Consider the following 144,179-nt stretch of genomic DNA (forward strand, 5'->3'; position numbering starts at 1 on the left):
GTCTGTTACATAAACAGGTATAGCTTCTGCAAAAAAAAAGTGAGAGCTTTGCAGCGCTTGACTGCAGTTCAGGTAAACAATCTACAGCATACAAAAAAAAACCCCAACACCAACCAACAACAACAACAAAAATAACACAAAAACAAAAAGCCACAAAACTAAACAAAACAAACCATCACGTGGAGTCAGAAAGTGTACTTCCACACCGTTAAAAAGCTAAAAGGACGGAAACATGCAAGACAGAACAAACATAATTGCGCTATTTACCGTTCCTATCCCTAAAGAAACAAGAGATCCACCTCTGCTCTTCACGCAGACTTATTGTATCTGGCGACTGCTTCAACAGCCGCCTCCAGATCTATGGCAAGGAGCAACCAGGTCCTCCGAGCGGGCCTGTGGTAAATAACCGCCCTCGCCGGCGGCCGTTGGGAGCGGGAGCCCGCCTGCCTGACAGGCCGGTTCAGCTGGAATGTTCTCGGCAACCTCCTCTGGCTCACGACGGCACCCTCTGCCATCGGAGATCGCGGACGGGACGTAAGTTTCGGGACGCATGACAACGCCTTTCCATGTCTCTCCCCTCACTTTCCCTCCCCGCCTTTTTCTTTTAAAAGCAACGAGACGCAAGCAGCCCAGCCGCCAGGTGTAGCAGAGCCCAACGCCCGTCAGGGTGGCTCCTCCCCGCCTCCCTCCCCAGCGGCGGGAGGCTCGCCCCGGCAGGCTGGGGCAGCAGGACGGCGAGTTCCAGCACCTTCTTCACCTCACCCAAACTACTCCCGCGAGCACTGCCGCCTCCTCACGGAAGGCGCTCCCGTTCCTCTCTCTCCCACTGCACAGGAGAGCTTTGCGGGCTGAAGGGGCGCGGAGGAACCTCGAGCCGCAGCCCAAGCCGCCCCGCCGCTGCACGGCGAACATGCGAGCGGGGCCCCCGGCGTGCGCGCACACGACAGCTCGCACACTCACACAACCCTCCCCGCCTGCCACGCTCCTGCACACCTCCTCCCCTCCCTAACCCCTCGGCTGAGTGACAGCAGGATCACTCCAATAGGGCCGCCCTTTCTGCTCAGGGGGCGGGCACTCCCTCGCCGGCAGGCCAATAAGAACTCCGCTTCCTGAGCGGTGGCGTCGGTGAGGGGAGGCGGCGGGAGGGGCAGGAGTTTAGGAAGAGGAGGGAATGGCTGTCATCAATGAAGTCATGTTCATAATCTAGTCTCTCGCTCCGGTTCCGGACTCGGGTGACTCACCGAGGGGGAGAGGAGCGACATCCAGCACGACGCTCCTCCCGGGCGGAAGGTAAATATAACTTACAACTCGGTCCGCCCCCCGCCCCGCTCCCTATCCCTGGCACGGCGGTGCCTGCGCCGTCCTTTATTGTTAGTGATCGCGCTGGCACGCACCGTGCCCACCTTCCCTCCCCTTCCCGAGCACGGCCCCGCTGGCCCCGGGCGCTGTCGTGCCACCTGCTTCCTCTCCCCGCCGTCTCCGGCGCCCGGCCCTCCCAAATATTTATATCCCCTAGTGGGTGGAGAAAAGAAAGTTTTGATCCGGTATTTCTGGAATAATCACGATGCAAAAATCCGGGGTGGGAAGGTGTGAGGGGAAGAAGCCCCCAGGGCGTCGCTGGTGGCTGACTTGTGAGTCAGCGGCACCCGCGGGAGGGACGGCGGAGCGGCGGGGCGGCTGGCGCTCGTCACCGGAGCGGCCGCGGTCTCGCACGGCAACAACGACCAGCTCTTGGCACCTCTTAGTCTTGCCGCCAAGCGAACGTGTCACAACACTCCGGGCGACGCGAGCCGCTGGAGCGACAGCTCACACATAAGCCCCGGGGCAGCTCGGCGGGCCGGGGGCGGCCTCTCCTGCTGCCCCACCCAGCGTGGGCCGCCCGGTGGGCTGCGTTTCGGCGGCTGCGGGGGGGGCGTGGGAGGTCTCAGGGTGAAGTTCACGGTGTCCGGCGGCGGGAGAGCGTGTGGTGGTGGGGTTGTTTCTCTGGTGTGGCACACGCTCCCCTGGACCTGACCGAGGAAAGGGAAGTGAGGAGGCACAGGCAGGGAGAAAGACGGTGCGTGGGGGAGCGGTCTCGCCTGTGAGAGTAGCGGCGTTCCCCGGCAGAGCCAGAGAGGCCGTGATCCGGAAAATCTCCCTGCCTGTCACAAGCACTACACGCACCGGGGAGGGGGAAGGAGATGGGGGCTGGGACTTCGCCCCAGAGGCTGCGGCTCCTGTTGCGTTTCAGTCTCTTGTTTTTAACTGTGCAGTCACTCCAGCTGTAAAGGTGTCGCGATTTACTTCCCAAAATAGCATGTCTTCCCCCTCCACCTCGTTTTCCCTGCAGAAATCATGCCTGCCCCCCCCCCCCTCTGCCTTGCTGCAGTCAGCGGAGCCGAGTAGCACAAAACATGCGCTTGCAATTTTGTAATCGCCTTCCAAGCAAAAAAGCATTTTATTTCCGGTGTGCGCGGATTCCTTTTTTTTTTTTTTTTTGATCGGGTCGGGCGGGAGCGAGGATGCATACCCACGCAGATGCTCAGGTAGACGTGGCTTTTCCGCCCCGTCAGGAGAGGGGGACGGCGGTGGTCGACACCTGAAAAGTTCTCTCCCGTGCCGGAGGCGGGGGCAGGCAGCGGGCAGCTGCTGCAGCCAGCTCCCGGGCGGGGCAGGAGAGCAGCGAAGCCCGTCCCCGGGCCTTCGCGGGGGAGAGGGAGGCGGTGGTAACCGCCGGCGGCGGCGGGAGGTGGCTTTTCCCGTCCCTCTGCCTGTGTGAGCGGCGGCGGAGGATCAGGAAGTCACCGCCGCCACACACAGGCGCACAGACATGTTTGGTCGGCGTGACATGGTGGCGGAGGGAAGGAGCGGCGGGGAGATGGGCCCAGCCCAGCCCTGAGGGATGCCCCGGCTGCTCGCCCGCCTGCCGCCGCCGAGCCGCCCCCCTTCCCCCGCCGTCGAGGTACGGGGCCCTGCGCGGCCCGCCGCTGGCAGCGGCGCAGCCATTGCTTCGTGGAGGAGGGGAGGAAGGAGGCAGCGGGGCTGGATCTCCGGGCAGGGACGGTTTAGAGCCTCTCGGCCAGGGCGAAAACTTTCTGGAAGGCCGGAGGGGGTAGAATAGGGCCCTGCGGGTTATGCGCGGCCGCCCCGGCGCCGTTGCTGGGGGGAGGCGGCGGGCGGCGCGGCGCCGAGGCCTAACGCGCCGCCCGGCAGGGCCGGAAGACCCGCGCGGCGCCGCCGAGGCAGAGCGCTGCCGCGGAGGGGCGGGCGGCCCGCGGCCGACATTGCCCGGTGCCGACCCTCCGCCGGCGGCCTGGGCGTGCGCCCGGCTGTGTGCCCGCGCCGACGCCTGTGCCGTGTCTCTCCCCCCGCCCCGACGCCGCGACCACGTTTCTGTATGTCCGTGGTACGGGAAGAAATGGAGTTTTTTATTTTGTCTCCTCCCCCCCACCCCCAAATGTGTGATGGTGGAACAACAAACTGCTGCACACGGCTGGAAAAGTTATAGCTCTTCTAAACTCGAACTGAAGTTACACTTAACTGTGGTGTGGTGGGGTTTTTGTTCTTGTTTTGTTTTGGTTTTTTCTTCCCGAAGTGTGCATTATTGTCAGATGAACTGAGTGGTTTAGTGGCAGCATGACTACATAGATCGCATCGAAATTGGTATTACTTGTTATCTGCTGCTTGTGTTTGATATTCAGACTTACCAAACTTTAGTCTAACACTGTTCTTTCGAAGATTTCTGGTGAATATTTCAGATATGTGAGTAAATATTCAACTGAAGAATTGAAGCTATAAGATTTTTTTGACCATTTTAAGTGTTCTGCACACTTTCAGAAAAAAAAAAAAGGTGCATGGGATCTATGACACGCTATTGTTCTGCTTGCGTTCTTTTCTGTTTTGCTTTTAATTTATTCAGTGTTACTGAGTTTTAACTACAACCCCTAAGAACCAGGCAATAAACATTGTGCCGGAATTTAATTCCTTTGATAGTATACCAGTTACATGTTCGGGGTGGGGCAGTGTCTTCTGTGTCAGTTAGTATTGTTGTGCAAATAAAGGCACACTTTCTCTTTGGGAACCTAATTGCCCTATTACTGCCTTTGACTTTGTTTCTTTTGTCCTTTTGTTATTGTAAGGAAAAAGGTGTTGTACCAGAACGATAGGATTAGAAGCAGATTTTTATGCCCATATACATCAGTAACAGAAAGCAAAAAGATTGTGTGAATGATGAGCATTTAAAAAGAAATCTAAAGTGATGTGTACCGTACAGTATATGTGGACTTGACAGAGGTGAGGGGAAAGCTTTATTAAATACATTATTTCTCTCATGAGTTGTGTTTCAGCTTTAGGACTGGTATTTCTGTGGTGGAACATGTGCCAGAATAGTGTTTACAGAGCAGCCTTAGATCTTATGTTCAAGTGGTCTGTGGGCATTTCTTGTCAGATTTGAAAAATGCTTTCACGCACACCTGAAGCTTGAGAATTGACAGAAGAAAAAGCGCTCCAGTTAGCATTCTCATATTAAATATATTCTTGACAAAGGTCCATAGGAAATTAATATCTGCAGATATATTTTCTCAAATTTTGTTTGACTTTTGAATTTAGGGTCAGAATGTACACAGCAGCAACTTTAAAAAATGTCTGAACTTTTACCTCCAATTTTCATGGTCCCAATTTTCAGAAGGAGAATTCTCATTCTTTGTATGGCTGAAACATTTTTGCAAATTAGTCATTAAAATGCCCATTTTTTAATGTTTTGTGCTGCAATTGAAGTTTTCTGTGCATTTAGTTTTTTATTTGATCCTTCAGTGAAGTAGTAAACACAATGTTATGACATAAAGATCACTTGTCATGAGAATGGCAGCAGAGAAAAGCCTGTGCCTTATTTGCAAAGTAAAATAAGGAAGGATGAATAAGGGAAAGCAGTAAAGTTTACTTAAACACAGCTTCGGTAGTTTGCAAATGCAGCAGAATAAGAAGACTTACACTGAAAATGGGTTTATTTGTTCCTGGCAAATGTAAAGTTATCACTTCTTAGGCGTAAACATATTCCTGCATGTCTCCACTTGGTAAAGAATATTTCCTATGTTTCACTGCAGGGTTTGAGCACCCAGATAGATCATTTAGAGGTACCATTGGGAAAAATGTAAAAAAATAAGTATCTTGTTACAGAAACAGTACCTTGTTTGTGACTTCACTGATATTTTACTATAACTAACTTGTGTTTAAAACAATCTTCTCCCTTCCTCCTTTTCTTCCCTATTTAAGTAAATACAAAGCCTGTCAGTAATATGGCAAATTTGCAAATTCATTTCCTTCTACCTACCTCTCATTATGGTTTTTGTTTTTCAGAACCCAATGTGAAGATGATGTTCAATACCTGTGATTAATACATGTAGTAAAGGTCAAGGCACAGAGTCTTAATCTATAACCAGTCAGTATTCTGTCATGAGTCAGTTTTCTGTGCCCAAAATGTACGGTGGAATCTACGTATGTAGCAAACATGGACTTCATCTTGGGCATTGTCTGCCATGACTATGGCTATGGGGTTAAAAGGCTATTAAACTTCTGCATCTGTCTGCCCTCCTCTTTTCCTGAAGTCCATGGTCTTCTGCAGCAAACCATCAGAAAGGATCATATATATGTGCTGTAGCCTCTTCATTGAAGAGTCTGGTGGAATAACTTAATCTAACTTATGGGAACTCTAACTTGCAATGATGCCTTTTGACTGTAATACATTCAGCCCCCAGCTGTTAGCCAGTCATTTATTGGTGCTGTTTGTAGTTTTTCATAAGAGGGTAGGCCATAAGTTAAAGTAGTTGAGAAGTCAGTTTATGAAAAAATGAAACAGTTGCGCATGCACAGTAGGAATAAGAATTATTACAGAAATATTTGTAAGGGATTGATGGTGGGAATTATTAGGACTAAAATCCTAAAGTAAACTGTCTCTGCATCTGAAAAGGAGCGTTATGCTGCCTCACTCCACAATGAAGTTTCTGGTGTAAGCCCACCACCAATTCTCCTAACTCTTCTGGGGTGCATGCAAACGGTCTTTGGTAGACAGTGACTGATGCAGTGTCCAGAGGTTTTTGTATGTGACCTAAGAGTCTGGATAAGCAATTAAGGTACAGCATTTCTGATTGTGCGGTTTGTAAACTGCAAATTCTGTTCCAGAAGGTTTTGAAGTTCCATACATGAGTATGTAAAGGCAGAATCTCTCAGCTGTTAATGTATTTGGCTTCTGTGTGTGAACTGAATTATTCTTGTTTATGTTATGTGAAGATTTGACCCTTCTCCTTACTGCTTTTTTTTGTTGTTGTTGTTGTTTCATGTAGACCTGTTTATTGACTGACTCATTGTTTGATGAAATGATGATAGTTAAATCCTGATACATGGTAATGCAGAGTGTCCTGTGGGGTTGTACAATATAAAACACTGATTTGCTTCCAAGTTTTTTAAGTTACTTGTTTTAATTATGATGAGCTGCTTTCATTATTAATCAGTTCTTAAACTTTGAACGTCTTCATTTGGTTATGGTTAGAAGATTAAGCAAATACTACAAATCACTGACAATATCATTTCATGTTTTCTGTGGTTATGTAGTAAAAATAAATGCTTTAGCCCGTAGTTGCTCACAGTTTCACAGTATATCTTTTCGAAGTCACCTGTGAATTGTGGCTTTGCTGGGAGATGTGTGCGGAAAAGTAGACTGTAATTATTTTTCTGTGAAGGCAGAGTTGCAGTCTGCTTTGCAGTGTGTATGTGGCTGTTGTATGGGTCCACATTTCCTTTTAATCAAATGTAGGTGGTTCAGTTTCCTTACTTTCCCCTACATATCCAAGGCCAAAACGCCCTGGCTGAAGTTCAGTTTAGTTTGACTCGGTCGTGGAAAGGCGGAAGTTATATTGAATGGTAAAGAGAAACAGCTAGAAGAATTATAAATGCTTACTGCTCTATCTCTTTTTAGACTGTGCCCTGTGTTAAAGCAGGCTGTAGTCTCTGGATCTTTTTGGGTGTTCCACTGGTCTTGAATTCCAAAGTAACGTAGGTGGTTTTGGACCCACTAATATTGCATACTTTCTTCACGCAAAGGAAATCCATGCCTTTGTTACCTTTGGGTGTGTAGTGGGTTTGTACTAAAATATGTGTAGTGTTCCTGAGTGCTGTGGGTCCTGAAAAATTGAGCTGATGGAGACACTGTTGTACAATGAATGAGCTGCATCTACAAAACCTTCCAGGTGCATATAAAGAAACATTTATGCTTAGGGAATGTTCCCTCAAATTCTTTGTATTGTAGATAATCACTGTCCTAAACCATTTGATCTACAAGTAGTTGAGCAGGGATCCTAAGTCTCTCTCTTCAGCTTCAGCTCTCGGTTTTGTGGCTCTTCTTGTATCTGCATCTGGTTAAAGCACTTTTTTTTCTTTTTTTTTTTTTTCCTTTTTTTTTTTTCTTTTTTTTTCTTTTCTTTTTTTTTTTTTTTTTTTCTGTCTCAGCTCTGTGTCCAGCAGAGGTGGAAAAATTCTCTGAGACCACAGGAAGAGCTGCATGATTTACCACAACTAATTCAGTCCCCACTAGTTCTATTGGGGGCTGTTCTCAAAAGAGATTTGGTGATGTTGATGTAAATAAACCTAAGAAGTGATAAGGGATTACAGTCAAGAAGATATGTCTTATTTGAAGTCTATGAATAAAACTATTCTCATGAGGTTTTTGAGAAAATTTTAAGATTGGACACTTGAGAAACAATTAGTATGTAATGCATTTGAGAGTCAGGGCCAGAAGCCTTATCATCATGAGATAATTTTATTTTTAATTTTAATAAAGTCCTTATAATCTATTAGAAGCCTTTACTTTTTTTTTTTTTTTTTTTTTTTTTAATTCCCTTCCTTCCTCTTCACTTTATAATTCTAACAGGCACCACTCATTAAAAAGCAGTCGGTACAAATGGGTCAACACTGACTGTTGCAGGGAGTTGGCTTCATTTTGCTTATTTCATTACAGGCGCCAGGTTTTACCCAAACTAATATTAGTGTTGTCTGGATGGAGCCTGGCCACTGTTGCACCTGTTGTATTTTTGTAGATTATTGCTTTGGCTTTAATGAGTCTTTTATAAGGGCCTAGAGGAATTACATATCTAGCTCTTACTGACTTTTAATGAGAGCAGGGTGCCTAATTTATATGGGGTTTTTTATACAATCTCAGTCATAGTAAATATAATCTAAGCTATTTTTGAAACATGTTACATCATAAGATTTTTAGCTGTTCTGTGAACTGATCCTTGGTTTAGAGGGCCATGTATAATCTGGTTTATGGCAGTAGCTGTTTTTTTAGTTTTGTGGGCTACTATTGTCAGAGAAAATTGCTTTGTCTCTTCATGTTCATGGGTATCTTTGCATAGGATTTATTCCTCACATTTAGCTAATATTTTCCAATATTTTGTGTTCTGATATAGTTCTTCAATATACAAAAATCTCTGAATACAAATCTAAGACAGTTCACAAATATGTATGGTTTGGTGAGTTTATCTGCTCTTAAAGATATTGAAGGGACTTATTTGGTGTAAGGGTGTGCAACATCATCCTCTGGTAGAGGTTAGGCACTTGCTAGCCCATTAAAAAGAATTTAAAATTTCCAGATTTGTGTAGAGGATATGTTTGATATATATATGTAAATGGCAGTGTGACTAATGGAGCTGAGACTGGAGCCCGTTAGTTTTTGAGAACTGCAAGTTGAATTTGAAATAGAGGTGAATAGAGAGGGAAATTGTGATACCCATTTTAATGCATGGGTGTAGGTAGAAGTCTTTTGTGAAATAGGATATTTTGGGATACTGCATACTGATAGCAGTTTTGTAATTGGTTGTGTTGTAGTTCTGTATAAATTTTTCTAGATAGTGTTGATGTTGGTGGTGATAGGTTCTGCCTTGTTAAATGGACTGAATCTGGCTTATAATGTGCAGAGAGACACAGCTGTGATAGTGTCAGTCTTATATTCTGCAATGTAGTGATTGACTTGTATAAAAACTGTTTGTTGTGTGGAAATGTCTGTTGTCCTTCATGCAGCTAAACTGTAGGCCTCTTAGAGGAAGCCATGGCATGGTGTATGCAGTTGTGAACATTTGATACCTTGCTTCCTTTTGTGGTAATGTTGTAGGGTTTCAAGGGATTAATTAGTGAACATAGTGTTTTGCTTTGAACAGAGAAGCTTCATAGACATCTCCCTGTTTTATCTTGCAAGGAAATAGGATCCCAAGGTAGCTTATTTCAGGTGAGGATACTTTATTTTAAATGAGTTAAGCATTGTTCTAATCAGTTGCCTTGAATCAGAAGTGAGGGAATTCATAAGCAAATGCTGTTAAGCTGGTTTTGATCCTGACAGAATGATTAGTTAATTGGGAGTAAATAAGTGAAAATTATATTGGTGTAGTAGCGTTTTATCTTTTGTGTGGGCTCTGATAAGAAAAGACTCTTGCTTATAAAAGGGGAGAGATGATCAGTTCTGTAAGCTTTGAATTTCCCGATTGCTAGCAGTAACCACCAATCCACTGTCTTGCAGATGGGCCTCCTTTCTGCTTTATTGGAACCTTGGGAGGGTACTTTGTTCTTCTTGAGTGTCTGTTTCTTAATTTGACTACAAGCCAGGGTGTTTGCAGTGTTACAGTATGGCTTTATATAAACAGTCTCATAACACAGTTACACCACTTGCTCAATTTAGAAAGTAATTTCTGCTAGCTATGGATAGTGGTAAACCCGCATGTGGAAGGTGGAACAGCACTCCTCTGCGATAAATTCTGTAAGGAAAGAGGCTAGGACATGGAGTTGTCTTAGGCCTTGTAATGTACCATGACATTGTAATTACCTTGTGATGTACCAAATTAGAATGCTTTTCAATAAGACTCATTTTTCATTGGATTGGATTTGTTATTATGGGACAAGTAGTCATAGATGGGTAACCTCACTAAAACTACACCCAAAGTAAATAAAGGGAACAGGCTAAGTCCATCTAACGGTTATATACTGCTAGAAGTGGTGATACTACTTGCTTCCTTTGTCTTTTCAAAAAGCCAGCTCAGTAACCTGACTACCTACATTGTTTGGTGTGTGGTGGGTTTTTTGTTTCACAGAATCACAGAATGGTTGGGGTTGGAAGGGACCTGTGGAGATCATCTAGTCCAGCCTACCTGCTAAAGCAGGTTCACCAGAGCAGATCACACAGGAATGTGTCCAGGTGGGTTTTGAATGTCTTCAGAGGAGACTCCACAACCTCTCTGGGCAGCTGTTTCAGTGCTCTGTCATCCTCAAAGTAAAGAACTTCCTCCTCGTATTCAGATGGAACCTTCCATGCTTCAGCCTGTGCCCATTGCCCCTCGTCCTATCACTGAGCACCACTGAAAAGAGTCTGGTCCCGTCCTCTTGACATACACTCTTGAGATATTTATAAACACTGGTAAGTTCCCTTCTCAGCCTTCTCTTCTCCAGGCTGAACAGACCTGGCTCTCTGTCTCTCCTCATAAGAAAACGCTCTAGGCCCCTAATAATCTTCATAGTCCACTGCTGGACTCCATCCAGTAGTTCCTTGTCCTTCTTAAACTGTAGAGCCCAGAATGGAATGCAGTACTCCAGATGTGGCCTCACCAGGGCAGAGTAGAGGGGGAGGACAACCTTCCTTGTCCTGCTGGTCACACTCTTCCTAATGCACCCCAGGATACCATTTGCTGTCTTGGCCACAAGGGCACATTGCTGACTCATGGCCAGCTTGTTGTTGACCAGAAATCCCAGGTCCTTCTCTGCTGTCCTGCATTCCAACAGGTCCACCCCTAACCTGTACTGGTGTCTGGGGTTATTCCTCCCCAGGTGCAGGGCCCAACACTTGCCTTTGAATTTCATCAGGTTCTTCTCTGCCCAGTCCTCCGCCTGTCCAGGTCTCGCTGAATGGTAGCACAGCCCTCTGGTGTGTCAACCCTTCCTCTCAGCTTGGTATCACCAGCAAACCTGCTGAGAGTGCATTCAGTCTCTTCATCCTGGTCATTGATGAGTAGTTTGAACAGGACTGGGCCCAGTACTGACCCTTGTAGAGCCGCACTGATTACAGGCCTTCACCCAGACTCTCCACCTTTGATCACAGCCCTCTGAGCTCTGCCATCCAGCCAGTTTGCATTGTTTGTTTTGTTTTGTTTTGTTTTATTTAGGGTTACTTTTTTGCTGGCTTGACTACTTGAATAATGTGACCACTATATCAAACACTTGAAAATACTGCTGTTTGGAGTGGGGAATGCCAAGAAACGTGGCAGATCTCCATGGCAGCAACTGACCATCGGTTTTGTAAAACTGTTGCAGCTACATCCCAGTGTTACAGTACAGTGACATTAGTAAACAAAAAGTTCCCAATGTTCAACATCAATAAAAGTTATCAGAGAGCTGGAGGAGAAGGATGAAGGTTCTCAGAAAATGGAGGAATGTTTCAAACCTATAGCCTGCATCTGTTTTTTCCTGTTAAAAACACAGAAATAAAGACATAGTTATAGTTGGTTTTCCAGCCTGTAAAAAGCCTGTCATTTGTTCTCAGACTGCTTACTGTTTTGTAAGCCACTTGAGCTGCACTTTCCTAGTTTGTGACATTGGCAGAACCCCTCAAGTGAATTATAACTCTTCAGTCCAAAATAATTGTCTTTTCTTTTGCCTGTTATGTTTGATATTGATAGGATTGCATACAGAGATAACCAGAGTCCTACATTAGTATCTAACTTTAAAAAAAATGGGTCAGAAAATAGTCTTAATAATCCTTTTAATACTTGTTTTACATGTACATATTTCAGTGCAGTCCCATCTGTTTAGGGAGAGATTTTTTGAACACACATGTTGCAGTGGTGCCCAGCTATCTTCCTTGCCTTTAGTAGCCCTGTGCTTTACCCCATATGTTATATCTGATGACAGCAACTCACCTGAACTACTGTTGTCTCTGATAGATGTTTCTCATAGCTTACCAGTTGCTTTGTTCTGTGGGTAACACATAAACATCCAGCAATTGACTGAACTATCAGGATACTTACCCTTTTAGTGGGCTTATAGAAGGATGGTCAAACTAATGTGCAACGTTAAGGATCATTTAGGCATTTTCTGCTGATGACAGCTTGCATGTGTATGTGCATGTGTGTGTGTAAGGATTGCCAGTAGATTTCATTTTATTTTTTTTAGTGCTCCTCATGTCATATAGAAATCCTGTTTTTGTTCTGTTTTTGTTATTAGAGCTATTCGTCTAATTGAAAAGGAGACAGAAAATAGATGTCCACGCCTACAGACCCTGGCGCCATGCCTCATCCTGGTCCTTCCCCTGGACCAGGACCTTCACCTGGACCAATCCTAGGACCTAGCCCAGGACCGGGGCCATCTCCTGGCTCAGTTCACAGCATGATGGGGCCAAGTCCTGGTCCGCCCAGTGTCCCGCATCCAATGCCAACAATGGGGCCTACTGATTATCCACAGGAAGGCATGCACCAAATGCATAAGGTAATGGTTTATTACAAATGAACCTTTTTTTCTTAGTTGTCTCCACTGATTAAAAAAGATACTTACACTACACTTAGACCTGCGTAACCACTATTTAACATTGTATATCACCTGCAAAACTGCAGCTACACTCCTGTTTCTGTCTTTATCGGTAAAGATGATGCATATACCAGATTGAACAGTTTCCTTGTTCTTAGTGGACTCCTTTGAGCTATACAGTTAGCAGTTTGCAAATCTCCATTTGTAAACTGAACTTTTCAGTAAGATAGACATTACTAGGGAAAAAATTAATTATAACATTAAAACCTTATGGTAGTCAATTCTAACCACCTTTTTTTTTTTTTTTTCTTCTTCTTCTCTGGACATATCTTGCATTTTTTCTGGGGTGGTTTTTAGTTTTGCCTTTTAAAAAATATTTTTAAAGGTCTTTTGCTTACAAATTTACTTACTCTTCTATGTTGATGAAAAACCTGGTTTCCAAGTTATTTTATAAAATCTCCATCTTACTAAGGAATTTGAAACTATGTAGTGTAGAATGTGAATAATTGGATAATTCAGGATAATTTGGGATTATTAAATTAAGTTTGTTTCAATTTCACTGATGTTCTGCTCTCAGAAATATGTAGTAACGTCTTAGAGAGACAAGGTACTGAAAATGTTTTAGTAACTATCATTGGTTCCACTTGGAATTGTTAGATGAATATAGAAAAAAGTTTTAAAGTAATATAAATGTATTTACTTTTCAACTTCTTCATGTTGCCATTTTCACATATGGATCAATTTCATTTGTTAGAAACAGCTAAAACAGTGTCCAGTCTGTAGCAACATGGCACTACTGTCTTTTGTGTGAAGAACTGTATTGTTAAAATGGCTAATAAACCAAAGACAGATGAAATGAAGGAGGCTGTGATCCAGCTGCCAGTTTGTACTGAACTGTTATAATTTCTGAGAGGTCAGTACATTCAGTTACTCGAAGTTTTGTGTTCGAATCTTGAAACATGTAATTTAGCTATTAGCCAGATTACACATTTGCAATTGCCATTTCCTTGTTTGTGGGGTCAGTTACAGCAAAAGCTTCCAGTGCTTTGCTGAATGCCCCAAACTTCATAGACAGCTGAGGTTTTTACATCCTTAAGCTTCTTTGTTTCTTTCTAAGAGATTCTGTACCTGCAGAAGAGGTTGGCACCTCTTATGGTTATTATATATGTGGTATATTTGTATATATAATATATATGTATCATACATATATATGGAATTTTCTGTTAGAATGGCTGAATGCTCCCTACATTGTGTTTTTAACTGTTATATCCCATTTTACCATGTGTGTTTCCCAGACTTTTAATGCTATCTTAGCCTTAGAAACAGACGAACAACTGTCATCCCACAAAGTTCTCTCAGACACTTTAGAGGCATCTCGGAAGTTCTGTGAGCCAGAGTAGAAATTCTTCCATTGAGGCGGCATTGAAATATTTTAAGAAATGCACCATGAATGTGAAGAGTCTGGATAGCTAATTGTAAGATGGCCAGTCAATATAGCTGTAGTAAAATTACTTTCCTTTTTTCTATACCTTGATTCTGATACTGGAATAAAGGCTGTAATTTCACAAGTCTTTATTTTAGTAGCAACAGCCTTGCTGTCCTGTAGTTTGCCACTTCACAAGCTCCAGCATGCCTTTGTGTGTGTGACTAAGCTAGAAAATGGGTCTATTGAACTGTTGCACGTGAAAAAAGAAAAATCTTTGTTAATTTTTCCGTGTAGATGAATTTCTTGGTCTGTTTTCCTCTGTAACCCCAGAAACAGTGTATTGTGACAGCTGAGGGAAGGGTCTGTTTAAGAAACGCTGTGAAAGGGTGCCTCTAGACTGTTTTGCAGATTTTACTTGAGTGTTGTTCCATCTAATTAAAAAACTGGTCAGCCACCTGCAGTTTGACAAAGTACATGTTTTCTTCCTGCTTAATGTTATGTAAAGCAGCTTGACTTTCAAGTCATGACATAACATAATGCATATTTTTTTCCTAATGAAATGCAGTAAAAGTGGGAGAAAGCACAAAAAGCATCCCAGCTACACAATTGCTTGTGGGCTACACATCCCATGTATGCAAGAGGATGTGGTTCTTTTAAAATTCACAAACTAAGTAGTTAAACACCTTCTGTGTTAGATGTTTGACTAGCTTGTGAAGAATAATATAATGCATAAAAGTAAAATCCAAAGTAGACAACAATAGAGAAGACACTGATACAAATTGATTAATAAATAATAATTCCTGAAGTATGTTTCCTTAAAAACAGTTAATATGAAAATTAAAGGCTGTATATTCACTTAGTAACCAGAAAACCCTTCCACAGGAAAAATTGCTTATTGATTTGCATAATGCAGTTTTGACAGAAACAATAAATTAGCTATCTTTCATGCTGCTTTCTTAAGTAATATTTAGACTGTTGATCAGATTGCCAGGGAAATACTTAATTCCACATCTTACTGAAATATATCTTGCATGAAAGACAGCTACATTTAAGTAGAAATACTTAGAAGTCTGTCTAGTTGGGGGACTGTTAAATGCACAAACTCAACAGCTTCAGAGAGCCTCATGGGGTGAAAGTACTTGGAAGGTGGAAGATACTAAAGTAAAGCGTTGTTACATAGTTGCTTTAATGGTACAAAGAAGCTCCTCTGCAGGCAGAACATAGGCCGGGTTAGATGGTTTCAGTCTTATTTCACGCAACTTTCTGTATGCTCTTGTGCACCAGCTGGGCCACATGATTTTAACTGCTTAACTCTTAGTTATGACAACAGTATAGCTGTTTAATTTGCATCATTCTCACTTGAGGGATGGGAAGAGTACTGCAAGTTCTTGGTTTGTGTTCTCCTTCCATTTAATCATAACCTGTTGCATAATCACTTCTTTTGTGAATTTGTGTACTGTAAATGATTACTGGCAGTGGAAGAATTATGATTTTGTAGGCAATATTACCATTTTGGATGAGTGAGAAAAAAGTAAGTGACAGGAAAGCCTTCCTACAAAAATGGTAATTTTTACTAAATATATTATTGTTGACTCAGATGTTCCCTTAAAACAGAAGGCAAATGGGTTCCTGTTTCCAGTATTGTTGTCTAACATATCTGTGCACATTAGACATTCTGAGGATCTTAAAATTCTGTTGAGGTCCTGGAAGTAATGCTTTTTTATTCCACAGACATGTTGCCTGCAATATTTTTGTTGTATGTGTTTACATTCGTGAAAAAAGAAAAAAAGTATTGTTGCCAACTTCGAAAAATCAGCAGAGAACTCATATAAAATGGTGTTTCAGTGATTTCTATGGCATTAGCAGAATTGTTGGCCAAGTCCTTACTGCAAGGACAAACACAGTCAGTCTGGTTGTCCCACCAGTGATGCATGCAGTTATGCTGTGCAGTTATGTGACAACACATTGCTGTTTGGTCTACATAAATTTTGTTAGTATAGAGGCTCCACAGTCTAGAAGAAATATAGTTTAATAATTCATCTTTGTTTGTTTCTTTGCTTGTTTTTAAGAAGGGTGAAGGAAACCAAAAAAAGCCCAATAATCTGACAGTTTACCTGGAAATAAGTCAAACAATGCTGCCTGAGAGAAGAGACCTTAGTTACTAAATGCAGAGTAAAAGCAGTGTAGACAAAACGTTCCTTATGCATTAGGCATTGTGTCAAGTCTGTAAGTCTGCCAAGTCCGTAGGTGTGGGCTTGCATACAGCTGAAGCTCATCCCTCATGGTGTTTTCTGGAAGCACTATTTATGTATCTGGCCTGTTCTGTGCTTGTTCTTGTTTGTGGGAACCAATGAAAATAGTAATGTGTACTCAAAGTTGAATGTGTCACAGCTTGCTGTTTCCCTTCTGTAAGTACCTTAATGTGGTAGTAGTGCTCTATTGGTCGTATAGGTTACATTTCTCTTGATATTGTGGAAGATATCTTTAATAATTTATACAGGACTCAAGAACTTGCAGAAATTGTGTTGTGTGTAAAGTCCTTTCTGTACTTTTTAACCTGTTACATAGATTTACAGAAATCAGCTAACTCTGTAGCTACATAGTGATTCAAAGAAGTTATGAAAAAGAACTGTTTTTCAGTTCTTGTATTCCTCAGCTGAATTGTCTCCCCTATTGTATAGAGTTTTTCTGTCATCAGTAGAGGTGCTTTTAGATAGAAAACATTATTGGAAGTACAAGCCTCTTTGCATAAATTATCAGTACTGCGAGCATTAAAACTAATTTTGTCTTCAAAGAAGTTTGTCATCTTCATCTTGTCTAGCCTTGCTAGTAAAAAGCTGATTAATCAGTTCTGCCTTTCTTAATCTGTTCTAATGATTTTCACTTTCATTTTTTTTCACAGAAGCAAAACCCATTCTTTCTGTATTTAAGCTTCCTTCCATTAGACTGAAAGCATTTCATTTTGCTACAGGTGGTTGGTGTTTTAGTTTGTTGTTGTTGTGTTTTTGTGTTTTGTTTTGTTTTTTTACAAACCCCTGTTCTTTTGATAACTTCTTTTCCGTAGAAGCATTCCTATGATTGATGTTTTCTTGTATGGTCGCATCTTTATCTTTCTGTTCCAGTGTGGTTTTGTTTGTCTGGGGTTTTTTTTTGTTTTTTGTTTTTTGTTTTTTTTTTTAATTTACCTTTTAAAAAGCCACATAATTGTTCCTGTGTGTTGCTCTTTGTTAATACCAGTTCTTTTCCCCACCTTCGGTATGCTGGTCCTTCTGATGCTCTGGGTCTACATGCTGTGTCCCATCTTAGTCCCATCAGAGCTGCCTGCATCCACGGCAGTTTCATGGTTGCCACCCGTAAGTGCAGTGTTGCCCATCCCTGCAGTCACACCACACATGTGTACCCATCCTCTGTTCTGGAAATAAATTTCCTGCACAATCTCCTCCTCCTCTTGGTGGCCCTAAAGATTTCGTCCTGAACACATACTGTGACAAAACAGGAATGGATCCAGCTTTACAGGTGTTTCAGTTCCTGTAGTATTAAGCTTCTGCAGGTGGAATGTGAGCTGAGTATTCTCTTCCATGCTGGTTATCTTTGTAAGCAGAGGCAAAGGGAAGGAGAGGGATCTTCATGCTTCAGAAAAGGGCATTGGGATTTACTTGGTCAGCGCAGTGGAACTATTTTTAATGTGTCAGTCATCTCTCTCTACATTTCTGCTCCATATCCCAAGTTCTTATAATCAAAAATAGCTTCTCAAGTAACAGGTATTTTTCTGATAGAAGTTCTTTTCACAAATGTTTTTATATGGCCATGACAACTAAAAGATTTGATGAAACATAAAAAATGTATTTTATTTCTCCTTTTCTCCTTTTAACCCATAGTTTCTGATGAGGTAAAATAATAGTGAAATCCTTCAGAAATACTGATAAACGCCCCCTCCCCCCCGCCATGTGTTTAAAGATACTTTGAATCAAATCCAATTATTGCAATGGAAAGTGGAAAATTTAAATGAAGGGTTTACAGATTAAAATTTGGAATAATTTTTGCCTTTGTGGAAAGGATGACCTATGTTTAGGTCTGCTTTAAATGGATTCATGTGTAACAAATTTCTCAAAAAGAAGAAATGTGACAGTGTCTTTTTTTCTGTGACTTGATGCAGCTTCTTGCATGCTCTTTTTGTTAAGTGCCCATATTTTCCAATTGGATAAGTTTTCTTAACTCTCTTTTTAAAAAGAATTATCAATAAATAGCTGTGTGTTTAGATAAAACAGACTGGAAGGTCTTTGTTTGCAGTAGGCTTTGCAAGAACGTTTAGTATGCGTGCATGCAAGGGTTACAGAGAGGGGTAGAGCTGCATATTTCTGTAGAGAGAAGATGCCAGCCTGTTCCTTCCTAATACAAAGCCTGCAGAGTTCCACGTTAGAAGTTCATGAGCATAATCCCTTCCCTATTTAGGGACCTGATGTAATTTTTGCTTTCAGGTAAAACTTCTTAGTTTTCTTAAGACATCTTCATTCTGATGTTGCTTTTCCACTCTTTTCACATTCAGAGTGCTCAGTTTCTATTATGGAGCCTTTTCCAGTGCCCTGCATGCCTTCAGCTTGTTTTTCTGATCCTGAGCTGTCTTCTGTTGGTGATCTGAGAAAGGCACTTGGCCCTGTTTTGCATTTCAAGTACCATGGGAACTGTAGGTTTTGAGAAGTGAATGAGGTGACAGAAACTGTAGGGACCACAAGTATTTGAGTAGAACTGTTTTCCCTTCCTTGACTGCATATCCCTGTTTTTGCCTGCAAAGAAGAGGTTACCTCCTGCAATGTTGTCTTTGTTTTTGAAAAGAAACAGTGTTTGGGTCATTCCAGTAGAGCAGTGACTGAAAGGGCAAAGTTTGGGCTAAAAATAACTCCAGCAAAGCCACAGGCTGTACTTTCCTAAGTTGGTGTGTGTTACACTGCTTTGTAATATGAGGCCAATACGGCTTGTGTGTTTGTATTTGGACAGTTTGCCTCCCTGGCATTGCCAAACAGTTCATTAGGAGGGAAAAAAAAAATAGTAAAAAGGAAACAGAGGGGACAAACAGTTTAATGGTGCTTTGTGCTTCCCCAAATGTCTGATTCCAGGGGCAAAGGTTCCTATTGTATTTATTTTGAATGACTGCTAAGAGAAGTTTTGAGTCTTTATGTAGTTGTTTAGGTTTTGAGTTAAAGTCCTTTGGATTTTTATAGGGGACTTATATACTATGTCTATATAAATACTTCTTTTGTTTTCACAGTCTATTGATGGCTTGCACGAAAAAGGAATGGTTGAAGATGTTCATTGTGGCTCCATGAAGAGTATGCGACCTCCTCACCCTGGAATGGGCCCACCTCAGAGTCCAATGGACCAGCATAGCCAAGGTTTATACATATTGTGCATGCTCTATGATTTTGGGGCCACTTTTCTTCACAAAGAATCAGGAGTTCTGTGTAACAGATTTCCAATTATTTCCTTTCAGCTTTGTTTGGAAAGGCTGAACTGATATCACAGGGCAAGGTGAATAACTGAATCTCCTTGCTTGCTGGAGTGTCCATCAGTCATGTATTGGAAAAAAGCTAAGCTTCAAGTCTGTGGCTGGGGCAAGTAATAGAACTAAGTCTATTACAGATTTCAGTTCACGTATCTGAAAAAAGCCCACCTATTGCTTTCCTATCGTATGTGGCTATTGTAAATGTAAATGGATTTGAAAATTATCTTGTGGTGAAGGAATGATAAGAGAGAAGAACTGAAACATACCTGGAGAAACCCTCTTTAATATCTGTAATGTTTGGTCAAGGGCTGATCAAAGTTCTTTCCAAATTTTTATTTTATGCCAGAAAATGGTAACTTTTTACCACGTTGCTATATGCCTTCTTTGTGTCCTTCAGTTTGCAACATAAAAGGACATGTATTCTATAAGTAGCTCAGTACATTGAAGATTTAACTGGTGACATCTGCTAGTATTAATTAGTTCAGCAGATAAGGCTTTGTATATTGCATAATTAATTACGTTACAGCAAAACTTGAAGAATCCCAACTTCAGAACTAGAGTCCTGGTTTGACACACTCTATACAAATCTATCAAGAGATGTTCCCTGTTTGATAGATTTACATGTTTATTACATAGGATAAGAGAAATACTGGAAGGAGAAAACAGGTACAGATCAGCAAAATGACTCAGCCTGAACTGCTTTGTGACTTTTCAGTGGGCTGTGGCTGAAACCCTAGTCTGTGATTTGTCAGCTGAATCCCTGTCTGGTACCTTGAACATTATAAATTACTGTTTTTTCCATTATATCTTTCAGTATCAGTTAGGTAAAATAGAATTGACTCTGCAGGGACAAATTCTCCATCCATTAAAACTTTTCCACTGATTTCATTAAGATGGAAGCATGATCATCCAAGAGCAAGGTTTTGCTTTTGTGTTCAGAGACACTCTTTCACCTGCAATGAACTTGTTCCTTAAAATGAACAGAGTGTTTAGTCTGAAGATGAAGATGGGTCCAGTTCAAACTTTGTGCTCAAAATACAAGACTGTAAGTTGCAAATACTTCAAATGCAAGTAGCTCTGCGTCATTTTCTTCTTTCCTGTGCTGGCCAAGATAAGACTTCAAAGTTGTGTTGCTCTGTGAAAAGGGGATTGTATTAATAGCAGCTGTGGCAGGCTAAAGGCTACAGATCCCTGCTTTCTTTTTTGGTGTATGTCAGCAGCTGTTGCAAGGTAAACAGACTTCTAATGTAAACAAGCTTTTTAAAGAAGTTATTAAAGCCCCCCCAATATGTTATAATATTTTAAATACTTGACATTATCGAGGAGTGTTTTAGTTTTCTTTGCCTCTATGTCCACTTTTTCCTTCTTACACAATTACCTTTTCACAAAAAATGGTCATGACACTTGACGCTATTCTGATACATGATGGGAAAAGTCCCATGTGCTAATTTTATACTTGCTCCCCATTAGAGTACATATTCAAGATGGAAAACCAGGTTTCTTAATAGCCTTTCAACCCATTGGATACTGTCAGTCTAATTTACCCTGGGATTAGAGTCCTATAGAACAGTTGTGCTTCTACAGGTTTTGTGGAAATAGTCAATGTCGTAAAAGAGTGAGCTTATCCATGCCTGTGCTCATAGGCAGAGAACAGTATCAACTCTCTGAGAATGCATGGAAAGATGCATTGTAAATCCTCTAATCTTGACAAAAATCTTCAGTTGTGTTTGATATATTGTTAGAAACCAACACTTATAATAAGTTTCACATCCTTGTAGACTCTTGCGTGTCTGATGGCTGAGCAGTTGCGTACAATTTTTAACAATATGCATGTCAGACAGAAACTGCATCTTAGTAGTTCTAGATCTGTTTTTTTCATGGGTTATTGTTTCTAGGCCTCAATTTGACGTAAAATATGCATGATATATTTGTAGATAATAGATATTTATGTTGCTGTTTTCAGACTTGTGGTGGAAAGTAGCTGAAGAAATTCAAAATCTCAGAAAATAGATGAACCTAAATTTCTGGTGTACACTTGAAAACATAAGCAGAATGTCTCTCCATCAGTTAAATGTAATTTAGTCTAGCACTGATTCTGTTTTTTAATTCCATATTACCTTGTATGTAATTCAGGCCATTGAGAATAGTTTTATGGAATAATCATAGAATCATTGTATCGTTTGGGTTGGAAGGGGCCTTTAAAGGTCATCTAGTCCAACTCCCCTGCAGTGAGAAGGGACATCTTCCACTAGATCACGTTGCTCAGAGCCCCATCCAGCCTGGTCTTGAATGTCTCCAGGGATGGGGCACCTGCCACCTCTCTGGGCAACCTGGGCCAGTGTTTTACTACCCTGATTGTAAAACCTTTCCTCCTTATATCTAGCCTGAATCTGCTGTCTTTTAGTTTAAAACCATTACCCCTTGGCCTATCGCAACAGTGTCTATTAACACGTCTGTCCACATCTTTCTTATAAGCCCACTGTAAGTACCAAAAGGCCACAATAGAGTAACTGGAGCTTTCTTCAGACTCAATGACACCAACTCTCTCAGCTTTTCTTCACAGGAGAGGTGTTCCAGCCCTCTGGTCATTTTTGTGGCCTCCTCTGAACCCTCTCCAATAGGTCCATATCCTTCTTATGTTGGGGTCCCCAGGGCTGAATGCGGTACTCCAGGTGATGTCTCATGAGAATGGAGTAGAGGAGCAGAGTCACCTCTCTTGACCTGCTGACCATGCTTCTTTTGATGCAGCCCAGGATATGGTTGGATGCCCGCTCATATCCAGTCTTTCATCCACCAGTACTCCCAAGTCTTTCTCGCTTCATCCCGCAGCCTGTATTGATACCGGGGGTTGCTCTGACCCTGTGCAGGACCTCGCACTTGGCCTTGTTGAACCTTACGAAGTTTGCAAGGGCCCACTTCTTGTCCTTGTCCACGTCTCTCTGAATGGCATGAAGTCTGCCTTGTCAAACAAACTTCCCATTCTTTTTGTGGAGGTCATAAGCTGAACTGGTTTATCCAAGTGTAGACAGGTGTGGTATAGTAGTTAGTGTTTGTACAGTTGTCAGGAAGATGGATCCTGGCTCATGGATGAGGTTTCTCTATGCATCAGTAAAGCCAATAGTTGTAATAATAGACAGAACTTTATCTGCCTGGTAAAGGTTCTTGTCTTGTTACTGTATGACATTTTGATTTAGGAAAAAGATAGCACTAAGTAACATCAATATAACTGATGTTAAATATATTAAACTAGTTAAATGACAGATTATAAAATTAACTGTGAATAGAAGATGATCATGCCATTGTGCCTTTTTCTAGTTAGTCTTACAGGGCTCTATTTTGGTTCATTACTGTTCAATGTATTTGTCAGTGATCTGGAAAAAAGTGTAAAATCAGCACTGGTAGAATTTGGAGACAGCACAGAGGTTTATCAGTAAATAACAAACAAATTGGTTACAAAGGCTGATCAGGATGCTCAGTAGAATGCGCTTATTTCTCTAGCATGGGTTTTAGAACAGCCAACAGAATGAGATGTCAAGGAGCAAAACAGTTTGTTATGTAGGTGTTATGAGACTCTAGCATGCAAAACAGAAAGGCTGAAAAGAGTTTTGGTTATTCTGGCAGACATAAATGTGAATTGCCATATACAGTGTTTGTAGCCATGAGATGGAATGTACCACCTGCATACAGAAGCAGAGATATAATAACTGTGGAGTTGTATCACCTTTTCTAATTAATTAGCTGAAGGCTGTATTGTAGTATTGTATTTCATTCTAGTATCTACAGTTCAGAAAGATGTGGAGAAATTTTTAAGGTAGCATTAAATGTTTGAAACATCTTTTGTATGACGAGAGGCTGAGGGAGCTGAAACAGCGTAGCCTGCGAAAGAACAAGGCTCGACAATATCTGGTGGGACAGAGTGACCAAGAGGGAGCCAGACTCTTTACAGGGGTTACCGGTAGGGGAGACAATTGACATACAGTGAAACACATGAAATTCCATCGGAACATAAGAAAACATGGTTTTACTGTAAATGTGACTGAACAGTACAGTGGGTTGCCCAGAGAGGTTTTCTAGTTGCTATCCATGGAGTCAGTCAATACCCAACTGGACATGTTGCTGTGCAGCCTGATATAGCCGACCCTGTTTGGGCAGGGGTTCAGGCTAGATGATTTTGAGAAGTCCCTTCAAAACTTAATGATAATGTGATCTGTGAAATTGTGCCTTATTTAGAAGACAAATAAAGGGATAAGGGATGATTTGGAACTTGGAAGACTTTTTTTTTCCTTCCCCCCTGGAGGATATTAAACTCCATTTTTTTATTCTCTCTGAGGCAAAATATAATGCGGTCAGTCTACACATTCCCAGGTGGTAGAAAGGCTTGTAATAGATGTATCCTTTATCTTAAAAAAAAATAATGGTACAAAAACTTGGTAGAAATTTAAATTAGGTGAATTCAGACTGTACTAAAAATCTGCGTCTCATTTAGAGAAGATAAGTAACCTTTGGGACAAGGATTACCCAGGTATTTGTGGTAGGTTTTGGTCACATTAAATTTAAGTTGACACTGGATGTCTTTTTGATCGGTTTCATACAAGTTAGGTAGGCTGTTGTAGCCGTAGTGCTTCCTTATTGCCAGGAATCTGTGAACCTGTAAACAAGTTCCAAGTTTCTGAGAAAAACTGTTAAGCTGGAGGGCAAAACAGTGTTTTTAATTCTTTGGGAATGAGAAGATGGATAGTCTTCATAAAATGATGCTGAGTGCAACAGTTGTGATAAATATATAGGCAGTACCATTCTATCTGCAGTTTACAGTTGGAACAGATCGCAAAATGACATTTCATTTAAATGTTAAATATATCAGTCTTTTTAGTATTTTTTTTTTAAAGAAGGTCTTGCAAAAGAGTGTCTCTAAGTACAAAATCAGGAATTTTTATAAAATATGTGCTTACAAATGTGATAAGTTAGAAATGAATTGGCCAACTGCACATGCAGTTGTAGATGTAATTTATGTACATGAAACATGCAGTTATGAATGAACAATCTTGGAGTAAAGACCACTGAACTTACTAATAGCAAGCTGATACAGAATTTTGGAAGTAATGATTCTTACAGTCTGTTTTAAGAAAAAATTAACTGACCCTTTTTAAGATGAGATGACTGACTTTGAGCAAATCAGAAACATTTGTAAGCTAAATCTGCAAGAACTTTGTCATTTTGCTCATAAATGCCTATTCTGGCACGTTACTGTTCTAAGAATTTTGAATTCTTTTGATTAACAATAATTACTTAAATAAGGTATAAAACTTTATTATTTACATTCTGGATTTTTTTTTCTTGATGCTCAGTGGGTTGCTAGTCATGCATAGATAATCTGTTACTAGCTCATACATTGTCACATTTTTATTGCAGTTATACTGCAGTAGGATGGTTTTCAGAAGTCTGACATTAATTTATGGGGAAAAATATTCTGATTTTGTATCTTTTTCCTCAACAGTTACTCCTTTCCACTCTTGCTGCCAAATTAGAGAAAGGGTAACATTCCTGACTATTTCTGGTGACCAATTTTATTTCCTTGAACTTATGCACAATTATGTCCCTGTTTAGTCTTAATATCTTTTAGTGCTAATAGGTTAAAAGAAAGGAGAATCCACTGCTCCAGCTTCATATTTAGCTGTTTAAGTAGTGATCTTACTACACTTAACTGAATTTGGAATGCATTAGAAACTGCCTTCAGCCTTTGTGAATGTTGTCCCAATCTACAAGAAGGGCGACAGGGATGATCCCAGCAGCTACAGGCCTGTAAGTCTCACGTCTGTGCCTGGCAAAATTATGGAAGATTATTCTGGGAGTTATTGAAAAACACCTGAAAGACACTGCAGAGATTGACCCCAGCCAGCATGGGTTCCTGAAGGGAAGGTCCTGCTTAACCAGCTTACTTTATTTCTGCAACAAGGTTACCCACCTAATTGACCAAGGGAAACCTGGCAATGTGATCCTTCTGGATTTCGGTAAAGCATTTGATACTGTCTCTCACAGTATCACCTTCAACAATGTGTCCGTCACACAGCTGGATAAACACACAGTGCAGTGGGTGAGCAATCGGCTGTCAGGCCGGGCTCAAAGGGTTCTAGTAAATGGGGTTATGTCGGGCTGGCCACCAGTCACTACTGGGTTTCAGGAGGATCCATCTTAGGGCCAGTGCTCTTCAATGTCTTTATAAATGACTTGGACACAGGACTTGTAAGTTCGCTGATGACACAAAACAGGGAAGAGCTGTCGACCCTCTTGAGGGCAAAGAGGCCCTGCAGAGGGATCTGGACAAATTGGAGAACTGGGCAGTCACCGGCCGCATGAAGTTCAACAAGGGCAAGTGCCAGATTTTGCACCTGGCAAATGGCAACCCTGGCTGTACATACAGACGGGGGACAAGATGCTGGGCAGCAGCTCTGCAGAGAGGGATCTGGGGGTTCTCGTTGATGGCAAGTTGAACATGAGCCACATGCCCTGGCAGCCAAGAGGGCAACCGTGTCCTGGGTGCATCCAGCACAGCATTGCCAGCCGGGCAGGGAGGTGATTGTCCCGCTCTGCTCTGCACTGGTGCGGCCTCACCTGGAGCACTGTGTGCAGGTCTGGGCAACACAGGGTAAAAATGATTTAAAGCTACTGGAGAGTGTCCAGAAGAGGCTACAAAGTTGGTGAAGAGTTTGGAGGGGAAGCTGTATGAGGAGCAGCTGAAGTCACTTGGTTTGTTCAGCCTGGAGGAGACTGAGGGGAGACCTCATCATGGCTACAGCTTCATCACAAGGGGAGGAGGAGGCCCTGAGCTCTTCTCTCTGGGACCAGTGACAGAACCCAAGGGAATGGCAGGATGATGTGCCAGTGTGGGTTCAGGTTGGACATTAGGAAAAGATTTTTCCGCCAGAGGGTGCTGGAGCACTGGAACAGGCTCCCCAGGGAGGTGTCACAGCCCCAAGCGTGACATTGTTCAAGAAGAAACTGGGCAACACCCTCAGACACATGGTGTGAATTTAGGGGTTGCAAATGCAGGGACAGGAGTTGGACTCGATCTCTGTGGGTCCCTTCCAACTCAGGACATTTTATGACACTATAATTCTATGAGTGAACTGTGCTGAAAAACTCAGTATTGATATTAGAATTATGAAATCTACTGTAAATTGCTAAACAGTGTTATCCAGCATACATAAAATGTGTCTAGATTTCAGTTTGTAAGAGGAATGGGGAGGAATTGCAAGGACAAGCCAAATATCTGTATAAAATAAAATATTTTTTTAGAAAGAATTCATAAAACAATATAAATTCACTGAAATAAACCATTTGTGTGTTTTTTTTGAATTTTGAACAAATTAAATGCAGTTGCTGTGCTACAGCAGTGAATCAGACCAATATGAACAGTTCTTTGTCTTTTCTTGCTACTTGTGAGTGGAAACATAAGTGCTCCAGGAGTTGAAAGTTTTGGGACTTGATCTGTATATATGTTTAATTATCATGCAGTGTTTGTTGAACTTCTTATGAAGATACTCCAATTAAATATAACTCAGAGAATTCACGAGATTACTGCTACTTTACAAACAATGTTGTCTCTACTGTTCCTAAGTTAGCTGTACTTCCTTTTTATTTTTTTTTTTTTTAGCCTTTTAAAGATGAGAAAATATCATGTCATGTTATAAATGACATGACATAAAATGTCATGTTATCTGTCTACCTGCCAGCATAAGGACTCTCGACAGTTTATTTCTAAGTCCTAATTTTAGATGGCTTGCACACACATGACCTCTTTTCTTTTTTTGAGACAGAGTTTCACAAGAGCTGGTGTTAACCGTGTCCATACTACCAACGGGGAAATGTTGTGCTTGGCTTATTTTAAGAAATTTTGTAGCTTTGGTCCAGCATGAACATATTTTTCCATTGTATTCCAAGATGTTATGCTTTCCTACTGTTTATCATGGGCGTGTACTTGATTTCATTATTTTTTTTAAACTAACTTTAATTGATGGTTGAAGTAATAGTTAACATAAATGAGTTACATAACTGAATTTCATCAATCCAGTCTATTTCTTCCTAATCCAAAAATTCTCTTACAGTCACATTTTGAGTAAAAGTATACCCTTCCTGTCAGTTTGAGTAGAAAGATTTGACATTTATCATCCTCAGACACTCTCATCATTTAAGTCGCCTTAACTTTCAGTGGGAGTCAAGAGCTCTGTTGAATATTGTAGTGTTTGGACTGGTAAAACCTTCACTCTTTCTATCTAATATTTGTTACCATGCTTTAAATTTCATGTGTGTTTTCCTCTGTTTAGTTATAGTGTTAGAAGTGTGGAAAAAATCTCGCTCAGTTTTTAACTCTTTAGTTCTTAGCTATAAACAGATGAGGAAGATGTTCTTTGCTTCTGTTAACTAAAATGGAATTAAAAGCAATTACAGCAGAAACTTTTTATACAGTCTGTCCTCCAAAAATATTTGTGTTCGGTAAAGTGTTAGAACTAGGATTTCTTCAAGCGTCAATACTGTAAAGAATACGTGTTGTTTATGACATGTTGTGCTATATTTCTCTCAAACAAGCTGATACCAAAGTGGGATGAAAAGATTGTTGCCAATTATGCATACAGTTAAGAAAGCAGCGGTTTTTAACTGCTGAAAATTTGAGAAAGACTTTTGACATAGCCTCTTTTACAACCCACTGGAGGATTACGGTGAAGACAGAACCAGACTCTCCTCAGAGGTGCATAGCAAAAGCACAAAAAGTGATGGTCATGATTTACACATGCGAAATTCTGATAGGGCTTAAGGGAAAGAAAATTCACCATGAGAGTGATAAACTATCACCATAATTGGAGATTTTCAGAACTTACCCAGATAAGATCTGGAGAAACCTGATGAAACTTTGGAATTTCCACAGCTTTAAATGATGGGTTGGGATGCTTGGCCTCCCTTTCCTGGTGTGGGATGCCTGCTCCTCTGTGTATTTTTAAGAACTAAAGGTTGTCTGTTCCCCTTCACAAGGACACAGAACTCTTCTGTTGCAAGTATTCTGCAACCTTATCACTTAGTGCTTTTGCCGCCTTGCATTCTGAAGGTTAAATTAAACAGAGTAGTTTATGCAGAACATAAACCAAAATTTTTTGTGGAAAATGTAGAGGAAAGGGTACTTAACAGTTCAGCAAGTAACAATTGATGAGCTAGGCATTTAAAAATGTGTTGAATACTTATTGTGGAAATCTGTGCGTGCTGCGGTGAAGTGTATTTGAAGTGCTTCATAGCAGATGAAACCATGTTTGCAAAGTTCAAAAAGGTGTCTGTCTTGGCCTGTATATTAAACATTCCTAGGGACTGTGTCTTTAATTTTTTTTTCCTTTTACGACACAGGCTGGTTAAACTCAATCTTCATGACTCTTCATGTGTCCTCATTCTGAGCCCATGTGTGCATGCTCACCTTTATTAGAGTATGGGTAATAAGATAGGAAAGTGGGTGGGTGAATGTAGTTACATCTTTTTCACTCTTGATGGACATCTTTAAGATCTAGCTGTCTGTTGTGCATTACTTGAAGGATTGCTCTTTGTATTTTTTTCTCTGACATGCTACATATTCTTGGAAATATCACCAAAAATCTATGCCATCTCTTTACATGACTGCATTGTGTAGCTCAAGGAAATATGTATTAAGTGTCATTAAAATTAAACTTAAAACCACTGCATTAGCAAGTCCGGTAATAAGATACAAGCATGGTTCACTTCACAACTTTGGAGAATAACAGAGTCTTTAGCAGCTTCTTCAGCAGCTTCTTGTGCTTGCAGTTGATGTTGCAAGTTCTTGAGCACCCAGATGGTAAAAGGCATTGAATGTTCTTTGTCTGGCTCAAACCTTTAATTTGTATAAGTGGAAGAGCAGTTGTATAGCAATTCTATACTATCTGTTTCTATTTCTGTATGTTGGTGAGATTTGGAAAAGAGGGCCTGTGTCAATGAATGGATATTCCTTGATGTGTACGCATCAAAATAGACTTAAAATATTAAGCTGTAAAATAGGCAGACTTCACTGCTTGTGTTACACAATGAAATATTTGTCCAACATTCCAGTGAAACAATACCACATCCTGATGCTTCTGTATCGTATTTCATATTTTATTTTGTCTTAGTCGAAAGAATAGCTCATGAGTCTATCTTGATATCCCAGGGAACATCAGGTTGCATTTTTGTATGTGCAGAAAATACTATGGCTATCTTGACTCGAGGGAGAGGTTTTTATATTCCATGTACTGTTAAAGGAATTTGACAGAATTTAGATTTGACTAACCAGAGAGGTAAATTTGTGATGCTCTTACCTGTTCTAGGTTATATGTCTCCACACCCATCTCCACTAGGAGCACCAGAGCATGTGTCTAGTCCGATGTCTGGAGGAGGTCCAACTCCACCGCAGATGACACCAAGCCAGCCAGGGCCTGTTATACCAGGAGACCCACAAGTTATGAATCAGCCTAACAGAGGTCCTTCCCCTTTCAGCCCCGTGCAGCTGCATCAGCTGCGAGCTCAGATTCTCGCATACAAAATGTTAGCTAGAGGTCAGCCTTTACCAGAAAACCTCCAGCTTGCTGTTCAGGGCAAGAGGACCCTGCCTGGCATTCAACAGCAGCAGCCTCCCAGTGCCTTCAACAGACAATCTGGTAAGTGAATCTAGACCTTGTGTCACTGTGCAAGTAATTCTTCAAGTTCTACCTGTGGAAAAATCAGAAATGAGAACTGTGCAGGGCTATGATTTGAGACTACATTTTGGCATCTGAGTAAACAGCAGCCTTTAGTTTCAAACTTTAGGAAGTGCATTAAACACATATGTTATTAATAGGATATTGTAAAAATTAAAATAAGTGATTTCACTGTGCAGTGCTGTGTCTGTCCTGATTATGCTTGACATTTTTTGAATGCTAATCATACTTTACTGATTGCAGTTCTACTGTTGTTTAGTCTCCTGTCTGTCACTATGCAGAAAAGTAGATAAAAAATCTGGAGCAAGTTGACTGATTATTCATGTTGTTGAAAGTAAAACAAAGGAAAAATAGTGTCCTGTCAAGTGAAATATGTAAGGAAAATAAAAGATTCTTATTTTATTCTTGTAATGATAAAAGATGTTTCAGTAAGCAAGCACATTTTGGTTCTAAGAAAACTGTTACATGAAGCATCATTGCACCTGCTAGTTTCTGAACACTTCTGTTGTGGACTTTGCATTAGAAATCAAGAGTTAAGATGATCCTATTTTTTTTTAATTATTTTAATAATTTCACTGTTCACTTCATTTCTGTGGATATGACTTTGCTACAGAGTAAGACTTTTTTTGTAGGAGAGATGATTTCAATATGTTGCATTGCATGTATTCTTTCACAATAAAATCTACTTAAATCCATATTTAATAAATAAAAATACTACTTGCCTGAATAGAGTAACATGCTAGAAAGCAGAATGATTTTTGAATACTTGGAAATACTTTGTCTTAAACAGTTTCTTTCCTCTGTCAAATTGCAGGTATTGGGTTACATACAATGAGTGGTGCTGCAACTGGGCCAGGGCCTGCTCCAGGGATGCCTGGGCATACAGCTGCCATTACCCCTAAAACCTGGACTGAAGGTATAGCAGAGCGTAAAGCTAACTTTGTGTCATGTACCGAGTTGTGAATAAACAGTGTGCATGGAGTTTGAGGAATGATGCAGAGGAAAAAAGCAAAGGGAAGGTGAAAAGGCATGCAGAAAAATGGCGTCACCTTTACTGTGCCTAAGACTTGAATTGTGAAGAGTCAAACCATATGCAATCAGAATTAAATATGTAAATGACCTGAGGGACACCCATAAAAAGCTACTTAAGTTATGTTCTGAACATGCTTAATTGCAACAAGCTTGTGTTTCAACTATAGTCTAAGCTACTGTAAACAAAAGTTTTCAAACCATGGTAGAATTAGGCTGTTTGTTGTTTTTTTTTTTTTTTAATTGGATTGCTTTGAAAGTTCAGTGTAGTTTTTGAGATCTAATGAAGAGTGTAACATTTTTCCCGTGTATGATTATCAAGGTTACAGGCTGATTTTATTGTTTGAAAGTAGAATGGAAGTAGTATTGTTTTGAAAGAATTAGAAATCCCTAATATTTTTTGAAGTTGTTTGTTTGATTTTGGTTTTGCCTCTTTCCTTGTGTGTTTTTTTGTTTGGTTTTGTTGATTTTTTTCTTTTGTTAGTTTTTGTTTGTTTTGTGGGGTTTTTTTTCATTTTTATAGATTTAAAAAGTAAATACAATATTGCAGGCTTGAGGATAACACAGGCTTCTCACACAGTAGAAATGTTATGCTATATTGTTGCTTGTGGGTAGATCTGTGGACAGTGATGACTCCATAACAGTGGATGTCGTTAAAAATTCTTTGTCATTAGTGAGCCACTTACGGCAATATAAAAAGAAAATGAAATACTGATATGTAATCGGATGTAGAATTGCTTTTCTTGGAATACTCCAAAGGAATAGTTACAATTTGAGCAGAATAATAAAGAGGGGGGAAAGTGTTTCTTGAGAGGCTGTATGTATGAATTTACCACACACAGTGCCTTCTAGCTCAAATGCTGCTACTGAAAAATGCTGGTAGGTATACAAAATTATTAGATGGATAGTTTAAATAATCCGGTATGTCATAATAATGTGCCTGTCCTGTTTAACTGAAAGCTGCTTAGTGTTTGTCTTTTTTTTATTCCTGTTTTTATTTTCTATAAGAAGAAAACCTGTCTACCCTTGCTCTGTCTGTTTGGAGGTCTTATTTGATGTATTTTAAAAGATTTTTCTTATTTTCTTTAAATTCATTTTTCATTCATTACACAGTTGCTCATGGTAGTGTTTGTTTTACAGTTCAGTTTGCATGATTCCCTGAAAACTGTGACTACACAGAGTTTTTTGGTGATCTTGCTTTCTGTGATTTTTTTTTTTTTTTTTAATAAGCTGAAATGCAGTGTTGCTAAATACAGAGTGCACAGCATGTGCTCAAATTCCTCCTCTGGAATTCAGTGCAGGTGTGTGAGTGACATGTGGTGCGCTCTGAAGGAATCTTTTTACCTGGATTTCAGGATGCTGAGTTTGAATTAAGGTTAAATACAAGAAGATTGCAGGTGTACCTTATAGTTGCTTTTCTTAGCATTAAATTACTATGACTCCTCAGACAATTGACATCTTTGTTCTTGCAATGTCTGTTGTCAGTGATGATTTTTGAACATCTGAACGCGTGGGTGGCTTGTTGTCATAATGACATATTGAAATCTATGACCCATAGTGTCTCTAAGTGGTAGGTGCTTTTTTCATGTTAACTGCAGTGAGACGATGAGGATGCTGTAAGATAAAATAATAATAAAATTCCTGGTGTTCTAAATACTTCCATAAAATTAATAGGAGTAGCAAAAGAAAGGCTGTTTGTATATGACAGGTACTTCTAAGTACAGTTGTAGAAATTTTAATGTGGCTGTCTAGTTGTGATAGAGCTCTAAAAGCAGACCTACACATGCTTGTTGTCAAGTTGTGATTATAGATGCCTTCTTCTAAGTGGTGCATGGGTAGTGATCAAGAAGCAGAATTATGTCCTACACTTGCACAAAATCAGTTCTACAACTGTTTTACTTCTTCTAACAACTAGAATTATCAGTCAGCAGTAATGGGAAAAGAAGTGGCATTCATCATAAAGTTTCAGGTGCTTTGTTTTCCTTTGGACATCTTGCAATGTACGGTATACTTGCATTTTAGTGCGTCTTTATAAAATACTGACTGTAGTCTACATCAGTGCTCTTTTTCTGGTATTATTGAATGTTTACCTTACCTTCACATTCTGTCTTCAGAAACTGTCTTGATTTTCTTCCTGCATTCCATATTTTGCGTAACAAACATGTACGTTCTCTGATGCAGGCACAGCCCCAGACATGAGTGTCTCCAACACACCGCAGAAGCTTCCTGCCCCACCGCCCAGCGGGAGGCCCTCTCCTGCCCCCCCTGCTGCGCAGCCGGCCACCGCCATGCCAGGACCTTCGGTGCCGCAGCCGCCACCTGGACAGCCGTCACCCATCGTTCAGCTGCAGCAAAAGCAGAATCGCATCAGCCCTATCCAGAAGCCACAAGGACTGGATCCAGTTGAAATACTCCAAGAACGTGAATATAGGTAAAAGCAAATAGCAAGATTCAAATGCATATGCAGATTTTTGGTTTTCACTTTCTCAACTGAAACTTCTTGCAATCAGCTACTGTAGTGACAACTGTATAAACAGTTTCCAGAGAGAGACAGTGTCAAAAAGAGGTATGGAAACATTGAATCAAACAATGATTTAATTCTGCCCCAGGCTATGAACTAGTAAAACACACTGGCAGTATCATTGCAAACCAGATAAGTTTAAGACAGGCACAAGGGCTTTGCTGGGTTAGTGTGTTACTTGGATGCTGCAAACACTGAAAACTAAGAAATCAAAATCCTTGTATTCTGGAGATAAACCAATTCAGTGCAGAAAGTTTTCAGAATTATAAACAAAAGGGAAGTTAGAAGAGAACAGTGGAGGTCAAAAGGCTGATTAGTTAGATGCCACAGCAAAACCAAATTTTTGTAGTGATGATGTTGTTGGCAGGACTACCAGAGAATAGAGAGAAGATGAAAAAAAATGGTTATCGGGAAGCATGATGTTTGAAAGTTGTCTTGAGTGTCCTAATTAGATGGTGAATTATATTCATTACAAAATATAGAGGATGACATTTCTTGTGGAGTTAGAAGAGGCTCCTTCCCTCTTCCCATCAGCAAGGCTATTAAACAATTGACCTTGAGAAATCTGCAGAGCAGAAGGATCTTGAACTGCACCTAAAATATGTTCCTGATAATTACTAGTCAGAGGAAAGAAACTGCACTTAATGTATTTGCTTGTTCTGGACTGATGATGCATCTTGCAGTTAATGTAACAATGAGTTTGTAGGGGAAGGCAAACAAAAGGGATGGTGATCTTATGGAAGCCTGGTTCAATGACTTTCACCTTATAATGGTAAAACACGATGCAGTGTTTTAGGATGTGGTGTCATGTCCAGAATCCAGGCCTTGATCCTAGAAAACTTTTGCTTTTTGCATAAGATAATGCTTAAGTAATGCATTGGCATGTTGGTGTGGGCATTCTGTCAGTCTTATCCCTTTTTGCCTCTTGGCCATAGCTGTTTCAGCGTGAGTGATCACTTTGTCTGACGTCTTTTTCAAAAAGCCTGTAGAACACACCATTACACAGTTTCACAGTTGCTCAGAGCAAGGAATTGTAGGACTAACCTGAGCCAAGAATCATGTGGCCAGTGTAATGTAAACTTTTCTCCATCAGTTAACCTGAAATTACGACTCCTGTCTTTCCAGCCCCATTCCGTTGCACCATTTGTGCCTAACTATTATGTCTTATGATGCATAAATGGAGGAAGGTGAGGAGTGACCAAAAATACCGGTGTTGCGTTTACTGATGTGGGGAACTGGTTGCAGATACAGCATATCCATTAGATTCTAAATACCCTGATATTCTTCGCAGAAGATGTGAGGTGGAAGTTTGATAGGGATTCTGCAGCAGAAGGGTTTAATTTTTTATGGTAGCATGTAGATGCTAATCCAGGCTTTTTAAATGTTGAACATGGCTGAAATTTACTGCTTTGCATACCAGAATGCTTAGAACTTCTGGAGGTCTTTTCATTATTCAAAACTTTGTAAGTAACATCTAAAGAAAAGCTTTGAAAAAAAATCAGTTTATCAGATTTTTTGCTTTGGATGATGCTAGACTTAGCCAACATGATGTATTCACACTTCCTTCATAAAAAAAAAAAAAAAAAAAAGTAGAAAAAAGTCAATATAAACATTTGTATCCTGAAACCAGTGAAGTTAGCGAAAGCTTTATGAAATTGGTTGTCTCTTGAGATCTATTGATCTCAAGCTAATGTTTTTAATAATGAGGTATTACACTTAAAAATACTGTTTGAATTACTCATTTTCAAGAAAGGACAGAATTATCACACAGGTATTTTAGGGATTCCTATTTCAAACAATACAGATAGACCCAAAAGGTAAAATTTTGGTATACTGCCTTATTGTGGGAAAGCATGAAATTTGAATCTGATTAAATTATAAATTATTGAAAGTTAGAGATTAGGTTTACTCAGTGACTGTAATGATTTTGACTGGGATAGAGTTAAATTTCTTCAGAATAGCTTGTATGTGGCTGTGTTTTGGATTTGTGCTGAAAATAGTGTTGATAAGATACTGGTGAGCAGTGCTTGCACAGAGTCAAGGCCCTTTCTGTTTGTCACACCGCCTTGCCAGCAGGTGGGCTGGGTGCGCACAAGGAGATGGGAGGATACACAGCTGGGACATCTGACCCCAACTGACCAAAGGGCTCTTCCATAGCATATGATGTCATTATTCTCGGCAATAAAACTGAGGGGGGACGTTACTGGGGGCTCACTGCTTGGAGACTTGCTGGGCAACAGTTGGTTAGTGGTGAGCGATTGTTTTCATTTGTATAGCTTGTCTTTCTTGGTGTGTATTTTTGTTTGTTTGTTTGTTTTTCCTTGTCCCTTTTTTTAATGTTTTTTACTCTCATTCCCTTAAAATTTTTAATTATTAAACTGTTTTTGTCTCAGCCCACGAGTTTCTTTCCTTCTTTTGCCCTTCCGATTCTCCCCGTGTTCTGCTGGGGGTGAGGGGGCAGATAGAAAGCATCTGTGTGATGCTTAGTTGCTGGCTGGGGTCAAACCATGGCAGTGACCTTAGAACATGGTGTTTCTGAACTAAACATGTGAAGTGTGCTGCGAAGACTAATTTAGTGCTAATTCATGAGCTACATGATAAAAAGTTAATTGGTGGGGTGTTAGGCCATTTCTCTTGTTGCATACACACCTCTCAAGTGCATAGCGGCAGACTTTCAGGGGAGAATACATGCTACTGCATACAGATTTGTGTTTCTTAATGGATCGTGTTCATGATTTATGTATTTAGATCATGTCTTACACAAAGAACAGTACTATAAACATGAAATAGCTTAGTTTTTGCTGCTACTAAATTACGTCTGGTTTTTTTTTTCAGTGATAAAAATTCTTTCTTACTTCTCTTGTTACTAGAAGTTATGTACTTGGTTTCGTCAACAATGCAATAAGCACTTAAAAGCACAATTGAGTATTCCTGTTTATTAACCACATGTTAAATAGACCAGTACAGATGAAGAAGCAGTAATGCACCTATTAACATGTTGCAGTGTCTGTAAAAGATTTTAATCTAATGAGAAATATCAGCAGACTGCTTTTTCTTGCTGAAAAGCCTGGATCTGATTATAAAAAACGGCTTCAGTGTGTATTAACAAAGGGAAAGCAAATGGAGAGTTAATGTTGCTGTCACATTCACATGGTTGTGCCAAGACGCTATTTGCAGCATATGTTGATCTGAGATGAGATTATATGATAATTGTTGTTAATCTCTGTGTGACTAAACATGGATAAAAAGACACTTAGATATTTAAAATTTTTATCAGTATAAGAAGTTTAAATTATTCATGTGTGAAGAGCTGTTAAGCTTGTGTTCCTTGAAATCTGTCCAGAATGAAAAATTCATACCATGCTTTTCTAAAACTCTCCTTAACACTTTCTTCAGAATAAGGTGCTGTTTTTTAATCTCACTAAATAGATTTCTTAAATGAATGTGATTTAAAGTTTTTCTACTATGGGGAAGGGCTTTTTTCTGCCTTCTCATTGCTAATTAAAAAATATACTTGCTAGTGTCCTGTAGATTGTCCGTGGGTTCTTCTGTGAGGTCTCTTCTGATGTACCTTCATGGCTTACTGCACGGCATCCATGCCAGACAGGTTTGAATGTGCAAGTATCACCTCTGCCGTTGACCCCTGTTAATGAGGAAGAGGTGTGCATCATTTATTTTGCAGAGATATCTCTGTGTAGATGCACTGGCCACTTTCTGCATGAATGAAGATAAATTGCTGAACTGCAAAGATTAATTAAATATATCCTTTAAACGGTGAGATTATATCCTTCAAGTGCTTTCAAAAAGCATCTAGGAAACCTTTTTATTTGGATTTGTTTACCTAATAGCTATTAGCATTTTTCCATGAAGATAACATTAGTCCAATGAACTGCAGTCATTCGCTTTGGAGACAAGAAGGTGGCTGTGGTGAGAAACACCTCACGTAGTTGTTGAGTTCACTTGAGCTGGGATGTCTGTTGTGAAGTTCTTTTAAAAATCCTACTCACTACTCAAGAAAATACTACTATTATTACTACAATATAATTAGTACTTCTAGCAAAGTCTGTAATAGAACTTTGTTTCTTTTTTCTTTGTTTGTTTTAGATGTAACCCATCAGACTGCCACTTTTCATTATTCTTCCATATATGTACACTAGATTTTCATTAGTATTTAAACTTCTTTTTGGCCAGGGCTTTGTTTTAATAGAGAATGAACCTGAGTTCCAATGAGAGTTTCTGAAGTTAGTGCCTGTTCTGACTTAGAAGTATGGCTTTTTTTTTCCTATTCCTTCCCTGTGCCTGGATTATAATAGGAAGGTGATCACCCACATAAATGTAGACATGTCCTTGTTTGCAGCTCAGTGCAGACCTATGTTTTTGCAGTGATTTCAACATATGGAGGAAAAACAAAGGGAAGAAATACTAATCTGCTTTATAATCGAATGATAAAATTTCATGTGCATTTATTTCTGATCAGTGTTTTTATAAACTTGAGAACAACTAAGAAAATGGTTAGCACTGTGAAGCATCTTTTATATGAGGATGCACTGCTTAGTGTGATGACGGGACATAGTAAGCACACTCTAATCTTGCATTATGTTTAGTCATATCTCGGGAAAGTTGTATACTTGGATTTATTTTTTTTTTTTAGATAATTTAGATGACAGAAAAATAAACCCAGCCCAACTTTGGCTATTGCTTGAATTTCTACTATGTAAACTCCTATGTCAGCAGACACTTTCACCTGTTTTATACCTGAAGTTAAAGTAATAAGCCAGTTCTGGCAGAACTAATAAGCGAACATGTTTGTTTGTGAAGTGACTCATCCATTTAGTTGTCTAAAACCATAAACTCTGTTATGAAGAACCTAGATTAACTTTTCATGCTTGTCCCCTTGAACAGCACAGGAAGAAACACTACTAACAAAAAAAAGAAGATAAAAATTGAAAATGTGTTCAGTATTCAGCTGCCTTACTAAGTTCATAACTCAAAACAGAAGTTTTGAAAGGTTGTGACTGCTCCTCTAAAGTTTCATTAAAGACAGTGAAACTGGGATTTGGCTATAGCTTTTCTAAGTGAGGGTTTCAGGACAGGCATTGCAGCTCTTTGCGGAGAGAAACAGAGTAATAATTCATAGTCGTGATGCATGATTATATCCATGTGTGAATAAGCAACAGCCGGAGCACCCATCAGTGGTTTAGAACAGTATTCTCTCTGCACATCTGGGCTGCTTTTTTGTATGGATGTACAATAGTTTATCTAGAAAATCACTTAATTATCAAGATTTTGTGTTCTTAGATGCACTAAAATAAATTCTTAATGACTAGAATGCCCAGTGACTGGTGTAGTTGTACAAAATGTGGACTTTCATTAGAGTAGTACATACACTTGAAATAAGAAAGTATTCCAGTGTGATTTATCTGAATGAATACTTTTCCTGCAGGAATCATGAACTTCTTTGGGCCTGGAGAAGTATCTAGCTCTTAATGAAACCTCTTATTAGGAAGTAACTCTTCTTGATTGACTTTTCCATCTGTGTGAAAAACTTATCTAACCTAATTCTGCTTCAATTTTTTGCTCCGTTGAGGACACTAAGTCTTCTGCAGTAATATGGCTTTATCTCCTTTTATTATTCCAGGAACTTCAGAAGTCTTTTGGTAATATAAAAAGCGCATAGTTTTAGGAAGTTTAGGAGTTTTAAGAAGTGCTGTTACAGAAGAGGTGTTGTCTGAAACTGTACAGGTGATTCCAGTTGCCTTTCGGATTATACATAAGTCTTCATGCATGCAATGACTGTGAGATACATGGAATCAGAACAAATCAAAATACTAGTATCAGGTGCAGCCATTTGGGCTGATGTGTGATCTGCTTTCCAGCAATGAGGCTGGCATGTCGAATGTATGAGAGCTTGTGTCACTCTGCTGTCACCATGGAGTGATGAGGGGGTGAAGGGGCAGGGAAGAATGATCACTATATGCAAAGAAGCCCTACAGAAAATGTTTTCTTTCTCCCTTCACAGCAGTTCCAAAGTCCTTGTTGCAGGAAAACAGCAGCAGACACCTTTACCTAATTTGATCTGATGTTTTGTGCTTTGTGAAAGTAAAGAGAAATTTTCAGAGCCCTGTGCAGTACAGGGAGATGAGATGGCTTCCTGTTCCTGGGCCTTTAGTTTTTTTTGATTCTGGGAGAGAACGGTTGGGGTTTGGGGCGTGTGTATATGTGTTTTGTTTTGGCTTCACATTGTTTGTTGGGGTTTTTGTTTGTTTGTGTGTGTTTTTGTTTGCCTGCGTGTTTTTGTTTTGTTTTCCTAAAGCATGTGGGAAGTGGCGAGCACGGATTTGGTTGAACTTACGTGCAACTTTTGGATAACTTAAAATTCTGGGAACTGTTGTTCCAGTGCCTTGACAAAATTTGCAGTTCACAGAAGTACTTACTTCTAAATAAAACCACAAAACTATCTGACTGTTAGTTCTGTGATCTTAGCTTTCAATGTAAAAAATAGAAAAAATGAGTTCTGTCTGGCTTGTCCGTTATTCTCTCTTTCTCTCTCTTTCTTGAATTTGCAAATGAATGCAAAAGGAGCTTGTAAAGGAAGAGTGAAATAGAATCTGATTTACAGTGTAACAGCTATGTAAGTGTGAATACTTTACTCATGAACTTTTCGTTTGTCAATAAAGTAAGAAAGTAAAATTCTGGATATTAAGAAAAGTTCTGTCAGTGTCATCACTGACTACACTGTGCATAAAACAATACCTATCAAAGAAGCTTGAAAACAGAATCCTGTATAGTATGAGTAAAATATAATTCCCAAGTTTCTTTTCACACATACACTTTTAGTCAAAATCAAAACATGGGCCAAGTGGTATTTTCATTATTTGACAGTTTATTTTCAAAGTGGGAAAGGATACCTAATGTCGTCTCTGCAAAAGCCTGTTAGTTCAGAAACAATTAGTAAAAGCCAAATAAGTACCTGAGATAAACTGCTTATTTTTATTGTGTAATTTTGATAACCACTTACAGATTTCTCCTGATGTCTTATCCAGTTCTCTATTTTCTTAGGCTTCAGGCTCGAATTGCTCACAGAATCCAGGAACTGGAAAACTTACCTGGTTCTCTACCCCCTGATCTGCGAACCAAAGCTACAGTGGAGTTGAAGGCACTTAGGTTACTGAATTTCCAGCGCCAGGTAATGCCTTTTGCTTCAGGAAAATTCTCATAGAGGTCACCGCCAAGTGTGTTCGTGTAGCAAAGAGTAAACTGGCAAGAGATTTTGCAGCAGCACTGAGCATAGGCGGGAGATTTTTCATGAGAGCAAGCTTGACTGATAAGCAGGTCACAGAACTGTGTAGCTTAAATTGTCTTTTGTTTCATTAATAAAAACGTGCAAGTGTTTTTGCTTCCTGCTTTGTCTTGCAGCGTAAAGTATAACCATAGCACTATGTCTTTCATAATGCAGATGGCATTGGCACAAAGACAAAATGAGCTGAACAGGCTGCAAGTTGATTTTTCAACACAAATCCTAATAGACACCTCTTTCTGGACATACTTCACATTTATTATGGGTCTCCTTGTATTAGGAAGAGTTATATGTTGGTATCATGTGTGGTATTTCTCTGTGATCTGTTTTCAGGATTTCCACTGTGGCTCACAGACTTTGAAAATTAAGTGTAATGAGATCATGCCTAAGATACAAGTTGAATGTTGAGTGCAAATGCATTTCATAGAAGGAATCACACAGGCAGACTCTTATGTGCCTCTTGCCACTTGTTTTTCCAGCTAAGTTGGAAGAACAAAGATACGATTTAGCAGGTCAAGCAAAAATACTTCTCGACAGAAGCCTTGGCAGTAGTTTTACCATGATGTCCAAGTCTTCCTTCCCTCTGCCCTTGGCACTCCTTTGTAATGAAGTTTTGTCAGAGGTCAGATGAAAAGCATCGTGCTCTCTTTGCTGTACTGCTGTAACTGTGGCAATACTGTTCCAAGCCCTTAACATTTACCTCTCCCTGCTGTCTCCTGTGCAGCTGGCAATGAGATGCGTGATCAGATATATTCAGGTCCAGCTCTGTAAAGTATGTTATGTATGTTCATTCATGTTTTACTTTGACGGTGTAAAATCTTAGCTACCTCCTTTCATTGCAGCAAGATATTCATTTGCAGCATCTTAAAAAGAAGGAATTATGATTAAGAGCAGTGAACACTTTGGCTATCAGGTGGAGACTTAGGATTTGTTTAGGGAGACAGACATAGCTGCTACAACTGTATAAGTGCTGGGTCTTTTCAGAACTGTAGTGGAAAGGGAAGAGGAGGCTGGGAAATCTTCTGGACTGTTGCTGTTTTATTCTGCCATACCAGTGTTTAAAGTTGTTCCTCCCTGTTTTAAAAATGATTTTTTTTTTTAAGCATTTCTTTTTTTCCTCTGGTAGCTAAGGCAAGAGGTAGTGGCTTGCATGCGTCGTGACACAACATTGGAGACAGCACTGAACTCCAAAGCATACAAAAGAAGCAAGCGCCAGACTTTGAGGGAGGCCCGAATGACAGAAAAGCTTGAAAAACAGCAGAAGATAGAACAGGAGAGGAAGCGTAGGCAGAAGCACCAGGTACTTTAAGTTATGAGTTGTTTGCCCGGTGGCAGAAATGCACCTTACTTTGCTGTGTCGGTCTTCTCTGTTACATATTTTGTTTACTGTTGGAGTTTCTGAGATTAAAGAAACTCTGAATCATGTAATAAGCAATTGGAAAATGCTAAGATTAGAACTTCTGTATTCCTGATTTCAAATCCTGTGCTTTGTCAAAGTGTCTGCACTAACTTCTTTCTCTTTTCTAGGAATACCTAAATAGCATATTGCAGCATGCTAAAGATTTTAAAGAGTACCACCGGTCAGTCGCTGGGAAAATTCAGAAACTTTCTAAAGCTGTAGCAACTTGGCATGCCAACACTGAGCGTGAGCAGAAGAAAGAAACTGAAAGAATTGAGAAAGAAAGAATGAGAAGATTAATGGTAAGGAATAGAGGAAGAAATATGGTTGTTTTAGCTAAAATTCCATACTTCGTGTATTTTATAGTTTTCCCTTACTTGCACCTGCACAGTATCAGTTGTGTGATTCCTAGGACAGAGTAGAATGGGTTTGTGTATGACCATATATTTTCAGAACACCGTGGAACCAATCAGTGGGCTGGCTTCATTTCAGGAGTTAAAATATTGCTAGAATTTAAAGTGTAGACATTCATTCCACAGCTTGCCCTTTGTTGAGTACAACTAGAAATGGCGATTGTGTCACAGCTCATTAACAGTGCCCTGTTTCCCCAAAAATAGGACCTACCCCAAAAATATGCCCTAGCATGATTTTTCAAGATTATTGAGGATGCTTGAAATATAATATAATGTAATATGCCCTACTCAAAAACAAGCCCTAGTTGCAGTTCATAAAAGAGTCAATTTAAATAGTCTCCAGGCAGCTATACCTGTAAAAAAGTAATAAGTTTTGGAGTAAAAATTAATATAAAACCCTGTCTTATTTTTGGGGAAAGAGTGTAGTATATATCACATGCAGGAATGGGCATTGGCATGATTTTAAAAGATACTGTCAAAACAAGCTTGAATATATAAAGGAAGTAGCTTGGCTAGATTACAATGACTGTGTATTCAGTAGTAATAATGATGATAATGCATTCTAAGAACTTAGAGTTTCAGTGTTAACAGTTCTGATGGGTTGAACATTACAACTGAATTTTACAAGCAGTTTTCCAAGCTCAGTTTGAACATTGCAGTTGTTCTTGCCAACTTTCTGCAGTTCTCGTGTCTTTGCAGAAAGGCAGGAGATTTTTCGCATATCCTAAATAAAGTAATAATCTTTAAATTACTTTTTTTAAAGTAATCATCTTTAAAATATTTCCTACTTCTGTTTGGTTTTTATAAGGCGTTGTATACTTCCTTTATTATTTGTTTTGGCCAAAATTCATAAAGGTGTCTCAGCTGCTTACCTTTTAATTTTCTGACATGATCAAATGCTGCATTATATCTTTGCAGTACATGAAAAAATATTTCCTGGTATGTGTTGCCCCTAACAACACACTTATGCAGAGCCATAGGATGTACAAGTTCCTAGAACGACTCAGATATTGCTTATCTGATGAATCTAGTCTCTGATAGTGACCTATATTAAAGGTGAAATAACACGAGAGTAGAAAGATGATAGTCTGCCCAAAAGGAAACTTTCTGCGAACACCTAAAAGAAAAAGATTTTATTCATACTCGAAAAGAATTAAATGCAAGTTTGCATCCAGCTCCCATGCTCTTTCGCTGGGTATGGGCTACCTGCACTTCATGGCTTTGAAAAATCATCTCTGTAGGAGGCTTAGCAAGCATCTCTGTTTTGGTACATGGTAATCCGTTTGCGGTGTTAAGTGGTCTTTTTTTTTTAATCTCCTTATCTGTCATAACTGCTGTAGATTTTCTAGTTGTTAGGCCATGACAGTAGGAGATATTTACAATCATAGATAGATCAGTGATAAAAGGAAGACTGGGGAAAATGTGGGCCCTCTCCAGAAGGAAATGGGAAACCTGGTTATCTGGGATATGGAGAAGGCTGAGGTAGTCAATGACTTTTTTGCCTCAGTCTTCACTGGCAGGTGCTCTGGACACACTGCCCAAGTCTCGTAAGGCAAAGGTGGGGACTAGGGGAATGAAGGACCACCTATTGTAGAAGATCAGGTTCAAGACCATGTAAGAAATCTGGACCAAGTTCATGAGACCTGATGAGGTGCATCTGTGGGTCCCAAGGGAACTGGTGAATGAAGTCCCTAAGCCACTATCCATCGCATTTGAGAAGTCATGGCAGCCTGTTGAAGTTCCCGCTGACTGAAAAAAAGAAAGCATAATGCCATTTTTAAAAAGGAAAAAAAAAAAAAAAGGAAGACCTGGGGAACTACAGGCCAATCAGTCTCACCTCTGTGCCTGGCAAGATCATGGATCTTGGAAACTGTGCTAAGGCACATGGAAAATAAGGAGGTGTTTTCTGACAGCCACTATGGCTTCACTAAGGGCAAATTTTGCTTGACAGATTTGGTGGCCTCCTACGTCAGGGTTACATCATTGGTGGATAAGGGAAGACAAACTGCAGTAATCTACCTGGACTCATGCAAAGCATTTGACACTGTCTCACACAACATCCTTGTCTCTAGATTGGAGAGATATGGATTTGATGGGTGGATCACTCAGTGGATAAGGAACTGATTGGATGGTCACCCTTAAAGAGTTGCAGTCACCAGCTCAATGTCCAAATGGAGACCAGTGATGAGTGGCATTCCGCAGTGTTTGGTATTGGGGCCAGTATTTAACATCCTTGTTGCTGACATGGACAGTGGGATTGAGTGCACCCTCAGCAAGTTTGCTGACAAAACCAAGCTGTGTGGTGAGGTTGATACGCTAGAGGGATGACATCCAGAGAGACCTTGACAGGCTAGAGAGGTAGGGCTGTGTGAAACTCATGAAGTTCAACAAGGCCACGTGCAAGATCCTGCACATGGACTGGGGCAATCACAAACACAAGTACAGTCTGTGAGGAGAGTGGATTGAGAGCAGCCCTGGGGAGAAGGACTTGGGGGTGTTGGTTGATGAGGCACTCAACATGACTTGGCAATATGTGCTCACAGCCCAGAAAGCCAACCATATCCTGGGCTGCAGCAAAAGAGGCATGACCAGCAGGTCAAGAGAGGTGATTCTCTCTCTACTCTGCTCTCATGAGTCCCCACCTGGAGTATTGCATCCAGCTCTGGGTCCCCCAACATAAGAATAATGTGGAGCTGTTCAGGTGAGTCTAGAAGAGGGCTATGCAGATGACTGGGGGCTGGAGCACCTCTTCTATGAAGAGTGAGTGAGAGAGTTGGTGTTGTTCAGCCTGGAGAAGAGAAGGCTCTGGGGACTCCTCACAGTAGCCTTCCAGTACCTAAAGGGGGCCTACAAGAAAGCTGGAGAGGGACTTTTTACCAGGGCATGTAGTGATAGGACAAGGGATAATGGCTTTAAACTGAGAGTAGATGTAGATTAGATATAAGGAAGAAATGCTTCACCATGAGGGTAGTGAGGTACTGGAACAGGTTGCCCAGATTGTTGTAGATGCTCCATCACTGGAAATGTTCAAGGCCAGGTTGAATGGAGCTTTTACCAGCCTGGTCCGGTGGAAGTTCCCCTTACCTGTGGTAGGGGGGTTGGAACTAGATGATGTTTAAGATCCCTTCCAAACCGTTATATGACCCGTTAACACAAATATATGACCCTATGGGCCTGATCATCCAGTGAACTTTTTTACCCGTCTAGTTGTCTCCCTGTACAAGTCATAATGATCTAACTAAGATTAACAGATGATTATTGACACAGAAGCTGGTAGATGTTTCTTTGGAAGCATTTCTGTCAGGGCTGATATCTGTTTTGTATTTCTAGGCTGAAGATGAGGAAGGCTACCGTAAGCTGATTGACCAAAAGAAAGATAGACGCCTGGCCTACCTGTTGCAGCAGACAGACGAGTATGTGGCTAACTTGACTAACCTGGTATGGGAGCATAAACAGGCACAAGCAGCCAAAGAGAAGAAGAAGAGAAGGAGAAGAAAGAAGGCAAGTAATCATAGCTGTTATTTTTAGGCCATCTCTTCTTCAAATATAATTTTAATGATGATTAATGTAGTGATACCCAATTGTCATACACATACCAGAGTATCTAAAATTATCTACACTGCCAAATTCTTAACAGTGAGGGAATTTATCTCTCTCCCCTGAAATATATAAAAAAAATTGCTATCATAATTCAAAAGAAGGTAAGACGGAGGCTGGATTGGAAAATTGTGGGCTGTTAACATTGATTTGCTGATAAAACTTTCTGCAGGTAAGATTGGACTGGACATAAAAGTAGGATTAAAGTACCCAAAAAGTATTCATTGGGTCCAAAATACATTGTACGAAGAAGATGAGAAAAGTCTGGTTTGTGTAGCTGTTTCATACAGGGTAACTTTTTAGACTTCCACATTCTACGCTTGGCTTAGTTCGTTTTGTAGGACCATTGGAAACAACTAGAGAGAAAGAACTTGAGTATGTGTATTAGAAATGAGTATGCTGCCTGTAGTATTGTCCGTTTTGTCTTCTTTGTATTTAATTGAAGCTTTTCAAAATTACTTTTCTTTGTCTGAAATATTTTACCCTGTTAGAGAGACTTGTGGAAACTGAACAGTGCTGTTTCCAAAAAAATAATTCCATGTGTGAAATAATCATTATGTAATGATATATATATGACCTCTGAGTACCATACATCTTTTGCATGATATGTAAGAGGACTTTCATAATCCATTTCTGTGCTTGCTTTGCTACTAATTACTGATACAAATATTATAGACATTGTATTTACATGGTTCACAAGCAGCACTTTCAATATGCTAGTGACTGCCAGTAAATAAATATTCTAATTTTGGACATTAATGGCCTAAAAAATGCTCCATGTTTTCTCTTGTCCTTCTCCAAAACCTCTGTTCTTTTTGTTGAAAATATGTTCTTAACATATGAATGGGTGGTTCATGGTTGCAGAGATATGCTCATTTCAAATTGGGTCCATCCTTCTTGAAACACCCTCTATTAGAGAGCAGTGTCAAGTGCAAAAGAATGGAACCCTCCTCTTGTTGTTCACCCAAGGGAAAAATATCCTTGATCAATGTAGCTCGTTTGGCTGAGGCCAGTAAAGTGCTATCCTAACTTATCCTGCCCCTCTATTTCTTTAAACTCTTCAATTCTGGTACAGTTCCTTTCTTTGTTAGCAGATATTACCTGCTGCCGAGAAATGCTGAAGCAAACAGCCCGCAGGCTTGTATTGATGTTGTTCTTACTGAACATCAACTGTTGTTGCAGTGACCAGGACCAATTGTGTTTGTGTAGCCCAGTGAAGTATTTATAAAGCTTCTCCTTCTGGTTGTTTTGTATATTGAAGAGTGTTTTATTTCATAGATATTTTAAAGGTTTTAGACTAGAATTAAGCTTAGCCAGATTTCCGTTTTGTATTATACTCTTGAAAGGGTAGTTAACAAAGATGGTTAGGCATGTGTACTGGAGTACAAAGGCTATGTGAAAGAAGAATATTCTTTTTTTTAAATGTGGAATTTACCCATGTCTGCTGCTACATGTTCATTTGAAGTTCATATCTTGGAAAATGGGCTTTAATGGCAAAGACAAAGGCTCAAGGCTTGATCTGAAGCAGATATTGAGGATCATCTCAATATTTGGTAGTGTAGCTATTCCTTAACTATACTACTTTAAAAAAAAAAAATAAACAACTGGTGTATCTAAATTTATCACACATGTTAACAATACTTGGAACCTGTTTATCTAAAAGACACAATTTAAGAGGTCTGTTCTTGCTCTTAGTCTGGTCTGTTTACATTGGTAACCAAAGTAAAACTGTGCTGCAATACTACAAACCCAGCACTCTGACAGGAGCAGAAACTGTATCCTTTCTTACTCATTGTCAGAATTGTCTAGGAAAGTTCCAATTCAGAAGCAAACTATGTCTTCAATTTTATCATACTATGCTTAAATTTTTAAGTAGGGTAAATGAGGACAGGCTTTGACGAAGGTACTGCTTGTTTCTTGGAATGATGCCTGGGGAGAAGAAAAATCTGGCTTGCTCCAGCTAAGAACTCCAGGATTCTTTTTGTGGTCTGTGTAATTGTGGTCTTATTGACTTAATTGAGATATAGTGCAAAGAACTCCCAAAATACCCTTTCTATTTAGCTGTCAGACCAAAAAAAAATGTACCTATGTCCAAAATTAAAGTGTCTGCATGAATATACACTGTGTGATGCATGGTGACACCTCCGAAACTGAGATTAAAGTACTTTAGAGGAAATTAATAGAAATTTATGGGAAAATTAATTATTTTTCAATTTGTATTAGCATAGTCTGTAAGCAGCTGAGATCTAAGTCTGGACCAGAAATCCAGTAGGTCGGCTACTTCTTAGATGCAGATACATTACGGTGACTAGAGGTATTGTAGGTATCCTATTCATACTGGTAAATGGTTTGTGTGTGTGGTAGTAACTCTGTGCCTATATCTACCCACACCTTCAATTACATGCTTTCCAGGCTATTCAGAAATAGAGGGAAACATATATTCTTGGTCCAAAATGCTTACATCATAAGCAGTATTCTCTCTATATTTGAAATCTGACCATGATATTTTTCACTTCTTCATTTGTTGTAGAAGGCTGAAGAAAATGCAGAAGGAATGGCATCTGGTCTTGGTCCTGATGGAGAGGTATGAATTTTACAAGGTGTTTTTTTTTTGTGTCATGGTGGTGATTTTTTGTTTGGTTGGTGGTTTTTTTGGTTTGTTTGTTTGCTTTCTTTAACTTCTCAGTAGTTGTTTTTTGTGCCATTGCTATAGCCTAAAAAAATAATGACCACAAATGTTCTAAGAAGAACTATTGTTTACAATCAGGAATAAAAATTATCAAGATTAAAATTTGTGCTAGCCTGTTTATCTTCAGAAAGTTGAAGACTAAAAGAAAAATATCTTGAGTCTATCATTGAGTATACTGAAGAATCCCTCTCAGCTTTGTTACATGTTTAAAAGTACAAGGTTTTCTTGCGGTTCATGTGTAGACATATTCTAATTTCTTTTTATAAAATACATTGTTGACATTGCATCTAATTACCTTCTGGACATAGGACAGACTGTAGTATTATGATGGCTTAAGACATCTGAAAACTTTCCTTCGTCAAGAAGCAAAGAGAAATGAGTAATTTTTCTGTAATTTTTTACATAATATTTTTCATTCAGTAGCAGAGTGCTGCCTCATGTGCTGCTTCTGTTCCATTTCATTTTTATGTAAAGACTTTAGAATTGTATTTATTGTTTTACTTTTGGTCTTTTTTGTACTTGCAAGTGATATTTTTGCTGATATAGTTAAGGAGTTGTAGCAAAGTCCATTAATATAGTTATGGATGCACAGGGAAAATGTGCCTAACATTGCTATAACTTCAGTATTTATGGAGATGGGCTAAGTTTTATACTCTGTCAGTCACAGTATTTATGGCTGTTCAGAAATATTTTTTCTTGTTCATATATATATATACTAGGAAAAGATTCTTCAGGAGAAGCAGTAGTAGGAGGCAAAAAGTTTTGAAGTGGAAAACCTGTGATTAAATAACGAAAAAAAAAAAAGTAATTATGCTCTTCTAGTTTTGTTAGAGCGCCAGACTAAATAAAAGGTTGTGTTATTGCGGGTGCTTTATCAGTTTAATTGAAGAAGTTAGGAAAGTAAATCTTTAAAATAAGCCTTCTTTACTTAAAAAGTTAAATCATTACATCTTTGTTTCTCCATGTAAGCATCATAAGGTCAATGTATGTATTTTTTTACAGATGTAACAGGATTAAATGTCTATAAGCATACTTACCTTCTGTCTTTTTGACAGAAGCAACTATTGTGTTCTTTCTCATGCTGCTCTTGTTAATCTGTTTGGAATACTGTGATGTATTTGTGGATGCCACATAGAGTATGTTACACACAAAAATACTGTGACTCAGTGTCTCCTTGATAGCCATGTAGGAAGGTGTGGCTTCTAATAAAACTTCAGTGCTTGTTCAGATCTGGAATTCTGAAGGTACTATTAGTTCTTTTTATCATGTACAGGAAACATGAAATTCAGTTACTTTATGGTATAAAACTTCATTTGAATTTTTAGCCCATAGATGAGAGCAGTCAGATGAGTGACCTTCCAGTCAAAGTGACTCACACTGAAACAGGCAAAGTTCTTCTTGGACCAGAGGCACCAAAAGCCAGTCAGCTGGATGCTTGGCTGGAAATGAATCCTGGGTAAGTACTTAGCATACAAGTAGGCTGCTTTTTCTCTTTGTTTTGGTGTTTTTCATGGGCTTCCCTTAGATATTCTTTTGCTTTTTGCTTTTTTGCTTTCCTTATTATGTGTAAGCTGAGCAGATGTATTCAACCCAACCCCTCCTCTTTTTATCTGTAATTCATAATCTCTCTGTTGTCTTTGTACAGGTATGAAGTTGCTCCCAGGTCAGACAGTGAAGATGAAAGTGGCTCTGAGTATGAGGAGGAGGTATGTGTCTTTTAAAAAAATGCTGTGACAAGAAATACAGTAAAAACAAGTACTTATTCTGTGTAGTATTTTCCTCTTTTTCATAAGGAAGGAAGGGGTAGCAATAGCAGGTGTATAAGTGTTTTAAGAATAATACAAACAGGAAAAGTAACTGGTTTGTAGTTCTTTTCAGTTCATAGCACTTGCCCTTTATGCGTGCTGTAGATGCCTAATGCATAATCTGGGTTAGGAAAAGTAAATATTTTACTCCATTAGTAATCATGAACCAAACAATATAAGCAGGTTCCTCTTTTAAAAGTTAGAGATTATGTCAGAGATTTAGGCTCAGACTGTTTAGGCTAGACTTATTTGATTCAGTACTTTAATGGTGATTTAATACTGTACGGAAGTCTGCTTTGCTGGAGGTCCATGTTCAAAAAGGAGGCAGAGGAATAAAAGAGGTTACCTTACTCGAATAAAGGGAGAGTCCACTTGGACATGTCAGTTAGTCCACAAGACACTTCCCCATGGGATCTCGACACAAGAGGGTACAATCCCCTTTTAAACGAGTTTCCCAGCCATAGATCCCTTGTTCTTTCCCCATTGGCTGAGGTACTTGGAGGTTACAACATTCCGACACACCTACCACACAGAACACACAACGTGGGTTTACATAAATTTTATGTTCATTATATCTTACTCCAGGCATCTAAGCGCAGATAAGTTAATATGTATAAGGTGATTAAACATGCACATTAGGACCAAAGGTCACTAAAGTTCAGATTGTGGTTTATGCAAAACAGGGGTCTCCCTCCTGATACTTGTGCTTAGCTGATTGGTCATACTTAATTTTCTCCTCTCCTTATCGTGTGCCTGCACATTTTTGCAAGCATAAGCTTGTTGCATCACACTTTTGTAAACACAGGTGTTAGACATTCATATCAATAGTTATTATAAAAATTCTAAAAATAATCTTAAAATTAACACATGCAAAGATCCCAACTGTGCAGTGTCATAATATCAGATACTATGAATTATCTGTGTTCCTACTTGCATAGCGTTTTTCAGGCAAGTACTTTCCAAAGGAGAGGAAAACTGAGGAGCAGAGAAGGACCATGTTCAATCAACAGGCTAGTAGCAGAACTAGGTATAGAATTCAGATGTCCTAAGAGATCTCCTTATTACTGCTAATGTAATTCTTAAAGTCTCTCAGTATTAAGATAGGAGGGGAGAGCCTGATACCTGTCACATTCTAGGAGGAATATTTAAAGAGTTGTGTCTGAACTTTATGCATAGACTTTTGAGCAGCAGTGTTGTTTAGAGCTGAGGAAATAATTCTTAAGGTAACACACTTGTAGAAATCAGAACAGTGTTTTGTTCAACTTCATTAGTGAGATTTTAAGTTGTTGGTAATCTGTTGCAGCTGTAGCCAGAAGACAAATTAAGTTATTTTTAAAAATAGCTGTTGTCAGTTTTTTAAGCTTTATTAAATTATCGCACATCACAAGATCATTAAAGGGGGAAATTATTTTTATTTTGAAGTATCATGACTTCCTGTTGGTTAATATATGTTAAAAATTATTTTCATGTTACACTGCAGTGCAGTTCTGTTGCAGAATAGGTGTAAGCTGAACTTTGTGATTCAGGTTTGTGTCATAAACCATTGACTGATTCAAGCTAGCAATATGTGAATGCCAGCTGAAAGAATGAATTAGGAATATGTTGCACTTCCCAGCACCCATGTTATTTTTCTGTGTTCTGTAGGATGATGAAGAAGAGTCAAGCAGGTTAGAAGCAGATGAGAAGATACTCCTGGATCCTAACAGTGAGGAAGTTTCTGAGAAAGATGCAAAGCAAATCATTGAGTGAGTGCTGTTTTTTCTTAGGAATTGTGATTTCTTACAGTGACATTTCCTGAGAGTAGCTTACTCTAGATTACAGTGAGTTACAGTAGCTTCTCTGACATGAACATCTGCAGGAGAAGGAACACAATCATTTGGTATTGTATACTGTTTATAAAATAGCTTGCACACTTTGGTGTGCTCACCACATATCACAGAGGGACCCTGAAGTTAGTTTTAGGCAGACAACCAGGTCCAAAACAGGCTTTTATTCTGTCCAGGAAGGTCCAGGAAAATAATTGATTAGAAATGGGGTTTATGCAATCAGTTAATCCAGTAACATAAAATACAGGTTTGGATATCAACTTCGAGGAAATTATTGGGGTGCAGCAAATAATAACAATGGAGATCCACAATGTGCATACAAGTGGATCACCAAAAACAGTGCCAGAGCTGTCCCTGACTCCAGGAAACAAATACACGTGCTCATATTTAGGCACGCAATATCCTCACTTTGCCTAAGTGAGGAAAAACAATACCTGCAATCCTGCGAGGAAATATTAAGAAGTTTATCACTCACTCACACGGTTCGGTGAGGGAATCCCAGTCCCGGGGGATTACTTTAGACAGGCATCCTGAAAGGGGGAGGGCTCTCGACGACGGCATTTGGCTGGCGCTCCGAGAGGACAGGCCAAAACCCCTGCCTCTACGGGGATCCCGTTTATATACCTGAGTCAGATCTGACTGTGGGCATTCCAGAAGCTTCTCTGCACCCCCACTCTGCCTATGGGTGCCCAGAACCTTCTCGGTCCCTTGGCGCCTCTGTGCCCCCTGCTCCTCTCTGTTAATGACCCTGGCCAGTAGGCTCTGGGGTCAAACAAACAAGCTGTTACCCCCATTGCAGGAGAGGCAGTGGGGAGGATGTGTTGAGAGGAGAGGAAGATGTGCCTGCATCTTCCATATTGAAGGAAGGGGGCAGGGGGAGCGAGGGGTGTGCATCTGCCACACCACAGCTGGGGATTTGTGCTTTCTTTAGACATACATATATGAGCTGTGGTCAAAAAGCCTTTGCTTTGGGGAATTGACTTGTTCTTTTTCTGCTTTCCAGGACAGCCAAACAAGATGTCGATGATGAATACAGCATGCAATACAGTGCTAGGGGGTCTCAGTCCTATTACACTGTTGCTCATGCAATCACAGAAAGGGTGGAAAAGCAGTCTTCTCTTCTTATTAATGGCACACTAAAACATTATCAGGTGAGAAATCATTAAAATATTAAAATATTTAAAACTTTGAATTATGTTCTACATTTCAATGTGGTATTTCACGTGGCAAACTAAAAATTTATTAAGAAATTCAGGATCTCTCATAGGTTAGAATTTGGGAATTTTATGTACAAAGCAATGACAGTTACCAATCACAGATAATGTTTTATACATACTGCTTGAATAATAATGCCAACTTTCTGCATATACCTATAACTTTTTGTTGTTGTTGTTGCACACCAATATTTTGGTTTTGCTCTCCTGCTCATGGATCCAGAATTTCAATTCTTGTTGTTTTCATGTTTGCCATAAAAGGCAATTAAAAATGTTTCCATAAATACATTAGCTACAAAAGGAGGGCTCAGGAGAATCTCCATACTTTATTGGATGCAGGGGGAAACACAGTGACAAAGGAAGAGGATGAGGCTGAGGTACTTAATGCCCTCTTTGCCTCATTCTTTAATACTGAGACCAGTTGTTCTCTGGGTACCCATCCCCATGAGGTGGAAGACAGGGATGGGCAGCAGAGTGAAGTCCCAGTAATCCAAGAGGAAATGGTTAGTGACCTATTGCACCACTTGAACACACACAAGTCTATGGGGCCAGATGGGATCCATCCAGGGGTACTGAGGCAGCTGGTGGAGGTGCTCACCAAGCCACTTCCCATCATTTATCAGCAGCCCAGGCTAACTGGGAAGGTCCTAGTTGACTGGAGGTTTGCAAATGTGATGCTCATCTACAAGTAGGCCTGGAAGGAGGATCTGGGAAATTATAAGCTGATCAGTCTGATCTTGGGGCCAGGAAACATTATAGATCAGTTCATGCTGAGTGCCATCACATGGCACATACAAGACAGCCCAGGCGATCAGGCCTAGTCAACATGGGTTTATGAAAGGCAGGTCCTGCCTTACCAACCTCATCTCTTTCTGTGTCAAGGTGACCCACTTAGTGGATGAGGGAAAGCCTTTGAGTGTTGTCTACCTGGACTTCAGTAAAGCCTTTGACACTGTTTCCCACAGCATTCTGCTGGAGAAACTGGCAGCTCACTGCTTCAATGGGTGTACTCCTTGCTGGATAAAAAACTGGCTGGATGGTTGAGCCCAAAGAATTGTGGTGAATGGAGCCAAATCCAGTTGGCAGCCAGTCATGAGTGATGTTCCACAGGGATCACTATTGGGGCCAGTTCTGTTTAATCTCTTTATCAATGATCTGGATGAGGGGATTGAGGGCACCCTTAGTAAGTTTGCAGGTGACACCAAATTAGGTGGGAGTGTTGATCTGTTTGAAGGTAGGAAGGTCATACAGAGGGATCTGGACTGACTGGATCGATGGGCTGAGGCCAGGTGTATGAGATTCAACAAGGCCAAGTGCCAGGTCCTGCACTTGGGTTACAACAACCCCCGGCAGCGCTACTGGCCTGGTGAAGAGTGGCTGGAAAGCTGCCTGGTGGAAAAGGATCTGGGAGTGTTGATTGACAGCTGGCTGAACATGGGCCAGCAGTGTGCCCAGGTGGCCATAAAAGCCAACAGCATCCTGGCTTGTGTCAAGAATAGTGTGGCCAGCAGAACTAGAGAAGTGATCAGGCTGCCCAGGGAGGTGGTTGAGTCACTGTTTTGGAGGTGTTTAAGAGACATGTAGATATGGTGCTTAGGGACATGCTTTAGAAGTGGAGTTGGCAGACTTTTTCAACCTAGATTATTCTATGATTTGTGGTGAATTAACTGTTTCTGTCTTCCAGTATTTAAAAGGTTAGGATTTTACTTTTTAATTAAATTGCTAGTATTTCAGTGAAGTGGTAGGTGAAATTTGGAAACAAGAAAAATATTTTACTGTGAACGTTCATGTTTCATATTCTTTACAGTCATTCAGTGGATTTACTATCTAGGAACTTCTGACATAAACTAGATTCATGTATGATTGAAAATGTGCTTGGTACATGTTTTCAACACTTCTGCTATTGTACAGTTTTCTAGACAACTCCCAAGAACCTCCATCTTTTCTATGTACAGGCAGAACATTGTTTCTATATTCAGATAAAATAAAGAATCATACTTACCTTATCTAGGTGTTCCTGCTCCAGCAGGGGGATTGGACTAGATGATCTTTTGAGGTCCCTTCCAATCCCTAACATTCTGTGATTCTGTGATTACCAACATGCCACAGAGATGTCTGTTTCTCCTTGGAGAGAACTATGAGGAAGACTGTTTCCTAAGTGTCTAAAGCATTATGATTACAGCCCCTGCTTCCTATGGTCCTCAGCACTGCCATTTATTGCAGTAGCTTATTTAAATACTTGAAAACTCAAGAGTTAAGCCAATTTTGATTTTCAAAGCATTTTAGGTTTTTTTATATTTGGCTTCTCACTGTGAGGCGTGGTGGGAAAACAGGAAACAGTGAACAAAAGCTGGAACAGAAGGATTGAGCCTGGGCATACAGAAGAGGACAGCATCACTGTGGAGCAGGGAGTCAGAGAGGTTTTATATAGTTTTTTCAACTGCTGGCCATGTAAAGCCTTGAGTGACCTGGCCCCAAGTCTGGACCTGCTTTAGTCAGCAGGGGACTGGCCTGAAAACTGCCTGAAGTCTGCACTAGACTGAATAATCCCATGATCCTACTCATTCATAGCAAAACTCCATCTGAATTTGAGTTCTGTTGTGAATCCTCAGCACTTCTTTGTGTCTCACTGTGAGTCCTGTTGCTTTACGAGGGTTAATTTAGCAGAAGTTAAGCTCTCTTGTGTTCTACCTTGTCCTCAGTATTTTCACTGCAGGCAGCTGAGCTGAACTCCTGAGTGATGCCCAGTGAACATCAAATGACCTCAAGTCGGCACTCTAAGTCCAGTCATTCTCAACAGCCAGTCCAGTGTTACATTGAATTAACTCGGTTACAGATTCACTAATAGTGCAGGGTCAGGCCATGGCCATTGGATTTACATGCTTTCACAGGTTCACAAAGAGTATAATGTAGACTGTAAGTCTGAGTGCATTCAATGAGAAATTCTCATGACTACATCCACAAATAATGAGGTTTATTAAAGTAACAGGTACAAGTTCTTTTAGATTGCCATTGATAAAATATACTGTCTGCAAAAATACACTTCAGTTGCAAAAACACACATTAGTTGCAAGAAATATGTATTAGAATTTTTATATATATATATATATATATAACCAAGATGGCTATATAACACTACTAATGTGATTACAAATACAAGCTTGAAGTCTAAATGTCCTAGGGAGACACTTGGTATAACCAAATGTGCACATCTTACCCAAAACCATCCTGTCAACTGATTCCAGAAAGTCTGTTATGCTGTTGCCTTAACTTTTCAGTGATGGTGTCTTCCCTGATGTTCCCCTGTTGTCTGGGTATTTTATACTATTTTCTATGTTTACATGGAGCTTGAGTGAGTCTAGTCATACATGCCTTTGTTATTGATGGACGTAAAAACTCTTGCTTTGATTTTTAAGGTAAAATCTTCACAGTGCTTGCTCGAGGAAGCATAGGGGCATGATGGAGGCATGTATCTTTTGAGATGGAGGTGTGTTTTTCATTATAATGAGATTATAATGACCAAAGTTCATCAAAGGACAAATTTCAACACATCTGCTGGCTCAGTAACTAGCATTTTGGATAGAATAGAACATTTATCTTTTCTAGTTGACAGCAGCTATACCATTTGGTTCCTATACCTGCTCTGTACACAGGGCCTGGCTGCAGCATCTCCACATTGCTCCACTCCCCCATACTCAGTGCCAGCACTCTGGGCTCCCCCAGTGCAATGCCATCCAATAACCCACACCACGTTGCAAGGTGGAGCAATACAGAGCAGATTCCTTACCCACCATGCAGCTGTCTAATTTGTTGAAGATGTGGATATAACTTTATTCTCAATAAGTGTATCTTTAATAATTAGTTTCAATAATTTGCTCCCTAAGCAATTATTCCACAAACCCTCAACAAGAAGAAGAAGAAGATGTCATGTGATAGGTTAAAGAACATTTCTGGCATAATTGTGGAATGCTGTGACTAAGACAATGTAATCCAGCCATATAAAGAAATATACCACTTTCTCAGCTATGACGCCATCTTTATTTTTGTTGCCTCATTGTCACTATATTGCACAGCTTGTGCACCCAATGAAGCAGGGAGCCATCAGATGCAGTCAGCAGCGTTCTTTACTGCATAAGCCTCATTTGTTGTCTGGGAAGGTTTACCTGATGTACTAAATGAATAGTGTATAACAATACTCATTTGATGACCATCTTGGCTTAAAGTGCTTATGGATGGGAAATTAAGACTACTCCCTGAATTGTAGTTACTTATGGGTCATAGAAATATTCTTAAATTATGCAGACTTGTGTTTTGCAATGCAATTCTCCTGTGTGCCACAAAGCAAAATAATTTAGTCCGTGGAGTAACACAGACAGAGGATTACCAGGTTCTTAGGTGCTCAGGGTGATATCTAGCAATAGAATCAGTAGATTTGTTCTTTATGATGTCCGTTCTAATAGTAATTGCACCCAGAGGTAGACACACACTTGTATAAGGAGGTTTATGTCAGGAGCATTGAGGCTTGGCTTTGATTCTAGCAAGAATCTTCTGAAAGAGGCTATTCTGTGACTCTCCCCTTCAGTCCTGTATTTTCTTGTCCTCTAGGATTTATGTGCTTTTTCCTTGTCAATTTTTTTCTGCTTTTCCATGTTTATTACTGTCAAGTTTGGTCAGACTGTCTCCTCCTTCATATCAGTGTATGTCAGTGGAAAAAGTTCAGTGACGTAGAAGAGAGAGTTTTCCTGTTCTCAATTATGAGGCTATTTTGTAAGTGGGATTTACCGATGCAGAACCAATTCTGATCAGCTCCAGGTGGCCAGAGTATTTCATACCTAAATATATTTACAAATCAGTCAGAATGTGCACAAAGCCAGTAATACTCTCTCACAGAGACAACGGAAGGTTATTTCAAGCATGAAGTGTTTTCTCTCTGGACCTTGTCAGGCCTCTCACCATGCATGAGGCACACCAAAAGTCTGGATCTTAGAAGCAAAAACTTAGTTTGCGCTTGTGTGAGTAATGTGATACACACGTGTGGAAGTCTCTGTGACAAGGGAGTAATCTGACTCAGTGCTTTCTAGCAGTATTCAGACTATGAAACTCTGTTATGGAGATGTTTCTTAGTTACAGTACTCTCTCTTCCTTTCGTCTCTGGGATTTTATACACAAGGCTTAATTGGACAAGGGGGACCTACTCTGACATGTGTTGGCATGGACAGCAGACACTAAATGGACATGTGCTATAAGAGCTCTAGCGTACCAGTGATGCAGTTGACAAGTGTGAGACATGTTTTGCACAGCTTGCTGAATTTGGTTTCGGAAGATTTTAATTGAGACATGAAACTTAACATTTAACAGTTGACAGTTGGAGAACAAACTCTCGTAATGTCAAATATTTATCAACCTTAAATGTGAGAGTCTGTGGCGCTTTGTGTGCAGTACAAAAACACCTCCGTGTATGAAATATGACTTCATATTATGGGCTCTGCTAAACAGGAGCAGTGATTTCTATATAGCTGTTACCAGAAAGTCTGGTTGTGTTTTTGTTGTTGTTGTTTTTTCTTTTGTTTGTGGAGGGGAGGTGTTAAGATAAGTAGGGATCCCTGTGCATATACTATTATTAAAGGCAATCCAATGTCTAAGTAGGCAGAGGCATCAGTACTTTGGTTTGGCAGTACTGAAGTTAATTATTTGTTTTGGTTTTAAATAACTGAAGCTATTATTCTTCATTTCAGCTCCAGGGACTGGAATGGATGGTTTCACTCTATAATAACAATCTGAATGGAATTCTAGCTGATGAAATGGGACTGGGAAAGACAATACAGACTATTGCACTCATCACTTACCTGATGGAGCACAAAAGACTCAATGGCCCCTATCTCATCATTGTTCCCCTTTCGTAAGTAAAAGATCTCTTTCTGCTGTGATCATTTTAAGCATTGCAGAGTGGTTTATATGGAAGACACACTTGTTTTTCCTGTAATGACAAGATGAGGTACACAGTGGGATTACACTGAGCATGTATGCAGGGTTTTCTTTGATCGCTTCTTCCCAAGTACTTGCCTGGCATTGGAAGGGTGACCAGAAGTCTGATAAAGCACTTAATTGCATTCGTTTCACTGTCCACTCTATTGGCAAAGCAAGTAGTGAATTTATTGTAATTCACTCTTAAGCCACAAGAGGAAGATGGTATTTCTTTCATATTACATGGCTGCAGTTCCCCATTCAACTTCAAACTGTGATATTAAAAATCTGTTGCTTAATTCTTTAAACACCTGACACCTCATATAATATGAAGTAATCATGCTTTAATGAAGTTGATGATCTTTTAAGTACTTTATAACAAACCCTAGATGTAGCCTTGATGAGTGATATTCACACTTGGGCCAGGTGTCCAGATTATGATTTTTTTATTGTGCTGCCCCATTTTGCTTTCCCTTAGCTTTCCAAGATGTTATTTGTTTTATAAATTTCTTTAATGCATTTTCCTTTCTCCAAAGGTGAGGTGTGGGTTTTAGTGATTGGAAGTGCTATGTTTTACATAAAAACTGTCAGGCATTGTAAAACTGATGTAGGATACTGCAGCGTTTCTTTCTTACTTTTGTGTGTAAGTGACTTCATTGATGTGCAGAAGGTTCCTGGCCTTTTTGTTAGAGAATGTGTCTACCAGTTGTGCTGAGTGTGTGTTATAGAATTGGGATAAATTTTATTCATGGCCATCTGTTTCAATTTCTTTTTGAGGTATCCTGTCTTCTGACTATTCTGCAGTATTAACCAATTGAGTAACACAAATACCACAGCTGTGTCTAATAGTGTGAATACAAATGATGAGCTCTAGTGCGAAAAGAAATTGCTGGGAGAAGATCCATATAAAGTAAAGCAAAGTTAAAAATAAAGGGAGAGTGTTATTAATGTCATATTTCACACAGACACAGTAAAAATAAAAGGTTTAAGTACTCTTTAATGATTTTTCTTATGTTTCTGAGAGGACCTGAAATTTCTTTCTTGTGTAAGTTTTAAAAACTGTCTTTCCCTGCCTTTTCTTAATAGCTAATACTGCTGCCATCACAGGTCCAGTGAGAAAAAGAAAATACAGGCAATCACAAAACCTCATGGTTTGGTTTTTTTTTTTCCAATGTGTCATGACAGCAACTAGCTTAGCCATAAAAATGTATTTGCTGTGACAAAACAGCAGAAGCACAGTGTAAAAATGAACCTGCATAGTGGCACTGGGTGGCAGTATAAGTAGTTCTTTTCAAATAGAACACAGCTTAATTGTATTACCAGCTTCCTGGGACTGTATTTGAAAAACATCAGTATTTGGACAATAAGTAGTATAAAAGCTCTTACAAATCTATTTTTTGTTCAGGGTTATCTTATCCTTAATACGTTCCATGATACTAAGATGCTTGTAAAATACTACTCTGTATTGGTTTCAGAAATCCCTGAATATGTACTGAAAGAGGGTTTTACACTTTTTTCTGATCCCTCTCAGGGATGTTTGTGTTTTATTACAGTATATAAAGTGCATTTTAAAAAACATGCTGTTAATTATGGGGTTGATTACATGAAATGTGCTGAAAAGTTGGCAGCCGCTTGGAAACATTTGTGAAGTTTGACCTGCAAATGATGAAACACATAACTTTTTCTTTATAATCTCTATGATAGGACTTTATCCAATTGGACATATGAATTTGACAAATGGGCTCCTTCTGTGGTGAAGATATCTTACAAGGTTTGATTTGCTTTTTATATGATTATAGAGTTCAAGGAAAGAGAATAGAGCCAGTTTTTCCTCTGCCTATGCACGCCTTTCTAAACTGTTCACTGATGAAGTTTTGTTACCTGTATCAGGTACTAAGCTGTGAGAGTTAATCATACAAAGATGACTGTAATTACTTCCGCATAGTGAAGTACAGAATAAAATTGTTAATTATCATGTTGTGAGGCCTCTGATTAGAGTAATACAAATGATAACTACTTTTCACTTTATACATAGCTGAATACTTTGCTGTTTGGCTATTGTAGTAGTGGTACAGCCAAGCAGGTTTTTTTGGGAGACTGGACCGCTAGCTACATGTTTGCAGTGCCCCATAAGCATAGCTTTACAGTCTATCTAAACCGTTTAGGGAAAGCACTCTGAAGAAGTGCCTGGAATGTATTGACATATTGTTTGCAGTACTGTGGGATTACAAGTTCATGTGAATGCTTTGTGTCTGCTAATTTATAAAAAAAATATATATTCATCAGAAGAAGGAGTAACTACTCACTTCTCTCTCTCTTTTAGGGTACGCCTGCAATGCGCCGTTCCCTTGTTCCTCAGCTTCGAAGTGGAAAATTTAATGTTCTTTTAACTACTTATGAGTACATAATAAAGGACAAACATATCCTTGCTAAGGTAATTATGACTGTCGTCTCTTAACAACAAAGCCTTCGACACACCTCAAATGGTGCATAGCACAACACACCTTTTTGTTATTTTTAGGGAATTCCCGAGTTGTTCTGTCCTTCAATAAAAGTTAAAACTTCCATTTACTTTTCTATTCCTCTGTTTATGACTGGACTTCTTAGCCACAGCTCTTGTAAACGCCAGGATTTTCCTGAATGTGGCCAGAAGACTAATTCATTTTGCAGTTCTGTCAGTACTGTATACCTGCCTGTCCTAGGAAAAACATGATTTTTCTCCCTTCTGTTTGATGGCATTTAACCTAATCTGCAGTCCTGACTTTTTTTTTCTCCATTGTGTCTGACCTGAAGCTTATTTTTATTAGAGCCTTTTCAGCTATGTGTTTACTTTTCATCAAATGAGTATAAGTAGTTACCTGTATAATTAATTTGATATTCAGACACTTTACTACACATGGCCCAGTTCTTAAAGGCTCACTAACTGTCAACAGGTGTGCCTAAAATGTAATGAATTTGAAAGCTATTGTACTGTAAGACTATTTCATATGCACAGAAAGTAGAGTAGGATGGTATTTTGCAATACAGGGAAACTACATGGTCCTTACTGTCCCTTTGTTGTTTATTTTCACCTTCTTTCTTTTTGTAGTGTATAGTCAGAGTATCGCTTTTTCCTCTCTGATACAAATGAGTGCATTTTCTTAGCATAATTCTGAACATGTGAGAACAATTTGAGACTGCAGAGTTTTGCTTCCCTTTGGTTTTTGCCCACCCTTGCTAGAAGAGAGGAAAGACATCACTGTGCTATCAATCTTGTCCTGGGAAACTGAATTAGTTTAGCACCTTTGAAAGTGCAAACCGAGACCTTCTTAGTCATATGGTCAGTGTTGCACATGTGCTGACTGCCCATGTTGTAGTATGGGTGGTAACAGAGCACCTTGCTTTCGCTGTCTGCTGTGGCTGCATTTAAACTTTCAAATTCAGAAACAGAAGTTTTACTTGAAGATGCGGAAACTGAGATGAGATGATCATAATTATGCTGCTTCATTCTTGACTAAAAACATAGGATTAGCTGAAGCAAAACAAAGTTCAGGGTTGCTATTGTTTGAGAGCATAGTTATTTTGTCTGGAAATGCTTCTGTCTCCTTTCAAGGTTCTTGCTGCAGACAGGTTTATTTGGAGTTTATCTGGTCTCTTTCTTCCCTCGTGAACCATACTCTAGTCCTTGAAGAGCTGGTCACCCTAATCTCTTTCCCAGAAGTGGGAGAAGTCCTCTGTTTGCTATTCCAACTCAAGTCAGAATTTAGCATCAGATTCAGCATACTTAGTGTTTGTTTCTACTTTTGCTGCTTGCAAGGGTACTGGGATTATGCCTGATTTGGCTTTTCTCATAAATGAGAATGACTGGTGTCACAGCCTTGAAATACTTTTTTATACCTGTTGAGAGGAATTTGACTAAGCCTGACTGGCTCTAACTTTGCCCACTTTTCTTCTTTTTCTTGCAGATTCGATGGAAATACATGATAGTAGATGAAGGCCATCGAATGAAGAACCATCACTGCAAACTGACTCAGGTCTTGAATACTCACTATGTGGCCCCCAGACGAATATTGCTGACTGGAACTCCATTGCAGAACAAGTTGCCTGAACTTTGGGCTCTTCTCAATTTCCTCCTCCCAACCATTTTCAAGAGCTGTAGCACCTTTGAACAGTGGTTCAACGCTCCATTTGCCATGACTGGAGAACGGGTACTGTGGCAGTTTTTTTAAAACATCAGAAATAAAGCACTTCAGTGAAAAAAGAAAGGAGCTTATACAGAAGGATTAGTGTTTGAATGCTCCCTGAAACTTAGGGAATTAACATAAATAAAAGCCACCCTTTTTATAATACCAGAAACTTTTATTAGAGTGGTTTTTTTTATATAGAATCAGTTTGGTTGTAACATGCACATAATTATTGCACAGAACCTTTCACGCGAGTTAAGACATTACCTAATATATTGAGTTGCTTTGTAGTGACTTTTATAAACTTCTGTAGGTGGACTTGAATGAGGAAGAAACTATTCTGATCATCCGTCGTCTCCATAAAGTGCTCAGACCCTTCTTGCTGAGAAGATTGAAGAAAGAGGTTGAGTCCCAACTGCCAGAAAAGGTTTGCAATAAAAAGAGTTGTGGAAGGGGTTCAATACTTTTTTTAAGCATTAAGTAATGTTCCTTCTGCAGATTTATTTTACAGAAGACAACTTCTTTAGCATCTGTTATTCCTGTGCTTTGTTTGTTTATAACTGCAAAGAAAGTTGGCCACTGAAGAAACCTGAATACCTCAAGTTTCTGCACTCTCAGGATTCCTAACCAGTCTTAACAACTTTAATTCTGTTTGTAGTCATCCACAGAAGACATGCAACTTATTTCCGTAATATCTGGTTTCAGGTTGTGAGTCTGCCATACACTGTGGATTAGATTCTGTCCTGTCCCTTCCTCCATGCACCAGGTAGAATCTTTGCTCCCTTAACTAGTCCTAAAGGACTACTGGACTTCATACAACAGGCAGAATTTAGTCCTTTGTTAATATTACAGAAGTTGTGTGAAGTGTGTGTTGAAATTGCACGAGATTTTTTTAACTAGCAGCTTTTTAATTCAGAACATAAAATTCTCTTCTGATTTGAGAGATCATTGTTTTTGTTTCTGAGCAACTCATCTTGCCTCACCCTGACTTAGTTTGCAAATCTCTTCCCAGAATAAAAAAAGCAACTAAATAAAAAGGTAAATTTGAAGGGGTGCTAGGGAAAATTTGATGCTAATGTTGTCTGTCAACTATACCTAAATGAAATTTTTGTCAGTTGTGTTATGAGCTGACTAACATTGGCCGAATGAACAAATAGCTCTGTATAGATTCTTAGTACTCATAGGAAAGGCTTTTAAAAATTTCTCATCTTTGTAATGTTGTGAATGCTGTTACTGTTGAGACTTTCTGTTCCTTCAAATGTCAGATTCTCAGTATCCTCAGAAGCATTTAGTTGAGAATGAGGCATACTTACATTGGAAATATTACTGAAATCTTTATTCAAATCTCTGCCAGTTAGAGCCTATGTATTTGATAAATCCTTTAATGGGCATTGGAGGAGAAGGATTTAGAAGTTGCATACACAGTCGTGCTCAGGACTATGTTTCTTGTTGTTTCCATTATCTTGTTTACAAAAAAAGCAATTAGTCCAGCTGTGAGGACTGAACTTGTTGACTGAAGCCTGTTAATCAGTTCATTTGATGTTACAAATCTTGGTAAATAAGCCATCGAATAAATAGTCAATTCTCTTTAACGAGTTCATCCTCCTATCTTTTTGAGAAGAAAATAACCTGATAATTTTTATTCCCTTTACTCATTGAACGTTAGGAAGCTTACACATTTTCTTTTAGGCACCACTTGGAAGATTTCTATCCACTAGTGTAGCTTTGTTATGTGACTGGTTTTATTTTACATAATTTATTAAAACCATAGTGACTGTAATCTGGAAATTGTGTAATAGAAAAAATGGGCTAAATTGGTGTATGAAGTGTTTGTATTACTGGATTTAAAGATAGTGTGCAGTCAAAAACTGCTTTAATAAATATAGTTTTACAAAGCTGAACAAGAAGTCAAACTGAATGAGAGGCTCATGCAGTACTTTATTAATTCCCCGTGCTTTGAGTTGATGTTGAGAAAACAGCATATTTCTATGCCAACCTAGGTAAGCATAATCCTAAATACACACTCTGAGAGATGCTTATTTGCTAGGTATACAATGATATTTTTTATAATGCATGGCTTGATATTATTAGAATGCTTTACAGACAGAATAAAGTCCACAAGTTATGAAAGATATTTTTTAAAATAACATGTTAGAAATTAAATTCTAAATTAATTTTAAAATTGTTAAAATTATAGAATGAGAAAATACATTTAGCAATTCTGCAGTTACATTCTTAGGATCTAGCTGTCTCGTAGTAGTTGTGACTCGAGATAATCTTTTGGAGATACTCATTGCTGTGCTTCTGGTTGGATTGCTGCACACTGAAATAATATGTGGTGTTAGGGTATGGATAAAAGATTAATAGTTTTTTGATTTGTGTTTCAGGATTACAAGAACCTGCAGTTAGATCCTAAGACTATTATGTCAGTGTGTTTATGGTTGATATTTTTTTTACACTAGGTGGAATATGTGATCAAATGTGATATGTCAGCTCTTCAGAAGATCCTGTACCGTCATATGCAAGCCAAGGGAATCCTGCTCACAGATGGTTCCGAAAAAGACAAGAAGGTACAAAAGAAAGACTAGGACATGTAGGAAACAATGCATTATGATTGAACATGTTAACAATATGATTTTTGTTTTATAAAATCAGTATGTAGGCTCTTACTGCAGGTATCAGTATCTGTCATGGGAAAAGAAATGTCTATCAGACATGCTTTTGTTTTACAAGGCTGCAGCTTCTGCTCTTTATTCACAAGGAAGAGATACTCCTTGTATTCACTGTTGTTACAGTGCATTTCTGCCAACAGGCAATGTTTGAAAAAAAAACAGCATTTCACTTGGCTGAGTTTAATCCAATAATATACCTGAATTATAGGGATTGTGGCAGCACTGGCTACAGAAGGTTATTCATCTTGTCTTTCGGAGCTATTAGTTAAGTGTAAGCTGCTTTTTTTTTTTTTTTTTTTTTTGCCAGCAAGGGCTGCATTCTTGCATTGACGCTTACAAGATGTGTTAATGACTAAGTTCTTTAGGAGAACAGTAGGATACAAAGTCATATAGGCAGATTTAGGCTACATATTAGTATATGTTGATTATGCCATCATGGGACCTGATCCAGTTAAGATAAACAAGTTGTCATTTGTCAACTTATTTGTGTATGAACTTTTCACATTTATAATACATGTGAAACACCTTGAACAGGCACTTCAGAATAGCCGGTGTTAACAGTTTGTGTTTGCACCGTTATGTGCACATCACTGTGCAGTGCAGTCACATGCTGTCTTCCCACCGTCCTTTTGCGGGTTGCATTGGTACAATGGGTGACTTGTTAATTCAGTATCTTATTTTACCCTCCTTGTTTTGTGAAGTCAAATGGTTTTCTTTACTGGTTCTTATTCAAACTCCAGACAAAGCTGGTTCTTATAGTTGGATATTAATTCTCATCTTCATAGTTTGAGCACTTTGTAAGCATTACTTTACGTTCCTCTGTTCTATTTTTAATGTAATTTTGTAGTTTGTTGTCTTTACTTTTGTCCTACAAATTTCATTTTATATCATAGTGTTCTACTTCCCTGCCTTTCTGGTCTCTTTCTTTCACCAGCTGAGAATCTTTGGTTGATTTTCCTCCACTTGCTTCTTCACCCAGCTTTCAGCTTTACCAGTTCAAATTGCTGTCTTTGGAACACCTCCCTCTCCTTCCTGTCTCCCCAGGGGTCTTAATTTTTTCCTTTCTTGCCACCTTCTCTTAAGCCATTTTTTTAATGTAACTGCTTCATCAGGCTGTCTTATCCATGCTTTCTATTGCCAGCAGAGGGAGGTGGTTGTTGAGAATGCTTGGCTTCAGCGATCAAACAATTGCTGTCATGAGAAAATCCTGTCTTTCTGCAGCTCTGGCCTGAATCAGCTCAGACTACAGAGAATTCAGAAAGCTGGAAAGGTCTAGGAAATGACTCTTAGAACAAATATGAACTGCATTTTGGAGCAAATTTGAACAGATTTCGAAAAGAATAAAAAAGGGGTTTAGATGGGTGGAATACTCCCTTCAAATGTAAAATCTCTGCTCTAGGTGGAAGTTATGATTTCACTGTACTTGCCAGGAAAGAGAATATTCCTAGCATATGATATGATCAAATAGTGTACTTTTCCCCTTGTTTTACTCTTGGAAATTGCTGAATTGCTTTGCTGAGATTTTTAAAATAAACTTGAATTAGTCACACAGTAAGCTTGGAATATTGCAGCCACTCTGCTTACATTTTCATAAAATTACAACAAAGCAAAGTGGCATCTAAAAGTGACAAGTGTTTGGGAGGTTAGCACGATAGGACTTTCTCAAACTTGTGCCCACCAGGTGCAACTACTTTTTAACCTTACAGTTTAGTCTAGCACAGCTGACTATTATCTGAAGTCTGTCTTGGTTCTCAAAAAGATTCACTGTATAGTGGGTTGTAAGAATATACTTTGTTAAATATTAAGATGACTCACAAGATTTGGTTATCTCTAGCTTTTTAGCTGCCTATGGGCCTGTGTTTTACTTGACCTGGAAAGAGAAGCCCATATATCCAGTTAATAGACAGGAAGAGACACTGTAGAACTGAATCTAGATAGAGGGTTCAGACCTGATGAACTTTGTATAGTTTTGTAAGAAACAGTGTAATTAAGCAGTATGCAGGACAGGACTGCTTCCCACTGTGAATACTGCAGGTAGATACATAATGCATTTCATGGATTACTTCTAGCTCTTCCTTTTTCTTTATGGAGCATCCTTATGGTAGATGAATTTACTACTGTAGCTGCACAGTTACAGCAGTTTTTTTTTAATTAGCGATGTGGTGTTTAGGTTTGGGGTAGAAGTATTTTTATGCCTGCATTTGAAAATATCTTTCAAAAGCTTTATTAATAAGCTAAGAAGTTAGATTAATCACTTGATTTGCATTGCTTGTACCCACAGGGAAAAGGTGGGGCAAAAACACTTATGAACACTATCATGCAATTGAGAAAGATATGCAATCACCCGTACATGTTTCAACACATTGAGGTAAGACTTACTGTTTTGATTTTTGGGTTTGTTTTTATTCAGATGGCTAACAAAACAGAAAACTCTGTCCACATCATTTGTGCTGAAAAGGACACTTTTGAAAAAACACAATCATTATGGTCCCTTATTTTTAGAAACAAATGGACAGCCAGCTTTTTATTGGTAATAGGAAGTCTAGTTTGAAAGCATTTAATCTTGTGGAGACACTGTCTTTAAAAAAAAAATGAAGGTTTTTGAATTTAGATGTTCCACAGCAACTTAATCTCTATTTAGACTTAATTTATGATGTGGAGACACTAGTTTAAAGTGCCATGTATAGGAACTTTATGGCTAGCAAACTGCTGCTCTTATCCAATATAAACCAAATCTACCTTGCTTTTTCAGTAAAAATGTACTATCCAGATAGCATCTCTGATTAGGATCCAAACTATATAAATACAGCAGTATATCTGCAAAGATAAAAAGTGTCATAACTATCTGGAAAGCAGCTACATTTATGAATGAATAATTAAGTACATTCTGTGATGTATTATTGTTTTTGTTTTCACTCTTTGTTCTTTGTATGCTAACTATTAAATTGACTAATTTAGAAATGGATCTTCCAGTAATTAGTATGAATTAATTAGGTTCTACTGTATTTGTAATCTGGTAAAATGTATGCTGATGGAAGTTACCTCTACAAACCATGAATTTCAAATAATAGTAGAACAGGAAAACACTAAGCAGAGCACTGTTGCTACAATGTGGATTCCAAGAGTATGAACATAACGCAACTCAAACCCAAACACTCATGTATTTAATTTATTTGACACAAGAATGCATAATATTGGGTTACTGTGTAGTTTGTAATAATCTTTTTATTGCTTATAACTCTGCAGGAGTCCTTCGCTGAACATTTAGGCTACTCAAATGGTGTCATCAATGGGTAACTCAGTTTTTCTTCCTCTTCATGATATTGTAGTGGAGCTACTGTGTCATATTCTTTTTCTGGAAGAAACATGCTAACAAACTCCTGGCACATATCTAAAGCAAAAGATAACAGGACGAGAGCTGTTACATGAGCTTTTTACGAGCCTTCATCTCTTTCAGGGTGACAGACAGAAAAGATTGCAAACTGTTACTTTGAAATAGCTTAGATACTATCTGAAATTAATTGGAATGACTCTTCAGAATTATTAATTGGGATTGTCTTCTCTTTCTTTTTCCTTTTGCCTTCTGCTTTTTCCTCTTTACTATCTCCATTGTAAATTAAAGTAGCATTTCTTCCATTATTTGAGAGGGAAAAAAGTTTTAAATATTTTTCTTGGCACTTCTTTGTGCAGCTGTCTAAAATAAATGCTTTCTAAAGGGACCCTGTGTGTCTTCCACCTGACTCCCTTCCTGTTCAGTTCTTAATGATATTTATTTTTTTTTCCTTAACCAGTATACCAGACTATTTTTCTCATTGACTGGTATACCGGTCTACTTGTCTCCTGAACAGTTTAGTCTTTTGCTGATGACATGTGCATGTCAGAAGGCCGTGTATCTTGTGGACTTAAGTATACTGTTTCTAATGGTAAATCATATTTTGAGAGTACAAGCTCAAGGTTAGAAAAAAGTTATGTGAAATTAATTTTTGTAAGGCATATCACTGTGGTGCTGATGTAGACATCCTGTGTACTTCTAGTAGTTTTCTCAGTTACGATTTGAATTTCAGTGCTCAGGGCCTGTTTTGCCATTCATAGCATAGAATACAGAAGAGTGCTTATGGAAGCAACTAAACGTTGTTCCAGACTACTGAGGTTACATGGTTAAAGAATATATCCTGTCAAACTCCTTCCAGTCTCTGTATTTTAGTTCAGTTTGGAATATTTTACTTTCACATGCATAGTAATTGAGTGGAAAGTGAATTGTTTCTAATGTGTGCATGGCGAATAAAAGTTACAGCTGCAGTAAATGGCAGTTGAGCACAAAACTAGCAGGTGAATGTCTTCACTGATAACACACTGATCTAGCTGGGAAATAATGTGTGTTTTGATAAGTAATGAAACAGAATTGAGTTTCCTAAAGGAGGGTATTCTGTGTGGTTAAAAGTCCACAGTTTTTGTAAGTGAAGAAAAATCCTTTCCAAATAGGAATTCACATGGGTATTTATTTTTTATTTTAATCAACATAAACAGTTTTAAAGAAAGAGAAGTGCATTTAGTCTTGTTTATCTCAAGTAGAATAATCTCTCTGTTATACTCTGACCTGATAATGACTGCAAAATTTCCTAAATGTTTGCTTATTCTGGCATTTACTGTGCTTTTTCTCTTCAACAGAGCTGAACTTTATCGGGCCTCAGGGAAGTTTGAGCTACTCGATCGTATTCTACCAAAGTTACGAGCTACTAATCATCGTGTGCTTCTTTTCTGCCAAATGACATCACTTATGACCATTATGGAAGACTACTTTGCCTTCCGAAATTTCCTTTACCTGCGTCTTGATGGTAAGCTAAATGAAATAAAAAAAAGATAAGGTAGCATGCTGAGGATTATTTTCTTCCTTTACAAATATTAATGAACACAAACTTGAAATGCTATTATCCTCAAATGTAAAGTGGGGTAATGAAACTGAGACACAAATGAGCTGTGTCACTGTGCCACAGGATGTCTTTGTCAAAACTGGCTGAAGAACATAGTACCGTGCTAACAAAACCATCCTTGCACCTGTGACCTGCAGGTGTTTTAATGCTTCCCTTCAAGAAAGATGAATTATGTGACATTTAAAATGTTTTAAATTACCTTACACTGTGTATTTTAAAATGAATTATTTTTCGTGCTATAGAATGTCTGTGGCAATATACAATATGATAAATATGGCTCTTTATTTTCTTAAAGATATTGAACGTAGTTAATTAAATTTGTGACATGAACCCTTTTTTCTTCTTTTCTGGTTTTGTGGTGACAGATAACTTTCCGTGCTGAAATTTAACATATAAGTAGATCTATCCAGCCTTCTCCTCACATTATTTTCTACTCAGATCACGTGCTTTTTAAGGGAATGGGTCTCTGTGGGCCAGCATTTTGGCTGTGTGATTGTACTGGGTCTGGCTGGGATGTAGGTAAACTTTCCTCCTAGCAGCCCATGCAGTGCTGTGCTTTGTGTTTGTGGCTGGGCAGGGTTGGTAACACACCAGTGGTGACGCTCCAGTGTGTGGCTGTTGCTGGGCAGGGCTGGCACAGTGGAAAGACTTTATCCTCAAACCACCTCTGTACCCCCAAGGCCAGTAGGTTGGGAGTGGGCAAGAGTCTGGGAGGGGACCAGCTGGGACAGCTGACTCAAACTCAACCAAAGGGACGTGCTCCACAATAAAAGCTGAGGAAAGGGAAGATGATGCAGGAAAATTCCTTGTTACAGCATTGGTTTTCCCAAGCAATCATTATGGGTGCTGAGGCACCACTCTCCAAGAAGTGGCTGGACATCTACATGCTGATGAGAAGTAGCAAATAAATTCCTCTTTTAGCTTTGCTTTCACGCACAGCTTTTGCTTTTGTTATTATCTCAGCTTAGGAGCTTTTCCATCTTCTTTTCTCCTTCTGCACAGGGAGTGAGAGAGGTGTGTGTGGGGTGGCATCTGGCAGCCAGCTGGGGTCAACCCACCACAGTAACAGAAAAATTTCATCTTCTGTACATAGACGCATACCTGAATAAAAATAGCAGACTCTCTTTGGCTTTCAGTTACAGACAGAAGTGTAAAAAGGCAAACAGTGGACTATGTTAGGTGATCCAAAGAGACATTTGTCAAAGTACATGAAATTCATCCAGTTGCCAGAGTGCACAGGGCTTATTTTTTACTTGGAACTTTGTGTATGTTTTCACTATGATGGATTGCTCTCCCCTAGCCATTGTACACCATCACTTTCAAGATAGGATATTTTAAGAATTTTAAACCCTTTTATATTAATTATGACTCTAAAAGCCTACTCTGACATTTTGATAAATCTCTAGATAAGCAACTTAATATTTAGATGCTGTTGTGGCCAGAAGGCATTAATCAAAGCTGGAACACTCTTCTGTTTGTTTATAGTAAATTCAATTGAAATTTATGTGAGCCATAAAAAGGTATAACAATGTTAGCCAACATTTTACAGTCCACTTTAAAATGTCGAAAGAAATACTTATAAAGAGGTATTTAGAAGTCTGTCTCTTACATGTGATAAGCAGTTGATCAAAACACTCGTGGCCAGTGTTTATTCTGTATTTTGAAAAATGTGACAGATGGCAAAGAACAAGTGAGCTAAAGTTCCCTTCCACATGTACCTTTAGCAACTGACATATTATTTATATTATTTTGGTTCACATTTTGTTATATATTTTCTTTTTGTTATATCTTTTTAATTTCTTTTCAGGCACAACAAAATCAGAGGATCGAGCTGCTCTGTTGAAGAAGTTCAATGAACCTGGGTCACAATACTTTATCTTCTTGCTGAGTACAAGGGCTGGAGGGCTAGGCTTAAATCTCCAGGCTGCTGACACTGTTATAATCTTTGATAGTGACTGGAATCCTCACCAGGTTATTTTTATTTACTTATCTTCATGAAATATGCAAAGAATTTGTGATGCTTTTTGTGGGTTGCTTCTTTAAATTGGGGTTATAGCCTAGGGTGAAAGAAATAGATCCAGGTAAGTGGAATTAGTGGGGCAAATTACTATAATCAGGAAATGTTTTGGCTTGAATCTATGAGGTGATTCTGTGCCTGTTTGTGTTTTGTCTGAGTCACAGGGAATCCTCAGAGCTAGGGTCCTTATAGAACTGCTTCATTTGTATAACTGTACTCATTCTGTAACCTCAGGGCATTAACAAGTAAGTCCCATTTTGAGTCTTGGTACATAGTTTGCAATATTTTAGTAAAGGCTGTGCAGAGCACTGCCTGGCTCGGGAAGTGAGGGGCCATATGAGTGCAGCAGATTTGGCCTGGGACATTGAACTTACACTGTTGGTGTAGGTGGGTAGTAGTGAGTACAGATCACCAGGAAAAGAGAGTATCAAACCACTTTTGCTCATTTTTAAAAAGTCAGAAGAGGTAAATGAATTTTTGTCACTTAGTTCCTCTTTTTTTTTTCTTTTTTTTTTTTTTTTTTTTAAGAACATAAGTTAGATATCTCTGGAGGTACGTAGCTATGTTAAAAAGAGTCTTACGTAGAACTTTCAAGGCAGTACTCCCATAGATGCCATGATAACCAATTTAAAGCAAGGCTTAAGAAATTTGGAGCAATTATATTTAGAGGTTTTAAAAGCAGCTGAGAAAGCACTTTATTTTTTGTATTTTTCTTGGTCTTTAGGTCACTTTCACAGACAAGTTTAATGCAGAGTACAATCTTTACAGTATAGTAAAAATTACAGAATATTTTCTGGAGTATTCAGTGGGCCGGTTTTTAAGTTTCAACCTAAACGATTCTATGATTTGTAAAAGACACTGAAGATCATCAGTTCCAACGTGAACCTAACACTGCCAAGTCCACCACAAAACCATGTCCCTAAGTGCCATGTCTACATGTCTTTAAAACACCTTTAGGGACGGTGACTCAACTGCTTCCCTGGGCAGCCTGTTCCAATGCTTGATTACCCTTTCAGTTAAGAAATTGTTCCTAATATCCATTATAAACCTCCCCTGATGTAACTTGAAGCCATTTCCTCTTGTCCTATCGCTTGTTAGTTGAGAGAAGAAATCGACACCCACCTCGCTACAAACTCCATTCAGGTAGTTGTAGACAATGATAAGGTCTCCCCTCAGCTGCCTTTTCAATACAGGCAGTTTTCTCTTCTCTTGAAGATGGGAGTGATTTGTTCATTTTAACTAGCAGTGTGCTAGAAAGGTATAGCTGGGGAAGAGGGGAAAGAGGAGTGTAGCACTTAAACGGTGTAGTTCCAGAAATTAAAACTTGTATGTCTTCACTTTATCATTTTCCTGTGCTTCTGAGAATTATTACATAAATTAATATTGTAGTTTCACCGTTAATGCAAGCTTCAAATACACATTTAGCTTGCAGGACCTGCATCATATGTGCTCAGGAGGTAATTGTGGGAGGTAGGAGCTAAGAATGGTACTAAAAGCAAGGTGCTGGACTGAAATAAGAGAACTCATTGCCCCTTGTTTTTTTTCCTCTACATTAAGAAATCTGTGTGTTGTGAGGTACAACAAAACTGTGATAGCATTTTGGGGTTAGATACCCTTCACTATCTGACTATGCTGAAGTAGAAACACGTCATCTGTAGGATTTAATGGATTTCTCTTTTCCCTAAAGAAATGGAGAATATTTGAATTAATAAAATAAATTCTTTACCTATGACCTGCAGTGCACTGTTTACTTCCACCTTTTCTAAGTGCCATAATCTGACCAAAAAATAGTTACATTGATTCACAGTCTTGTATCTAGGATTTTCAGTGAGGAAGTTCGTATTTAAGATGTTTTAACACAGATATTCCAAATTAAAAGCCAAATCAACAGATCAAGTAAGTTTTAGTTAACATATTTAAGAATTAGCAATGGCCTTTAGTAAGTAAGTTAATGTATGGGTTTTTTCACAGTAATTTTGTTGCTTTCTTTTCCTGCATTCAAGGCATGTTTTACTTCAGGGCTCATAGTGGCTTGGAAGGCCAAGAGCTTTGAACAGAAGTAAATAATAAGCAAGCCTTCTCAGTCACTGCACATGCTTTCAAGAAGTTTTGGGCTTACTGTTTTTACACTGTACAGAGCATATCTGTGTTTTTTCCTTTCACTTTTCCCCCTACCTGGGTCTGATGAAGTTTTGGTAAAGAAAACAATGAGGAATCACCCATGTGAACTAAGTTGAACTGCTGTTTGAGAACTTCCTTTTTATCCCAGAAAGAATTCAGCATTATAATGTCCTTTAAGCAGAGAACAACTTCTGTAGCACACTTATAATATAAATCACTCTGTCTGTTCTTTGCCTAATAGGACTTGCAGGCCCAAGACAGAGCTCACCGAATTGGTCAGCAGAATGAAGTTAGAGTCCTGCGACTGTGCACTGTGAACAGTGTGGAAGAGAAGATACTTGCAGCTGCAAAGTATAAGCTGAATGTAGATCAAAAAGTTATTCAGGCTGGAATGTTTGATCAGAAATCTTCAAGCCATGAAAGAAGAGCCTTCCTACAGGCTATATTGGAGCATGAAGAAGAAAATGAGGTAAGGTAGTTAGAAGTAATCAGCAAGAGGATGTTTCAGGAAGTACTGAGTCATTTTTTCATCAGTTACAGAGACTGTCATCTCCTTTGAAATTAGAAATGTCTTCATATTCTTACCATCCATTCAAAGAAACAATTTCATTTTTCTCTCTGTTTTTGGTCACAGTAATAGGTTATGATGTAATGGTTACGGTTAAATCTTAGGGTAGAATTAGGCATTGTGACTTAAACCCATTCTGCCCTTTCATAATTTTGTCAAAAAATTGTTTTAAACAAAGCTTTTTCCAGAAAAGCTTATATGTTAAATGAAGTCATCTGTTTTTCAGCTATGGTGAGTAAATAGGATTGAATTTGCACCATTGTGCACTGGTCGGCCATTGCTTATTCATTGCAATAGAGCTGGAAACAAAATTTGAATATTAAATGAGAGACTGACAAGAAAAAGTAAATATCTTGGTTAAGTTATTAATATCAAAACAACTTTTACTTGCAAATACGGACTAGCATATCTAATAACGAGATTGTTTAATCATCACCATCATGCTTTAAACTTGCATATCAAAGCTTTTCACATTTTTATGTATAGCACCATATTCTATTTGTACTTTCTTAGTAGTTATTGTGAATTCAGCATCAAAACTCCCCTTGTTTTTCTTTCTTCTTTCCTCTTCTGTTTACCCTGTTTTTTTCTGTTAGCAGTACTAGATAAAGCAAAGAGGTAATTTCTGTGCATTTAGAAAGATATATTTGAATAATATGAATAATATGCTCATGAAGGCATTTTTTTTGTTGGGATTAGTGTTTATAATTTTTTTCTTCTGCCAAGCATACCTTGTTGGCAATACAATTATTCAGAGTAACCACAGATGATATGGACACTGTTGCAGCTTCTGCTGTGGGATCCCTTATTTTTTGCAGGTCACAAGTTGCTCTCTTTGAGATGATAGGAAGCATGTCAAACTTTCATGAGGGTCAGATTCTTCAATGATCATAAATGAAGGGATCTGTAGTCTTTTTTTTCTCCTTGTGTGTAACTATATAACTTCTTTCTCTGGAACGCTGAAGGAGCACTGACTAGAAGTGAGAAGAACTAACTCTCTATCATTTTCCCAGTTGCTTTTTTCATATTAAAATTGAAATCATATGTACATTAAGTTATTTGTTGGGAATTGCATTAAAAAGAATATTTTTTTCTAAGGTGTAAAAATCTTGCTAGTGGAGAGAAAATGTTTGGATATAGTTAAAGACCTTTTCTGTTTATTTCTGGGAAAAAAAAAGCTATAGAGTATTAACTGTATACAGCATTCTATACTTGCATTTCACTGAGTACAAAACATGAGTTTTCATGAAAAATTCTAGGTCTGCAGCATACTGTAACATGGGTTCAGTAAGCAGTCTGTAGTTCTATTATTTCTATTGAGCTGTTGTCAGATTTTAAATGCCATGTGCTTTCAAAATAATTTAGGGAGGGAAACTGAACATTGTGGACTCTCTTTAAGTGGATATCATAGCTGTTTAACATTTTAGTTGAATTATACAGTTCCAAGTTTTTCTGAGGATTGTTTCTGCTTTTATGAAATAATTCATTTTGTCTGAAATCAGAAGTTCACATCTCAATTTGTAAGCAGGTAATGATCAAAAGTTATTCAGCAGAGTTTTTTCCAGTATAATGACACATTTCTTTTTTTTTTTTTTTAAGCTGGACTTTCTAATTCTCCTTGCTTTTGACAGCAAAGGCTTCATAATGCAAAATAGTATTTATCTGGGAGTACTGTAGAACAGCAAAACGGAAATGCATATATTTTAACTGAAGCTTCTGACCCAGGAAAACCACAACCCAGAATTTCCTGGTTGCATATTTGCTCATTTCCTCTTTCTCAATTTATGAAGCTGTTGATAAGTCCCAGTCGTCTCTCTAATTTTGTCTGTTTTGCATTACTTCTGAATTGCCGAACACTTCAAAAGTTTTAGTTTCATTTTGAGTGTTTGACACGCATTGTGACAGAAGTTCAGTGCAACACTGACCTGATGGAGGCTGTTCCTGCAAGTTGTGTGTAGCTTCTTTTTAATACCTTTATCCATCTGCATAACCAGGAGGAAGACGAAGTTCCTGATGATGAGACTCTGAATCAGATGATTGCTCGACGTGAGGAGGAATTTGATCTCTTTATGGTAAGGATGATATGATCATAAGTAGAATATCTTCTATAGTGTATTTAACAAAGGCTTTAACCTGTTGTTCCAATTTTAGAAAACCTTTTTGGAGAAATAGGCTTTATTTCCACGCATTGTTTATCTGAGGGAAGAAAGGTAGTCTACTTAAATATAGGTTCCTCACATGACAGAAAGACTTCAGGGATCCTTCAGACAGCATAGTGGAACAGTGCCAATCTGGAGGAAGGGTCTAGCATGACCTGACAATTTTACAGTGCAAAACTGATAGTCACAGTTTGGCTTGCTAATTCTACAACACACTTTTATGTTTCAACATTTCTTCTGACTTTTGGGCTATGATATTGGCAAGGTGTCCTGGTTTTGTTAAAAACAAGACCAGTTCTCTTTTAGTGATTTTTCTTTCAGCTAAGTTCTTCTAGGTGTCTGTACTTTTCTGAGTTTTAGCCTGCATATTTTTTCTTGGATGCTGTACTCAGTGCTGATAAGACCACCAACAGAATGCTGAAGAAGCTCACGTTTAGATTTATTACTATGGTAGCCAAGAAAGACTGATAAGTTTTCCCATGTTCCGTTGTGAGAGGGGCTTGTTTGAGGAGGGGTGGATGGAACAGGTGACTAGAACTGATAAACTGAGGATGAACTGAGTATTCCATCCCATAATCGTCATACCCCTATATAAGAGGGTGATCACGAGGGTCACTCTCTTCGACCATGGCCGGCATCTAGAGAGTGCCCTGTCTGTCTGTCTGCCTGTGCTCTACAGGCCTCAGGCCCTGCATCCCTGCAACCAGGTTCTGGTTTGCTGTGCAGTCCCGCTCATGACTTCCGGGGTCCTGAGCTGCAGCTGCTGGAGCCGCCAGCTCCGCACACCCAGCTCCGCTGCTGGAGTGACGCCAACTGCACATCGAGCATTCGAGATTGGTTTTGTATATTTTGTATATATTCCCTATTTATTAGTAGCATTAGTAAAACCCTTTAAAACTCTCCAACTTGAAGTCTAAGTCTCTCTTCCTTTCCCCTCATCTTTCCTGTCATCTTTCCAATCTAAAGGAAAGGGGTGACGGGAGGAGAGGGGATAACAGGGAGCATCTGCCACTTTTTATTTCCGCCTTGCCTTAAACCTTGGCACAAGGACAACTACAGGAACTTAGAAGATAGTAAATTAGTATACTGACAGTGCTGTTTTCTTTGTGAGTTAACTGGGGTTTGCTGGTGGTTTTGTCATGGGCCCAGTTAGCTGCGTCTCTGCTGCTACAACTGTTGAACGGTTACTGAAATAGAGCCGATCACAGTGGTCCAAATGCGAGCAGCTCTTTAATACTTCACTTCTTTTTAATGCTGCTAAAACCCTGATGGAATAATTACTAAAACGTCAGTGCAGGCATGGCTCTTAACCTTTTGGTGTGTGTACCACATGGGGGTTGCTGAAGGACCTTTGAGAATCACTGACACAGCAACAGGGAATACTTAAGCACTGAAAGTAAAGTGGCATCCCTTCTAATTCTACAGAGGCTGCTTTGTTCTGCACGGTGCAACAGGACAGACACTTGTATGTGCATGAATGAAAGTGCATCAGGTGGTGGCCACAGAAGCAACCATTGATAGGAGCACAGGTTTTCACTCCCTCACCAACTTCTGCTGAAGGATTTATCTGTAAAACTTCACTGGTACACAGATGTGTAGGGGCCCTTTTTACATAAGGGACAGTTGTTCAGGTGCACAGTTGGCAAAGGCCTTATTCCCCTACATGGCCATGCCTTTTATCATTGCTGAGTTGCTAGCTTAAGTTACATTTAATCTTATTTCAGAACTTAAATCCCTACACAGAAAATTAGAGCTTACATACACCTCTCTTTTTAAACTTTCCTTCTGAGAGTTGGGTGTAAGGAGATTTACATGACAGAAACCAAGAGGTGGTCATTTGATCCAAAACTCAAAAGGAATAATTTCACCCAAATTATTGGCTGAAAGTACCCTCAGTTCTGTGAAAGCTGATGTGCTGCTGGAATAAGCTGCTCACTACTTCTCCTTCAGACTGAAAAGGGAAGAACTGATCCATAGGTTGAAGGTAGCTGATGGATTTATGTCAGCAGGAAATTTCTGTAAGTTCATCTTTTTGGATTAAGTTTGAAGGCTGTTAGCAACCATTCAGTAAAACAGTTGAGGGTCCTGGAGCGAAGACAGTTTTAGCACTGTGTGGGCTGAGTTTATGTTTTTCTTATTAATTTACCTGAAAGTTTTTAAGGGAGAGTAAGCCATTGGTAGTTATGTAATAAAAAATTGAAGATTCAAAACTAACATGCGTTGAAAGATGGGAGTTTGAAAATACTTAAAATAGAAGCAGGAAAGTTAAATATTAATGGCTAAGAAATAATTTTAACTGTTGATAAAGACTTGGTTTTTCATTTTAGTGAACTGTTTAGTTACAAAAGTCTGAAAAACAAGTTTGGCAGTAAGGATTGCTTTTCGTCTTTTTATCAGTATTTTAGGTCTTGCATAGTCAGGTAAGGAGGACAGATAGGTTTGTATTCTCCTTACCTCAGTGATGCCTATGCTGCCTCATTCCCTTTGCGAAGGTTGTGGAGACATAATCAAAATTCAGCAAACTTCCATAACCAAGAAAAATGTGTTTGGGTTTATTCATTGAACTAGGCCTAGAGGTGTAGAAACATGTATTTTGCTTAGTTAAAGTGAGAAGTTCTGAAACAATGTGCAGGAGAGTAGGTGGGTTCTTCAAGAAGCTGTTCTGTGGTCACTTTTCAGGTTATAAGTATTCTTTGACATATATCCTGGGATGTAGCTGTAGAGCTAAATACACTGTTCAGAAATAGAATATGTACAAGTGGACTTTGTTCCCCTTTTCAGAGACTCCACATACACAACAATAGGTAAAAACTCTAGATAGCCTCAAATGTCACACTGTCCAACTTTCACATTTGTTGCAAATGATGACACTTAATCGTGTTGTAAAAAAGTTTAGAATATATTCGTACAACTTTAGAATATATGTACAACTCTTGTCTTTTCATAATAGTCTGCTTCAACAAATGTTACTCTTCCTGGAATATTTAAGTTATTTTTTAATGTTATATTTACTGAAATAAAATTTCTTGATGTAAAACCTGACTTTCAAGTGGAAGAGTTGCCTTTCAAGGAAGGCCTCTCACCAGAATCGATGCCACAACTCCAGTAGTTTATCTCCTTGAATCCACAATGGCAATATAGCAGCAACTGAGTGTATAAATTACTGGTTTTACACTAAGTGACTTGGGTGTTTTTTTTAAGGACTAGTTTAGTAATAATTTAAAAGTTTAGGATAACCATTCACAGTTCACAAGACAGCAGTGCTCTGTGTTTTTTCTAAATTGGAATTTTTAGGCCTTGACTGTGCCAACACTTAAGTTCTTCACTTATGTGTAATCATCAGTGGTGTAGGACTTTATTTCCAGCATTTAGACCTCATGAACGACACTGTAAGTACAATTACATAATTAGTTACAGTAAAATAAGGTAGATCTGGTTTGGAAATACATGTTTTGGTAAGATATGGGAAGACAGGACCAGATATTACTCAGAGATAAGTGGTTTGAGTAGTATCCTAAGAAAAAAAAAAAGGCTGTTTGTTTCTGTTATATCTCTGATTAGCTGAGAATGTCTTCTAAGTTTCCTTCCTAAGTGCTTTTATTCTAGAAGACAGCTATTTAAGTATACTATTGTAGTGTTCGGTCTTTGCCTTGTAAATAGAAACGTGGTTATCAGGGAAAAAAAGTGAAGTTTCAGCATTCACTTGCTATATTTAATGTTGTTATAATATGATGTTCCTGACTTCACTGAAGTTCTCTGCTAAATAATAGAGAAACCTATCCCACCTGTCCTGTCTGGGCCTTCTCTCAGTACAGCTTGCTGATTGCCAAGTTGACAAGAAACCAAGCCACATGTGTGGCTTGAATGAGACATTTTTTGAAATGAATTCAGACTGAATGGTATGTTCTTTAAAAGGTGAAATGTGGAAGTCTGCTCTAAAAAATAAAAGGGTCTACAGCCCATTCATCATTGTTTGCAGTAATGAAGGATGGGGAGAACCTGCAGGTATTTATAGTTGCTTCTTGAATGTAGCTGGACCTGCAGGCTGAAGACACACATCTTACATTCTGCTTTTCACTGAGTTTAGAAATCAGATAGGGCACCAGACAAGATGATGAAGATAGTTTGCAGGATGCTGTGCCCGAAGCAGTATTTTGGGAATGTTTCTATTTCAGCAGTGCCAAGATGAGAGAAGATTGACCATATTCAACAGTTCCATTATTAAGTCTCAGTTAGTAAATATGGCTGGATTTGAGCTGTCCCTATAGGTAGATAATACCTCTGAATTTATGCATGTCTTTGTCTTGGCTAAGGGTATAAAACAATGTCTAGTTGGCATCCAGTATAAGTGCAGCATCCTACAAGCAAGAGGGAGATTTGCACATAATCGAAAATGCTTTTTACAAATGTTTACTGGCCAAAGCAGTAGCCTGTTCTGATTCTACCACCAATTCTGGTGCCAGTCTAATTGTGTCAGTTTTTCAGATGTAAAAATTAAATGCTTAGTGGCCACCTGTTCGTTTTCTCTGCTTAGCAACTGATTAGTGAGTGTCTAAGTATTAAATGACTCTTCAAAAAGCCTGTTTGAAAAGGCTATTTGTATTAACTGATTTGGGCTACTTCAAAAATGCAAATCAGATTCACAGAATGCTTCCCCAACAGGATTATGAGACTACAGTACATCAGGGGAATGTATCCTGAGTAGCCATATGTGTTTTCTGAGGTAGTTGCTCACCACACTTGAAATTGATTTATGTAATTATTTTGATTTCAGCTTAAAGTCTTCAGATTACCTTCTAATACTCTTAACACTTTACCTCCTCTGATATTTTTTGTACGTGTTCTGATTGTTGATTTGTACAGCAGTCCCACCTGGAAAAAATCAGTGGTTTAAGCATGTTGGCTTCCTTGGACTGTGTAGGCAAGCTTTTCTCTGAGTTTCTTAATTCTCTCTCCTGATTCCTTTTTTCCAATACCAGCTTTTAAATTTTCTCCTTCTGATATTCCGGGTCACAAAACTGGGATGTTTTCAGTTATTCTTTTTAGTTACATAATAACACCTTGTGGGGATGTTGTCAAGGAGTGATTAGTATTTGTAGGTCACATTTATGAATACAAAGAAACCGTAAAACCTGTTCAAAAAAGGGAGTTGTTTAATTAACAAGACACAACAGCATTCTTGTGATCTGCTTTGTATCACTTAGCTTCTGTGTTGTCCCAGTTACTTCAGTAAAAGCTAGTTACGGAGTAGTGAACTTAACTGAAAATCAACCATCAAGTGTAGTTTCTTCTTTTTATAGTTGTATTTTAGAAGTATTTAGAAGCATTGTGGAAGGGAAATACATGTGAAGGACTTGGTTTAAAGTTTTAAGTATCATTAGATAGCTGGGAATTTCCATGGTTCACTTAATATTTGCCCTTAAAACTCTTTTATCCTTTCCCAACTGCTCTTTCAGCGCATGGACATGGACCGTCGCAGGGAGGATGCCAGAAACCCCAAGCGTAAGCCTCGCTTGATGGAGGAGGATGAATTACCTTCCTGGATTATTAAGGATGATGCCGAAGTTGAAAGGCTTACATGTGAAGAAGAAGAAGAGAAAATATTTGGAAGAGGGTCCCGTCAACGCAGGGATGTGGATTACAGTGATGCCCTCACAGAGAAACAATGGCTGCGGGTAGGTTGTCCCTTTTGTTGTTTCCTTTACAGTTAAGTTTATTCATCTGTGGTGTTGGGTTTTTTTTTATTTTTGAAGACTGCACAGTTCCACTGGAGGGAGTACAATGTAGTCGTTAAGACCTAAATATCCAGGTTTTGCTGCTGTGCTGAAGGCATAAATAAGGATGAAGACTATGATAGCTTTCTATTGCAAACTGTTTTATTGCCATGGATGTTGACATACTTCTTATGTCTTCAGACACTTCTGTAAGTGTCTTCTTTAAGACATATATGATGGATTCTTTTACAGTGGAGAGGACCGGTGATCGGTGTATCATACAGCTTTCTGTGCTGCAGAAGCTTGATTTTATTTTTTTTTAAATACATGAATTTAACCCTTTTAAGAATTTGGAAACTTTCATGTGAGTCTTCTTTATCCCATACAGTTTCATTTCCAAGTCCTGAACATTTCTTCACTCCACTGAGATCAAAACCCTTGATAAATGATATGAGAATTTAAGGCCTGAAAGTAAAGATTCTAAACTTTACTCACACCAAATCTACAATTTTCTTATACTTGAGGGATCTTGCCATACTTCTGCAAAATACACATCCAATGAATTCTAATACAGATGCCTTTTCAGAATGGTAGCAGTGAGGGTGGGAAGGAGGTGAGGACTGATGGAAGGTCTTTTAAAAACCTGGAAATCTGATAATGTTAAGATTTCCAAAACATATAGATAAAGTGTTGTATGTGCAAAACTAGTCAACGTGGTTGGACAGCGTAAGTTTTGTCATAGAATAATTACAGACTTAATGCCAACATGAACATATGGTGCAGTTTTGTGCATGATTTGCTAGTTAGGTACAAATCTTACCTACTTCAGTTACAAATGTGATGTTTGTGAGAGTGGATTGTGCAATACTTGGCTAAGAGCTAATCCAGATTCTACTGCTGAATGTAAAGCTTAGGGGAGTAAAGGCTTGAGTTAGACATCAGCCATAAATCTAACCAGGTTTATGGAACTACAGGAGTTTGATACTTGACACTTTCACGTAGTCAATGGAGAAGGAAGACCTAGAAACGTAAGCTCTTGTCTGGATTCTCAAACGCTTTCCTGCAGTGGTAGTGCTTGCAGTATAGTGTACATCTACTAAAGGTCATTTTAAGCCAATTATTCTTAATGATAGAAAACTCTGCATAGGGCAACAGAGAAGTTAGATTTGGCGTGCATATTTTGTCTCTTGAGTTGGTTCTGATGTTTGTGTTAAGTGCTTTATTGTCAAAAATGGCAGCCCTTAAAAAATTATCTACTCCTCCTGCTCAGGGTGGAATCATCCGGTGCTGTATCATTTATAATAGATGTTCATCTGATCTGTTCTTTAAGGCCTTCCCTAGCAGTGAATTTAGAAGTCCACAGGGCAATGTATTTTACTGTTTGACTTTCCCTTTTATTTTATCTGAATTTTCTTGTTGGATTTTAGGCCAATTACTTCTTGTAATTACTCTGCTCATGCATAACAGGCTGCCACCTTTCTTTTTTTAACATTTCTTCGTCATAGAGTTTTTTCCTTGTTCGGTGTATTCTTAAGGTTAACAACCACCGGTCATTGTCTTTTCCTATAGCTCCTGTTTTCTAGCTCTCTTGATTATTTTTACTAATTTCCCCTAGCTTTTCTACATGTGACTGATGTCTTTGTGCAAGTTTGGTCAGAAGCTAGACTTGAGAATTCCAGGTGCAGCCTCATTTGGATAAGGAGGAAGAGTTCGTTTGCATAACTTATAGGATGCTTACATTTCACTATCCACTACTTTGTTTTCTCAACAGTAAAGGTATTGACTTGTGTTAAATTTTTGATCCAGCATAAGCCTTTAATCCTTTTCTGTGGACTACTTCCTGGCCATTTTTTCAGTATCATTTTTTGTAGAGTTGATCTATCATTACTAGTAAGAGGATTTAACATATGCCATTGTTGAATGATATCCAACTTTTCTTCACCAAAATTATTCTGAATTTTAAGCCTGTCCTCAGGTAAACTTCAGTCAGCTTGGTGTTCTTTGGAGATTTAGTAGGCATACTTTCTATTTTGTTTTCCTAAAGACAACAAAACCACTGAAAAGCACTGGACCATTTGATAAGGAGCCATTAAGGACTATTTTGAAAAAAAATTTCTTACCAGTTCCCCATATACCTGCTAGTAATTGTTTTCATTGTTTGCTTCTGAGACTCTTGTGAGGCCAGGACAGAAACTTTACTGGTCAAGATGGTAAATGTACTACTCCTTTTTCAACGTGGCTTGTTAGTCTGTTGAGAAAAACTAGTATTTTTCCTCCTTATTGAGTTATTAAGCATGTTCTCAAATTAGCTAAGTTAAAGCTAAGTTAGATTGCTTCACAGTACATTGCAGTCACTACTGTGATTCTGTTGTATACTTATTTTAACTTGTGCTTTCAAGTGTGCTTGAGAGAGTTTTGAAATAAATGCAAGTGTAGTAACAGCTATCATGCAATTGCATGAAAACATTCAATTAATCATTTCATGTTAACTGGGATGCACTGAACTACTTATATCAGTACAACTGGGAAAAAAATAAAAGAACTAGTAAGTTTTTAATTAAGAATCGTACTTTAATTCATAAGACACCTTTTTACCGATGTTCTGTATCATGCCACTGCCCAAAGGTAACTATAGATACTTCTGGTTTTATTGCACTGTTACAGAGGAGTGAGATTTATTTACCAGCACCAAGGGATGTCCCTCATATTTCCCCTTATTGCGGCTGCTTTTACAGTTTTATAGGTATCTTCTCATGGGATTTTCTGGAGTAAAATTTTGCATTTCTGACTAATAAGTTGGTTTCATAATGCTCAGTCCTCAGCTGTCTCTATGTGTCTTGGGGAAGTTGACTAGATCTCTTCTAGTTTTGCTTCAGTCAGCAGCCACAACTCAGACTGTGGAGATCAGCTACCTGCTCCTTTTCAGTTAGACCCTGACCCCTCTGCTGATACACCCAACATTCAAGAATATAGTTAAGGTCATGGCAGATCCCCACAGGATCTGCCACACAGCTCAGGGTCTGCACGCATGCATGTATACTGACAAAGTGTGTCAGCTCCTTCCTTGCTAGGAGGTCAAGTACTTGAGCTTGGAAGCAGGAGACAAAATAATCACAGAAGCCAAACCTATGGAAATATGCAATTTTTGGTGAGATTGTGCTGCTACCCTGAACATCCTGTAATTCAATAACAGCCTCCTAGGGAAGCTGTGAGACACAAATGGGCTTTATCACTAGCTGTCGCTGCAGCCTGCTGTTCTGCAACTGTTGGCATGACAACCATATTTCCTAAAAAAAAAAACAAAAAACAAACAAAAAAAAAAAACCAAACCCAAAAAAACAGGAAGGAGGAGTTTGCTTCCTGATCCTATGAAGCATTTATATTCTTGGAAGTATTTCATGCTCTAGCAGATTCTATCCATGTACCACTCCTAACAAGACTGCAGAATACTTTGCTGGATCCCATGGCAGATTATTTTCTAGAGGGGTCATCTACTAATGACCCCATTGCTTAGAGCAGGCTTCAAGAATCAAAGGATTCGTTTGAGTAGTTACAAGACTCTTAAGGCATTTGCAAAGGGATTCAGCTTTTCATTCAATTTAATTGCTGGGTAGGTGACATTAATAAAGTTTTATTCCCTAGTTGTGCAGTTCATTTGAAATAGATTTGCACATTGGCCAGGGAACCTTACTTAAGACCAAAATGTGCAGTCTCTTGCTTACCTCAAACAGACATCCAAAAGTCAACTATGGTGGACTATTTGTTTTGCCGATCTAAAGATTGTAAGTGAAATTCAAGCATTTGGTCTGTAATTAGTCAACCTTATTTAAATTTAAAGAAAACTGATGTTGGCTTTTATACACACAGAATATCTGGTGAATACTGTAATAATTGTGATGCAGATTTTATTTCCCTTTTTTTATTTATGTTTACTCACTAAGGTAAATATGTTGTTTAATCAGTCTACCTAGCAGGACATTCGGCATGCTTTTGTTTTCTCATTGGTTGGAATTTCACATAACTTTTTGATTTTATGTACTCTTTAATAGTCTGTTAAAAGTTAGGTCTGACATCAGAAGTAGTAAAGTTGGGCCAGCTTGTTACTAGAAGTTTTTTGGTTAGATTTGTGTTTTCTGAGAGAGCTTTAGTTTCATGTATGTGATTTTCAAATCCATACTAAGAAGATATTTTATGATGTGGTTTTGTAAACTGTGATGGTAGAATTTGATCTCACGTAGTCTTGTTAGATACTGAAATCTACTGAAATAGATACTGTGGAAAATCATCTTTACATTCAATAATGGTTTTAGCTTCACTTTTCGTCTATTGGTGTTATTGTCAGTTGCAATGGAGATTTTTTTTATAAAGTCTATTTTGGAGGCTGAGATTCTCTGAAGGAGGAGAAAAGAAATAAGCTTTTACCCAGTGCATAGTTTATCTGCCTAGTTCATGTACATGATACCCCTCCACTCCTGGTTTTCTCTCTTCCTTACTCCTCTATACCATCTCTGGTTACAATTGCAAAGTTTCCTGACTTGCTGCTAAACCTTTTAACAGGAGTAAGTATTGGCCAAGGGCATATGCAGAAAATTGCATTCTGATTTAAACTTGGATCTGTAGTATTGAATTGCAGATCCAGTTGAATTTATTAAGCTGTAGGGGAAAACAAGCCACATTTAGAAGACTTCATCACTGGAGGGTTAAAAAGTCCACTGTCCCAGGATGTTGTCTATTTTGTGACCAGCAGTCAGGATGCCCCAGGTACTATTTTATTAATGTGTAAGGTGAGACTGATAAGTTTTATGTAGATGGAAGCTGATTTCTTGAAGGGTTAGAAAGTTGGACATGGCCTTTAAGGCCTCATGAAGCCAAGACATTTTTAAGTTTTGACTATTACTATCTTTCATGTCCTTTTCAGCAAATTCAGTTCAGAATCTATTTAAGGAAAAAAGGGGCTACTTCTAAGTGGCAGTGAAACTAAAACCAATGAAGCAGTTTAGATGAAAGGGGCTTTTCTTGACTTTTGAAGAGAGGGAATTTAAATGCATCTATCTGATAGCTTTGATTCTCTATTTTGTCAAGATGGGTTTGTTAGTTTATTAAGGAAAGAACCAGATTTACACTGGGTGTATTCTTCTCAGAATCTAGAGGCAGATTGAGTATTAATTTTGGAAACTAAGTGCTTTGAAATACCTCTTCAGTAGTTGGGGGGTACTCTGAGTGTTCCAGAAATAGTTTTTGTGTGAGAAAGACCTTAAATCAGCTGTTTTAGAGCAATACCTATCAGTAAAATACCTTGCCATATTTTCATAGGATTCTTTTTGTTCAGTCTGTGATTTTTGTCCATGCAAGTACTGTAACATGCAAAGTAACATAACTAATATTAACAGTTTTTATTGGATTTGTATGTATATTCTCCCCTAGAATACATTAGAATAATAGTGTCATATAAACACTTTTCTGTATTTCTAAACAATGTGAATAGTATTGTTAAGATTAGACTAAAAGAAACTGCATTTTCCTTGAAATAGCTATACTTCTCTAATGTGCTTGGCAACCATGAGTTAAAAGTCTGGGTTTCAGGCTTTGTTGTATTATTATTGTTTGAAGTGCAAAATTTTGCATGAAAAAAAATTAGACCCTGTGGTTGAGATGCCTGAAATATTCTTCATGTGGAAAGTCAAAATTCAAATCGACATTCAAAGCTGAAACATGAAGTAACTCTTAAATACTTCACAAAATACACCAAAAAAAGTCTGCAATAAAACTTTAAAACATTACTGTTGCTATGGTAAACATTTTAATACTTGGGACTACTGCATTTTTATGGTCTTTAACGTGCTTTGACAGTAATGATGATAGGTCATATTCAGTAGGTGACCTTTTGTTGCCTATCAAACTTTTGAATAGAGGCAATAGATTTTTCTATGTTGATTTTCTTTTACAGCATGGGCAAGGAATTACCCATAGCTTTGTAAGTGTATATTGTGGCCAAAGTATTTATTCACTCTGCAAAAAGGGAAGCATTTAAATTTTGCCTTGTCATCAAGAGCACATTCAGAGACCATTATTGTAAAGTGCAATCTTTTGAAGGCAGACTTGAGAATGTGATGGGAAGCTTCACACTGGTGTTTACCATGTAGCATGCATGACAGGCAAAAGTAATCCTTTTGATGGATCAGTATACATATGCAGAGCTCTCCAGCTTCCGTAGAAACCTACAGCTGAAGTGAAAGCAATTTGGAAGTACTAGCTTAGAAACTATAGGACAACAGGAAAGTTGCAGACTGAACTTCTCAAAAATTACTCAGCCTATCCTTAGGCATATTGTGGGTTGAAGGCATGAGGCAGTTAGGTTCCTGAGACATCTTGAAGTACTCAATGAATAGAATGGTGTATTTCCTTACACTGGCAGTGGAATGTTAACTTTAAGAAAGGAAAAATCCTACAAAAGTTTTCCAATAACTATAACCCTGTAATTTCATCCTGTACTCTGAAACTGTCAAGTTCTGAGTGTTACAAGTTACGCTTTAATGGAGACCCACTGGGTATTCTTTTCACTTGCATCTGACAATGTAATAAAATATTTTTACCTAGATTTCAAACTCATAACTGTAGAACTTTGTTGTTCCTTGTAGCCTTGCTTTAGTTTTTCATATATGCACTTACGCTATGCTATGCTACGCTATGCTACACTACACTGTATGTTATTCTGTTGAGAAACTTCACTTCCTCTTAGGCCTCATTGCCTTTCCAGGATTCTTCTATGTATTCTTCAGTTAGCCTTTGTTTAGTTAATAGTTTTTGCTTGTCAGACCGTGATTTGCATTGCAATTTATCCCAGAAAACCAAAAAGGCCCTCTAGACAGATAGTGTGCATGTCAGATTTTACTTTTAGCTTGTGATATGCATATTGAAGGGTCAGGCTCTAATGTAAGTCCTGCCGCAGTTTGATAACTGCAGCCTTAAAAGCATCCTGAAAACATCCTAGAAGTTAGCCTCACAAGATACTGTTGTAGGATAAAATTCATAAAAGATACATACAACTCAGCAAGTTGTCCAAAGTTCTCAGCATTATGAGCTGCAAAACATGAGCCACGTTGCCAGTTCGACAGGACGTGTAACATTACAAAGTGGAGATTTACTGCCTTTTTGCACAATATAAGAGTATAATGTAATTGAAAAGGTAAATGTCCATAAAACCAGCTCTATTATTCAAGGAAAAATCAATATTGTCTGATATTAAGAAACCAAAGGCTTTTGGCAACTGCAACAGTATTTAGTGAAAGAGAAGGTAAACACTAACTTGCCTGAAGATGGGGAAGAGAAGCCATCCTACACACTGTTTATTAGTGGTCAAATAGAAATATGTTTTTGATGGGTTTTTGTATTCATGATCTCCCTTTTAAAATAAACCATGTCTTATCTGACTGGGAGATGATGAATCCTTAGAATGTTGTAGAATTCCTGTTTTTCCTTGATTTGGAATCTAGTGTTTATTGTTGATTATCTTCATGACTTAATTGCATTTTGTTTCCTCCTGCTCTGCAACACTAGTCTGTGACCCTGAATGGAATATAGTTATAACCAGGAAGACTAATAAAAATGGGAGAAAAAATTAATCTCAGATGGACAATAGAATGATATATCACTCCAGTAAAAGATTTATTTTAAACCAAAGTAGTAAGATCTATAAGCAAAACCCACAGTACAAGCTAAGCCATAACAACCTTGATTTTATTTTCTTCCTAAACTGTAAGATACAAAGGAAGATAGAGCATCTCCTGTTGTAGTGCACAAAAGTGTTAGGCTGTGGACTGAATTGCGTGCTTGTTATTTTAAAGGTATTTAGGAAAAGTGAAAAAAGTAATCTCCCACATGTCCCACTGGCACCCCTCAGAAAAGGTAATTTTCTCATGCAATTTTTCTTGCCCCCTTTCCTAGGGAATATAATGTACATGGTCAAGAAAAAGAGAATAACTGGGATACTCATCTCACAATGCCTTTTTCCATGTACTTTCCTCTGCACTGCTGAAATAGGTTTTCTTGGGTCAGAACTTTGGGTAAGTCAGGGAGAAAATGCTGACAAAAATAAAAAAAGAATAAAGCCTTCCCTTTCACTCTCTCACTGAAAAAAACTTCTCACTAAATGCTCCAGGATCCTGTCTATGCAACAAACATATTTATCTCCATCATACAGAATACTGATAGAGGGGAAAAAATGAAGTATCTCTGAAATGTTATATTTTACTTCAGGGTGGATTGCTTGTGAATCTGAAGACAGGAAACATGTATCTTCCGTCAGCTGTTTTTCTGTGCTGGCAAAAACTGCATGTAATAGATCAATGAAAAATGGAAAGACTGCAGCAGGTACCAAGAAAGACTTGTTGGCAGTCAGAGCCCTCTTTCCGAAACTGGACCTTTCTGTGATTAGTGTGAAATAAAATACTTCCTACTTGAGTTCCTGTCAGGTTTTATTGAATCTCCTGCTCATCCATTTTACTCCAGCAAGCCTTTGGCACCTGCAGTCATCAAAAAACCCCAGACCTCTGTTGTCCTTATCAAGCTTGTTCAGAGGTTCTTACAATTCATCTTTTTTTTTGGTCTGATTCTCTTTTGGCAAGGGAGACATGTAGAAATCAGGACCTTCTCTGCAGAAGAAAAAGTGGAGCAGCTCATGACTTAATAGTGTTATTTATAAGCCTCTTAGACAAAAGCAAATGTACAACAGTAAATTACCATTTTTATGTATCTCAGTTGTATCAACTGAATATTATTAACATGTATGCACATTAAATAATTGATAATTTTTCCAGACAATTGAAAAAAGCCAGTATGTGTAGAAAAATTTATAACATATTAACTAAAAAAACACATGCCATGGCTTAATCAGAATTGTTATCTGTCTCTTTGTCATTTAGTTATTTGAAGTTACAATTGCAAACTAAAATGAATTCAGCTAAATCAGTCTTGAAAGATAGCTTTGGTCAATTACGTGTATTCCTTTACAACTGTGAGTCTGTAAAGATAGGGGTTTTTCCCCCCTAAGTTGGGCTGCAGTATTTTTATATGTGATAGTCTTGCGGTGTCTTTTTTAAGTTAGTTATGCGTCAGTCTGTAAATTTTACTTCTAATTATACTACCAAAGATACCTGCAACTGTTGCCAGTGCATTAATGACGTTTACTCTTTGAGCCGTCAGCATGTTATAAGATTCCAAGCAATCTGAAGGCAATCTGAAATACACAGGATACCATCTAGTTCAGAACTGCTGTTATAGCATACCTTGCACTTGCTGGACTTCATGCGGTTGGTGACTGCGCAGTTCTCTGATTTGTCCAGATCCCTCTGCCTGGCCCCTCTGCTCTTGAGAGTGTCAGCAGCTCTTCCTCGTTTTGTGTCATCAGTGAACTTCATTAGTATTCCCTCAAGTCCTGAGTTCAAGTCATTTATAAAGACATTGAAGAGCGCTGGCCCTAAGATGGATCCTGCGGAACACTGATAGTGACCAGTGGCCAGCCCAGCATAACCCCATTTACTAGAACTGTGTGTTTATCCAGCTGTGTGATGGACACATTGTCCAGGGGGATACTGTGAGAGACAGTATCAAATGCTTTACTGAAATCCCAGCAGATCATATTGACAGGCTTCCCTTGGTCAGCTAGGTGGGTAACCTTGTTGTAGAATGGAATTAAGTTGGTCAAGTAAGGCCCTCATGAACCCATGCTGGCTGGGACTGATCTCTGCAGTGTCTTTCAGGTGTTTTTCAATAGCTCCCACAATAATCTTCCATAATTTTGCCAGGCACGGAAGTGAGACTTACAGGCCTGTAGCTGCTGGGATCATCCCTGTTGCCCTTCTTGTAGATTGGGACAATATTTGCCAGCTTCCAGTCGACTGAGACCTCTTCAGATTCCCAAGAACATTGAGAAATCATGGAGAGAGGTCTCACTTTTTTTACAAACAGGCTATTGCTCCAAGTGACAGGAGTTGTTCAGCAGGTGATCTGTCTTTCTAAAAAAGAAAAAACACCACCACAACAAAGCAGTTCAGTGATGAAGAGGTTGATATCTACAGCTTCTGGTACAGAACTTGTTTGGATTTTTTTCCCCTCTTTTTGTTGCGCCTATGTTAGATTGGCTCTGTCAAGAGGCTTTTCAAATGAAATATGCTTAACAAGACATAAAGCACAACTGTATGTCAAATGGGAGGGGTAATTCACACTTATTTTTGAAAATTGCAGAGGAAAATTAGAGATTGTTCCGTAGATCTTTTAAAAGTGTTGCCGAGTAGCTGTAAACCACAGAACAGTGATGATTCTTGTTAGTTCCACATCCAGTGTCTTAATACAGAGAGTAAGTATTTTCTCAATGCACTGAGTGGTTAAGCAAAGCGCTGTTGTACTCAGTGTGATATAGTTGTTCCTTTTTATCACCCAGTTCCTTTTCCCAATAGAACATTTTCCTTGTGCTCCCTGACCAGGCTGTGGGTCCTGGTGTCAGTGGTAATTATTGTGCTCTTCAGTCTCTCTATCCCTGAAGTTTATGAAAAGCTCATAGGAGCAAAATCAGCTTGAGTGGTTTCATTTAAAATCATTGTTTGCCTTTTAGTGGCGGGATGAATGAGACTAATTATTGGTTTATATTATTTTTTTACCAGATTTAACTTTGGAAGAGAATAAAATTTACACCCTTGCCAATGTAGTCTGCTGTAACTTGGAGCAAGCTTTGATCCTATAGATATTTTAAATAGTTATCTTCTTTTTTTTTCTTTTTTTCTTTTTTTTTTTTTTAATGTTATGCTTTATTGCTTTGGTTGGGACTATACCTCCCTTTAAGTATGTTCTTGTATGGCTCAGTCAGGTCTTTTTTGCCTTGTTCTTTAAATCAAAATGCAAGAAAAAACTACTTATACCCTGCACTATTGTTTTCCGTAATGTCTAATTAAAAACAGGTATCTGGAGTTTCTGTGCAAATAATTAACCAACTTTTAATAGTTTTCAAATTCAAAGCAGAAAACTGTCTTTTCCCACTTTTCAAAAGAAGCAAGTTTCAGCAATGTGAAGATGCAGACCTTGACAGATGAACATAGGGCTGAAGTTTCCGTATTTTGTGGAAGTTAAGCATATCTGAGAAGACACTTTACTACAAGCTTTTGTGTTCTTGCAATAATTGCATTTTGTTTCCAATTTTTTTAAAGTATGCCTGTGTTTCTACTTAAGTACTAGATGGAGATTTTTTTGAATATTTCTGATGTGGAGGAGAAGAAGTCAGCGTTCAAAGCAAAGAAAAACTGGATACATTCCCTAGTTCTTTGCCTTTGGCAGATTTTAATTTGTACTCTGTTTTAGTTTAGTCCCAGCAAAACTGGTCTGGTAAATCTGTTGTGCAATACTATCCAGCAAGGATACAAAATTCAGTTGACATAACTCTTCATCAATCCTTATAATTATCTTCAGCTATTTAGTTGATGCACTGTATATAATGCCCTTTCATCTAATTGTCAAGTATTATGGCATTCTTCTCCTTCACAGTCTTTATTTGTAGTATACTGACCTCTATGCTGTAGCATAGCAAGAGATAATTAGTAACAGTTAGGGGAACTTGGTTTAGAAAGCCAAGAAGTAATTCCAATATGTGGAAATTAGAAACAGTCCCAGACATCAGGAATGTCACTCTTGAGAAACTAAGCAGAACTGAATCTTGGAGAGATCTTTCGGAGAAGATGAACTTCATGTTGGAAAATTGAAGTCTTCATGAGTTGTCAGATAAAATCTGAGAAGAAAAATGGAAAATAAAGAGGTAGAGGATTTCAAACAGTGCAAGACAGAAAAACAACAGTGGAATTTGTCCTGGAATATAGGTATAGAATGTGAAGGATTATGCTGAAGAGAGAAATTGGTAGGGGCACATAGATGACGTGTTGGTGCTTTTAATGTTTGTCACTGGCCTTCTGTAGGGTTATTTTACTTCTTTTTTTCTCTTCCAAATCTGTAAATGGGAACTTCATTTTGCAAAGCAGTCATCTGTTGTTCATTACTGCATTACTGACGTGTTTTTTGGCTTTAAGTACTTAACAGCCCTTAATCTTAGTGTCTCTTGGCCAGCGATCAGTACAATGTCCAAGTAAGTTATTTGTTCCCAGAAAAGCTAATTCTTTTGGAAACTTTGCGTGGTTGGGTTAGTATTTATGTTTGAGGAGTTGGGAAGCTGACTTTTTTTTTCTATTAACTTATGTTTTGTATACTTTCGGTGGAAATAAGGACTTTAATTAGTATGCTAGCAAATCTCTTCACATGGTTGTGGTAGTCACAAGAACTCTATTCTAACTTTGAAGGTTGGAGAGACCCAGGGCATTGATATCTGAAAGGAAAGAAAGGGGCAAACTGTCTTTATGTTCATTTCAAGATAAAATCAGAGAGGGACACAGGAAGAGAACTTGTGTGCTGTATCCATTTCTTTTTTAATCTGAACATATTTTCAGTGTTATCAAGTAGACTTTGTACCACTTTTGTGTGTACGGTTTCCTTCACTATGAGTAGTAGCAATAGCTTTCACTATGCCTTAACTTTGGCATAACGATACTGCAGTTATTTCCTATCAGAGGAAAAATAGCTATATCTTAAGATTTTGTCAGCTAAATATTAAAGATAGGCCATAGACACCAAAACTAATTTTATGCTGAGCATCTCTATTGATTCACTGTGTGACCACAACTGAGTTACCTGATTCCTGTAAAACAAATCTAAAACTAGTACAAGACTAGCAAGATTGTTGACTTGCAGGAGGCAGTTGTGAAACGAAACTCAGAGCTGTAGCTTAGTGCTTGCTTGGGTCCATAATTCTCAACTGAGAAAGTATTCAGTCACAGTACTGCATCATGCTCTCAAGAAGAAGTTGAGAATACATCCATGATGTTCTGTTCTCCAAATGGAGGAAAAAAAAGGTTTTCATTTCATCTTTGCTTTGTTTCTGTGGTACCTGTGTAGCTGTATCCATGTTCACTAAGAATACTTCCACCTCAGAACAGTTATTGTCCTTTACGAAGAGAAAAATGTAATTGCAAGCAGCAATAGCTAGCTGTCTCAGAAGTAACTTCTACTTACTTTCTTAAAATTTACTTTTGCATGTTTGGGAGGGGAGGGAAGGGCCTCTTTTGGGAGGAAGGGAGTTTGTTTTCTTTAATCTCTGGTCCATCTGCCTGCTCTTAGCTCTTTAACAAGGAAATTTTTTTGTGTACATGGACCAAGATATAGCAGTAAGATTCAGAAAAATCAGGAAGATTTTGTCAGTACTGGGCTCGACATTGACTGTTCACACTTCACTGGTGTCTCTGCCTTTCATGAGGTGCCCAACCCTTTGCTAAATATGACATTAAATTTTGACAGCTTTCTTTCAAAAAATGAAGTCTCCAAACTCTATTGTACTCTTCTGTCCTGTTTCCTTAAGGGAAGGAAAGCGTTAAATTTTTGTTTGTGTACTGTTTTCTTTGACTCCCTTGCTATTCACCTCACTAATCCAGAGGCATTTGAGCATGGGAGATGTCTGTGCTATCTTGCACTCTTGCACAGCCCATCATCTGTCAGGAGCTGGAGATTTGTGTCTGGGATTTGTATCATTATCATACTGGTAAAGGTTTGGAAGGGCATTCTCTTCGGTGTGGCATTTCAGCCCTAGAATAGTAAGCTTTTCTAACAAAGAGTTCAGTCAGATGAATTATTTTAATAAATATTTCGTTGCTCATATGCACGTGCATGGATCATATGTGTAGGCATATGCACAGAGCATTAATATCTCTGCTGGTAACTGGTTTATGTGATGTAGTTTTAAAGCCATTTTTTGTGGCAGCATACATCATAGGTTTAGTTTTAAATATTACTGTTTATATACAAAATATAAATCTGCCACTTGAGAACTAATGTTAGGAGTCACAATAACAATATTTTTGGACTGCTGGTATTATCACACTGATTTTCAAGTGGTGTCACTGAAATGTTAAATTAAGGAAAACTGTCCGAGTTTACACTCATGCATATATGCTCTGAAGGCTGAGTATAGTAATTGATTGATATATTACTATCTAGGCGGACAGTTTAATATCTGTAGAGCTGTAGTATGCTAAGAATTAATTTGCTATCTGCTAGTCACTAATTTTAAGAGTGCAAGAGCATATGTTAGTTTACTTGGGCTTTATTTTTTGTCTTTCCTACATTGCTACATGTAATATTAGAGAAATCTTTTTACTTTTATCTTTTCTTTTTGTTCTGATATTTTTCTCAAAATATTACCTACTCCAAGCAAGAATTTTATGTAGAATTTTTAAATGATGTGTTAGTAAAGTCCATGATGACAGCATCAGTGTTATATTTTGGTGGTAGAAAATTTGTCAAGCAAACAAAAATATAAATATGTTTTAGTTTAGTGAATACCAGTTTTCTGAAGGACAACAAAATGTTACCAAAGTTAACAAAATTATAACTTAGTTTGGCTTGGGGTTTTTTTCTTCAATTTCTTGTAAATCAGAATAGATTTTTTTTTATCAGTTTCAATAACTGAAACCTGATCTGTTCACTGCAGAACAATAGGAATATATTTTCTGTAATAAATGCATCTTTTAAATGTGTGCAGCCTATTTCAGTTTTAAGATCATACATGAAATTGTCTGTGCTATTATAATTAAACTGCTAGCAAGAATCAGTAACTTCCCAGCTAAAAATCTAATTTGAATGCCTAGAATAATAAGGAGAGAAATATGATAAGTAGTTGTCAATATTAAAGCAGGCTGAAGCAGGAAGGCTTCAGGCCTTGTAGTAGGCAGAATGAAACAGCAGATTTGAGTATCCACAATCCTTTCAGTATTAAATTTTCAGTAAAATAAAATTACTTGTATATGAAAACATAGCCTTTCCCCAGCTCTCTTTTTTTTCCTGATCAGCTGATGAAGAGACTAGCAGCTCGCTGCTTTGCTGGCTTGTTAATTTTATCCCCACTAACTGTGATTTCCGATAGCCGGCCTGCTGATAGTGGTAAGGTAAATATCCTTTTTCATTGCCGTCTTGAAGATTCAGTAGAACTACATCACAGGCATGTGTAGGTGTGTAACACATCAAAAGTCGGTGTTTTCCGTATTTCAGTGTACAACTGAGTGCTTAAGGAGAGCAATGACATTAACTGTTGACAGCCTTGCATGCTGTATTTATTATTAGCTTTTCTAGCTTCCAAGATATGCAGAGAAATTTCCTTTTCTTAATCTTTGTTAGCTGCAGTGGTTTGTAGTGGGTGTCCTGCTTTAGCCGAATGAATTTTAATGAATTTGTGTGCAGATTATTATTTTTTTTTCCTTCTTTTTCTTCCTAACTCATCAGATCTCAAGCCTCCTTCATAGTGGTTATCTGATCGCAGTGGAAGCATGATGTAAATTGTCTTTTGATTATTAAGGCCTAGTTTCAGGCTGTCCCTCAGGATTCTGTGTTCGTGTTTTTTCTGTGGATTTGCACATCGGAGGATGCATAGGAAACAGATTCTGAAATCCCACTGGTGTTTTTTTAACATGCCAGGTTGTTTTGTGTTGTGCATCAGGTTTTGTTCACAAAACGTTTTTCAAGAGACATTGTACACAATTGAGAAAAATTATGTCTGGGCTGTAATCACTCTTTTTATATTGATTGTTATGCTCACATGATCATAAATATTAGCCATGTTTGGTGCTGTGGAGAAATGAAGGTAATTGCCTTATGATTAGAGCTCTTTCAGCTACGAGAAAGGATTGATTAGCATTTGCATGTACTCAAGGCAATATTGAGAGGCAAAAGGGACAAATACCAACATCAGTTATGTTCTGAGAAAGCATGAATCTGAAAGCCTAGTTTTAAGATTTTTTTTTTTAATATTTTTTTTTTAATTTTGAATTTCAGTTCTGTTATGACCCAGTATTTTTATTTGTTTTCTTTTGTTGTCTTTCCCAAATCAGGAAAAGTTCAGCTTCTTGCTTTGTCACATAGATCTGATAGTCAGTGTGCGAACAGGTTCCCTTTATTCCTAGTTTGTTTTTTGTAGCAGTTTTTTTGTCCCTCTGCATAGTGCTGCTGGGTCTGGTTAAAAGCGTACAGCCAGGTAATTGAAATAAGCGTTCATTCTTTGTGACTGTGTATGGGGTTTGGGTTTTTTTTGCATCCCATGTTATGAATGCTTTTATAGTAAAATACTGTACTGTCAGTGCTTCTGCATATCTGTTGGTTGCTAGTCTAGAAGAAACTGATAAATTTTAGAGATGGTTTTACCGCTTAGGCGATTTGAAAGTTGCTTGAAATATTTGGAAGAGAAATTGAGTCATTACTGCATGAAGTATCTGTGTTGCTTGTGTGCACAAAGAACTGTGTGTAAGCTGGATTTGGGAGCTGAGGGCAGTTTAGACTGTCCTGTTTGACAACATGGGATGTCGAAGTCTGTTTTGCAACTGTATAAGCCAGAACTGCCACTGACATGAACACATGAATGTTTGTTGTGCACTTACTGACAGTGACAGTACCACATGCTGTTACTGTGTGTGAAACTGAGTTGGTGTGGAATTCAAGGGTCAGATAAACACGCATCTATTTAGATGGTAGTGGGATTCTTAGAACAAATTAATGTTTACTGTTTCATTGATTGCCAGTAACTCAATTTCTTGTTGTACTCTTGTTTATGAATAAGCTGAACATTTTGAGTTGAATTATCTACATCCTGTGGAGCTGCATTTTTTTTTTTTTTTTTAAATACAGTTTGCTATTTCTGTTTGCAATTTCTCTCTTGTTTAAAAATCTTACTTTTTGAATCCGTGGCTGTCAGGCAATTGAAGACGGCAATTTAGAAGAAATGGAGGAGGAAGTACGGCTTAAAAAACGGAAGAGACGAAGAAATGTGGATAAAGATTCTGGGAAGGAGGATGGAGAGAAAGCAAAGAAAAGAAGAGGCAGACCTCCTGCAGAGAAGTTGTCACCCAACCCACCCAAACTGACTAAACAAATGAATGCTATCATTGATACTGTGATAAACTACAAGGATAGGTGAGCTTGGAGACCTCTGTTGCATGCGCTCTTTCCCTCTCCGTTGATCTTTATCTCTCTCTGCTTTTTAATGGCTTCATTTTTTGTTTTCAGTCTTTAGAAGCATTTGCTGACACAGCATTTCTGAAAAGAAATTCCACCTAGGGCCTGATCCTCTAAGTCTCACTCTTTGTAGGGGGCTTTTTAGAGACACATCTGACAGGAAGTTGTTGAAACACAAATACAAAAAATAAGCATAGAGCTAATGCTTTGAAATTAAGTCATTCTGCTCAGGACGTGTACTTAAGAACATTTAACTTGAGCGGGATTTTCCTTCTGTTTAGTGGTATAGTATGTGTTAAGATTTAATTTTCAAATACGTGGCTACAGATTTATTAATGCAAGTTTACAAGGGTTTCACCGTGACCCAAAAGACTGCACAAAAAATATAGGGCTTGTATCATGAGCCTCTGGGCTGCTAAAGAAAAGCTGTAGAAATACTGAGCATAGTATGTTGTCTGCAGCTGAGATGGAAGCCTGTTTGACAAGAAATCCATATATTCATTGTCATGAAATGCTTAGTAGCTGGACCTTAGGAAAAAACATTGCTTCTAGTCTGAAATGTCATTTGAAGACTTCTGTTTTGCAGGTTTTCAAACTGAAAATCATGTATGCTTCATGAGAAAGAAATTGAGAATTAGTTAATAGAATCTTTGAATCAGACTTGTTTGAAAAAGTTGTATTTTGTAACTCAACTTCTGTTTGCCAAAAATGGGTAATACCTTTTTGTGTACTCATCCCTTCTTTGCTGTACATTTAAATATTAAATCATATAAGGATCAGTTATAAGCTAAACTAATATTAAATGCATTCAGAGAAAATAAAGAATTATTTGCATTAGGTGACCCGCGCAAGTGTAACCATATAATTTTTGCATGTAAACAAATTTCAGTCTGTGACTTCAAATGGCAAGTTGCACTTCTTTTTTTGCAGCTACTGTTCTGGGTCTTCCTGTACAAGGTTAACTTGGGCAGTATCTGATAAAACACACAGAGCAGTGATGCCTGACTCTTTTGGCACATAAGTGTTAAAATGAAGCGTTCTGTGACCTGTGGGCTCTGTATAGAAAAGTTTATTACATTGGAACAGGATTGACAGCAATAAACATGATCAGCAGGAAGCTGACTACAAACTCAGTGTGTACAGCGTGCTGTGGCTCTCAGCTAAGTGAATAGCGGAGAAGTGTTTAAAGTTCACATGTTCCAGACAGGACTGCAAGGCAGCATCTCTTCATTTTGGATCCCTGGTCATGAGCCTGGTCCTGAAGGCAAGCTCTTCTGATCATGGCACCTACTTCTCATTTTCAAATAGGAAGCAAAGGTCCTTGTGATGGCCTCCAGTAGGGCATAGATACTGAGAGTAACTCATAGTTACTGGGAAAGTTGAAGATTTTTGCATGTCACTTGTACCCCGGGAAGTTCATATCTGATCTCTGTCAAACAAGTTAACCATTGTGCTGTTATGTAGTGACACAACATACTATTCCCCACTCCCAGGAGCCCATATTTATGCAAAATGGAATTGGCTCCCACTTTGGAAAGAGTATGGAGCTCTAGCCTGTTAGGAATTAAAAATGCCTGTTAGGACTTCAATGTGATTAGCTATGCAGAAGAGTTCCAGGTTGCTGTATTCTGATATTTTTTTTTTTTGTGAGCTATCATCAAACCACCCAATCCTATGAAAGCTGGGACAGAACAGAACTGAAAATTTAGGCGTCAGGAAACTTTAATATCTTAAAATCTTTGGGGTTAAGGTTGTTCTAGAGTTTGATGAACATTTTCAACTTCAGAATTAAGAGGGTTTTAGGCATGGGAACCCTTCAGCTTAGTTTGGAGCTCATGTTTGTTCTGCTCTGGGCTTTTCTGTGTGTGAAGGCAACTGGGACAAGAATAGAGGGACAGGTTAATTGGAAGAAAAGTAGGCCATGAGCTTCATCTGGGGGTAAAGGAGGGGAAAAATAGGGGTTTTTTGGTGTCTTCAGTATTCGAATGCTTGAAATTCTCTTTAGCTCAAAATTTAAATGCTAATAGATGTTTTGTTTCTACTTTTTGAAAGTCCAGAGGGCTGATGTGAACCACAGAGAGCTGATTGTGTCCCAAAAGGTGATCAGGTGATACCCATCTGAAATCTTACTGACCTAGGCCCAAGTTACTTTGTCAAAACCAAATCTGTGAGTTTTAGTAGGTTTTTTTTGCAATTAATAAACCAGCACACTAAACAATCAAGAGAATGCATTGCTGAACTAGTAAACTTCAGTGTGCTTTATCTGATGTTTCTCCTTGCTTTTGAGAAGAGCTCTTTGTAAATACAGAACTACTTCTCTGTTCTTGTTAAAATATTTCTTTAAAAACAAACAAACAAACAAAAAACCAAAAACCATACACTTTTTCCATGATACCCACAAAAATCTGGAGTACCAGTTGGCTGCTTTTGTGTGGCGATTCTGTATTATGTTGATGCAGGGAAGGAGTCTACAAATATTTTCATAACTCTCTTACGTTTAACTTCTGTTGTGGGCATTTGGCGACAAGTACAATACTTTCCTTCCTTATTTAAAAAGCATCTGACAAGGCTGGGTTGCCTATGTCTAGGAAAGCTACAATAATACAAGCAGTAAATTCTAGTAAACTGAAATTTGCAATACACAATTATTATATAAAGGGAAAAATAAGATTAAACAGAGAAATTAGCCATATTTGAGGTAAGTGTTCAGTGTAGAAAAAAGCAGCATATGATTATTTGAAAATGAAATTCAGAGGTAGATCTCCAGCTACTTACAAACCTCAGTTAAAGACAGTGGAAGTCAGCATAAAGGTCAAATTACTGTTTATCTCTGTCATATCCTCAGTGCAAAGCAAAGATTTTCTTTAGATTTTCCTTTTTTATGCAGTACTGTATAGCAACTCTCGTATTTCCTTTTACTCTTATCCCAGACCCCAACATGATACTGATTTTAATTAACTATTCCATTAACCAGCTTAATAATTGTTACAAAGCAATTTATAGCTACCAGCTGAGTTTCTTTAGATCTTTGTAGAGAGCTAGGAATACACTGAAGGAGAGAAAACTTTAGTAATTATGGTGAGATTTGACATAACCAGCAACCTAATTGCATTAGTTTTCTGGAATTCTGATACCTGGATTGTCGCCTATGGAAGGAAATAGTAAAAAAAGAGAAAAAGGGCAAAGATGTGAGGCATTGTGAAAATGTTTGGAGTCATTCAGTGTGAGAGCTGTTGAAGTCCTTGTCAAGTTGAGAATACTTGCTTCTTGCCGGTTGTTGTCCTTTGAATTCTAGTATTGAGTGATGTGCTGCAGGCTTTTCTTAATGTTGATAGGCATTTCTTTATCATGCCATTGTATTTATATTTGTTAATCTTGAAACAAATGGTCGTACCACAATTTGAAGGATGGTGGGGTAAGTGCTGCAAATTGTTAAAAAGTAAAAATTCTTGCTGAATTCACTACTGACCTTTTTAGGCTGCACCTGTGCTATTATTAGCCAGCTTTAACTATCAAACCATGAAACACATTGCCAACTGTAGATACAGAGCAACACTGTGGATATGGAGCAGTACTACAGATGCAGAGCCTTCTTCTACACTGCTTCACTATTGTAGGTGAAGCTGAGTTCATCCAGGTTTCATCTATAATGGCTTACAATGGAGAATAAATCTGTAATGAAGCAAAAGTAAGATAGAAGAGATGGTGAGAATCCTCTGACTTTTAGTCCACCTGATCTAGTGAAAATTTTCTCTGCCCACCTATGGCAAGGAAGTTAAGCTAGATTATCTTCAAAGGTCCCTTCTGACCCAGACCATTCTGTGATTTTGGTAAAGCATTTGTTAGGGTGCCACAGGAAAATCAGAAGCTAATATGAAAGAAGATCCAATGAGTAAACTCTAATCTGAGTCAAAACAAGGAAAAAGTTGTAACCGAAGGCACCATTACAAAAGGAACTATTAATCTGGAAAGAAGTTACCATGGAAGTTCTTGAAGAATTGGTGGTGGCCATGAATCCTAATGTAGTAATTATATATAGTAAAAAATTAGGATAGTCCTAGCCAAAATGTGGTTTAAAATTACAAATATTTGGATGGTATTCATACAGAACCGAACACACTTATGCCTGAAGGAAACAAACTGGCATGAAACACAGGAGCTCAGGGTGCGGTATAAGGTATGTGCAGACTAACTATAGGGAACTTTTCATTGAGTTGGAAGCTCATCACATGGAACTGACAGAAAAAGAATGATCTGGGCAAAGAAATTATTGATCAAAGCTAACTATGAGCCATCAGTGTTGTCCAGCCATAGGAAAATAGGAGCCTGGCCGTAACACTATTGCCTGCGTGGATGAGAAAGTACTCATTGTATGTGTATACCATTATATGTGACACCATTAATGCTTCTGCGTTGCTGCGCCATTCAAGAAAGGTTAGTTTTTACACCGAGACAAGTGCAAGTAATTAGTTCAATGGTAAGTAGCATGGGAGAGTCTTGCAAGAGGAAATAGGTTGATTTGTTTATCCGAACACAGCACAATCGGAGAGAGGAACATGATTGCTGACAGTAAATTCACCTAGGAAAGAAGGGGAAGCATAAACACAGGGAGAGTGTAGAAATATTAAAATATAGGATGGTAATCACAAGGTTATAAAGTGTAAACACTCATGAATACATTCAAGTTGTTAACTAAGAGTTCTGGAACCTTTCCATATGGAATAGTGGGGCAGAAATACCTAAATAGGTTTAGGTTTTGTTCCTTGATTAAAAGACTTCTATATGATTATTTACAATAATAAGGCCCCATATGCAAGGAACTGGTAACACCTTTCCAGTTTCACAGTTCATCCTGATTCTCCAGTGTAACATATATGCATCTTTGCAGACTGCATTTGCAATAATACATTTTAATCTGGGATTTTGTTGCAATTATTTCTTAAACTATGATTTAGGTGCCTTTGCAGCCAGGTACCTTGTTATAATCTTGCAGTGTAAAACACCTGCTTAGAAGAAAGCATTTTGAAATACATCAGTCCAGCATTATTGTCACACTTTTTTCCAGTTCTGATGCTTTTAACCTGTCTTTCCTTCCTTCTAAAATTGGAAATGCCTATATAAATGGATAATCATATATATAATACATATGTTTTCAGAAAGCAAAATTATTTTGTGTGTCCAGTTTAAATGCTCTAGCCTTTTGAAAGCAGGGCCAATTTTACTGAAGATAGATGTTCTTTTTAGAATAAGGAATTTGTATGCCTGATTTGATCCCCAGCAACAGATTTTGCATTGTGCACATGCAGGCTTGGTCCCCCAAACTATCTTCTTCCTTTTCTGAAGGCTTTCCTTTGGTTTTTATTTTGGAGGAAGACATGCTGTAAATGTCTGCTTCCCTTTCCTGGTGGTTAAAATTAAATGGAGAAAAAGAATGATATTTCATACCTTGTAATCTTTCTGTTTCCCTACAAATCCACTGCCCTCTTCTTCCTTGCATCAGATTTTGGTATTTCCTGTCTAGGTGCCAGTTTGATGCTACTACTAGTTTGCATTGTTTAGTTAGCAACAGCTGACTTTGAATCCCAGAACACTGATAGCTCTATTACATACAGTGATTTTCATTTCTGATCTGCCTCCTCCCCATAGCAGGTGGCTGTTGACCACATTTTAATAAAGCTGATAAGAAAATTGGAGGGTGGACTTCTGTGGTGCCCTGTCCACATTTCCTGCTTGGCAAGAGACTTCTGTCTGTGGTGCTTAGCATTTTGATCACTGTGTCATTAAAGACAAAATGTTTAAATTTGTGCCCCTAGCATTCTGATGTTGACGAGGAATAGCTCAGGGAGAGGGTATTTTTCTCTGTATGTGAAATTGATTTTATTCTGACTATTTCCAGCTGTTTTCTCAAGTTGCCAGTTTTTAACTGTTGTAAAATGGTGAGTAATGTAATTAGCCAGTACTAATCTAAGTACTGATTAATTAATCCAACTGGTACTCTTGAGTATTCAAACATGCAAAGCAATAATTCTTATTTATAGCCCAACCAAAATTATGGAATACATAGCCATATGTCAAAAACAGGAATTACATTAAGTTTTTTTTTACCCAATTCCATTTCAGTGTTGGGGGCAGGTCCACCACGTAGTACTGCACTCAGTTCCAAAAAGGAAGAATCAGTAAATACATGTAAGGAAAATGAATCATTTCCATACATAGCTGGGTTACTGCTGGAAGTTATTAAATGCAGAGGAACCACCTCGCTATGTAAATTCTTTAATTCTCCTCCCCTCACACACTTTGTTTTAAAGAGCATCCTTGTGAGTTGCACTTGATTAGGACTTGTAATTTGCATACCGTAGCTCTAGTTGTGAGCGCCCCAATTAGGGCAGGCATGCAGGGACTCTTCCTTCTGACCACTCTAAATGAATTTCAGTATTTGTTAAAAGTGTGAAATTTGCCACAAATGTGAGAATGTCTTGCAGTTTCACCTTCATAGTTGTCTCTCTTTTTGATTCCAAATGAGAAGGGGTGTTGATAATTGTAATGCTTTTTGACAGGTCAGCGGTGGCTTGCTTCCAGCCACGTGCTGCCGGGGAAGACAAATACAAAAGAAACCTTGTACAAATGAAGCCTCATTGTTCCTGCATTTGATTCCACTGAAGATAATATTGACTGAATGCGCGGAAATACACGCTTTTATGCACCTTGTAAACAGTTTCACTAAAAATGAGAGAATATCAGAAATATTGAGCACAAATATTTTTCTAAACAAAAGTATTTTTTAAATGAGCAGCGTTTCTTAATGATATTTAACTCATACAGCATCCAACTTTTTTTTATGTGAGCATGCATAGGAATAGCGTGTTGATGCAGTAGCAGTGAACTGTCACTCAGTTCTTTTGCAGTCAGGTCTTTTAATTTATTCTGGTCCTTCTTCCCTTCAGCACTTATCCTGCTAGTTGCTAGGCAACTGTAAGTAATTTTTACTGCGCATGATTTTTATGTGGTAGTTGTTGTGGTTATTATTTTCTAATTACAAGAGTGGGGACAGGGATTAAAATCAGAGTTGCATTAATAATTACTAATTTTCTCCTGTTGTATTCACAACACAGCCATTTGAGATTATGTAAGAAAATACCACATTAATTTACTAGTATAGATGCACACATACAAAGGGAACAGAAGATAATATTTCTTTGTGAGAGGAGGTTCTGTAAAAATGATAGAACAGAATAAGCTGTTATTGATCTAGGTAGACAAAATCGGGCACTAGTCTTCTCTCTGTTGCATATTTCATGGCCTTAATGCTTTTTCTTTCACAGCCTGAAATTATTCTCAGTAATTAATTATATCAAGCAAAAGCTTGAAAGTTTTCTATGGCCTTCTTAGTTTAATAGAATGTGTGAACAAATCACAATTGGCTAGATTTATGTCTTGAAAAGAGGATATTGCTCTTTAATAATTTACTACTGTTATTTTTAATATAAAATGCAATATAAGGGTGGGTGTGTCTATGTTAAAAAAGAGAAGAAATATATAGCTATGAAATAAAAAGCTCTATATTCATCAGAAGCTTTTTTGATAGGACAAATATGCTAAACATGTTGTAAATTTTGATTGACATTAGATTATTAATAGCTGTTTTCCTTTATACTTAAATAATTACCTTTTTTATTAGAATCTGAAGTGTAGTTGAAGCAACACTAGCATTGGTGGTTTAGTAGTTTATTTCAACTGGATACTTCTGTTAGAATAAAGCTGCTGAAGTTTAAAACACAGCAATGATATCTCGGTCCTTCTGCATAGCAAATCCAGATTCATACTGCACAAAGTTTTGAAAGCAACTCTTCACACTATTTAAAGGATTAGCTTACATCTATATCGTATGTCGGTATATTGCACAGATTTATTTTAATAACTTTATTTGGTTTGTGAAGTCAAGCACACAGAAAAATAGGATATAACAGAAAAAAAGGTGGAAACCTAATGTGATCTCCCCAGGAAGGTAGGTTACAGTATGCTGTGTAATGGCACGATAGTGTATTGCTCTGCTTTTCCACAGGACTGGTGCCCTGCATACACAAGGTGGGCACTGATCACTCAATGAATGGCTGAATTCCCCCTGGTCTTCTTAATAATACTCGTAAGGAGTCTGAATGTTTTGCAGATACAGAACATTTTTCACAACATTTTATTCTCATTTTACACATGGGGTGTAGAAACGTGAATTCTAACATACCGGTTGGGCACCAGAGATCTGGTTTCTCAGCATACTTAGTGTTCCATAGGTTCTGAACAAATGTCATTGATCTCAGTTGCAGCTATGAGTGCTCAACACTTCTGGTTTCTTTAACAAAAAAAACTAATACAGTCCTCAATTTGCAAAGAATTAGAAACACGCTAATTTAGTCAGCCGTGTAGTGTGTACTTAATGTGTTGCTTTTCGTTGTATTGCTTCCAGTTTCTCTTTGGGAGAGCAGTCTGAGATGAAGAGAGGTTCTGTCGTTTGACATGACGTAGCCACTCGTGCAGCTCACTAACAAAGATTGGTGCCTTTAAATCCATGGCGTAAACACCTCCCACTTTGGCAGAAGTATGAAAATGATGAATTTGTATGTTTGGTCTGCATCAGTACCAAAGAAGATAGTGGTGCAGTGGCCTGAGTTTCACAGTTATTTGCTGACAGGAGAGAAACAGCAAGACTTGGGATGACAATTATCTGGTCATTTTATGATTTCTTCTATTTCAGTAACAGGGTGCTTCCTGAATAAATTAGATGTGTTGGATGAAATTGCTCCCAGCTGCCTGGAGTGTGCGGTGCAGGTGGTCTGTCAGGGAATCTGCCACAAAGCTGTGTGGTTTAAGTAGAGCAGGAGTGTCCCAGGAGTAAACAGACAATAAGAAGTCTTGGATTAGGTGAGCAACAGCAGTTTAGGAAGTTAGGAAATTCTGTTTGTTTCTGCTTGTTCATTGATCTATGAGGTCCATAAGAAAAAGTATCATCTCAAATTCTGATGTTCTTTCAGGCATTAAGAAATGCCTAAGATATAGTAGGCATTCATTACTTCGTAAAGGCAGAAGTGTTCTGGGCTTTTTATCATCCATGGCAGAATTGCCTCAGTCAGCCTGTGATTCAGGATTAGTTTAGTGTGTCTAATAAGATCCCACACTGCTGTGGATGTTGACTGCAAGAGAGAAGCTCTGGTCAAGACCAGGACTCGACTTGTTGCCCAGCTCCTGTGAAGGTTTGGCATCCCTGAGTTATCGTCCAAAAATGAAAATGAGAGAAAACAGGACATTTTTGGAGTAGCAGGGAGAGAAGGAAACATGGAAATATGGGCTGGGAAGTGCTTGTGAGTGCTATGTGAAGTGAATTACTTTTTTTCTGCTACTTTGTGAGAAAAATGGCACACACAGAGGAAAAAAAAAAGTCTAAGCCTAGAACTGCCATCAACACCTTTCCTCTCCGGGTGACTTATAGCCATGTATTATTTGGGAAGCCGAAAATAAGAAGATTTAAAAAAACCCTAAATTTGGAGTTGTTAAAACAGCTATTAATGGAGGATGAACAACAGGAAATCTGGAAATCTTAGAAATTCTAAACATCTGTAAGTGTTAGGCAACATTCTTAGAGTATGGAACGTTTTGAGATAACTCGTCACTTTATTTCAGGTGACCGAAGAAGTACAAATGGCAGTAGTGATTTTCAATACAGTTACAATGATTTTTCCAGAATCTAACAGTCATTAATGGAAGTTAATATTTGTTTTTCATTATAACATCTAGTTAGTCTGTTAATAATCATCATCTGGTATGATGGAAATCAGTATGAACAAATAGTTTGCTATGGTGAGGCAGTACAAAACAACTATAAACTGACCAAGAAGATAAACTTGTAGTGGCAGGAGGGACACTTGCTAAAAATTATAAAACAAAACTGAGAAAAGGTTAAGACTGTACTTCAGGAAACCCCTACGGAATTGAGATTCATAACCTGATCCTGCTTCCATAAAGACTTCTACATATGTATCATCTTATAATGATGATGATGTGTTAGGACAACAGCACAAAGGATATGTATTAAATTGTAAACTAATTCTCTGTACCAAATTAAAAAATCAGAGCAGGGCTCAATTTCAAAGTATTTGCAATAAAAATTTGTGATTAAAAAAAAAAAATTACTTTTTTTTTTTTATTATGCTTAGATTGTGTGTGTGTGTTTGGAGGGGAAGGTCATGGTAATTCTTCGCATTATGAGTTTGTTTCTCTCAACAGCTCTGGACGGCAGCTGAGTGAAGTCTTCATTCAGCTCCCATCTAGGAAAGAATTACCAGAGTATTACGAGTTGATTAGGAAGCCGGTGGACTTCAAAAAGATAAAGGTAAGAAACTTTCTGGAAGTGAAGATTGCTCCGTTTCTTTTGGTATACAGAAGGGTGAGCATAAAGTCATCAGTAAAATTACATAATGAATATTGCATGTACCTGTGTTCTTGGCTTACATTTTAAACTTTGTTACACACCTTGTTAGGAATTTTAGTTAGTGTACATTGCAGCGTATCACTGTAATTTCGAAGTAGAATAAAAATGTAGCAGTGTGACAGGAATGGCACTTTCGAGATTACATCTTGGTGTCTCTTTTGCTAAGACCTAATTATGAATCTGTAAGCATATCTTTGATAAAAACAGAGTGTTTGCAAAGTTTTAATGGTTCTAGGGCAATATAGGTATCTCTAAACTAGCATGACATCTTGGAATAGCCAGGTCAGATCCAAACACAGGTTAGCATATGCGATTTAGGCAGCTTGTTGCACATTAGGTGATGTAACAATTCTGTGACTTTGATTCATGTCATGACTTATTTTGTTTCTGTGCTAGAAAGAAGAAACTGGAACTTTTTTTACCAAAAGAGCTCCATTTGTTTTGCTTTTGTGCTTTCCAATTAGCACAGCAATTGCTTAATTTTTTGCTCTATTAACCTGGTGTATCTTCTTGAGTAATATGTTAATAATATGTTTTAGGACTTTGTTTTAAACAGATACTTGGTCTTGATTATTTGGAAAAAATTTTTAAAGAGAAAACTTTTAATGTGTTGAAATCAAGTATTAATTCAGTGCCCTGTCTGCTGTTTTTCTTTCTACACCATACTTCTCTTCATTTCGTCAACTAATGCAACAGGAAAGAATTCGCAACCATAAGTATCGAAGTCTTGGAGACCTGGAGAAAGATGTCATGTTGCTGTGCCACAATGCGCAGACTTTCAATTTGGAGGGATCACAGGTCTGAATGAACGTCTTTGTGTTAAACATACAGATTTCCCCTATCTAATGTTTTCAGTGCTTGTGAATTATTATGTATATGTAAACTCTGTGTTTTAATTATTATTTTCAATAGAGAAAATGCCCAGCTTCTTAGAATCATCTAGAGTTCACTGGACACAGCTGCAGTGTGTGCATGTAGAGAAATCGGTTTTTACTCCGAGATCACTTTTTTTCTGATCTCTGTGTAGTTTAGAGCTGCTATAAGACTATTTGAATCTATAGTAAAAGACAGTACATGCACAGTGATACATCAGCTTGGGTTTACCAAAGTGAATGCAAGAAAGAGCAGGTTTAAGAGTACAACTTAGGGTGGGGTGTTGAGGGAAGACTTCATAGAGAACTCTTCCGTTCTGCTCATGGAACATAAGAATGCAAGGGTTGTAGAGCTTTTTTGTGTGAAGCTTTATAGTTTCTGAACCCTCTGGTAGTCTTTTAGTACTGAAAAAAAACAGTGGCCATTTTAAGAAACAGTAATAATAAATCCCAGATGAGTTTCAGAGGTTTGGAAGGCAAAATCTCTCATCTCGAACAGCTGTTTCACACATACAAATGCACTCAGTACTGTGAATTCATAACAGGACACTGACACAAAATGAGACATTACAAAATCTGGATGACAGATAAGGAGGTCTCTCAATATAGCGAAACATGGTCTTGAGTGATTATTTTTATAGATAAGGTCCAAACACTGTGATGCAAACACAACATTAAGTTGAAGCAGAGAAAATGAGGACCACTCTCATAATGTGCAAGAGTTAAAAAATTATGTTAAGAGAAACCTAAGTAAAAGTAAGCCAAAGGCTGAGTGGGTAGAAGTGTTCCATAGATACTGCTACTCAGTTCAGAAATAACCTGTATCAGCATATTGCAGTATTCTTCTCCATTCCACTGTACCAATATCAATTACCAGAGCTGCTATTACTTTTTATAATGTGAAGCCCAAATAACTCATAGCTATGATTTTTTATATTTCTTTCTGTTAAGTTCTTACACAGCTCATTTTGATTTCCAGTGAATTGTGGAACACTTCTGCAACAGTCTTCCAGTTTTGAAGGCTGCCTCATGTTTTTCGTAATAGTTCAGCTCCAGCTTGGCTCCGACATACCAATTCACTTCAGTAAACTAGATTATTTGTGTGTGCACACAAAATGCATTTGTTTAAGTACACAGTGACTTCAAGTGAAATTCTACATGTTAGTTCTGTTAGTATGATGCATGCTGCTTCTCCTGGGAGTAATGCAGCTCTATCCGAGCTGGAGCCTTATGCAGGGCTTTCAGGGAGAGACAGACTTTGTTTTTTGATGCTTTTGTCTTCAGTGTAACCTCAGCAATTTTGAGAGTTTTTCATGTTGGAATGGTGAAATGAAATACAGGCATGTAGGGAGTTAAAATTGTTTGTGTCTATTGAAACTGAAGATGTCGTTGTTTGTCATGAGGTTCTGTTGTCATTGCTTCTGCCTTTTTGAAGGAAGTTCCACTCTTATTTCTGCTTGTTTTTTGAAATCTGTTGGAATTGGATTTGGTCAGAATAAGAATACTTTTATTTGCACAGCTTTTCCCAAAACAGCCCCAGGTTTTTTTTCTGGATCAAAATAGATTCTGAATATTACAAAATTCCACAGTAAGTTAGTAATTTTTTAGACCTTTTCATTTCTCTAGGAAATTCTGTTTAATATTCTAAGTCACAGTGATACCTGAAATATGTAGTGACTGGCATTAAAACAGTATAATGTTGTATGCTTCCCTGATTCTTTTTGTCTTGGAAAGGTGTTTGGTGTGAGAAAGGACAGTAAGGTTAGTTGAAGGAGACATTCCTAAGTACAATGGAATATGCTCGGCCTATCTGTAAGAAAAATAAATGGTCCTCAGGAGAAACTCAAGAGCTTCTGTCAATAGCTGACTTGAAAAACGTAGGTGTAAGAGAAAGTCAGTAATCATTTGACTTCAAGGAAGGAAGCTGTGGGGTCTCACAACTCATTAATGCTGTAAGACAATAGGAGAAAAGCCTTTTCAAAACATTCATGATCATCATCTATATGTCAAGAATTTTTGCCATGGTCAAGAGCAGTCAAATATCTCATAACAAAAAGTGCCTTGGTAGTTACAAAATGGGGAACTATCTGCAGTGAGAGGCAGTTTTTCTAAAAAGGACTTGGTGGTCAAGTGAAGAAAGAGAATTGCATATTTCATGGAAAGTATCCTGAACAAAGTTTTTTTTCTCGTTCATTTTTTTGAACCTGCAAAATATTAGAGTAGTTTTATTGGTTTTAACTTACAGGTTGTGTAATGGCAGCCAAAAATCCTTCCATTATCTTTTTCACAAATACCCAGTGTCCTTTAATACAAGAAAGTCTGTATTTCAGCCAGAGGAGTAGTATGACAGCCAAGGTAGTTCAAACAATTATGATGATAAAACCAAACACAATCTATTACTCTGTACCCTTCTGTTAACTATTCTTAATTTTCTAGTGCTGAATTGTCCAGTAATTGGCTTCTGATGTTTTACAAAACAAAATGTACAAGCTCATTTTTTAAAGTGATTATGAAGTCCCAGATTTGTAGCAAGAAAACAGATTTTTATTGTGTTAATCTGAGAAATGTGATGCAAGTCAAATGTAGTCCTCTCACTCGTGAGAGTGCCCTCATGCTTCTGGTTAAAAAGAGTATCTGAGGTACCCAAGCTACAGGAAGTATGAGAACATGTGCTAAGTTTATAATAAGCACCAGTTGTAATTTCTTTTTCAGTGTTTTTAGATCTAAGAGGAAGGAAGAAATGAACTACTTCAGAAAAAATATTTTCCTTGTAGCCACTTTAGGTTTCAGAAAAAAATAAGGATAATTAACACGAGCATTAGCTACTTGTCATTATCAACATTGCTAAACTATAACTCATTTTTTAATTAAGGTGTTTACTGCTGGAGTTTGTTGCTTTGACAGGTTTTCAAGGCCATTACGATCTAATGAAAATACACAATAGTTCCTGTGGTAATAAAAATACTCCAAGAAAAACACTCCAACTGGATATTTTCGATGTTACACATTTTAGGAATTGTATTTTTATGGCTCTCTATTGCCAAACCTCTTCATTTAGGGCATTAAAATAATGCTTACCTGTCTTGTAAAATTCATGCAGCAAGCATCGGTACTCAGTATTTGAAAAGGCTGTATACCTGTGGGTTTGTGCCAGAAATTAAGGTCCATGCTGTGAATTTTTTATATTGCTTGACTTTACAGTTCTGACATAGGTTTGTATTCCTGCTGTAGATCTATGAGGATTCCATTGTTCTTCAGTCTGTGTTCAAAAGTGCTCGACAGAAGATTGCCAAAGAAGAAGAAAGTGAGGAGGAAAGCAACGATGATGAAGATGAAGAAGAAGAAGAAGAATCAGAATCAGAATGTGAGTTTTCTGCTAAATACTGAAAAGAAAGTACATCTGGGGATGGAAGAAGAGATTTTTCCAATTTATGTGTTGAGACTGTTTATGAGGTTGTATTTCTATTGGTGAAAGTAACTTCTTAGTTTGCTGCTTTGGGTGTTAACAGTCATCTTAAGTCTTCTGCCTATACCACTTACAGTGCAGTAAACTATTTTTAATCTAGAAACAAATTACAGAAGTGCTTTGTGGAAGCAAATGTGACTGGCTATGAGCATTTATAAACCCTTCTGGTCCTGTTTGTGTTATTTGTGAATAGACAGGCCTGGAGAGACTAGCGACAGTCGTTATCTATGGATAGTCAGCCTTCAGGCATGGCGTGACAAATAAAACTCATCACTTGGTTAAGGACCAGGTGATGTTGCAAATATTCTTCAGTGTGACAAGGATTAGGTGAAACTCTGACTGTTTCAGAAGCAGAAGGTGACACTCATTCCCTGCAGACTTAAAAATGTGATAGAGTGGAAGAGATCCTTTCACTCTACCTTCTGCCACCCAATACATCTGCACATGCCCTCCAGCCACCCTATCTGTCTAGTTACAGAAAGTATAGTATTTGACTCCAAGCTATTCTTCCATGTCCATCAAGCAGGTGTGGAAAGCATGCAACTTTAGCAGTTTGTTTGGAAATGAATGGATGTTCTGGAATCAGGAACTTAACGTGTTCTTCAAAAAGGTGTCAACACAAAACTTTTTGGTCATCTCCACAAAGCATTTCTGTAGTTTAGAAATTGTCTGTTTGTACAAAGGATAGACATTTCTGTGAGCAAGGGAGAAAGTATTTTTAGATTTGTGTCTACCCACAGGACCGTATGCTACCTGTAGACACCCTGTGTTGTGAGAATGAGCAGAAGATGCATGTGGTCAACTTAAAGTTATTCTTTATGGTTTAATACAAATTACTGTTAAAACTAGCCAGAAACAGAGAAATAAAAGCAAATACTTCTGCTTCATGGTTCCACAGTCCAAATAAAGATCACAGACAAATATCTTTTCAGGCTGCTACCAGGCGTGAATTTCTGTGAACAGAGACATTTAAAAGTTGATAAGTGAAAGTCATATTCATTTATACTATTAACTTTTTTTTTTCAGCAAAATCAGTGAAAGTCAAAATCAAGCTGAACAAGAAGGATGAAAAAGGTCGGGAGAAAGGAAAAGGCAAGAAGAGGCCAAGTCGAGCAAAAGCCAAGCCTGTCGTGAGTGATGATGATAGTGATGAGGATCAAGATGAAAATGTAAGTTTTGTTGACTGAGACTGTGGAAGTGGTTGCAGTAATTGCGTCTCTACCCTGTCCTGCTTGCTGTCAGAATTCTCAAATAGTCATTCTTAAGCGCATTTTTAAACTGTATTGATCACTGTGAGAGTTGAATGGGGATATTAACTGTATCTGTGTGTACTTACGATATCTGGTCCCAATGTTGAAGGACAAGATGTCTAAGAAGTTATTTCTTGGAGCTGTTCTTACTTTCATTGAACCTTGAAACCTCATGGTCTGTTTGCTTTTGTCCACAGATGAAAAACTATTAACTTGTGTTTTTTGTTGGGTTGGTTGTTTTTTTTCGGTGGTTGCTTCAGCTATTGCAACATTGCAACTCTGCATCTTTCCTTCTCTAAAGAAGTCTACAGCAATTAAATGGAATGTCGTGAAAGAGGAATATTAGATAACATAGTAGCTTTCTTAGGGCTATCTTGATGAGTCAGTTTGCCATTTTTCTTCCTTTTTCTTTCTTTTTATTCCTTCTTTAACAAACTCCACAGAATAGCTGGCAAAGAGTTTCTGACTTGTCTTGTGTCTCTTACCTCTAGGACCAGTCGGAAGCAAGCGGAAGTGATGATGAGTGATCCGTAGGGTTTATTTTCTTGGCAGAACTGACCCCTAACCCTTCTCTTCTCCCTTCTCCTATTTTACACCCAGTGTATTCATTTTGTCAAATAGACATTGGGTTGTTTCTGTATTCTCATTCTCTATAAATTAGCTTTAGGATAGTGCCAGACAAACATATGATATCATGGTGTAAAAAAGGAAAAAAATGTAACATATTGTGACCAAATGGGCCTCAAAAGATTTAAAACAAAACAACAAAAAAAAAGCTTTTGATGGAAAATGTGGGTTGATAGTATATTTCTATGGGCTGGTTTAACTCGGTAATGGTTTGGTTGTGCCTGGTTTTATCATTTGATAAGATGTTTTTCAGTGGCATAAGAAAGGAGAAAAAAAAAAGTCTTTTGTAGCATTGATAACCAGGAGAAGCCATTAAAAGCCACTGGTTATTTGATTTTTCATTAGGCAGTTTAAAAAAAATTTTTTTGGTCTGTATTGTTTTTTTACACTGTGGTACATATATGCAACTTTGTTTAATAGCTTATAAATGTACAGTAGTTAGCGTTCATCCACCTTGTCCCACATATGTTTTTCCACTTTATGCTTGGCGATCTTCAAAAAAATGCTTTTTGAATTGTATCAAATTTATGTCTACTGTAAACTTTGCTTAACTTTTTTTTCTCCTCAATTAAAAAAGTTGGCTTAAAAAATGCTATTGAATATTGCAATCTATATAGTGTAATGGATGGCTTCTTTCATCAGACTGATCTATGTTACCAATGTGGATTATCACCTTTTCCCTAAAGTGTACTTAATCTTTGCTTTCTTTGCACAATGTCTTTGGTTGCAAGTCATAAGCCTGAGGCAAATAAAAATTCCAGCAATTTTAAAGAATGTGATGTTGGTGCTTTCCTAATAAAGAGATAAGTTAGCTCAATAGATGCAGCCTTATGTTACGAGTGCCACAAAAATCTTTTTATAGTAGGGACAGGAGGGCAAGAATGTGTCCTGTAGGGGGGTCCACTGTAGTCTGTCCTGAATGTAAAATAAGAACTCATTCAAGTACCATAGAAGTATGTTCAGAGATAGAGAGAAGATATGCAATACATGCTAAAATAAGAGTAATAAAATTGAAGTAGTAAAATAATACCTTAAAGTAAAAGCGTGGTTCATTACCTAATTACAATTGAAGTGATTAAGTAATGAAATAAACATTTCTTTTTCTTTCAGGAAATATATGTCTGTAGGTCTCAGTGAGCATGACTACAGGTAGCTATGCAGGCAGTCAGCCCACTGCCAAGTCAGTTTATTTTAAGTATGATCTTGAGGTGTCAGAGTTGTGATGCACTAAGATGTGGTAGTGTAAACATTTGAACTACATATCTACAGTTAATGTTGCTACCCTGGAAAATAAAAATTCTTTATATTTGGGCATATAGTGAGTAGAAAATGTGCATCCTAGGATCTGATTTTTAAACAGAACATTTCTTTGTTATCTGAACCATGTGTTTCTGTGTCTACATCACTTGTGACACCCTTGTGACAATGGAGGTTGGCGGTTATGTGGGCTGCAGTAGGACAAGTGTTGCCAGCAGGCCAAGGGAGGTCATCCCTCCCTTCTACTCAGCGCTGGTGAGGTATATCTGGAGTTCTCTGTCCAGTGGGGGGCTCACCAGTGAAAGAGAGACATGGACGTACTGGAGCAAGTCCAGCAAAGGGCCAGGAAGGTGCGTAAAGGACTGGTGCATATGCACTGCAAAGGGAGGCTGGGAGAGCTTGGACTGTTCAACCTGGAGAAGAGGAGGCTCAAAGGCACCTTATCAATGTGAAACTAGTGGTGTTCCCCAGGGGTCGGTGTTGGGTCCAGTCCTATTTAACATCTTTATTGACGATTTAGATGAAGGGATTGAGACCATCATCAGCAAATTTGCTGATGACACCAAGTTGGGAGGGAGTGTCGACCTGCTGGAAGGCAGGAGGGCTCTGCAGAGGGATCTGGACAGACTGGAAAAATGGGCTGATTCCAATGGGATGAAGTTCAATAAGGCCAAGTGCCGGGTGCTGCACTTTGGCCACAACAACCCCCTGCAGCACTACAGGCTGGGCGCAGAGTGGCTGGAGAGCAGTCAGACAGAAAGGGACCTGGGGGTACTAATTGACAGGAAGCTCAACATGAGCCATCAGTGTGCCCAGGTGGCCAAGAAGGCCAATGGTATCCTGTCCTGTATCAAAAATAGCGTGGTCAGCAGGACAAGGGAAGTGATCCTTCCCCTGTACTCTGCATTGGTGAGGCCACACCTGGAGTATTGTGTTCAGTTCTGGGCCCCTCAGTTCAGGAAAGACATTGAAGTGCTGGAGTGGGTCCAGAGAAGAGCAACAAGACTGGTGAAGGGACTTGAACACAAGACCTATGGGGAGAGGCTGAGGGAGCTGGGGTTGTTTAGTCTGGAGAAGAGGAGGCTTAGAGGTGACCTCATCACTCTCTATAACTACCTGAAGGGAAGTTATAGCCAGGTGGGGATTGGTCTCTTCTCCCAGGCAGTCGGCAATAGGACAAGGGGGCATGGGCTTAAACTCTGCCAGGGGAAATTTAGGCTGGATATTAGAAAGAAATTATTTACGGAGAGAGTGATCAGGCATTGGAATGGCCTGCCCAGGGAGGTGGTGGACTCACCATCCCTGGAGGTTTTTAAACTGAGATTGGACATGACACTTAGTGCCATGATCTAGTAAATGGACTGAAGTTGGACCAAGGGTTGGACTTGATGATCTCTGAGGTCTTTTCCAACCCAGTCGATTCTGTGATTCTGTGTAAAGTGAGCACCACCAGCGCTGTGGCTGTTACAGAGCCAGGCCCGTTTGTTCCACGATGAAAACTAGGCCATCCACATTGCTTAGGTCTTCTGGAATGGGTGGCCATAGCATAAACCTTTCCAAAGCCTTCTCTTTTATGGAATGCAAGACCCAAGGAGACACGCTGAGCTGTGTGTTGAGCCATTATGGCAGAAGCCCTGCAGGAGAACACTGCTGTGGTGCCAGCCTGTGTGGTCTTAGTGCTGACCTTGCTTCGCACTTATTTCAGTCCGTTCTTCATGTCTCTTCCACCACTTTAGTCGATTCTGTGATTCTGTGATTCTGTGAATTAGTTCCTGAAGGGAAGACACAACAAAAAAAGAGCCAGACTCTTCTCAGTGGTGCCCGGTGACAGGACCAGAGACGATGGGCACAGACTGAAACACAGGAGTTGCCCTCTAAACATCAGGAAACACTTTGTTATTGCGAGAGTGACAAAGCACTGGCACAGGTTGCCCAGAGAGGTTGTAGAGTCTTCATCCTCAGAGATACTCAAAAGCTGTCTGAATGTGGTTCTGACCAACTGGTGTGGCCCTGGTTGAGCAGGAGGGTTGGATCAAATGACTCCAGAGATCCCTTCCAACCTCAGCCATTCTGTGATTGTATAATATGCAATAGTTCAGTTTGCAGAAGCCATTTGGTCTCCAGTGACAGTTTCATGAGACCATGTATGTTATTTTTTCACTGCAAAATGAACTAAGGCTACCAACCCACTATACATGACAAGAAAAACCTGGCAGTAGGCTTCAGTCACTGCTGGTCCAGACTGGATTTAGACTGGCGACTTAGATGTAAAACGCACAGTATCACATTACCCATCCCCAGAGTGCCTGATGACTTTGCAGTGACCCAGGTTGATTTATTTTTCAAGAACTCATTATTTACAGATGACTGTTCATCTGGAGAATAAAAGTGAACTAAGAAGACCCTATATATCTATTAAAAATGAAAGTAACTTTTTTCTGGTCAGTAACTATAAACCATGTGTGCATATCGATCTGCATGAAGAAATACATTGGAATTATTAGCTGCAGTTTTTTGCTTTAGTAGGTTTAAGTAATTACAAAATATTTTCAACTTCCCTTCTGAGTTTCAAGAAAACATGCAATTATTTTTATCATTACATTAAAATTGATTTATGACTGTGAAGTCATGCCTATGCCCCCGCTGCAGTTGGTCCTGTTATTTTGCATAGGATTTGAATTAATTTCTACACAAAGTATTTTTTAATTGTTATCCTGCCCTATCTCTGTATGAATTTACTGTGTTTTTCAAGATGAGGTTTTTTCCTGGTAATCCTGGCACATCAGTATATGAAGAAAGAGGTTCTGAGTAAATTGATGTCGCGTGTAACCTTCTAAATTCCTTACCAAAAAACCAAACCACACAAACAAAAAAGGAGGAAATCTTTTTTTGAGGTATGTACAAATCCATGTTAAAGATGGAAGCACACTTTTACAGGATTCCCTTTCCAGTACAGATTAACTTGCAAAGCACTCAGAATACTTTTTGGACAATACACAAACAGAAGCCCAGTGCTACAATCCTTATTGAGGGAAATTAACTAATTCCTTACTTGAATTTCAGAAAATTGTCCAGTAAAACCTGGAATGGTGTATCTTTGCCACTGAGGAAGATAAGCAAAATGAAGTAAATAACAGGAGGTTTTCTTGTAGCATCTGCTTCTCCTGGGAAGTAGGCAGCAGTGTAAGTGGGCCAGATGAATAACATTTAACAGCTTTTATACATTTCAGATGCTCTTTCTTTTGCCCTCACACACCATGTGAAAGAAACAAAATGCAAAACCTTTTACTCATTAACATAAATGGCTTCTTGCTTAAATGTGTCTGGTCCTCAACACAACGTGTTGCACTGACTATGTTTTCAGACCATATATATTTTATTTTTTCAGGGTGTTCCCCAGCCACCACCTCCCTGGCCCTGGAGGTGTACTCTTCACTGACTGACTAAAGCTGGCGATGCGGTGATTGATGGGGCAGAGACACAGCACAGTGTGTGGTGGCAAATAGTGCCACAGCTTCTGTGCACTGTGAGACAAAAGGTACAGCTGGTGCAGTTATGAGCCTCAGAAGCAGTGTGCAATTATTAATCTGTTGGTACATGCTCAGTGCTGTCAGCCACCCAAGGAAAGCGTTACTAGCTCTATTAATAATGCACAGTCTACTGTTAATTTTTCATTAAAAACACTTGGACAATAGGGTTTACTGATCATGAGTTCTAATCTGGAAAACAGGTCACAACATGTTAAAAACAAAATAAGTTTTTATTAAGGGGTTTTTAGACTGTTCTTTTAATTTCCCCTCTGAAAAAAACTCTGAAATGTTTTAAAATTCCTGAAAAAAAAAATCTGTTTTCAGTTTTTAATAGACTTGAACTGTAAGCTGAAGCATGGCTGTAAATCAAGTTCTGTAGGTTCACAAAAGGCACTAGCAAAAGTAGTTTGCTTGTGTGTTGACCATAGGGAAGAAGGGGAAGTTAGTTCAGGGCGAGCAAAGAGGTGAATAACACACCTCTGTGTTTCCTCTGTGAGGAAAGTCAGACATAAACCAAAAGTTAACTGGAGGCTGCAGCACCACTCTCTTAGTTCCCCTTAACAAACAAGAGCTCACACTTTCTTCAAGTGAGAGAAGGTTGGTGCAGGCGTATCTCTGCATCTTTCTCATGTAGAGTCACACCTGCTGTCCAGACACTAGTGCTTGTGTCTCCCTTTGCTTTACTTGCGAGAGTTGTGAATGTTGCAGTATTAATATTTACCATACTTTGGACTCGACATTCACAGAGAGAAATGGGTGTGCTGAAAAACGAGTTGAGCACCCTGCCTTGATCTGAGACTGTTACAAGGTAAAATATTTTTATTCCTGTGTCTCTACTATAAGGAGTTTGTATTTCAATCCATTTGGTATTTTACTTCTTCCTTATTTTCATCATCACAGCAGACATAGTAAGAAAAAATTCTCCAATTAGATGATGACAGCTTGTGTTTTCCTCCCATGTATGCCAAGTTGATGTCAAATGCTCAGTCACCACAAATAACTGCAACATGAAGTTCTTGCATTTTCGAAGTGACCAGAAGACTTGTATTGGAAATTATACAGGGACCATTTTCATTACAATTTTCAGGTCATGCAACTGCTTTCTGAGTCTGTGCTTAGTATTCAGTGTCATATTTTCATGCACAATCCATTGCCATGGTGGCATATACTGATGCTTCATTACATTTACCGCTTTTGATGGGATTGATGGTTTTAAGCCATGTATTTCATCAGAATACAAGAGATACATAGGCTATTCTCACACCAGGAGATGCAGGATTAAAGACCCCAATACAAAGACATGAATTCACTGCAAATGACAGAGAACCATCTAGAAGACCACATATCATTTTCTTTCTCTGAAACAGACGTTGTTTCTGGTGGAGGTGAATTGCGTTACTTGTATTAAGGTTTATATCCCATTTTGTTGTTGTAGTATCTTTTATGTGCATCATTCTCCCTTTGGGCTGCCAGCATAGTTGCTCTTTTGTCCATCGCTTTCCATTGAAATCAATTTTATATGCACTTGGATGCCTTACAGACTTAAAGCAGTTACTGCTTCATTGTGCAGCATTACTTCCCATCTCCTTTGTCCTTCTGACATGAAACGAGAGAGAAGGAGGAAAAAGCATTGTCTGATGGTTCACCTAGGGCTTCTCATTTTGTGAGACCAGGACACCTTGTTGCTGTTAGTGCTGTGGTCTGCCGGCGCACCCCTCGGGACACTTCAGTGATCCTGCAGTTCTCGAAGTCTCTAAGCGGTTCTCAGGGTCAAGGAACAAAGCAGTGAAGCTGAGCATGTCTGACATTCCGCAGATGCACGAAGGAGCGTAAGTATTCCATGTTAGTGCACTTAAGCACTTGGAAACAGTAATTAAAATGGGTATTTAAAACTTCACAATTAATTTAAACTACATAGGAGCAAGCGTATCAAAATAACAGCATTTTACTTCTGCTTTGGAAACTCTTACTAGACCAACTTCCACTGCTGCACCTCTAGATGTAACTTTGTGTCATTTCTTCATGCCATCCTTATACACTGTTTCTGTGTGACAGTCAGGATTTAAACCATGATCATCTTGAGTGCTTACAGGAAAATCATTTACCCTACATCATTAATCAAATTTTTCACTGCTTCTTGAAAATCTGGAAGATACAGAGACACCGTGTAGCAGGACCCTTACCAGAATCTAGGTACATTACGGTGATGATTTTCATGAGATGGACAGCTTGTCCTATAGCTGACAAGTTTATTATTTCTGCTTAGGGGTAAACAAATTGAAAATTATGTTACTTTCTCCTATGACACTCAGACTCACTTCATAGCCTCTTCCTTGTTCCCAGAACATAAACACCAGGTTCAGCCTACTCAAGACCCAGCCACCAAGCTGTAGCTTGGAGAGAGAAGCTTGAATTTATTGACAAGCACTCAGATGACGTATTTTCTTAGGAGGTGCTGTGCAGTTATTCTGTCATTCTGACCACATCTGGGCTGACACTCTCTTGCCTTTCCAGCTGTGCCAGATCTTACTGCAAGTGAGCACCTGAGGAGCATTGCTGCTGCCATCCCTGGAGCTGAAAATTATTCAGAGCAGCTCTTCCAGGGAGGGGCACAGGGATTAATAAAGGAGGCAAACTTCTCACAGACCCAACTGTCTGAGTCTGTCACAGCTCAGGTGAGCACAACCATCACAGCCCCACCTGTGAATACAGCAGGTGGCCTTGCTGCCTGCTCTGCCTGTGTCGCGCTGTTCCTCTGATCACAGAGTGCCGCCTGCTTCCTTGAGACTGTTTTAATGGCCTAACATCTGTCTGATAAGAGATTTCTGGCCTTGGGGAACAATCTTGTCACCTCTCTGGTGACAGGCAGTCATGCCTGGTTTTCTCACTGCTTTCTGAGAGTCATGGTGGTGTCCCTGGAGGCGTCTCTGTCACTGCATTGCGTTCTACTCGCTTGCTGTTGTAGTCTCCTTTGATGTAACTCTGTGGGTTCAAACAGAATAACGTGAGGTAGGTAAAGAAAATCACAGACACTGATCCTGCAAAATAACAGAGGCATCATCTACACTGCATAATGCTGTGTCTTTCACCTCCACCCACCTCCCCTGCCTCAGGCCCATTGAGTGGGGCCATTAAGCCTTCGGAGTCACTGAGCAAAAGTGATCTCTAGTTATTTTTAAACTAAAAGAGCTTACGCAGCAAAATATTTTTAACTTATCTCAGAATTGTTTCTGTCCAGACACAGAGTAAACAAACACAGTGCCAGGCAGCAACAGCTTCATTAAAAGATCATTTTAAATCCCAAAATATACCTACTATGCAGAATTTACACTATTTTCAGAAAAATAAATTCTTCATATGAGACAACTTCACACTTTGCTGTGCAGAAAGAGAGCGAAAGGTCCCTTGAGGACTGTCCAGAAGACAGTCATGCCTCCTAACCTCGTGGCATCCTTTTCAGCCATCAGCCCCCACCTCAGTCCTACCGCGTATTTGTGTAATAAGCACTGGGACCTGTCAGTGACAGCCCTGTTGGAGTGATGCCAGCCTGTGTTCACCTGTCCGGGTTAACCTGTAACGCAGGGTGCGTGCTCCTCCGTGAGCACAAGGTCTGACCGTACGCCATGTGATGTCACTGTTTGACTTGACTACAGCATTCAGTCCTGAACAATGTCAGAAAGATAAACATGAAATTCTAGTATGTGTTTTTTTAACCTTAATAATACAGAGAGCTACAGAAAATATTCTTCTGTGAAGGCTGCACTCTGTGAAGGTGTAAACTTTTTCAGGAAGGTCACACATGTATTCTCCTTTTGCATGTTCACTAATGGGGCTTGTTTTCCCCTCTAGTTTTGCCAGAAAATAGCCTCTTTCTCACATAAATGCGTCAGCTGTCTTCTGAGAGCCTTTACACCTGGTAGTCAGTGTCAGTGTTTACACTGGACTCAACAGTGTCAAAGGCTGTAACCCATTGACTGTATGTTAAATGATTCCTCTTTGCAGAGGATTGTATTTTGCATTTAAGATTTTAGATAGAAAGGACAATTTTACTTTTCTAAGAGCAGATCATGGGGGACTTTTAAATGAAAATGAACCTGGGTGAGGAACAAATGGGAAGTTTAAAAATTACCTACTTTCATGATCAAGGAAGTAATTTTTGAGATCTCTACTGAAGCTTCTCTTGCTCTGTAGCAGAGATGAGTTTCAGCCTGATGACAGGTCCTGCAGACATGCCCTCAGAGCGCCATGAGGAGCCGCGTCAGAAGGCCATCTCTGGGCATCTCTCCACGCCACAAAGGACCTTCTTCATCACTGAAGGGGAGGAAGGGAAGGAGAGTCCAGGGAAATCTGCTTTCTCAAGCAGCAGACTTCAAACAGGCAGGACAGGCAGCCTGTGCCTGCAGGATTCCGTACAGGGAGATGGGGAGGTAAAATTAATACTAAATCAAATCCCTGGTCCTATTTATGTGAGTGTTAATACATCCATAGAGTATTACAAATTGGCAACAAAATGTTTGTTGTGGGAGATACACAGCTGATTTTTCATCTTTTGCTTGTAAATTATTAGGTACTCATGAAAATATTTCCAAGTTTGAATGGGAGAAACCACTGTTACAGGCTAAAGGAACATCTTGCTCTTCATGCCCTTCAGTCACGGGTCTTTTTAGATGTCCAGTCACTGCCAGGCTTACACTGGGGATACCTGTCTGACAGGAATTTGAGCTATGCTTTCGGTATTTCATGAAAAGCGGTGAGCAAATGACATATAGTAGGAGTTCTTGTCTGAATAAATTCAAGCTCAACTTTTATTTCCTCCAGCCTGAACTGAAATTAAGCTGTCAGGTTTCAGATCTTACTACTGATCCTTTGAGCCTGTTTCTGTTTTTAATGAGCAATGCTTTCTTCTAGTTCACATCGACATGATGGCTCCTACCTCCGTGTGAATTGTGATGTAGCAGAAGCAGAGTGTAGATTTCAGTATCACAACGGGACATATTTTGAGAGTACCAGCAGCAACAGGATCTACGTGTGAGTGTACAGTGAGTGGAAAGCAGACTGTTTGTAATGCTCTGGAAGGAAAGGAAGGAAGGAAAGGAAGGAAAGGAAGGAAGGAAGAAAGGAAGGAAGGAAGGAAGGAAGGAAGGAAGGAAGGAAGGAAGGAAGGAAGGAAGGAAGGAAGGAAGGAAGGAAGGAAGGAAGGAAGGAAGGAAGGAAGGGAATAGCTCAAGGTCACTGAGATTTTGTCTGAAATTCACATTTTTCTCCTGTAAAGCCTACTGTGATAAGCTTCCATTATAAAGAATAAATAGCGTAATGTACGAAAGGAATGGAAATATTCCTATACTCCTCTGCATTTGTATCTCTATATCTCCAAGTTGCAATTTTCTATTAAACCTCTGAACCTGCAGATCAGGATTCACAGTGGTTGTGGATAAACACCTCAACAAAGCTGTCCCTCAACCTGGCACTCACTGAAATCTTCATGTAGGAGTGAATTACAGCTAACTTGAAGAGAAGCTTGTATTACATATAGAATCATAGAATGCCCTGAGTTGGAAGGGACCCACAAGCATCATCAAGTACCATTCTGCACTTCTGTCTTTCCTCTCTGTTGTTTGTGGACTCATACAATAGCTGTGGAAGGCAACTGTCCGTAGTGAGGGTTTAAGTTTGGTTTAGGCTTGGGACATAAGCTCTCCTAAGGCAGGTAAGTGCTGTGCTCTTGCTAGTGGCCATTCTTCAGCAGAGGTCCACTGGATACCAAAACCCTTTCTGAAGCATCCCAAGGTATGGAAATGAATATGTCAAAGATGTAGGAGACATGGGGAAAAAATAGTCCATTTGAAAAATACTAGAAGAAGCAATCTCTCAGAATCTTTACTGAAAGACATGAAAAATATATGTTGCTACAATTGGAAATGGCAACAGTTACATGCATGTATAAACCCCATTTAAAAATCAGCCTGCTCCACCCTGGATACCAGATTTACATCCTTTCCTTCCCTCTGGTTATGTTTTTCTTAAATGCCATGTGATTTGATTTCCCTTCTCAGGCTCCTATGAACTTTTAAAGACCTCAAAATCTTAACTGGTCCTGTTCATTGACCTCCTTTCCTCCCAATGCATCAGAAGGCAGTTGTAGCATGGTGCTTGTTCAGTGTGTCAGACTTTCCTAAGTGGCCAGAAATCCTTTGCTGCTCCAACTCCAGACTCCAGATATATTCTGACACAACACAAACTGTTGTGTTTTCAACTGAAAAGAAATAAAGCTGTGGAGTTGACATTCTGTGATACACGTGGTGGGAAAACAAACAAACAAACAAACCCAACAAGAACAGCAGCAACAACAACAACAAAACACCCTGAAACAAAACATGCAAACTAAAACACATGGCATCAGTAGAAGCTAGAAAATATATTTACCTTTTGCTTTAGAAGCACTTACTTGCAGGTTTTAAAAGTAGTTTAAAAAGTAGTTTAAAAGCATGTTTGCTCAGCTGTTAGCTTCAATGTTTTGTTTATGTTTCATTGCTTTCCACTGTCAATAGCATAGAACAGAACAGAATAAAATAAAATAGAATACAATAATTTCAGTTGGAAGGGACCTACAGTGATCATCTAATCCAACTCCCTGACCACTCCAGGGCTGACCAAAAGCTAAAGCATGTTGTTAAGGGTGTTGTTCAAAGGCCTTTTAAACACTGACAGGCTTGGGGCATCGATCACCTCTCTAGGAAGCCTGTTGCAGTGTTTGACCACCCTCTTGGTAAAGAAACGCATCTATTTCTTCTCTGGACTTTAACAGACCAAGGAAGAGGAAACGTTTCTCCAGGAATCTCTGAATAGCACTGATGTATCTCAAGCCTGATGGGAATCTTTGAATTATATCAAAATGCAAAGATTACCAAAGAAAATTGCTTCAAGCACATTAAAACCAACAAAGAAACAGCAACAACCAAAAAACAAAACCAAAAAATCCAGAAAACAACACCACCAAACTTTATTGAGTTTCAGTGGTAGAAATATTCTTTGCAGCAAAATTTTTTTAAGCAATCCGTCAGCTTCTTCATTTTATGACAGAGGTGATCCTGAGTTTATACACACAGGTGTCAGTAGAGTATTTTCATGCCATCTTAGCATGTTGGAAACACAACCCAGGCTTTGCTACATTAACAAACTTATAAAAAGGTTTTATTAAACAATGACTACGGCTCGAGAAAGGCATTTGATTAATGACCATGTACTTCAGGCTCTTTAGTTATTTATTTTTTTTGCTTTTTGAAAATGCAACAAATTACAGGTAGAAATTAAGATGTAATTTGAAGTTTCGAGGATGGACAATGTTCCCAGAGTACAGGACGAGGCCTGTCAGGAAGGGAAAAAGAAGAGCAGGGCAAGGGCAGGGTAACTGGGAGCTGCAGGTGGTGGCACAGCTGGGCTGTGCAGATGGGGATTTGGACAAGTGGCTGAAGCGATTGCTCATGTTCTTTCACCTTGTCCAGAGGACCAGTGAAGATGCCACCAGGGCTTTGCTGTGTGAAGAGCAGACCATGAGGAAACACCAACCAGTCCCCTCTGTCCCCAGAGCGCTGCCTCGCCACCGTCCTGGCACAGGGTTGTGTGGTCTGAGGGTGCCCGTGATGCTCCAGCTCCTGGCAAGGAGGGTGGCACTGGTTTCCAGGGCTCGGAGAGAGCCACAGCCATGGGCCAAAGTTTGTGATTTGCTTCTAGTGCCAGGTAGCAGAAAGAAGAAAGCAACTCCAAGGTTGTCGTCTCTGTCTTCACCCTCCGTGCTTTGTCACAGTAAAATATTTTGCTGGTACAAACCCTTTCATAATGTCTCCTCCTGAACTCTCTCAGACGCAGTCCCATCCTGGCTTGCTTATGATGATCAAAATTAGAAGCCTAAAGTGAAAGAAAACAGCAGAGTTTAATACATTAAATTATACCACTGAACCTGGAGGGGAATAATATGAATTTCTGAAGAGCTCGACCCTGCAAACTCATGCACTGACCAGTCAATGTCAATAATTTATACTGATGAAGCAGTGAAGTGAGGTGCAATCATGCATTCTCTGAACAAACCCCCACTGGCTGGTCACACTTGGAGGTAGTACGATGTCCTGAACACCCAACGAAGCCTTTTTGAAACAATCCCTTCTGCAGGTGCCAGATGTGTATAAAACCAGGATGATTGCCTCAATCCAAAATTTCACCTCTCTGTGGGCAGATGAACTGCATAGATGCAGTTTGCTATTCAGCTGGGCCCTTCCTGCGTAAACAGGTACGAAGAAGTGAGCTTTCTTTAAACATTAGTTTTTAGAACCTGCTTCCTTGTTTTCATGAATACAGTGTCTGTTGCCATGGAAATCAACCTTTAGCAGAGAGCAAAAGCCACGAGTATCAAAAACCTAATTAGCGGGGAAGTACACAAGTCCCCAGGGTCAGTGTAGAGCTAGAAATCAAATTTAAGGGCTCTTACTTGCAAACTTTTCACTTTGTGTTAGTCTTGGGCTATTCCTGTCTACTTTCTTCTCTCTGTCACTTGTCCTCAGGTCTGGAAGGACAGGGTTTCTCATCACCATCTTCCTTTTCACCTGCAAGAGAGCAACAGTAATCATAATGCAAAAGCCAGCCCATGAAATGTAGGTGATTCTTAACCAAGATAGTAAAACTCAGATGACTGTAACTTCTGATTGGAGGAGACTTCTTCCTTTGAACTTGTAGTGTACAGAATGTAAACCTCAGCTTCACTTTCAAGAAACTCAAAGCCACTTTACTATATCAAACCAAAGAAATGAAAGTGATTTATTTCCTTACTTCCTGGTCAAAACAAGCTGAAATATTCCGTCCTCAGCAGAACTGCAGCTGGTGCTTGATCATGGAGTTACACAGGAAATCTGACCAGTGTAACCTGCAGAGCTTTCGAATCTTTTTATAGTGCAGAAATCTGAAATCTCAGACAAGAAAGGGAAAGGCAACTTTTTTCTTCTGCTGCTTTTTCTGCTTACATTCTCCACAGACTGTAGCAAGATAAAATCCCTGAAGACGTCCCTGCCCAGGACCAGCAGCCTGCACGTGGATGTGGGTCACCACCAGCGCTGGAGTCTCACTCCATGTGACTTGGCACTGTCTGTTGAATCCTGTGATGGGATCCCGCTGTTTGAGGAAAGCTTCATTCTGCCTGTGTCTTAATTAGTTGGCATAATAAAGTTAGCTGACATTCAGCTCTTGGAAGAGCCTTCTCAGGCTGAAAGAAGTTCCTTCCTGTCCAATTGACCTCAGGTCTGGAAAGAAGTAGATCTGCTATTTTATTTTTCTTTTCTGGCTGTAGCAAGTCACTGAAATAAAGTGTTTTGTTTGAGGCAGTGTTTTTGTCCCTTAGTGCCAACTAAAGCCTTTCTGGGAGGTCCACAAGTTTTCTCCTGTGTAAAATTAGCTTTCTTGAACATTTAAGCTTAAAGCTGTATATATAAAGTAATTAAGAAAATAAATTAAGTCCATACAAACCAAATCTGTTAGGAGACACAATAGCTCTGAATCTTTACTGTGTGTTTCTGCCTAAGTTTGGTCAGAGGGCTTGGCTTTCTTTTTTGTAAGAGATCAGCCAAGTTGTTTAATCAGGCATTATAAGCAGGTGTCTTTCTCCTTTTTTCCCCCTTATGCTTTCTTTCAGCCTACCATTTCTCCTTCTCTGACCTCTTCTCCCAATTTCCCATGAAGTGGCTTTGGGAATTAACTCATTTAGTTTGACATCTTGGGTCAGCATTACAGCCTGGGGCCAAGCAGGCTTAGTGCTGAGTCCTTGGACCATATGCTAAACATCGCCACCAGACTGCGACCCATTGAAAGGCATCGTTGCGTACAGGCCCCTTGTTGGTCCTGCAAGAGAAAATTATACCTCTAATGCAGCAAATTTATCAGACAGCCTTGCTTTTGCCATAGCCCTGTGTTTAGACATTTTCACTCGTAGCACAGATCTTACAATTATTGTTCTTTATTGTATAAAGGAATTGGAAGTGCCTGAAAGAGTGTATTTTAGCAGTTAAAGAATGAAACGGCAGGAGTATCCAGCCCATACTTCCTTCCTGGCACTTCACCCAGCTTTTCCGTACCTATTCAATTCTGTTTAATAAAGAATTACATTCCCACTAGAATTGCATATGATGGTTCAGTAACCTACAGCATCCTGTTGATTGTCTTCTTTCTATGTCCATAAGGCTTTTTCTAAGGAAGTGGCAGCTCTTTTCTGCCGATGAAGGCATGCAAGTTAGAGGAAGGATAACTATTAATTTCATCTTTAAGTTAAATAGTATTTTGGGTCAGCTGAGAAAAGTATAACTAAGATGCAGCCCCTATGTCAGTGTCCAACTGATCAGATGTCATGCATTGTATGTACATTCTGGCAACTGATGTATAGCTTTCCCTACTGTTTTCACAAATCCTGGCATTGACTACCAGACTTCGGTGCCATTACTGTTTGCACTGAGAAGCACTGGCCAAATTCTCTTTTCTCTCCATACCTCCTGGCCATTCTAAAATTTCTCCTCAGTTTTGTTTATTCATTTGTTAAAGCTATCATCCCTTTTATTAGTAGGTGTCTCTGTACTGGAGTCCTGTACTGGCATGTGGTTACATGCCATATGGATGCGTTTCTTCTTCTGACTGCTCTGTAACTGTAATGCATTTTTGTATCAAATCTATTAGTTCATCTAGTTTGAGGCCAATCAGATTGAACAAGAAAGCTGATTTTATTGTGGAATGTGCTCTCAAGAGAGCCCTACGCTATCTCTATGGCAAAGTTAAGCCAAATGAATCCTAGAGTTGTTGTTTGCAACACGGATGACAGGTTCAAAATTGTAGCTGCCATGAGCATTACAAGACTGGCATGAAGAGATTCAATTCTGATGAAAATGGATGACTGAGTGTCATCCTACAGCTGATGAAGAGCTTGGATGGTGACAAATGCAGCTAACAGAGGGAGCCAACACAGAGCAGTGGTTTGTGCAGAAGAGTGCACAAGGTGGTCCAAGAGCTTTTTTCAGAGCAGCATAGCTGTGGCACTACAACAGCAGGAACACTGGCATCAGCCTGCATCTATGAAGTAACAGGATATTCTCTCCAAAAAATAAATGTTCTTTATCCTACTGTGTTTTTGTAGCAATAGACTTGATGTTCAATACATTTCCTATGCAAGAACAAGCTTGCAAACACAGATGATCAAGGAGCCAAGGAGCAGAGGTGTTCTGCTGGACCTGATACTTTCCAACAAGGAGGAACTGGTCAGGGATGTGAAGATCAGGGACAAGTTTGGCTGCAGGGACCATAAGATTGTGGAGATTAGGATCCTGAGAGGATGGAATGAGGTGAAGAGCAGGACCACAACTCTGGAATTCTGGAGATCAGAATTTGTCCTATTCAGAGCTCTGATTGGAAGAATCCCATGGTAGACAGCCCTGGAGAGGAGTCCATGAGAGCTGGTTGACTTTCAAGTATCACCTCCTCCAACTGCAAAAATGGTCCATGAAAACAGGCAGAAGCCAAGCAAAGAGGGCAGGAGGCCTGCATGGGTAAGCAAGGAGCTCCCAACTGGACTCAGACGTAAAAAGGAGGGGTGTAGGAGGTGGAAGGAAGAACAGGTGACCCAACAGGAATATGGAGATGGTGTCTGACCATGGCCTTAGGAAAACCAAAGCTCACCTGGAGTTCAATCTGGCAAAAGATGTGAAGAGCAACCAGAAAGGTTTCCACAGAGACATCAGCAACAAAAGAAAGACTAAGGAAACATGGTCCCACTGCTAAATTAGGCAGGGGGGCTTGTGTCAAAGGACACAGAGGTAGCTGAGGTGCCCCATGTCTTCTTCACCTATGTGTTTGCTGATAAGACTTGCCCTCAGTAATCTCAGGCACCAAAGGAAAGTTCAGGGCAAAGTAGATTTACCTTCAGTGGAGGACAATCAGATCAGGGAGCATACAAATAAACTGGACCTGCAGACATCCATGGTCCTGATGCAATGCACCCAGAAGTTCTGAGGGAGTTGGCCTATGTTATTATGGGCTGCTTGCAACCATCTTTAGAGGGTGTGGAGGAGAGAAGAGTGACTGAGGACTGGGAAGAGGCAGGGGTTCTCCTGTCTCCAGGGAGGGCCAGGAGGATCCAAGGAACTACAGGCTGCTCAGCCCCACCTCGATCCCTGGGAAGGTGGTGGAGCAGCTAATCCTGGAAAGCATTTGCAGACATCATGCAGGACAAGAAGGTGACTGCAAGTAACCAGCATGGACTTATGGAAGGGAAACCATGCCTGACAAACCTGGCAGCTTTCCACAATGAGCTGACTGGCTTGGTGTCTGTCTGTACTGGGAAATAATTACTCAGGCTATGACCAGAGAAAAACTAGGTTCCTGCTCTATGTAATGGATTCAAGAAATGTTTACTTAGCATACATTTGGCTGTCGTCTGTTGGGTAATTTTTATACTACCACTGACAGCTGCTTGCTGTACAGATGAAAGTACAGTGCTGCTGCCCTCTTTGTGCTTCTTTCTTATTCTGGTGCTGAGTCTCCATTAGCATTTCTGGAGGAGTAAATAAGTTGATGGGGAAAAGTTGGCATTCTTTAAAAAATTTGACATGGGAGCATTACTGAGACATCAAGAGGAAAATGTGAAGATAAAGGAGGTGCTGTTTTGTCAGTGTCTGCATCTTCAAACACCCACCACTACCAGCAAATCTACTTTATTTTTAGGAAGAACCATAACAGAGCTGACTGCCACCAAGTGACATCCCTTTCATGAGTGGACTGTTTTGAGCAGCTGAGGTGCCTTTTGCTGTAAGATTTGAGAAAATATCCCTCATCTTTGACCCCTGCTTTTCCTCTTTGGTCACTGTCCCTGCCTAACAAAGAAGGGCAAAAACATGAATAAAAACTACTAAACTAGCCACAAACAACCAGAGTGGGTTGGACCTGTCTCTATTTCTGACAGAAGTGACTGTTAAATGTATTAGAAGAACGCACAAAACGGCTGTCACTAACTACTCAGCCCAAAGGGGAAGACCTATTATTTGCATAATTCTCATGGTGATGGCACAGTGATATTTTGGATAGTAACTAGTCTTCACCAGCTTCCTGTAGCAGGATGCTATGCTACCAATATCTGTTATTCAGTGCTTCTATAATCCTCCTAAATGATTAGTTTCACTTTTAAACTGTGGCAATGAGTTCCACATGCACTTGTTATCTGTATGAAATTGTTGCCTGTTATTGACCTGAAACAGTTTTCCTTTCAATTTGTCTCCATTGTACTATTACAAAGGCCAAACAAATAGAGTTCTTTCTCTAGGCTTGTCATTAATATTTTACCTTTGTGTGGATCCCTTTTGTTTGTCACTGGTTAAATCCCACCTAGGGAGAATTACTACAGTGACTTCTTTAGGCCAGAACCATGTATCATTTTTCCCTCGGTTCCTGAGCTACTGACTTTCTACTTGGAAAGAAACTTTGCTTAACATCTCATTGCTCTGTCACTCCTTTTGTTCTTGTATTACTGCTTTCTCTATCTTGAGCTACAGTGAGCAAACTGTTTTTTATAGACCGTACCATCACCACAGTTATCTATAATATTTGCTTGGAACAGAAAAAGCTGACCGTACCTGAACAGGAAAAACAAAAAGATCGACTACCAGGTGAGATGTATTAGGAAATAACTAGAAAGACTGGTATTTTCAGGTTCAGCCTTTGATTTTCTGTGGATTTGTGAGGTTTCAACTTTATATGCACCTAATGGTAAGAGAGATACTTCCTGTGATTTGTTTAGAAAGTTTAGTCTGTGCAGAAGCCCAGCAAGGTCATGTGTTTCTGACAAACATCTGTAGGTGTGGGACTTCACCAGAGATGCCCAGGTAACCTGTGACAGCTCTGGGTTTAGCAGTGAGGAGCACCAAAGGTGCAAACCTGGTAGTGCCCTGAGAGCTGCAAGTGCCTCATGCTTTGGAGTCTCACTGCAGCTTTTCCAAGCCAGACCAGGGGAAACAGGGGAGTCAGCAAACCAACAGCCTTTGCCTGGAAATGTGCTGTTAAAAGATGTTCTTGGGAGTTGTTTTTCTTCGCGTGATGTTGCTTTTGTGAAACAGCAGAAACATGTTCCTCACTCATACCAAACTCCCAGATGAGTGGCACTCATCTTTTTCTCGCCTGTCTTTTCACGATGAATGACACCTGCCACTGGAAAAAGATAACTGAAATGTTTTGTCTTTGTAGGTGGTTTTGGTCCAATTAATGAAGTAGGTTAATTCAGATTCTGGTGAATGCATTTATCTTTGTGACACATCCAGGCAATCTAAGTAGGACAAGGAAACTAACATACTTGTCTATTTCTTGTCATGTTTGGCCTTTACTGAACACCAATCAGACATCATTTCTGCTGTGGCCAGCTTGAAGTCTTCAAAACAGAAAGAGATAAAACTCACAGGATGACCTAAGGAAGTCTTTCTGGGACTTTTTCTGTGTGGGTCTTTTTCTCCTCTTATGCAGTGCAGAGGTAAAGAAGACATTTGGCAAACACAGGACCACGGCTATGGAAGAAGTGAATTCCAGTAAACATCTGAGGGCATGACCTTGTTTCACAGAATGGAGGACAACCATGTTTTATGATCTAGGCTGTGATACGCTGTGTTCCTCAGGCTACAAGCTTAAGAAGCAGCAGGTTACTGGGAAGGACCTCCTTTCTGTGCGCTGCTCGAGAAGCCCCTGTCCTGTCTGGTGTGAGTGATGCCCTGTTCACTTTGATGATGATTATCTGAAGAGGAGGGAGCAGGAGCACAGCGTTCCAGGATTAGAAAGGGTTGTAGTGTGGGCACTGGTGGGAGAGTTATGTGGCTGTCATTGTAACTCAAAGAAAGAGATAGCACAGCAGTGAAAGAACAAACAATTAGGCAGCGCAGATAGTTTGCACAGTGTTCTGATAAGAATTAGATTAGCTTGTGGCTGTAATACTGTTGTACAAGTAGTGGAGTAAAGGCCTGAATAAAACAAAATGAAAGTCATTGCCGAATTTCTATCTTTATTTACAGTTTTGTCTCCTAGACTACTTCCTTTCTTGGGAATTTATGTCATACACTGTGTTTAAGTCATGGTCATCTTAGACACACATTCCTCTTGGAATCTTTTGTTCTGTTGATGAGATTCAGAAAGCAGCATTTAATTTTACGTTTTGGGGTTTATTTTTTTATAATTTAGGGGAAATGTCAGTCTAAAGGTATTTTGTCGTACTAAGTGTACTGCAGCTAGGTTCTGTTAACTGATTTTAATAGATCTTAAGCTCAGAAGGCACTACTAAGTCCCTTGCAGTGAGTTCTTGCTTGATGCACACCATACAGTTCTGCCCAGCTACTCTGCAATTTTTGAATGCCGTCAGCAAAATAAATCCATTCCTGATCAGGAGATATCAAGAAATAAAGAACCCACCATTTCTTAATAGTTGATTCTGGTGGTTAACCTTTGCACCAATTGCAACAGCTTTACTTTTACCTTTATAAAACAAGCAAAAAGGAATTCCATGTCAGTGAGCTTATAAATTCCCTTTTGCATGAAACTGCAAGCAACACAGTTCCAGGGTAAATGTGTGTGGTCTGAAAGTACTCAACTGGATTTTCTCTTGGAATATAGCTCTGCTGAACCCTGCTGAGCAACACTGGTGATGTGACAGCCCCACAGACATACACTGCCTTGTCTCTTGTCAGAACAAGCTATACCTAAGACTTTAATTCACACTAATCCAGTTTAAGTTTGGCACAGCTGTGCAGTAGTCCTTGGCTGTTGCTCAGTCAATCAAACTGTCATTTACTCTGTTTCTGCAGCATAACCTTGTTGATTAAAATCCTAGTTTGTGTTAGTACGTATCCCGTGCAAACATCCAGTGATTTCGCCGTAGCAAATTTATCTGCTGATACATCTGTACTGGCTGAAAACTAAGTTTGTCCCTTCTAATGCATGGAGGTGGGTAGGGGAAGAGTAATAGCACTAACATCCCTCAGAAAAGATGATTAACATGTACAAAAACAATTGTGGAGAAAAAACCAAAACATTATCACAGGCCTCACGTCTCGTGCATTGCAGATTAATGTTATACCCTTCCTTTTCCACTAATTTAACAGCAGGGAACCATAATTCTGTGGTAACAGCCTGTTGTGTTAACATTCTCCCCCGATTATGTCCACAGACACTCATAACAACATGCCAAATACAGAAAAAAACTGATAGAATGTTTTGTTTCGTTTCAGCTGTTTAGTGTTAGATTCACTTCTCAAACGAAGGCAGGTAGACCAGTCCTGCTCTCATTAAGCTTAATGATATTTTAAACAAAGGAAGCAGCACTGCACTTCCATGGAACATGAAGTCTGAGATAAAAAAGGGTGATGAAGTAAGTCTCCTGTCCTGCCAGTCTGTGCAGTGCATGTGTGAATATAAGGTAGGTTATAATATGGTTGTCACTATGGAGCGAAAATTATGCATGTCCGCTTTCTGGTTTGATTTCATGCACATCCTTTATAACATTGTTCAATAACACACTACAGGATCCTGGACCACTTCCTCTGCTTATGTAATAGGCATAAACCCAATGACTTTCAAATAACTGTTCTAGCACAACACCCTCATTCTGAGGCGAGGCTGTCAGGTATGTTGGACTACAGACAAATAAGCATTGTTGTCCATGCAAACAACAATCTGTGTGGGGGTTTTATATAGGATTCAAGCAATGCAGCTTTTCACAGAGTCACAGAATGGCTGCGGCTGGAAGCGACTAATGGAGGTCATCTGCTTCAACCCCTCTGCTGAAGCAGGGCCACCTGAAGCTGGCTGCCTAGGACCATGTTCAGATGGCTTTGCTGCCTTTGGGTATTTGTTCACACTCATAAGATGTCCCCTTCAGGTGCATGTGCTTCACTGAACAGTTTGTTGTGTAGATGATGCAGATGCAGATGATTGGGCCCCCCAGTTCAAGAAGGACAGGAAACTGCTGGAGTGGGTCCAGCGTAGGGCAACAAAGATGATGAAGGGAGTGGAGCACCTCCCTTATGAAGAAAGGCTGAGGGAGCTGGGTCTCTTTAGTTTGGAGAAGAGGAGACTAAGGGGGGACCTTATTAATGTTTATAAATATATAAAGGGTGAGTGCCACGGGGATGGAGCCAGGCTCTTCTCGGTGGCAAACAATGATAGGACAAGGGGTAATGGGATCAAGCTGGAACACAAGAGGTTCCACTTAAATTTGAGAAGAAACTTCTTCTCAGTGAGGGTCACAGACACTGGACCAGGCTGCCCAGGGAGGTTGTGGAGTCTCCTTCTCTGGAGACATTCAAAACCCGCCTGGACATGTTCCTGTGTGACCTCACCTAGGCATTCCTGCTCCAGCAGGGGGATTGGACTAGAAGATCTTTTGAGGTCCCTTCCAATCCCAAACATACTGTGATACTGTGATACTGTGATGTGTGATGCTTTTGCTGGTTTGTATTTCCTGGCAAGCCAGTGCTAACACCCACTGATAGGGACTTAGTAACTAAATTAGAAAAAACATTAAATAAGCTGTGGGTTGTAAATTCGAACATCCCATGTGCAGATATTTCAACACCACAATCTGAGTAAAAAGACTGATTTACAGGATGTCTTCCACAGACAAATTCTGAAGTGCTACCATCTTCTGTAAAGAAGTCACTCTCAATTTTCACCATCTTATTGTAAGCCCAAAATAAGCAAACTGATCCATTCCATGCTTTTCTCACAAAAATTCTGTTTAAGAAGCTAAATGTTTATATACGAGCTAAGCCTTGATTTATGTGCTAATTGTTATTATGACAGAGATGCACTATTTGAGGGTCCTGTCCTACCTTCCAACACATGAATCAAATTTTTGCCTGAAGTCAAGAAGCTGCTTTTTGGATGCCTGTCTGTGAGCAGGCTTGGAGACATTGCCCTTTCCAAGGGACTCTCCAGAAGGAAAGGTGCTGCAAATGACATGGGGACTTTACAGTAGTTTTCCTAACTGCCTAAAGATGATCCCTGTAGCTCTGTCCTACCCCTAAGACAGAGTCACAAACAGATGCCTTGTACTTGTGTTGTGACAGCCAAGCAAATCAAGGCCAACTGGTGTAAAGTGTTCCCAGGATTTCTTTCCTGGCCTCTGTGTCTTCTGTTAGTCCCCTAAGACTATATTGCCTGGAAATGTTTAAGTGATGCAAGCTTGGCAAACCCCCACCAACCCTGGCAATCAACCTCTCCAGTTGCTGTTAGAGCTCTCAGAGGTCCCCTTTCCAGGCACAAGTATTCAGTTAATTAATTGGAGAGATTTAAATACACAATTGGACTGCATGAAAGGGGAAAGCCCACAGGAGAACCCAGGGGTGGATACAGCTTGCAAACAGAGCCCAGGCAATTCAGTTCTTCAGGACAACTGGTGCTGTGTTTTAACCCCTTGCTAGTACATATGGAGTGAGAACTCTTCCCAAAGCTTTAATGCGCAAATGGGTAATGTAAAGCAGAGCTAAAAATGACCGATATACTCCTCTTTCTTGAGCTGAGCAGCTGCTCTGCTGCTGCTGTGCTGGGTCCAGCCTCCTCTTCCACTCTCTGCTCTCAATGGTCCTGCTGCCCACCCCAGTGTCCCTGAGGGCTTTGTGGCTCTCAGTACCAAAAAGTGCACCAAAGAACAACGCATTTGGGTAGCTCCCAGGCCTGCTCACCCCTGCTGACAATGGAACTGGCATTTTAGTGGAGAAGATAACTGTTACTGGGCAGGGGAGTGTTCAAAGTGCAAGCACAGGGACTCGAAAAGAAGAAACTAAACCCTGAATTGCTAAAGCCTGCGGGCAGTGTGTCCTTCTCAAATACCAGACAGCAAGCAGGGTAAGGAGCATTTGAGGGCCACAGGGATTACCCAAGGAAACATCTAATTATCATAAGAAGAAATGAAGTGAAGGATTTTCCTGAAGCAATGGTGGGACACGTAGGCATTTAGTATGTGCCACCTCTCAGATGAGACTGAAGGCTGGATCCTGGACTCACCCCTTCTAACTCATTTTCAGTGCTTAAAATTGTTAAGCCCATTTTTGCTGTCCTGTGCCTGGTAGGATGCCATCTGATATTCTCCTTCAGTTATTGTCCAGAAATGCGGTATTCTTCTGTCAACTGCTGTCAAGTTTTGTTTCCTGAAGTGGTGATATTCTGTTGTGAGTTATGATATAAAAATCTAGTCCTTACCACAACTCTCTCATAAGTTACTATTTTTGCTGGCTAAGCAGTGCCAGTGTATGATGTAATGTCCTTGGCATGGTAGCACTCTTTGCTACCACAGCTGAAAGCTGCTAGGAGGTCTTATTATATTACAAATCCTCTGGAGTCTACAATAAGAATAGTGTATATTAAAATACAATAGTTTTCTTCATAAATTACTAGATACAGAGAGATTGAATGTAGGAAGTTGATGAGTATCTTAGATAATAAGCTAATAGTTTCAATAACTGCTGTTTTGTGAATTACTTTCTGTGGCATTTTATTGATCTATTTCCATTCATAGTATAAGCCCCTGTATTTGGCTCTGAGGTCTTTACTGATATTGTTGTGAAAGGCAAGAAAGAGATTTCAGCCATCTGCATAGAATATTTTAAATGATGAGGGACAAGAATTGAAGACAAAAATCTGATTATTTTGGATATGACCACAGTCCTATTAACACTAAGGTTTCTGCTGAATAATTTGCATCAAAGGCTAGAAGAACTCCTATGTGTAGGTATAAAAATCTCTGAATGCCTATGTGGAAAAAATGCCCTTTTATTTTTCTCAAATATCACCTAAATTTCACTTGTACTGTAGTTTTGTGCTACTGCTAACTAGCAAGTGTCTCTGCATTTCACTTAAAATCAAATTAAAAATAAATTGTGTGGCCTCTAATACACACCAAAGAAGGAGACAGAGTTCCTTCAGTGCATATTTGATCCAATGTAAGAATGGAGGCAATTTCAGTAACTTATTCAGCCTGTGCCTCTTTCTTACACCTAGGGAAGCTTTCTCTGGGGTGTCACAGGGGCCTGCAAGCCTCCTATTCAAAACCAAACCAAACCAGATTAATTTCCCTTGCTCTCACTAGCCAGGTTGCTTTGTGACATTGGGAAAACAAAGGAAGAATAATGCAGCAGGAAGGTGTTACTGCTTGCTTTTTCTGGTGCGAGGACACCGATGGGACTGTCCAGGACCTGGTGATGGGACTGTAAAACCAATTGCCACCATTAGATTTTAAAAGCTCTGCAGAAAACACTCTGTCAGCTTCATCTAGCAGTATGTTTGTCATTGATGCTGAGGACCTGACCCTTGCAAGGCAGCGATGATTCATGTGCGACCTTAGAGTCCCAGCCCAGGACGCAGGGACCCTGTCCCCAGGTGCCTGACGCATTTGTGCTGGTGCAGCTCCACTGCCAGGAGCTCCTTTGCCCTTCTTTGTGCTGGCAGGAGCCAGGGAAAGCTCAGGCCTGACACACCTACCACCTCACATACCAGGCCAAATAGTGTTAATTATATCAATCAAAGATTCCTCTTGGAGTGTGAGATGATGTTTTGACATTGCGGAGATGAAGAAGCTGCTTAGCATTCAGGCTACCATCCCACCGTCCTTCCCTACCCACAGAAATCCTTGGGCATGAGCTTCAGTTTGAACACATACTGTGTTGTGTGGACTTATGTGTTCTGCTGTATAGACAATTAAGTTTATATTTGAACAGGATGGGTATGTTTGATCTCCCCTGCTTACTCAGCCAGGCTCTGAAATCAAAGACCTGTTTATGCAAGCATTCTACGGGCAGCAGCGGGAGGTTGAGATGCAGGCAGCTCTTATAGCCCTTTCAGTTTGTTGGCAATAGGGTAATGTGGGACCCCCCTCAAATGCAGATTTTTTATACTTCTCTGCTGAACTCTGGTATTGTGACAGCCACAGTGAAAACCCCAGCACGGCAAAGCCTGATCTAGCTGTGTCTGCATCTAGACACGACTGACCTAATTATTCGAGTCGTTTGTGCATCTTGAAGCTCTGCTGGTCACAACTGGTTAGTAATGTACTGTGCAAATGAAACCGGCTCTCCATTCCCTTACTACCTTTGCAGGCAGCTCTTATCATGATATCTCCACTCTCTCACCCTCTTCCCAGCATGCACTCTAATCTATGGCTGCTGCACTTCCTTTCCTTCTGTAGTTTGGTGCTTTTTTGTTGCATGGCTACTTTTAAAATGCTTAAAGACACGAGTGACTTCCCCTCTATTTTAGTTTCACAGACCTCTCACTGTCTTCTGCTATAGCTG

General features: G+C 39.1%; 1 protein-coding gene across 5 annotated transcripts; it reads left to right on the forward strand.

Moving 5' to 3' along the window:
* Positions 1 to 1,147: 1,147 nt before the first annotated feature.
* On the forward strand, positions 1,148 to 118,831 carry SMARCA2 (SWI/SNF related BAF chromatin remodeling complex subunit ATPase 2). Of its 5 annotated transcripts, none has more exons than XM_082074466.1 (34): positions 1,148 to 1,290; positions 12,232 to 12,492; positions 19,224 to 19,347; positions 29,810 to 30,139; positions 30,993 to 31,094; positions 33,389 to 33,638; positions 40,788 to 40,914; positions 42,152 to 42,325; positions 42,553 to 42,726; positions 46,168 to 46,338; positions 48,965 to 49,018; positions 50,449 to 50,579; positions 50,769 to 50,829; positions 52,573 to 52,673; positions 53,758 to 53,905; positions 59,704 to 59,867; positions 61,637 to 61,703; positions 62,256 to 62,366; positions 63,877 to 64,119; positions 64,409 to 64,522; positions 66,558 to 66,665; positions 69,049 to 69,135; positions 70,014 to 70,060; positions 71,436 to 71,602; positions 73,506 to 73,669; positions 76,078 to 76,305; positions 78,399 to 78,476; positions 84,020 to 84,238; positions 101,103 to 101,320; positions 111,638 to 111,743; positions 112,539 to 112,640; positions 115,946 to 116,078; positions 117,207 to 117,349; positions 117,922 to 118,831. In XM_082074466.1, the coding sequence occupies exons 2-34, from the start codon at positions 12,268 to 12,270 to the stop codon at positions 117,955 to 117,957; spliced, it is 4,707 nt and encodes a 1,568-aa protein (XP_081930592.1). In that variant the 5' UTR covers positions 1,148 to 1,290; positions 12,232 to 12,267; the 3' UTR covers positions 117,958 to 118,831. The 5 variants fall into 5 exon arrangements, with proteins under 5 accessions (XP_081930592.1, XP_081930595.1, XP_081930593.1 ...); XM_082074469.1 differs by lacking the exon at positions 1,148 to 1,290 and adding an exon at positions 2,510 to 2,525; XM_082074467.1 differs by lacking the exon at positions 1,148 to 1,290 and adding an exon at positions 2,710 to 2,941.
* The last annotated feature ends 25,348 nt before the right edge of the window (positions 118,832 to 144,179 follow it).

The sequence above is a fragment of the Streptopelia decaocto genome (assembly GCF_964273445.1).
Source record: "Streptopelia decaocto genome assembly, chromosome: Z".
Taxonomy (NCBI): Eukaryota; Metazoa; Chordata; class Aves; order Columbiformes; family Columbidae; genus Streptopelia; species Streptopelia decaocto.

Coding starts and splice junctions, on each gene's coding strand:
- SMARCA2 (XM_082074466.1), top strand. CDS start 12,268: ATGTCCACGCCTACAGACCCTGGCGCCATGCCTCATCCTGGTCCTTCC. Junction 40,915..42,151: donor TACTGAATTTCCAGCGCCAG/GTAATGCCTTTT, acceptor TTCCTCTGGTAG/CTAAGGCAAGAGGTAGTGGC. Junction 49,019..50,448: donor GTCTTGGTCCTGATGGAGAG/GTATGAATTTTA, acceptor TTGAATTTTTAG/CCCATAGATGAGAGCAGTCA.